The sequence below is a fragment of the Lemur catta genome, chromosome 5, assembly GCF_020740605.2.
Source record: "Lemur catta isolate mLemCat1 chromosome 5, mLemCat1.pri, whole genome shotgun sequence".
NCBI classification, from domain to species: domain Eukaryota; kingdom Metazoa; phylum Chordata; class Mammalia; order Primates; family Lemuridae; genus Lemur; species Lemur catta.
This window is the reverse complement of record NC_059132.1, coordinates 107,289,015-107,433,193: the sequence shown is the minus strand read 5'-3', so window position 1 is coordinate 107,433,193 and position 144,179 is coordinate 107,289,015.

Here is a 144,179-nt window from a genome sequence, read left to right as displayed (position 1 = left end):
TTAAGTGATACCTCATTGTGGTTTTGATCTGGATACTTAATAGGCTTCCCTGACTTAACATGCCCCAAACTGAAGTCTTGATTTGTGCACTCCCCTGCTGACTCCAATCTGATACACCTGCCCTCTCATCATCTTAGTGAAAGGCATATTCATCTTCCGGTTTCTCAAGACAAAATTCTGAGTTTTCCTTGACTGTCTTCACTCCTTACAGCCGAACCATCCATAAGTTCTGACAGCTCTTCTTTTGATCAGTCTGATCATCACTTATTATCTCCACTGCTAGGGCCCTTTCCCAACTCACCATATGCTTACTTGGACTTCTGCAATTCATTCTTATTATTGATTGCTTTGCACCTGATCTTGCCCCCTTACAGTGTATTCTTGACACACAACCAGAACAATCCTTTTGAAACCTAACTCAGATCATGATATTCCTCTGAAGAAGACTTCCAGCCTCTCCACCTCGTGCAAAGTGAACCCTGTCCACCCTCATGTCCTGTTCCTGGCCTCTCTGCTCTCTTTGCTGTGCCGCGGACATCCTAAGCGAACTGGGCCTCAAGCCCTTTCCATGTGCTGTTCTCTCTGAGCCCCCTCCCTCAGCCCTTTCCCCCTTGTCTACTTTGTTTTTTTTTATATCCCTAATAAGCACCTGGAAAAATCATATATTTGTGTGTATATATCTGTCTCCCCCAACAAAATGCAAGCTTCACAAGGGAAGAAGTTGTGTTTTGTTCATTGTCATATCCCCAAGGCCTGGGAAGTACTTGGCACACAATAATCACTCAAAATGCTTTGTGAATAAATGTACGTAATTTTTTAAAAGGGAAATTATTTACTCTTCATATCATGAGGAAGTTAAGATATTATTGATTTATTTTCCTTCAATTTATTCTAGATCCTCACCCCACATCATTAAAACACTTTATAAATTTCTTTTATTTAGTGGCTAAACAAAGGCCCACAGAATATTTGTAACTTTTTGAGGATTAAAGAAATGATCGAGGATGGAGAAAAGGGCTCAACTAAAGATATTCTTTAGTCAACTTTGTAGAAAATTCCTTAAGACTTTATATTTCTGTGTCGTGATGATGCCATCTTTACATAAAGAATATAGCCCATTACATTGGTAGGCAAATTGAAAATAGGCATCGCATTTATGAGGGTATAAAATTAAATGTAATGCTTATTACCTTGAAATGTAAGTGTCAGCTACCAGTTTCTCAATTTTACAAGATGTGTAGAAGAGACGCAGATGTTCTATCACCTATTCCAGTTAATTTTCCCTTTCTTTCCTTAGAAATCATTAGCTACTTCTCAGAATTACAGCCTGTATCTTGGGAAGGATAAGACACGTGTAGTAATTGTGGTTGAAAGCTTCTCAATTAGGTTCCCAAGGTGATCAAAATACTGAGAACATGAGTGTTAAATATTTTAAAGAGTTATTTTTTAAGCATAATTTTCTCAAAGATTTAGAAATGTGATGAGAACTTTATACAGTCTGATCATCTGGGTTCAGGATGAGAGTTTGTGGTTGCCAGTTGTGCGACCTCAGGAATTTTTCTTAAGCACACAGGTCCTCAATTTCCTTATTCAAAAAGTTGGCAAAATTATACCATCTCATGTTGAAGATTAAATGGGATAATATGCAAATGCAGTTTGCAAATTATAAAACACCATTACGTGTTTTATCAATAACAGCTATTAAAATATCAACTATGGGGTGATGATCTCACTGAAATCACTAGATGCTAAAACTGGAAGGGACTTTTTAATTTCCTCATCTTATAGATAAGAAAGTTAAGGCCCCAGGAGATAATCTCAGTGGGTTGGTGCTCAAAAGCCTCACTGTTTGAGCAAAGTAGAGCACTCACGCTCGAATTTGCGGCTTGCTCTACTTGATGTCTTTGCACGGCACCAGGCCTGCAACTCGTTTCTGTGTGGTCTGTTAGCTAAGAATAGTTCTCACATTTTAAATTGTCAGAAAAAAATCAAAAGAATATTTCATTATATATGAAAATTTTTTGAAATTCTAAAGTTTTATTGGAACACAGTTATGCTCATTGGTTATGTATCATCCATATCCTTTGGGCCACAAGGGCAGAACTGAGGAGTTGCGATGGAGATCACATGGCCCAAAAACCTAAAATATTTACCATGTGTCGCTTTACAGAAAAAATTTGCTGACCCCTGCAGTGTATCATTTAATCTTTACTTTGACAGTTATTGACCACTTTTTGTCTCTACCCTGCCAACAACAGATTGTAAAATATAAGAAGAGAGTACATGTTCTTTAAATCTTGCACAGGTCTTTTGAAATAAAATGGTAACAGTTAAAACTATTTAAGACCAAAGCATACATAGATGCAATTGTTTCATCAGGATGAAAACTGAAACTAAATCTTTTTAACCTAAATATTCGATTATAATATTTGTTTTATTTCTTTCTTACCCATTTGCTTCCTTGCGTTTCTATGTACATATGTACACATAATACACACACACACACACACACACACACACACTCAAAGTAGCCATAGTCTTATTTGCTGCTACAATGCATCTATCCCAATCTGTGCAAAAAGCCAACTAATCAACCAAACAGAAAACCATAAAGACACAAACATACAAACACACAAAAATATTCTTTAACTTCAGAGGGAAAAAAGGGTGAGATACCAGATTTTGAGCTAACATTGCTAGAAAATATTTGTTTAATTAATAATTTTTACAAATGAATCAATCTAAGACTTCATAAATTAAGGCTGATATTCTAAAATTACTTTAAGAATTCTTTCCTTTATACAGTTTCTATGTAAATGGTGTTTTTGCATAGAAGTATATTAGACAATAATGTAACTGATTTAGTTCATTGAAATTACTAATACTATAGGGATGGTAACTACCTCATTTGGTTGTTTTTTAAGACCGTGTTGCCATCGATCAATTACTTCCAACTTCATATCAATACCTAGCTTATAACATTAGGGTTATCTGGACAGTTTTGTCTATGAAAATCTGCATTCTTAAATATCTTTAAAAATGTGCTGAAATGAGGAAACACGTTAAGACTAACACTATGTTTGCTCTCTACTGGCCTATTATTAGAATTGAATGTAACGGGTATTTTTAGACAACTGGTAAGCAATTCATCCTTAAAATCTTCAACAGTTTTAAGATTTAGAAATTTAAAATTGTCAGAAGTTGCCCCCAAAAAGCAAGCTCTAATACTTGTGAGCCTACCACGTCAAGTCAGTGTTTGAAAGGCTAAGTCAGATAACATTAATAATGCAACATAAAGGGGCTTCAACTTTTGAAACCCAAAATTATTTTTGCCCTTGAAGTCCAAAAATGGTATTTGTGCAAGTATTAAGCGTCAGGGTGGCAGTCTGCCCTCGGTTCTTGCTGTGCTCTTGGCTGAAGAATGACCAGACACACCAAAGTGTCAAGTCCAGACTGTTATCCTGGTCCTCTGACTCTTTGCTTGAAAAAATCACCAGCAGGGCCAGTGCGACAGAATAACCTCAGGTGGGGTGCAGTTTCGCAGGAGCAGATCTTTCTTGTAAAACAAAATGGGTCTGTCTCCCCTAGTGGAGAGAAACAGACCAACTGACCCTCTCTGACTTCTCTGATTGTCTCCTTTTATTAGCCCAGTCTGTGGGTGGGCTCTTGGGAGATGTGGGATGGTATCAGATGATCAACAGGTGTCCTCAAAATTCCATCTGCATGACCAGCTCCCTCTAAGAAAGCCCACCTGGAGGTCAGGGTGGGTGGTTAACCACAGTGCAGATTCAAGCTAATGGCATAATAATTAGCATTAGTTTACTCTAGGTCACTTTCTAAATCCTATCCTGGGCTGGGGAATTCCCAGATTGATAGAGCGTTCCCTCCTTCCCCAGGTGTAGCAGTTGCTGGGGATAGGATTAAGGGTGGGGCAACCGCAAAACGGAGTGCCCGCCCTTATCCTTCTTCCCAGGTGGGGCAATTGCTCGAGACAGCACCAAAGCAGGGACCCCTTGTCCTGAGAAGAGCGGAGATCCTAACTATCTACCTAACACAAAGGGGCTTCAACTCTTGAAACCCCAAATTAGTTTTCCTCTTGAAGTCCAAAAATGGATGTTTTGCTATTTGTGCAAATATTAAGTAGAATCAAGGAATCTGGTTATCTGGCTAAATTTCCCACTTACAGTATAATATATCTGTTACTCTCAGTTAATGTTGGCCACCACGTGATCATAATGTTGTCAAGTAAGTTTGTCTTTCCTCCTCACCAAAAAATTGAATTAATCTAATAATTCTTTAGCAGTGCTCTGGATTAGTTTGTTCGCTTGTTTTTCCTGAAATGGCTCTTACATTATTTTATATTATTTAATGTTTGTTTTGTACCTTAGAATATTAGACAATCAATTAGTTTTGATTACTTAATCTTTTCCAAACCCAAAGTCTCTTTTTATAAGGATTTTCTAGCAATTTAAATGTATTGTGATTATAGGTAACCTTGAAGAGAATGTAGTTAAAAGTATTTAGTTTGAAGCATGTTAACATGCTCTAAACGACTGGCCTTATAAAACCTTTAAAAAATTTGTTTTAGAAATAATTAACTAGGCAAAAGTGATTTCCCAAGAAATTTTAAATGGTTGGAATTGAAAACTAAAAAATAAAGATGTAAAAATTTAGCTGTTCATCCATTTTGGATCTTAAGAACTGGTTCTGGGTTTCAAGAGTTGAAACCCGACTGGTGTTCTTCACTCTGCTGTAGGTTCTGCTGTTTGGTTCTGACATTAGACCTTGCTTTCTATGTCCTCCAGAAGAAATTTCCTTGCAGACCACATGAGTAGTCAACCATTTTGCTGTTAGCCTGAAAAACTAAGAGAGTTAAAATAATCTCCATGGATAAGGGACAGGCCAACGGACAACAAAATTTAATGAATGCTTCTGCTGATAACCACTTCCTGAGGGAATTTTAAAAGGTCTTTGCAAGAGATTCCGTGCTTTTTAGCTGTAGAGTAAGAGTTCAGGGCAAGACAGTGAACGGCTGCATTTGGTCTGTCAGTAAAGCCAGTAGCATGAATAGGACCGGGTGTCCAATTACCATGGTTGATAAGTATTTGTTGATTTAAGGATTTGTAGAGTTTTTTGAAAATTCTTTTTCCAGTAGATGAGTAATAGTGAAAGCAAAATTGGGTTTCAAGTTTCAAAATCTTCCTGGAACAGCCCTTCAAGGCTTTGGGGTGTTGAATTAAATATTTAAGTACTGATAAAAATGAGCTGCTCATTCTCCTGGAATGTGTCAACTTTTTCAAGGATAAGCACTTTAATAGAGTGTCCTTAGTATAGAAATTGGCACAACTTAACTGAAGGTAGAGCCAGGAGGAATAATTGTCTAAGTTAAGAAAGTTTTTTAGAATTTGGATTTGGAAAAATTAATGATTTAAAAAATATATGCTTTTTCAAATCTTTCCCTTCTAAGTGGGTGAAGCTGAATAAGATAACTTTCCCTCTCTTTTAGGAAACACAGAATTTCCCAAATTACATTTAATTTAGGTTGGAGACTGTAAAAGAAGTGCCATAGATTGCCTCCTTTTTCGTCAAGATGGCAGGCGTTCAGAATTTATGTGCAAAGGGAATAGCAAAAGTTAAAACAGCAATCCATTTTAGAAATTCTCTACTAAAATTGAGGCCATCTGTCACAAAATAAAACAAAATAAAATAAAATGAAACTAAAAATTGGAAGTGAAGGGTGACAGAATATGGCATCCCCAAATAGGCCACTTTGGCTGAAGGATTATTTTAAGTTAAAGGCACTTGAAAAACAGCAGATGCAAGAAGGGCTTTCTAATCTCACCTTTTCTTCCCGAAAATGGGAGAAAAAAACTCCCATGTGAAAAATGTTCTTCTTGCCCCAAGAGAACAAAAACATTCTTCTACAGGGAGTCATCTTCAAGAGAATTCTGCACAAGCAGACCTCCCTGAAATAATTCTTGTCTCCCTGTAGTCTCCCCACATAGTTTGGTTACTTTTCCACAATTGCGTCTCTTTGTTCAACCTAATATAAAAGAATTTAGGTTTTGCCACTCCTTTGGGTCTTCATTTCTTTATGAAGACTCTCATGTCATATAAAATTTGTATAAATCTGTACACCTTTCTCCTGTTGATCTTTCTTATGTAAGTTAAATTCTTAGGCCCAGCCAAAAACTCTCAGAAGGTAGGGGTAAAATTCTGCCTCAAACAGAAGGTAGAAGCTCTGTATTCCAGTTCTGGCCTCACTATTCACTTCCTGATGACTCACTTTCGCAAGTATTAAATGAAAATAATACCAATAGTTTCACATTCTTCACATTGTTAAATAGCAAATAAGATGATAGACTCTCCCCTCCCCCTTCCAAAGTGCACCTAAGCCTGTGGAATATGACAGAGTTTCAAGAGTAAAATATTCTCTTTGGCACAATTTCAACCAGCAAAATTGGTTGACATCTCCCTCAGACCTCTCCAAAATAGCCTGGGAAATCTCCCAGGACATCCATCCCACTTCCTGTCCTATGTGTAACCCCACTCTCCTGCTCCTCGGAGTGACTGTGTGGATCCCTGAGGTCAACCACAGCCACCCCTGGTTGATACAGTGCCCAGGCGGATGTGATTCTATGGAATCTTTTACGTTCACAAACTTCCAAAGAGCCCTCAACACTGCTGCAAAACATTGTTTGCTGCTTTGCCTCTCGTGGTGGTCCGGTTCTGATGAAGGGCTCACTCCCCACTGTCAACGATGACTTTTCATGTCATCTTTCCTCTCCTGAAACCTTCTCCAACTCATATGTTCATCTAACAGCCTCCTTTCATACTTCGCTGAAAGCAAAACAGTGTTAGAAAGCAGAAAGTGTTAGAAAAACTTGGAAAGCAAAAGCTCTCAGGCAGCAACTCCCTCACCTTTCCTGACACCAGATCCACGAACCTCTCTGCAACAGTCTTTTTTTTCCCCCTTCAAGGAAAGGCAAAGATCCTGTCAAGTTTAGTCTCGTTCTGTGTTCTCAGTTCTTGGTGAGCTCATGGCGAAAGAATGACCAGACGCACCAAAGTAAGGCAACATGAGGTGAAGTTTATTGAGGAGGAGCAAGGTAGGATTATAGAGCAATAGCAAGACAAAGGTTGACAAAGCGTGATACATACACCACAGATGACAACCTGACCCCTTGTCACAGCAGAAAAAATAGCTTGGTTATGGTCTGCGTCTTGTTTTATAGTGCCTGGACTGGGACCTCCCTAGTGGCTCGCATGTCATCATGGAACCACTTGTATTGGACAGTTGGGAGCTGCATGATCTGAGTCTTCCTGCACATGCAAATCTCCCGTGATCCTCTCTGAAAGCCCATTTGGGGGGCGTGAATCGCAGCAGCACCCACTTTTGTCCCTAGGAGACCCGGAATCCCTCGCTATCCACATAACAAGCCCACCATAAATGGACTGTTCATGACCACTCAAAATTGGTATGTGGGCACCCTAATCTTAATGTGATGGTATCTGGATGTGGGGCCTTTGGGAGGTAACCCAGCTGATTGGGTTTTGTAAATGGGATTAATGCCCTTCAAAGGATGAAGCTAGAAAACTAGCCAGCTCTCTTTTTTCTGCATAAGATTACAATAAGAGAACACTCTGAAACCTGCAAGAGAGCCTCTCACCAAGAGTGGGCCATGCTGGTATTTGGACCACAGGTTTCTACCCTCCAGGTCTGCGAGAGAAAACTTTCTGCTATTGATGAGCCAGCCAGCCTGTGGTAGTTAGTTACAGCTGTCTGAGCTAACTACACTGAAGACGAGTCCTTCTACTTGTATTCTATGTTGTATCCATCCTTACCTGCTGGAAAACTATCTTCTTTCAGTTTTTTCTCCTCACTGTATCATTAGTATGACTTTCTCTACTGACCATTTCATCCACATAGATACACACTTATATAAATATCGTACTTCTTCTACTTCCCACTCCCTAAACACAACGCTGTCCTATTTCTCTGCTCCCCATTCATAACCAAAGATCTGGAAGGATTTGTCTGCACCTACTAGATCCACTTTTGCACCTCTAGGTCACACTGTTTAAATTTTAAGATTAGTCAATATAATACACGTGTGCAATTTAAGGAGTCACACAGGAGTACACGTTTTGAAAAGAAAAACAGCAAGTCCCTGCTTCTATCCTACCCACGCCTAAGTTCCATTCTCCAGAGAAAATCGCTTTCAATTCTGGAAACTATTTCTTGTGGAATTCTGCGGCCCCACGTTTAGCAAGCTAGAAATGATTTCTGAAACCCTTTGATCTCTACGTCTTTTTCAATGGTAAATTTTTTAATCATCCTCTAAATTTTTCTTTGTTAATTTATATATTTGTTTTGCATTTTTTCTTGGCTTGATTTGGATAATTTACACTTTTCTAGAAATTCCCTCTGGAGTTTCAGTTTTGTTCTATATACCTCCTACAAGTGACTCCCAAATTCATATTTCTATCTCTGCATCTATATAATTGACTACCTGCCATCTCCGCTTGTGCACCTAACTTCATTTCAAAGTCAACGTGTTTAAATCTCAACTCCTGCTCTCTTTGCCCAAACCTGCTCCTCCCACATTCCTCCTCAGCTCAATAAATGGCAACTTTGTCCTTCCAGTTGCTCAAGCCAAAGCCTTGGAGTCATCCTTTAGTTTTCTCTTTCTTTCATTTCCCATCTGTCTAAAAATCCTGTTGGCATTCTGTGAATAATATTTGTGGAATCTGAACACTTCTTTCTTCTACTGCTGTAACCTGATCAAAGCAGCGATCATTTTTCCTCTTCCGTTGAAACTTTGACCAGAGGGTGTTGCAGCCTCCCGACTTTCACAGCTGCCTCCCTGGAGTTCCCATGTGCCCGTTTACAAACAGAAGTCAGGTCCTGATACCAATTTGTTCAAAACCATCCGTTGGTTTTTTTGTCACACTCAGTCCTTACCATGGCTCGCAAGGCCTTGCATGTTCTGGCTACCTGTCACTCCCTTACTTTGTCTCCTGGTTCTCTTCTCTCTCTCTACTCCTGCCGCGCAAGCCGTTGGCTGCTTCCTAAGCATGCCGGGCTCACTCCTGCCTCACGGCGCCTGTGCTTGCCCCTTCGGCTGCCTGACGTTGCTCAGCCCTGATCTTTTGCATCCTTCATCCCTGTTACAGTGTTATATCAAACAGTTACTTAATTGCTGCAATAATGCTGCCTAGTCAGCAATGACAAAGCATCGGTGACATTCCAACAATAAATATTTATTTGTCTAATCTGGGCAGGACTTGGCCGATCACGCTTGGGCTCCCCCATGTGTCTGGGGTCAGCCGGGCACCTGCTGCGGGTCTTGAATGGACAGACTCGTATGTCCGGGCTCGGCTGCCTGTTGGCGGACCCAGAACGGCCTCAGAGGGGATGACTGGGGCTACCGCCTCCTACATGCTCCAGCAGGCTGGCCCTGGAGTGTTCCTGTGGCTGTGGCCAAGGGACAGAGGCAGTGACGTCTTGACAGGACTTTCTGAAACTTCTGCTTTAGCCTCAGCTGCTAATACCTCACTGGCCAAAAGCAGTCATAAAGCCAAGTCCAGATTCAACAGTTGGGAAAACAGATCCTGCTTTTTAGTGAAAAGTACTGTGAAGTCTCATGACAAAAGGCCTGGATAAAAGAGGCACGAAGACTGAGACCAACGACACAATTAATCCACCACAGCATCTTATCGGCCAGCCTTTCCTGACCACCAATAAAGAGTAGCAACATCTCCCCGTCACACACACTCTTATCACTCCCAGCCAGCTTCGTTTTTATGTCTGTGCCTGGCGTGCCTGTACGTATCACTCACGGTTCAGTCGAGAAACAGGACCGCTAGGAGACATATATTGACAGCTGTTGCAAAGAATTGGCTTACGTGATGGCGGAGGGTGTCGAGGCCAGTCAGAAATCCCCAGGACAGGCCCAGAGAGGACGGGCTGGAGCACAAACTGCGGTCCATGGCGGGGAAGAGGATTTCTTCCTCAGGGAAGCCTCAGTTCTGCTCTTAAGCCCTTTCCCCTGATTGAATCAGATTCCCTGGGACAAAATCCAATACTTAGTCAACTGATATGTACTTCAGTCCATCCAAGAAATACCTTCACAGCAACACCTAAAACAAATGCTTAATTCAATGACTATAGTCTAGTCCAGTTGACACATAAAGCTGACCATCGCACTATACAGTTAATTTTAATTTTCTATTGCCTGTCTTCCTCCACAAAAAGTCGAGAATTCCACTCCTTTGTATTTAACCAGAAAAAAATGCAAACATACGTCCATATAAAGACTTAAATGTGAATTTAGATAGAAGTATTATTAATCACAGCAAAAAACTAAAACTATCCTGAATTTGTCAGTAAATGGATTAACAAAATGTATGATACCCATACAATGAAAAACCATTCAATGATTGAACGGAACGAATTACTGGTACATGGTATAACATGGAAGAACCTCAGAAGATTCTAAATACTAAGTGAGAGGAGTCAGACATAAAAGATTACATATTGTATGATTCCATTTATATGAAAAATCTAGAAAGGGCAAATTTATTAAGGCAGAAAACAGATCAGCACTTGCTGGAGTTGGGTGTGGGAGTGAGGATTTAGAGATGAGGTACTGAACGAGTGAGTAGCTTGGCCCTTCCCTCCACAGCCAGGATTGTGCTTGTCCTAACTTCAGCTGCAACTTTGGGATAAGGGTTGTTGGCCTGTCCCAACTCATCTGCCTCCAAGAAGTCACTTCTGTCAGCAGTGCTGCTGCATTCCACATCCAGGGAGCCTCCTCTACAGCAGAGAAGCTGCCGGTTCTCACGGCTGGCGAGTCCCGGCAGGACCTGTGCCCCGTCTGAGATGGGAGTAGTTCCCCAGTTCCGCAGTTTCCAAGCATAAATGCTTCTCTGGTTGTTGTGTGACTTTGGTCAGTATGGTCCAGCTTTCTAGTTGCTTTTTAAAGAAAAAGGATTTGTTGATCTTCTTATTTGGCCATCACTCTGCAACTTTTAATATGTGAGAAGAAGAAAGAAAGATTAATAGCAATTGGACATTGCAAAAGGAGAAGGTATATTATGGAGGGGGGATTAGCCCATAAGCACTCGGTTGGCGTCTCACCTCATCAAATCTTTCAAAGGCTGTGTGTATTTGTGTGTGTGTGTCTGTATTACTAAAGAGTAATATGGTTTTGTAGCAAGATATCTATCACTTTATTAAAATGGAATACCTGAAACTCTAACAGAGTGTACAATGCATTCTATTCTTACCTGGATTCTCCAACATTGTCTAATGAAAAAGTACAGGGTGGCCTGACATTGCTTTGCTAATCCTCTATCATACGTGCATCCCTCCCACCATTTTATACAATTCATACATGTCAAATTATTATTTATTAAGTACAAGAGATATATACACACAGACACACCATACACACATGAAGATTTGTTACTTTCTTAAGGGACATATTTGTGTGTTTGAAAACATAAGTGACGGATTGTTTGCAAAAACGAATGTGATGATTCCTCTCATCTCTGTATGCGTGCCCCTTTGCAGTGTGATATTGCCCCTTCTGTTGTCAAGAGGTGAAGTCCATTTCCCACCCTTTGAATCCGTGCTGGCCTTGTGACTTGCTCTGATCAATAGAATGTGGCAGAAGGGTTGTTGTGTCACTTCCAAGCTGAGGATTCAAGAGACCTTACAACTTCTGCCCTTGCCCTCTTTGAACTCTGAGCCACCATATCAAGAAGCCCAGGAGAGTTTTCGTGAGGATGAGATATGCTGTGGAGTGAGAGGCCCAGGAAATAGCCACCGTCAACCACAGAAGGGCAAGGAAGCCACCTTAGACCCAGTTGAGCAGCCAGATCGCAGGAGCTACTTGAGTGAACCCAAGTAAGAACAGCAGAAAAACCACCACCGGAGCCAGCCCAAATTACAGACCCGCATAATTCTGAGCAAATAAAATGATTCTTGCTCTAAACCACTTAATTTTGTGATGCTTTTTTACACAGAAATTAATAACTGAGATGAAACATTCATTTTACATTTTCTCCGTAAATAGTTATGCTTGAACAAGATATATTAAAGTAGACAATGTGGTAATTTCTAGTATACTTCAATTTTTTTGGACACTGTCTAATATTTGAAAGTACAGACTTTAAATGGCTCTTTTGAATTTGTGATTATCAAGTTTGACATTGAAGTTAATGGAATCAGTATTGTTTTTATAGGGTTGCAGGTGACTTGTAAAGATGCTCCCTGTAAACGTATCAGATTCATTTTGCAAGTTGAAGTCTACCGACTGGCATCCTTTGCTCTTGTTGGCTGCAGTATCTCTTTGAGATAAACACTACTTTTTGGAAGAAGAGAAAAAAATTCATTATGGATTCTTTAATCAACAGCAGTCAACTATCTGCCTTTTACCACCACTTGCAAAGAAAACGACTCGATTCTGAAGTGCTCCAATGTAATAGATTCTTAATTACTTGACTGAAAAAGTAAACATCTTCTAATGCTTGCTCAGACATTAAGGTACATAGGAGTGATTACCAAGTGTGTCTGGTTTCCTACACACCAAATGCTAAATCTATTAGTATTTCCTGCTATTCTTCTGAATTCTGAATACCATTCACGTAAATTGAAAAGACCAACATTCAGAGAAATTTATATCATTTTCCACTGTTAAGAATACAGACTTGATAAGATAATGGAGCAACAAGAAAAAGTCTTTTTCATAAAATATATGAGCACAGTTCAAATCTGCAAATTCTGTTTACATTGTACACAATTTACTTTTGCTACCATTATTTAAATAAAAGTATTTGCATACAACTGTTAGTAGAACATCAGATTTCTATTTTGTTTGAGGAGATATACACGTTTCATTAATCCTAAATTCAATTATTTCCTTCAGAACTTCACTGTATAGCTGCTTAGATTCCCGGAACCAGACTCCTGCACATACCAGCTTGACGAGGATTTGACAATTGATTTTAAGAACACATTTAAAGAATAATGGATCCTAATGAATATTACTCTTGTATTTCAAGTAGCAAGAAATCTGAAAATGCCACCCAATGGAAAATGTGTGAATTAAATATTCCTGGTATTCATTCCTACTTGGAAAGAGCTGCAGTGAAGAATTTGTTCATTTATGACTATGTATCATCTTGGCGTGTTCCACCCCTCAGTTAATTTTTAATCTTGACAGATCGTAGAATAGAAGAATTCCCTTTGCAGGGAATGCAAATATTGGACAACACAAATTCAGATGCTAAGAAAGGATTATAATAAACATTCGGGGAACGGGACGCAGGGGGTGCAGGCCTGAACTTTCTTCCTAACACTGTATTCCTGCAAAATAGACTCCACAGAAATGTAAGGGGATTAAGTCTGAACCTGAGGTGTAGTCTTGTTTTTCCTCTGAGGATTTGATGGTTATTTCTTGCCAGGCAGACCACTTAACTGAAAAGGTTGGCTGTCCTTTTATTTTAGTCTCAGTGAGTGTGCTTTGTTCTTTAAAATAAACATCCACTCTCCCCTTGGGGACCACTTTGAAGTCAATCTAATTCCTCGTTTTCAAAAGTTTTTCTGTGTTCAGGCTACTGTGATGTTTTGCCTTTACCGATCTGCCACTCTGAGGTCCTGAAAAGAAGCCTGGGGATTGAAGGAAATTTGTAAAAGAGAAAAGAGGATGCCCCCTCTGTTCACCTGGTACCTTGCCCTCGAAGGGCAGTCCACAGCCGGCAGCATCTGCACCGTTTGGGAGCTTCCCCAAAATGCAGGATTGAAGGCTTCGCCCATGACCTGCTGGATTGGGTCCACACTGTGATAAGGTGGCCGTGGGATCTGTTTACTCAGTCCAAGGTGACATGCAGTGGCCCAGGAGAACGCATTAGCTCCAATCTGTCAGCCTTTTCCTCTCTAATGACCCTCGGAAGGGTTACCCTCTCACCTGGGGATCCCCCTACGGAGAAAAACAATCACAGCCAAGGAGCTCTGGCAATTTGTTTCCACTAGGTGTGGCTTTGGGGAAATAGTTTAATTGCCCAGCTTCCGTTTTGCTGTCTGTAAAACGCTGTTCTAATGTTTTGTGGCACATCTCTTGTGAGTTACCATGTTGTGACTTACTCCTGTCTGTGGATGTTGGGGCCGAATGAGACACACGTTCTCTTCAGCAGCACGTACTTGTCGCCCGATTCACGCCAAGTACATTACTTACTCGTTGCAGTTCAAGCTGCCATCAACTGCATCAGTATGAATGTAGCTGCCAACGAAAATACATCCTTAGGCAAAACTAACCAATCATGACTACATTAGTTAATTTATATATCATATTTTTTTTCCACAGGAAAAAATGTAGTGAGCTATAATTCATTATATTTAGAATGTATCATTCTCTCTTGATTAATTAGCTTCTAGAATACCACTTGAAATTATAGTCATACTGTAAACCAAATTTCTGCTGAAGATACATAAAGATGTACACACTCAAATTTATTTTCAAAACTCAGAGGAATATTAAAAATGATAACTGTAAAATGTACTTTGGTTTATAATTTATAAAGCCCTTTGTCCACAGGATTTAATTAAAATATGCAGAGTCTATGCAACTTTCAATGTAAAAATGCTATGCTTGGTAAACTGGCTATTATTGTAGATGTGGCAAGTTTATTTGAAATCCTTAATTTAAAATATCATAAAAGGAGATTTATTTTCATTTATAATGCTGTAAATATGTTAATTGTTTCATAATCATTACTGTTATTTTGGTCTTGTAAGGGTTTAGGTTAAGGAAATTGCTGTGTTTCTAGAATCCCTTCTCACTACATATGTTAAGTTGTGGATGTTCAGTGTGATTGGACACAAGGTGCAGACAGGAGGCACCAGTTTGGTAGGCCTGACGCTACTTAAGATTGACATTCTCATTTAATATCTCACTGTCAACCTCTACAAGACCTTGTACGTTATAGCATGTGAGGGCCAGATTAACTCTCAGCATCTAAAATGGCTCTAAATTCCTTGGTGGCAAAAGGTGATAAAAGATTGAGGATAAACATTGTAAAACAGTTTAAAATGATCTTAAAAATAACGTGACAGGCATTTAGATACTAAGAAGCGTCACCTCTTCCAGAGAAAGCAGAACACTATCTTCCATGTGGTACCCTTTTACTGTGAGACACGTCAGCATTTTTTTCATGATCTCTGAGCATACAAACACTTTTTTCCCCTCCAAATACCTGTTGGTGATTAAAAATCCACTATAAGCAAAAGCTTAGTTGGTCCTTATTAATGGTATTTTTAATAATTCATTTTTAACAATCAATAAACCACTGAAATAAAAATACTTTCTTTCTAATAATATACCCGTTGAATGAAGTAAAACTAAATTCCCTTGTAGCTATCTTTCTTTTTACTAAATATTTATTGTACACTTATTATGTGTCACATGCTGTGTCAAATTTTGAAAAGACAGAAATAAAACGAAGTTCATGCCATTGAAGATCTTAGAGTTCAAGTAGATTTTTTGGAAAGAAATCATAGAAATGATATATCTGTTGTTTTGTTGAAGAAAGAAGAAACTGCCTTATTAGCAAGAATATCAAATCAATTTATGAGAAGTTAAAAGCATAGTGCTTAATATAAAATAACAATTCCATGTAAAATCCTTATTTTCATGTTAAAATCTAATGGGATTATCTTTTTTCAACCAGTATATATGTTACTTAGTGATACACTCTGTGTTATGTTTCTGAGATACAAGGGAGAACAAAACAGACTTCTTTCCTGTTTTTATGAATCTTATATTTTAGTAATTAGGTCAGATTAAAATAAAAAAATACAGAAGAATAAACAAAACGATTACCATTAGCAATAACGACGAATTTCACCAATGAAGGGCCATGATATTGGGGTAGGAGAGACTCACTGAGGATTTGAAATTTCAGCTGACAGTTAAAGAAGAAACTGAGCCAACCACGGGAAGGAGGAAGGGTTGGAGAGAGCGCGTTAGAAGATGGAAAATCTCATTGAACACAGTCTCTGAAGCTTATTAAGATTATTCCATAAGTAATAGGCTTAGTGTTTATGATTCCCCAAAATATGTAGAATTTTAGAGCTAAGCCATGAAAAAGCAAATAAACCAAATGCATCAGTCGCACTTTATTTCCTGTAGCCATATAGGAGAGCAGACAGAAACACGGACCCAGTCGTGGGCAGCAGAGGTTATAAACCTTAGTTACGAAGAATGGCCTTGAACTCTGTTAACTTCCTTGCTGTGTGCACAGCTTACTTTGAACTTGCTTAAGTAGAGGTTAGGCTACATTTCTTCAACTTAAGACCCAAATCTGATCAGACATTTGGGAATACAAAGAATTTCACCAAATATTTCAGAAGATAAAACAATACATAATATAAAGTTGTCTGAATATTTTAGGGGACTTACATTTTAATCTACGTTTTAAGTTTTTTATTCTTTTAGTGGTTGCTGTTGGAGTTATACATACTTAACTTTTCCTAATCTACTTAGAATTAATAGTTTAGCATTCAAAGTGTAGAAACCTTCCCACCGTATAGATTTCTTTCCCTCCCTCCTTCATGTTGTAGTTGTCAAAGGTATTACATCTACATACATTGAAAACCCCATCAGACAATATGAATTACAGTTTTTGCTGTCAATCATCAAATCATCACACATATTTTATGGAACCTAAAAAGTAAAATACTTTATTTTATTTATGCAGATATTTATTCATATCATTTCTGCGATTCTTTCTTCATTCCTGCTATGGTCTGAATGTTGTGTCCCCCTAAACTCACATGTTGAAACCTAACCCCCAGCGTGATGGTGTGAGGAGGTCGGGCCTTTTGGAGGTGATTAGGTCATAAGGGTGGAGCCCTCATGTAGGGGATCTGTGCCTTTATAAAAGGGTCCCCAAACTCTGTTATAACTGCCCTTTCTCTCCTCCAGGTGAGGATGTAGTGACAAGACACCCTCTAAGAGCCAGAAAACAAGCCCTTAGCAGACACAGAATCTGGTGGCAACTTGGTCTTGGACTCTCCAGCCTCCGGAAGTATGAGAAATAAATTTCTGTTCTTTCTAAGCCGCCGAGACCACGGTATTTTGTTACAGCAGCTCCGATGGACCAAGACAATTCCTGAAGGTCCAAGTTTCACTCTGGTATCGTTTCCCCTCTGTCCCAAGAACTTCCTTTACCATTTCTTTTAGGGCGTGTCTGCTTGCCACAGAATCTTAGTTTCCCTTCCTGTGAGAATGTCTAACGAACACTTGTGCGGGCTTCAGAATGTGGAGGTGGCACCACTTCTCCTGTAGCACTTTAGAAGTGTCATTCTGCAGCCCGCCCGCCCCCGGTCTCCGCAGGTGGGAACGGGCAGTGAGAGGCAGGCAAAGTACTGGCTGGGCCTCCCTGGAACTTCGTGAACCTCTTGAGAGAAGGTGACTCAGCTATGTGCAGTGTCTCATTCGTCACTTGTCCTTCTCCTTATTCTTGCCTGGAACACAGATGATGTGGCTGTAGCTCCAGTGAAAACTGATGACTTTAAGAATGGAAGAGGAAGCACAGAAAAAGCCTGGGCTATGGAGGGTGTTTTGAGTGCCCTGCCAGTTCTGGCCAGCGCACCGCTGGATTGCTTCTACGTGAGACCTCACACTGCACTTGGGGACCTGTTACTACAAACTGAACTGAATTCTTAATGGATATAGAAATCATGTCTCTCCCTTATCATACTCCCTGGAGGAATCTCTTTGTTACACAACAAACACTCTGTATATGTATACTATTTAAATTGAATATATTATTTATATATAAGGGATGTGCAAAAAGTTCCTGAAAGAATGCATATTATGAAAAAAACTCTGCATGGATTTCAAAATTTTTTTTGCACCAAAATAAACTCGTGTTAACTTGTTATAACCTGTCTTACCAGGACCTCTCTAGTTTGAGGCACTAAGAAGGATAAGACATCAGTTTGAAAAGAGCCCCGACCAGAGCAACATGAATTCTGATTAAATTGAAGCAAGAACCAACATAAAAATATAGTGAAGCCTGGGTGGAAGAATGGTGAAATCACTGATGCTTTATGAGAAGTTTATGGGGACAATGCCCCAAAGAAATCAGCAGTTTAAAAATGGATAACTCGTTTTAAGAAGGGACAGAGCAATGCTGAAAATGAAGCCTGCAGTAGCAGACCATCTACATCAGTTTGCAAGGAAAACATTCATCTGGTTCATGCCCTAACTGAATGGGACCAATGATTAACAGTGTAAACAATAGCCGACACCAAGACGTCTGAATTGGCTCACCTTGCACAATTCTGACTGAAAAATTAAAGTCGCGCCCAGATCATCAGCTGCAGTCAAGAGCAGAGCTTTCAGTGGAAATTTTCAGATTATCTGGACCGTTGCCATTCAGTGAGATTGTGAGTGAAGAGAAAGGGCAAATTTGTGCAGTGGGGAATTAGTTGATCAAGTGATCAATGGCAACACTATCTGCATGGTAGCCCAGGAAATATAATGAGATGTTATCTTTGAATTTCCTTCTCTATTATCCCTATGTCCAGACAATCTGAAATTCTGTCAATTACATGCATCTTCACTCTACCTTAAATTAGCCCTTCATTCAAATATCCCTCTATAGCTTCCTTCCTTTAGCTAACCCATTGTCTCTCTCCTCATTGTTTCCTAATAGGCCTCACAGGTGAGACAAACCATTCCTTGTACTGTCGCTAGAATCGCCTTCCAAATTCAGATGTGGCCATCCTTACGTCTTACTTAAATTCTTTCAGTGAGCTCGTTGTTCTGAAGGCGAAGTCCCTACTCTCCCCACATAGCAGTGCAGGCTGCCACTGCTGCTGCTCTCTGATTCCCAAGTCAGTGTTTTCATCATCCTTCCCTGCCCCCCGGTTTTTCTCCCTCGTTTCAAACACGCGCTCACATTATCCTACCTATAATCACATCAAAGTATTTTCAGTTCTGTGCTCTCTCTTAACCTTAGACCTTCTCGTATGCATTCCTGTGGAATGTTCCACATCATGTACGTGCTACCATGTACCCATCTTTTTTCTTAAAACTTGGATCTTTTATTGGAATTACCCATTCACTATTAAGTCGGCATCCCTCTCCCTAGAGCCTCGTCTCATCTACAAATTAAACTAAGTTTTGTGAGTGTTGGGCTCTGCCTTGATCACTGCTATAGCTCCAACACTCAGCAGGAGGGCTGTTTGATGGATGCTCAGTTAATCAATATTAGACACTTTGCATTGCAGATGGATTTATAATTCCTTCAGGTCACAGAATCCTGTGGAAACCAAGCAAAGTGTGTGTGTGTGTGTGTGTGTGTGTGTGTGTGTGTGTGTGTGTGTGGTGTGGGAAGGCAGTCGAAGAGCTGAAGTATGTGAATGCTCAGTGAGGTAAGTGCCCTGGTTCTCATGCAGTCTGCTCTGCATCAAGATGACTTGAGAACCTGGCACAGGAACTATCGTCTAACTCCTGGGTTGTTCCTGTTATTCTAGCTAACAGCAGTGATTACGTTTGAAGTTCTGTTTCATATTGTTGCACTTCTGTTGATATTTAATAAAAACTCAGAGAACAGCTTGCAAAAGGCAGTACTTATTCCTGCTGAGAAAAAAAAAAAGAGAAACAAGTGAATCCTCAGCTAAGCAATTTCCAATGTTTCTGCTGTAACTTTAATAGCATAATTTCAACTTCTTGGCACTGAGTGAGGTCAACATTGGTATACTTTGTACTAACGCATTATACTGGAAAATTGGATCCAGAGGTAAAGTGGAGTTTCCTTTTCTCAAAAGTTGTCTAGCCAAGATACACAATCTGTGAACAAGAGTAATTTGGTAAGAATACTGGTGAAGTGTGTACCTGAACAATAGCTTGTTTTCATATGTCCCAAAACACCAAAAGCTTACTTCCTTTAAGTTCCCATTCATATTTACTATTATTTTTATTTTGTATTATTTTCATGTAATTTAAACTGCAGACCAGGCTAATTTATTTTATCATAGAGTATTTAGAAATCTGGGAAGCACCATTTAAAACTAGTATTTTTTGCATGACTAAACTTTTTAAAAAATTGCATTTGTAAGGAAACATTGATGCATTTAACTTCTAGCATCTAAAAAATCGTACTTAATTTCTAGTTTTAAGAGTCATAACAACTTTTTCTTTTTAGTACAGATTCTCCAGGAGTCATTAACGTCAATTGTTTGCTAATTTAATTTACAAGGCATCGAACACATGTTCAGTATGGGTTACTATCTATACTACTACCAATTCAGCGAATTAGTGACTGGTATTACATTGGTATGAAGGTAATCACTTTAAGGTCATTTAATAAGAGCTAATTCCTAATCAAGACAAAGATGTATTTAGAGAAGAATGAGACAGATAAATGAACGATATAAGGTTTACAGATAGTTCCTAACTGAAATTTGAATATTAGTAATGGACTATTTTGAAAGGGATTTGTTTGGGTAAAACCCCATAACTGAGTATTAATTTTCTTCTAAGTAAGCTCCAACACTTTTCTGTCTCTGGGGTGGTATACGACCTGGGCTAGAAATCTCTGGGGACCAGCTCCATGATCTTTCTGGCATTTCCTGTTTGAGTTAGAATGGAATATCCCGACAGGCTCTGAGGTAGGGGAGTTAGCCCTGTGCTTCCACAACTTAGAGAATCGAGAGATAAAAGAAGCTGAAATAAGAGAAAAGCGCTCAAATCCTGATTGTGATTTTTCAGACCGTCTTGTTTCATTTAAGCTAAAGGTTTATTCACCGTGGTCCTCAAGCAGCCATAGATAAAAAACTGTATTCAGCTACTTTCATTGTCTACTAATTTACCACATCACTGACTGTAATGTACACTTTGGGCAAGATATTTCACCCCTCTGGGTGTTGAACTCAATCAAACTTTTTATTTCTCTCTTTTTTCTTTCTTTCTTTCTTTTTTTTAAAGCAGTGGTCCTTCAAATATGTAATCTTAAGCAAAATTTCAATTTTTAACAAATACTAATTTATTCTTTCATTCCACAAATGTTCATTGAGTACCAACTATGTACTAGGCACTGTTCAAGGTGCTGGTGCATGCAGCACAGCACAGATCGAAGTGGATGATGACGCTGTGGAGACAGGATCGAGGAACAGAAACCTGTGTTCTTGGTCTCTGCTGTGAACCTGGCAGTGGCACTAGAGCTCAACTTGAAAACCGCTGAGATCTCCCTTATCTTTCTAATAATCTATCAGAGAGAGTGCACATCAATGAGGTGCCATCCCAAATGTACCTAGGATGGCTATAGTCAGGTTCCTGGTGTACAGAATCATCCTATTACATGGACACTTATTTGCTTTCTAGATGTTACCGCACTTTAAAAAGAAATAGGCAAATGAATTACATCCTTACTTTAATGAGGTCTTTGCCTGTCTTGGTCGCCATTTTTCTTTTCCATGTTCAGGTTTATTTTTATCTCACTAGAGATGACATTGATGCCCCATGAGCCATTTTTATCTTGCATAGCCATCCAAGGAATTCTTAGCTATTTTTTCCAATTTTATTTAATAAGTAATGGTGCTATGTCAAGGAAAAGTTGTATTCTATTTGATATCTGAGCAAGTTAAGCTAGAACTGAAATATATTCTAACTTCTCATCTGGGCATGAGAGATACAGAGAGAGAGAGAGAAAGAGAGAATTCAGATGAGGATGGGGAGAAAAGGGCAGCTGCCATTCAGGATTTACAAGGAATAGTCACATTCCACAGTTAAAATATATAACCACTTATCTTCACTGCCAGTCAAAGATAATTTCCTCTGGTTCCTTCTATTTGAATCCATGAAAATCATGTACCAGGTGTTTTCTTTTTCTCTTAAGAAAAAAGATGTTCTCTGAAATTATATGAAGTTTAAATGATTTAAGTCCTGGTTAGCAAATTTAGCTTGAAATCTAATGGTTATCATTACCTTATATTTCAAGAATATTTCATTTCCCACACCTGCCTTCTGGAGCAGTTTCCATCATGAATAACGGTGGGGGAGAAAAACGATAAACATTATGTGTGCAGCAAAGGTCTACTAGTAGCTTTGAGCCAAGTTGGAAAAGGAGAACAACTATTACTACAGGGCTGAGCCTTGTGGGGAGTCTGGAGTTCTGCCCTGACAATACCAAGCTCTGCAACTTTATTCTCTTTGTGGTTTTAAAAAGACTTGATCTTTCTAATATTACATTCTGAAAGCCAACTTAATAGATGCTCTATTTCTGGAGAGCTTTGTAGGCAGAATTATGGAAAATTCTTGTGGTTGTTGTCATGCTTTTTGAAGAAGAAGCAAAGTGAAGAATAAATTTGGCTGATTTGCAGGGAGTTTGAATATTTATTCACTGACAGTGATTCCTGAACTGAATTTTCTCTATGCTGTGCAGAAGGGAAGCATCATTTCTAGCAGCCAGAAGATGGCTCAGGGATTTAAGATACTATTTGGAGCTTTGCCAAGGTGCTTGGCATGAACCTGGGAAAGTCAGTGCTGAGTTTTGGTGAATGAGACAGTCAGAGGTAGTGTTTTATAGCTGGAGCAGGTGTTGGCCTGTGTGGGATGATTTGTGGCCTTCATAATCAAACACCTCACTGCCAGTGACCATGGCATTGGAGTCACTCCTCTGAGACAAGGTTTTCCATGCTCCTATTAAAATGAAAATAGGTTATCCAGAAGGTGCATTGGTCACTGCTACCCTAGAGCCAGCCAGTCCATCAGATAAGCCATCACTAAGTAGCATCCCGAGTGAGTGGTACTCTCAGAGGTCGGGTCTGGCTGAGAGAACAAGGACGGGCCAGGATGCAGACTAGGGGGGGAAGGTCCAGTGGAGCTCTTGAGGAAAGCAGATTCAACCTTGACTCAGTTCCTGCTTCCACTGAAGTCAGGAGTGCGCAACATCATTGTTCCATCTGTCTGTTTTTATCCTATGGAAACTCCCTAGATGTCAAGCCCATCCTGTTTTCCTTGATTGTCCTTCAAAGCATCACTTAAACATCCAATGTTTAGCACCAAGAGTTGGAGGTGCCAAGTCTCTTTTCTCTACATCTCCAGCATCGCTTCACCCCAGCTTAATTCTCACTTTATTTTGCAGAAAAATTTAACTTTCCACCTCCTATTTCGTTGCGTTGCTACTTTTGCATGTCTGAAGGCTCTGGAATGATCTTTGTTTAACAATGGGCGAGGAACTATAGACCCCACTCTTTAGAGTATAGAAAGTGAAGGAATTGAAAGTCCAGTCTTTCCTTTTTCCTTTCCTACATGTTTCAGATAGTAGCTGAGAGGGGTATAAAGACTTAGAAGTTTCCCTTCCCCAACGAGCCACCCAAGCCAGGCAGCAGGTACTGTGATCTTGGCTATAAATACTGCTCCCTCTCCTTTGCTGCATAGGTGTGTTCTTTCAAATGATTCCGTTAATCTAAAATAAGCCATCATGTATTTTTGAATGGCCATTGACAAGGATTTCTGCTAGACAAGTGTTCTCCCAGGTCAAGTCCCTGCCTATCAGCAGCTTACGGTCTACCCAGAAAGGTTAAGGAGACCCACCAGAATCAGAGCAACATATTGCCCAAGTGTGGGACGCTAACTGTCGAATGAGTGGTAGAGAATAAATTAATATAATCTATGCTTGCCCAGCACCCTGTACTTCTTCGTAACTTTTATTGCAATTGTAATGAAGGTAATTATTTGGGTGTTATTTGTTTCACATCTTGTTTTCACCTCATTTTCTTTCGTCTTCCCTTACATATGCCCTTGGTGCAGGGTCCTGGCTTGATTTTTCTTAGCAGTGTATTCCTGGTGGAGCACGGTGATTCCAGAAGTTCAGAGAAGGGAGCAGTCCGTTGTCAGCTATGGGGATTACCATAGTCATTGGGAAGGTTTCCCAGAAGTGCTGCAAGACCAGCACAGGGAAAGTCCAGAGATTGCTATGGATTAGTCATGTTATCCTAAACCTCCGTCTGCACCGCAAGATTGTAATGACATACTTCTTTATCTGGGAATCCCCAAACTGTTGTTAGAATCAGGAAGTAGAGGATGCCTCCTATCCCAGCGTGGCTTGGACAGACTGCTAATATACTCTGGCTTGACCTGTTCCTATGTGTGGCCCAGATTAAATTTGCCGCAGACACATGTCTGGTTTCCAGGGGTTTGGCATGATGGCAGCCTGTCCTCTCATGCAGCCCCCAAACCTTTCTGAAATAATGTTTCTGAACACGTTGAAAGGAGCTCCATGCAGCGCCATCCCTCTGAAATTCCTCACTGCCTTCAGGGTAATAGTTCTGTCATTCTTGTTTCCAACTCTCCCAGGATTCAAAAGAACTCAGAAAAAGAAGATAGCAACCAACCCTTCTGTGGGATCCATAACTGTATGTGCAGTGTAAATGGGAAGCAATCTTTCAACCATAAATAGGTTTTTTAACCTTCTCTGCTGTTCCTGGTAAAGAAAGGCAGGCAGCTGGAAGAACATTGCTGCACTGTTCTCAATTAACTTTGCCTTGTTCCCCTCGGTGAGAAGAGAATGAGCCATCTCCACCCAACTGTGCTGTGACTGGAGCACATTCAGATGCACAGATCGCGAGCTAGACTTTGAGTCTTTCTTTTCATATTTGTGCAGACAGCTTCGGTCCAAATAAGGTTCTTACTCCTCCTGAGATAATTCCTAACATTTCTAAATGGGTTTCAAATTCCCCACCAATTCCGCTATCAGTAATGAGCTCCATATTTCACAAATGGGCCTCTTAGTTGTACAGATGCACATTTTGTAAATGTATTTGATTTCATTTGAAATATTTTAGGAACTATGGAAAACGAGTTATTTAGAGATGGGGGAGGTAAACCCAACCTTACAATTATGATGTGAATATAGAGGATTAAGGAAAATGAAAATAAAAACACCACCACCCTGAGCAACCTCCTAAGGTTATTTTACTCTTCTCTTCCTGCCTTGGAATATTATACATTTTGTTCTATTCAGGTGATTTTGAGCTCCATTTTTGAAATCACTTTTAGAGTCTTGAATATTTTCTGTGGTGATAGAAGTTCATCCTTTGAGGGTAGACTTTAAATTTAGGCAACTGCCCAAAGAGCAGAAATAGCCCAATGAAGAAGGCAGATGATCATGGCAGGTGATACCAATTTAGTTTAAAAAATAAAGGGATATGGAAAAGATTTTCTCCATATGGATTTTACATTGCAGCATCTGTAGGCTAATAAATGCTGTAACCTTACAAAATGACTCTTTTAAAAGACTGATGCTAGATTGGTACACTTTTTCTTTTCTCATACTGGTTCTATGTATTGTGGTTTTATTTATGCTCTAGTTTGCCTGGAATTATGTACTTAAATAAGGTAGCTGGAGCTTCCACAAGCTTCTGGAATTCTAGTCCAGTTCAAACAAGTATTTGATTATGTCAAATGTAGTTAGAATAATTAGATTATGCTTTTCTTTTTGCAGAATCCTAAAACAAAAATAGCTCCTGTATTAATAAATCAAACATTTAAAATGCTTTTGGAAATGTTAAATTATGTTCAGGCGTGCAAACTCGATTCTAAATTCAGGCCCAGGTGGCACCTTACATTTCTGAGGGCTCTCTCCTAGAACATGGATTCCATTAGAGTTGCCTGACAGTGAAAAATCAACGTATTCTAAAGATGCAGGCACAGCTCTCTTGCACAGCCAAAGGACTGCTGCTTCCTGGCCTCAGTCATTGCTTTGTTTGCACTTTTTCCCCCAAGTTCACACTTAAGGCACATTTTAATGCTTGTGTGGCCACCACCTATTTCCTGTTATTGTGTTTCTTATTATAGGCCGCCCCTACTTGGAACTCTTATCTTTTCATCACCTCTTAGTCCTCCTAGTTGAGGTGAATTTGCCAGAGGCGGGGAAAACTGAATGGTCTCTGTTCATATCTGAATGGGATCCTTAAAATGAGGATGAATGTCCAGTGCGTTTGCCACTTTTATTGTGGTTTTATTGTTGTGGTGGTTGTTTTAACTGCAAGGCAGAATGGAATTTTTTGAAATTTCAAAGACTTTTTTTTTTTTTCTCCAAGTCTTTTTCTTTCTTTCTTTTTAATCTAAGGTTGGACCTTAATGTGTCCACAGATCTCTTTTACGTTATTTTTGGCTAAAGTCAGAAACAAATTGTGTTGAAAAATATTTTGAGAACACCTCTCCTTCTAAGATTTCTAGCCCAATATGGAAAACTCCAGAGGTTTGGATTATTCAGATAAGACTTAAGAAAACATCCAGTGTTTTAGATTATCTCCTTAACTAAATCCCAACGCTAAACTGCTAGAGGTTTTCTTATCTAGAATGAAATAAGTGTATGTTACAAAGTGACCGAGAGAGTAGCCAGATGAGCTACTACTTATAGGTGGAGGGAATTCGAGACTCCTATACATTTCTAAGGCCAACAGATAGTTTGCAGGACACCTGTCTCCTACTTGATTAAACTACGAAATATATGTCTGAATTAACTTGATTATTTCACAATAAAAACAAAAAAATTAATCAAATTCTAGTCATTTCAAGATTAATTATTTAGAAAACTTACTTAACTGGTGAACACTTGAATTCTTAAGTTTGGAGGAACAAACAAGTTTTAAAATTTCTCAGTCTATGAACAATGGTAGCATTTAATTTCATAAATGTTTTCTGAGAATCTACTCTGTGTTTGGTGCTAGGATAGGCATTGATGATAACGGAGCAACAAGACAACATCCCTGCCCTGTTGTGTTTAGTTAGAGAGACAGGTAAATACACATTTTCCATTTAAATGTGCTATGAGCTTCAACACAATTATATAGAAGGCTCTGTGAAAGCAAAAAGATTGCATGTGACACCTTAGATAAAATACACAGTGGTTGTGAGATGTGCACTAAATCCTGAAGAAAGAGTAAGAATTTTCTCCAAGATGGGAGGGTCAAAGGAAGTGCAAGCAAAGAATTTTAGGAACTAAATCATATGCTAGATGACAAGTTAGAAAGCCAAATGCTGTCACTTATGTATCTCATTGTACCTTTATTATAGTGCATGTTGTCCTACACACTGCAAACTCTCAGTGCTTTAGTTTTTCACGTGCAAAACTGGGATAAGTTTTTCTGAAGACTAAGTGTATTAATATACATGAAGCACATAGAACAGTGCCCAGAATACAGTACACTAATGTATGTTGACTGTTACAACAGGTATTATTTTAGGGTTTATTCAGTCCCACAAATAATGCTACATAGCAAAATGACAGGGTGGTCAATCAAGTCATTCATTTATTCACAAATATTTACCAAGCACATACTATGTGCCAAATACTGGGGATTCAAAAACGAAAAGATCAAGCACCTGCCCTCACGGAGCTTAAAATTCCAGTGCTGAGATGAAAGAAAAACAGGTAAATCATCAAACAAACCAGCAAATCATATAATTTCAGAGGTTCAATAAGCATTGAAAGAGCATGAAAGGCTTGGAGCTAGGGCAGGAGACATTTCACATGCTGTCATAGCTGGAGTCCCCCTGCAAGACGTGATAACCCAACGGTGACGTGGAGCCCAGCCTCACAAAGGCCAGAGCTGGGAGTGAGTTGGCATATTCCAGAGATAGCCAGAGGCCTGGGTTTGGAACACAGGAAACGAGAGGAAGAGAAATACATAGGAGATGAGGCTGCAGAGAGAGGGAGGGGCTCGACCAGAGGGGCCTGGTAGGAAACTTGAATTGCATCCCAAGTGTAATGGAAAGTTTCTTCCAAATGAGGAAAGAACTAAGAGGCACAATGAGTCAGTCTTTCAAAAACTCCTTCACCTCCCTGTGTCACCCAGCCCTCCATTAAGTATGACTCGCCGGAACTGCTGGGCCCTGCATGTCCTTCCATTCCCCTGCAACAGGCAAAGCCATCCTGGTACCTGGAAACCATGGAGGAATGTGTCTCTGCTCTTCTTTCTAAGCCTGGCCTTCCTCTTTGACCTTGATCATGTCGTTTGAGTACATTTCTTCCTATTCATCTTTAGTAACACAGACTCTTTTCCACAATATGTGCAAAACTTATACTGCCGTCCCCGGCGCTGAATGAAGCTCTACAGCTAAAAGGTTGAAAAAGACAATTCTTGTTCTCAAGATGCTCATGACCCAGAGGGACAAACAGACATGAGAGATATGAGGCCGTGGCTGGTGAGGGGGGCGATGGAGACAACCCCAAGGGGGAGCCCGTTACCCGGCGTGGGGGCGCGGCCTGGGCCTCTCACAGGAGGCGATGAGAACAGTTGATAGACACAGAGAGCCGCGTGGGAGGACGTGGCGCGGGGCAGGTTTTGCAGGCAGCAGGAGCGACCCTGACAAGAGCCTGGAGGTGGCTGGAGAGCACAGTGTTTTCCTGAGAAGGAAAGTAGCTCAGAGTCCCCGGAGTTGGAGCCAAGCTCCTCAGTTTAATTCACATTCTTCTGTTGCCTCCACCGCTTCATGCTTTCCTTGCCCTTCCTTTCTTCAGGACCCACGCTGCTTTCATTGGCCGCTCCTGCCACCGGTGCCAGCCTGGTCTTGGATAGCAGTGGGACTTCCGGCAAGACACTGACTCTGAGTATTGGTCTCGTCCCGTGTAAAATGGGGGCACAGATTCATATGTCTGGGGAGCGTGTGGGAATTCAATCCACACCTCTTGGGGGTCTTCATAATTAATCCGCACCTCCTGGGGATGGCACAGCTGGCAGAGCAGCTGGCACTTAGAAAGGATAACAAATATGAGTCTATTCAGATTCCTCAGTATTTTTAAGAGACCGTATTGATTGCTCAAATTCTCCCAAACACCGCCATTGCTTCCTACTGTGTTACTTACTCAAGAGCTTCTCGTTCTCCCTAAATTTTCCTCCAGCCCTCTGTACTGTATTACAGCTCTTGTCCACATCTGGTTCATCTCTCCTCTGTGACAATAGACCCTTCTGAGAGCATTTGCCTCCTGCATGGGAGCCGCTCCCAGGCTTGCAAAGTCTTAGTCACCGTATGTGTAAAGCGTTTCCTGCCTTCGTCATCCTTCAGTTAGTTTCCCATGGTGGATGATAGGAAGAGAAACTGTGACTTTTCCCAGAATATAGCTTCGATTCAATCTGACACTTCACAGAAACAACTGTGATAAAAGCCTTTCCTTTTCTGATAAGAAGAAATTGAGATATATTTATCATTTTTCTTTTTTCTCCGTTATCTTAGTATTTTTCATGATTAAAATGGATAATACCCCTAGAGATTTTTTTCCTATCTCCATTCTTTTTTCCATCAAATCTTTGAGGAAATATAAAATAGAATGGGGATAGATTTGGGCCCAAATTTACTGAACCAAACACCTATGAAATGGCTGTCATGTTCACACCTGGTGTGAAGCTTTGTGGTTGAAGCCTTGGTGCTGGATTTTCTGGTTTTCTGGAAAACTTATGCAGATGAGACACAAGTTATAGGTCAGGACCACTCTGGGAGCTATTTACTTGGAAACCGGTCAAGATAGGCCAGCTTGCTTCTATATCATAAATTCAAACTAAGGTATCAATACATTTAATAACACACCCCGAGCAAGTTCTTCTGTGCTCATAACCTCATTTTGCCATCTGTTTCCCCTGTCCTATTTGGCACAAAGACTCTCAGAGACACAGTTTGTTCCGGACCTTAAAAGATAACTGTTGGCGGTAAGTCTCACACGCTCTCATTATAAAACTCTTGTGTCCCTTGAAATAATTGCTCCTTGTTCAGCTTTTTCCCCCCCCACAAATGTGAACTGAAGATGTCTGAATTTAGATATACATGGCACATGGTCCTTTCCCTCTACTTTACCCTCAGACCGCGAGCCCACAGCACACAAAAGGAGAAAACCAAAACCCTGCCAAAGGGGCCAGTGAGCCACGGTTAGTAGCACACACCGATCTCCCCCGCTCCTTTGGTTCTTTGAGATCTAAAGCTCCATCTTTACCTCATTTTAGGGGGCTGGTTTGGATTAAAGTCACATACAAACTGAACCGTCTCCAACATCTACATGGGGAAGTAACTCTAGCTCGAGATAAAGGTCACTGGTGGGGCAGCAGGTTTGTGTTGCTTATTCTGGCTCCCCCTTTCCTGTCCTGGAGATCATTTGGAAGAGCTACCAGTGACTTATCCTTTATAAGCATCAAATGTTGAAATAAAAGTGATTGCTTGTTGATTAGCACTTCCCTTGATGAAGTATACAAGTGTCATGTAAAACAAAGTGGACTCTGCTCATGATGGATTGGAATGAACATTCTGCTGGGGTATCTGTGAGCCAAGACCACAATGCTTTAGATCCGAGCTGCTCATGGAAACTTCTAACTGACTGTTTCATTGCACTTGCCAATTATTGTTCTCAAGAACAGCCCTTGAAGTAGAACTTCGATGGGCTCATGCATTTCTCTCTCTTTTTTTTTTTTTTTGTGAGACAGAGTCTCACTCTGTTGCCCGAGCTAGAGTGCCATGGCATCAGCCTAGCTCAGAGCAACCTCAAACTCCTGGGCTCAAGCAATCCTCCTCCCTCAGCCTCCTGAGTAGCTGGGACTACAGGCATGCACCACCATGCTCTGCTGATTTTTTCTATGTATATTTTTACTCGTCCAGCTAATTTCTTTCTATTTTTTTTAGTAGAGACTAAAAGGATCTCACTTTTGCTCAGGCTGGTCTCAAGCTCCTGAGCTCAGACAATCCGCCAGCCTCGGCCTCCCAGAGTGCTAGGATTACAGGCGTGAGCCACCGCACCTGGCTGGGCTTATGCGTTCTAATGTTAAATTCATTTGAACAGTATTATGTCTGTATCCCCATAATATTCTGAAATTTTAAAAAAGAAAATAAATAAATAAGTTGAAAAAAGAGGGAAAAAAAGAACTATGCTGGACTGGAGCAATGTGAGGCAGTAGATAAGTTGTCTGAGAAACTTAAAGCTGAGAAGGAACCTCCTTGACTGGTTTTCAGCAAAGACAACTCTTTGAAGCACTCACAGGACTGCTGAGTGTTGAGGAATGGAAAACAATTTGGATCTGCAAATTGTTTCAATCAGATGTCATCATTCTCATTTTAAATGTTAGCTGTACACTACTAACCCTCTCTCTTTTCCTCTCAAATCTTCAGTTAAATTTTATCACTCACAATAGGCTTTGATATTGCTTAGGGAAATAAGAGAACAAACTATTTCTTCTTTGGGTCAATGCAGTGGAAAAGTTCACATAGAAGGCAAGATAGGAGTGTGATTCAGAATTCACAAAGAATAGGAAATTGGAACAGAGATGACTATAAGATCATGAAATTATCCTACACACCACCCTACCGCGGTATAAAGAATGGAAACTCAGGAATTTTGCACTGCTATTCCACTCTCAGCACAAGTGTTGTTCATGTATTTCTTCAAATTTCAGCTCTTAGATACTTGACACCTCTTTTAAAAATTCTCCTTGCTGCCCTTTGATCTTAAGGGGTTAAAAGCAACTTTCATATTTAGTTTTGCCTAAGTCAAATTTATGGAAACTTCTTTATCAGCAAAGCAATAAACCTATATTAATAAAATAAAAAATCCAACAAGGATCTAACACATTGAAAAATATTGTCTAAAAGTGGAAGTATAATCAAAATTGGATTGATGTCTTTGCTCTGCCATTTATTAGCTTTGAGGCATTAGGCAAATTAACCGATTGCCTCAGTTTGCTTATTTGTGAAATGATACTAACAGTGCCTACCTATAGATGTGCTGTGGGCCTTAAATGAGATACAGTCTATAAAGCATATAGTGGAGTAGTGCTGGGAACATGGTAACAGCTCAGGGAAAGTTAACTCATATTTTTACATCTGGGCTAAACATAGTTGTTGCTGGTTTGTGAGGTTTTTTTTTTTTTGTTTCTTTTTTTTTGGTATATCAATAAGAAGTAAAATAAGACTAGTATAGGAAAAAATAAACTGTGAAATCCAAAAATTATAGACCCAAGTATTTAATTAAGAGTAAACTGTGGGAACATCATAGAATTATAGAGAGAACATAAGCTCTACTATAAGAGTTCGAATTATTTACAGATAATTACTTTTAAATAATCAATGTCAGATCTTCTACTCAAATGTATTTTGTATACATTATTGTACTCTGAAATATAAATTTGGCGTTTCTGAGAAGATTTTGCTATTCTTAATTTTTTAAAGTTAAAGGAAGGGAGGCACACCCATGACACGTTGCAGTTCACAATTTAGATTGTCACTTCCCACCCCCGCCCTCAGCTAGGAAGTTAGTGCCAGAACCACACATTCTAAATTACTCTCTTTTTCTTCACCACGGCTGTTTCTGAGGTGGTGACTGGGCTTTTTTTCCTGTAAGACTTCAACATCTGTGAAGCATGTTAAGATCTCTATGTTTAAGTTTTTAATGCAAAGATTTTCTTAAAATAGGTCACTATCAAGTTGTACTAGTTGATTTACATTGTATTGCATTATTAACACAAATTTTTAGGCTTTGCTGACAACTGCTGAGTGTATTGCCATCTACCCATGCTAATTTTTTCTAGTTATTCCTAAAATTATAATTACAGCCAATAATGTGGTCATATACATTCTTAATAAATTAATGGCACTAGAGTCAAGATTGCCTTGGCAACCAGATACCAATATGTTTTATATTGACAGATGAGAAGCAAGGTAAAAAAAAAAAAAAGAGAGAGATTTTATGACTGTCATTTGGAAAAATAGATTTAAAAACAAAATTACTGAAATCCTGCTCTACTGCAGGTGAAAACAATAAAAATTTCCTAAAGTAAAATCAATAGCTATTTACCCACGTGGTTACAATGCTCTAGATCAATGGATTTCTATCTTTAATGTGTAACTTTTTCCCCAGGAGTGTATGTTTTTTAATTATTTTTCTTGAAGTACTTTTGACACCTAAGATGTTTCATATGTAGAAAAATAAGCTCAAACTTTTTAGAGGGACACAGAGATTTGCCAACTGTGGGTTTAGTGAGATGAAAGACTGCTTAGCTGCCTTCTAACAACAACTTGCTCATTTGATCCTGTTCCCTAATTGCATGTATTTGCAAAATCAGACCCAAGAAACACCCTGGGTCTACTCTCTCTCCATCTACAGCAATGATTCTTATAAATGAAATAAGTTTTTCCAAATGGTTGTTTGTTCATTCTTTCCTTTATATACTGTTAATATTTTTAAGTCCTGGGAATTTTGATCTATCCTTGCCCACTTTTCATTTTCAAAGGTTTGGGACTGAGGTTTCACAGAAAACTGCATACAAAGGCTCCTCTGTTATTGTCTGATGAAAGTATGATCTCAGAATTAACTACCATTGAATTTCAAATGCAAATATATAAAAAAGAAATAGATCTGATATTTTCTTTATTATCTAAAGGGAAGTTGAAAATGAAAAAGGCCTTTACAACAGGCACAAACCAGACTTAATTAAAAATTAAGTTCTATATTTCTATAAACTGCCTAGTAATCACTCTCTTTTAGCAAAGTACTTTGTACTCTTTGTTTTGCCATTTGAGGTTCTCTCTGTTAAGAATTATTTTCTCCTTGATAATTGTCCCTCTTTCCAGTCACGTGGCTTAGCTGGTTCCACCCTCTCCCAGCCTTTCCCTGCGTCTTTCTGTACCACTGAGTGACAAGCTTGCATAATTTACAGATAGTGACATCAAATATAGACATGAAATGTAAATATTTTATGTGATGATTTATTTTTTGACATTATCCCACCCAGCCTCACATTTTACCTACACAATTTATTCCCATACGTGATTCACAGTATTTTTCCCCAACTCCACTGCTTTAGGATGGATTGATCAGGCTGTTTTCACAAAGAATATTTCCATTTAGGATGCACCTATAGAAATCTGTGCAAATACTCCCATAGTCCACAGTTCATCAGTGTTTTGATTCATTTATGTGCTAAAATTTTAATTCACATGAAATGTTTCTAAGTAAGCGGTTCTAAAATGTTGATTTCGATTTGGTTTGTCTGCCCAATTTAACTGAAAAAGAGAGGGCGGAATAGTCAATCCTACTGAATCTATCAGCAATGGAAGGGACAGTAGGGTCTGTTTCATTTGATGCTGTCAGGTTGATGGATTAGCTTATGTTATACGTGGGTTATGTGCCAAATGATGTCTTTTGATTCTGATTCAAGGAAAACAGTGGGAATCTTGAGCAATGAAAGCCCAGAAGGAGTTGTTATTTCTGGCCCTTTGATAGAAGTAAAGGAAGACTCATGGCTACAGAACATCAAAGTGTCAAAATCAACCTCGCATGTCGTTCACTCATGGGAGGAGACACCGCGTGCAGAGTTAAAGCGAGCCATGATTCTGTGGAGTTTGACCAACTTTCCCTGTGTCCAATTAGCTCGCTAACGCCTTCTTTTTCTTTCCCTGCGTCTCAGATGCTGGGATGTCTATGCAGTCAAGTCTGAGATCAGCCTCACAGAGCTTCAGGCGCCTCCCTGTGGCAGGGGAGAAGCAGGCAACCTTCCTGAAGACCCTTAGCAGCACAGGCAAGTGGCTGAGCAGACAGACGTGGGGCTGGTGTGGGGGCTGAGGCCGACTGGTACTATGTGGGGATGTCACTGTCCGCAGAAGAGGCAGCAAGACCCAGGCCTGTGCTCAAGGCCAGGGGGACAGTTTTGCAGGGGCCAGAGAGGTCAGGAAGAAGACAGTCTTCTCCCCTTTGATAACAAGGCAATGTGTGAGCCTCCTCAAGAACCAGGATCGCACCCAGGGAGAAGAGCATCAGAGGGGTGAGCTGGGTGGCATCCTGAACTGACAGAGTAGACACCCGGAGTGTTCAACCAGAGCTGGCAGAATTGCCTAGAACACATCAGAAGAAGATATTTTTTACCAAGAGTCTCATGAGCTGAGTTTAAGTACAGAGGAATTAAGCTACCTCTTTGCACACTTAGGTGTCTGACAAGGTAAAACGTGAACCTGATACTTCACAGTCTACTACACCGTGCCCAAGGCAGAAAGAAGTCTGAAACTTGTTCTTCTTTTCCATTCCATAGTAAATGGCAGAAATTATTCCCTTGATTAATCTAAGTATACACCAGTCTGTACTTTATAATGAGAAGTAACGTTTTGTTCTTTGATGTGTTTTTAAAGAAAATGTAGGATTTATAACACAAACCCTTTTCTGTCTGTGTTTTCATTCTACTATCTTTTGGCTGGATCTGAATGAAAGCAAAATAAAGCTTGATGTCAAATAAATATGTTGATTCTACATTTTTGAATATATTTTTTCATAGTGTAATTCCAACTTTCATTGGTGAGATTGATATGAAGGTCGGATTTACTGAGAGGTAATATTCAGCCTTTGAAGCATCACCCGACATGTGTATGTGAGGCCTTTGTCCACTAATGAGCGTCCTTTCATGTGACCGGCTTTGCAGACTTACTCTGTGAATGGACCGTCAATCAGCTCACAGCTGCACGGAGGCCTTCAGATGGCTGTATCCATGGCAACATGCCAAAAGTGGCGATGCAAATTAATCCATTTGTGTGGAATTCTCAGTGAGAGTCCACTTTCATCTTTCTGAGACTACGGTTAGGAAGTCTGATGATAATGTAAAATACTCAGCAAAAGCAAAATAGTGATGGACTAGCCACAGGATGGTCTCCCTGTCAACAGTGGGGCTTCTCTTCCTTTTTATCTGCTAGAGATGACAGAGAACAGTTGGGGATTTGATATTGCCACCATAATGTTCTTTTCATTAAAAAGTTACATTAATTTAATGCTCACGCGTGGGTTCCTTTTCCACCTTTGCTCACAATACCGTCTAATCAGCCTTGAAAATAAGTACAATGATTTACACAAGCAGTACAGAAGTAAAAGTAATCCTTTATCTTGATGTTTTATTGCTAATGGTATTTACTTAGCATATAGCATGAGAGATGCCTCCAACATTGAATTTGGAATTACTTGTTAGCCTACTCTACTGTACGAATAGATGAAGCTAAGTCTTTGTCTCTTAGAAAAGTTTTTAAAAAATCACTGAGTATGTTCTTTGTCTTGTTACAATCTTGTATTAGTCCTGCATCTAGACAAGTCTGCTCTTCAAATACTATATTATATAAAAAATATTTTGCCTTGTGTTTGGATGAATTTATATAAAACTAAATTGCAAATTGTGCTGTCCAAATTATCTGGTGAACTGTTGAAGCAAGGCAACTTTTCATAAACTAAACATGTGGGGCCGATACTGCATTTTAATTTAGAATTTATATCCATTAATCAGATATTCAAGTCAAAGCAAAAGTGATGTGCTTTATGTTTTCTCATATTCCTATCTTGGAGACCTAAGGTGTATTTTTACATACAGAAAGAAAAAGGAATATTTTCTATCATGTAGTTCTTAGCTTTTTCAAGTTGCAGAATACTTTGAGGATCTAATAAAAGCTCTAGATACCTATGAAAAGTACACATGTGCATGCTTAACAAGTTTGCATGCATTTTCAAGGACCACAGGTTGGGAAGATGATAGTCAAATTGGTGTTGAGAATTTCTTCTTAAACATTCAATGGAGACTTCCAGTGTCCGTCCTGATATTTAAAGAGCTTGGGAGTTGTTACTTCCATTCTTACAATAAGAAAGACTTGAGCACCTAAAAATCAATGCCTTTTCTTGAATCTACTACAGAACTGGGTTTGGAGAGCAAATTGATGCTTTGAAAAACGGAGACAGGTGCAGCCAGAGAGTCACAGCTGACTCTTGTTTACACGGAACAGCAGCAGCCAGACCCATGAGCTGGTAGGAACTCTGAGATGGTACTTCTGATGAGTTGCTGGAGGCTGAGAGTAGCCTGGCTTGAGAGTAAGTACTGGGGTCATGCTCTTAGGAGAGCCCCCAAAAGGTGATGACCCAAAAAATTCCCATTCTGGCCTTGGCAGGGGGAGAAGAGTAGTAATTATGCAATACTCCCAGAGTGCATGATTGAGACCTATTCTGCAGGAGAAAAGACTTTATCAGAGCCTCATCCCATTGAGAAGAACATTCCTCTTACTCTGGTCCCCTCTAGACTTCTTGTCTCATGTAAGGCAGGAAAACAAGGTATAACACGGAAAAAACACTTGTGAAGGTCACAGCTCGGAGATATAGCCAGACTAAAAGAAAGAGATTTAATCATAAGATTATAGAATGCTGCTCCCACACATAACTGACCACCACACTGACATAATATAATAATGAATAACAGTGAATTACAGTTAAAAGAGTTGAAAGACACAGACTCTCCCTGAGGAAAAGTTTTTAGGGAATCTCAAATCCATGAGTGGAGACAAAAACAAGGACAATAGCTTCAGCCTCTGGCACCTACAGCAACAGCAAACATTAAGCAAAGCCCAACCCCTAGCTAGGTAAATGTAAATCTTTACATTAAAAGCCTATTTACCTCAGTTACTATTACCCAATATATCAAATTATAAGGCATGATAAAAGGCAAAAACAAAACACCACAGTCTGAAGAAATCAAGTAAGCATTAGAACCAGACTGTGCTAGAACACAGGTATTGGAAACATAAGACTAGCAAATTCACATAACTATGATTAATAAGTGAAAGTCTCTAGTGGAAAAAAAAACTATACAATATCAAGAACAAATAGATAATGTAAGAAGAAAAGAAAACTCTAAGACAGAATCAAATGAAAATTCTAGAAGTAAAAAAATCCACTGTAACAAATTGAAAAATACCTTTGATAGGCTCATAAGTAGACTGGATACATCTGAGAAAAAAAATCACTGGGATCAATAGAAAATAAATTAATCGAAACATTCCAAACTGAAATACACAGAGAAAAAATAGCAACAACAACAAAAATGGAACAGAACTCTGGGATAATCACAAAGCTTGTAATAAACGTATAGTATACTAGAAAGAGAAAAACCAAAATAGCAGCAGAATATTTGAAATAATGGCCCAGAATTTTCCAAAATTAAAGACAGTTATCAAACCACAGATCAGGGAAAACAAAGCAGGAAAAAAAACCAAATAAACAACAATAAATTCAACAGCACCTGGGCATATCATATTCAAATGGTGAAAAACGTATGTTGGAAACTGTAGGGCAACCACTAAAAAACTTACAAAAGAAATGTAAGTGACATGCTAAGTCATCATATAAAACATAATCTTATAAAATGTGCAATCAAAATTATAGAAAGCAGAAGAAGAGGAGGAAAGGAAAAATAATGCAGAGAATAAGAAACAGTTACAAACATGGTAGATATTAAGCCAACTGTTTTATAAATAATTTTAATATGGTGTGAATATACTGATGAAAAGACAGAAATTGTCAGAGTGGATTTTTAAAAAAAGCCCAACTATACATTTTCTACAGGAAACCCACTTTAAATATAATTACCCAGCTAGGTTAACAGGAAAGGAAAAAAGATATACAATACTAACACTAATCAAAAGAAAGGTAAAGTCTCTGTATTAATTTCACACAAAGCAGACTTCAGAAGAATAAAAATTATCAAGGGTTAGAGAAGAGCATAATAATGATAGAGGGGTTAATTTTCCAAGAAGACATAATAGTCCTTAAAATGTATTCACCTAATAATAATAAATATCAAAATACATAAAGAAAAACTGATAAAACTGAAAGAATAATAGAAAAATCCAATACTATAGTCAGAGACTTCAAAATCCTTCTTTCAGTAATTGATAAACCAAGAAGGCAGAAAATTAATAAGGATAGAGTTGATCTGAAATGCTAGGAGATTAGCATTTCCCAAATACTAAAATCAGATAAAGACATCACAAGAAAAGAAAACGAAAAATAAACATCTCTTACCAACAGAGATGCAAAAATCCTCAGCAAATAGCAAATCAATTCCAGGAGTACATAAAACTAATTATACACCACAACTAAGTGAGATTTATTCCAGCCACACAAGTCTGGTTCAAAATTTGAAATAAATTATGTAACCCATCACAGCTATAGGCTAAAGAAGAAAAAGCATACGATTATATCAATTGAAGTAGAAAAAACATTTGAAAAAATCCAACACCCATTCATTACAAAATCTCTCAGCAAACTAGCAATAGAGGGGAATGCCATCAATTTGATAAAGATCACCTGCATAAAGATCTATAGCTGCTTATGATGAGAAACTAGATGCTTTCTGCTAAGACTAGGAATAAGGCAAGGATGTCTTTTCTCACTACTTCAATATCACACTCCAAGTCCTAGCTACTGCAATATGACAAGAAAATGAAATTTAATTTATGTGGATTGGAAAGGAAGAAATAGTCTGTTTTCATTGACAGAGGGCATGACTGGCTATGTAGAAAATCCCAAAGAATCAACAAATAAAAAATCTCCTTGAACTAATAAGTAGGTATAGTAAGGTCAAGGGATACAAGGTTAATATACAGAAGTCAATTGCTTTCCTATATACCAGCAGTAAACATTTGGAATTTGAAGTTAAAAACAATCTACTTTACAATAGCATCCCCCAAAATGAAGTACTTAGATATAAATCTAGCAAAATATATACGGTATTTATATGTGGAAAACTATAAAACTCTGATGAAATAAATCAAAAACCATCTAAATAAATGGAAAGATGTTCCATTTTCATGGATTGGGAGATCTCAATTCTTCTGAAATTAATGAAGACACTTAACGCAATCCCAATCACAATACCAGCAAACTATTGTGCAGATATTGATGAACGGATTCTAAAGTTTGTATGGAAAACCAAAAGACCTAGAATAGCCAACATAACACTTCAAAAAAAGAACAAAGTTGGAAGACACACTACCCAATTTTTAGAGCTACTCTAAGAGCAATCAAAACAGTGTGGTTTTGGGGAAAGAATAAACAGTGATCAATGGAACACAATCAGATGATCGTTGACAAAGGGGCAAAGGCAACTGCATGGAGAAATGATTGAATTTTCAACAAATGGTGCTGGAATAATTGAATGTCCAACAAAAAAATAAACCTAGACACAGACCTTGCACATACAAATAGATCTAAATTTAAAATGCAAACTGTAAAACTTTTGTAAGAAGATAGCAGAAATTCTACATGACCTTGCATCTGGTGATGATTTTTGGATACAACACCAAAAGCATGATCCGTGAAAGAAAAAATTGATATATTGAACTTCATTAAAATTAAAAAATATTTTCTCTGTTAAAGGAACTGTTAAGAGAATGAAAAGACAAGCCAGAGATTGGGAGAAAATATTTGCAAAACACAGATCTGATAAAGGGCTTGTGTCCAAAATATACAAAGAAATCTTAAAACTGAACAAAAAGAAAACAAACAACCGAATTAAAAATGGGTAAATGACCTGAAAAGACACCTTATCAAAGAAAATATACAGACGGAAAAGAAGCATATGAAAAGATGCTAAATACCATTTCTCATTAGAGAATTGCAAATTAAAACAATGAGTTGGCGTCATACATCTATTAGTAGGACTAAAATCCAAAAAACTGACAATACCAATATGGTGGTGAGATTGTGGTGCAGTAGTAACTACCATTCATGACTAGTAGGAATACAAAGTGGTACAGACTTTCTGGAAGACAATTTGGAAATTTCTTACAAAGGTGAACATAGTCTTACATCAGCATGAACTTGTTTTTATCCTAATATAGATATAGAAATTTACATATAGAAATATCTTTTAGACATATATATACATGAGTTAGTATAACACATTTACAGCGTGTCCCAAAAGTTGCCATACATAGGGGGAAATGGGAAATTGTAGCTAAATATAACTTTATTTACAACACAGTCATTACAAAATTTTACACAATTTCTCGTTTGTATGGAGACTTTTGGGACACCCTGTATTTCTTTGCTCTGTCAACTGACAGAGCCTAGAAACAATATTACAGTAGCAAAAGCACATCTGGCTCCTAATGGTTTCTAATACCATTTTCCAGTGAAAGAAATGAGGACTTCCTGGAAAATGGCTGATTCTAGAACTGGGGCAGGAAATGTGTAAAAGAGCCTGAAGCATCTTGGAGTACCAGAAAGTAAGGAAAGATTCAAAACAAACAAACAAATAAATAAATAAAACTCCACAATGGTGAGTGTAGGCCAAAGGGACAGAGGAGCCAAGTGAAGGACCTAATGGCAAAATTGGAACAATTCGAGCAACAAAATCAATAAATTCTGCATCAGCAGCCCTACGTATTGAGAAGTCAGTAACTTGTAAGGCTAATCCCTGCTTCCTGCTTTCTCCCGTCCCTGTCATTGGTATGCAGCCTGGTATTGCAGACGATGAGATGCGTGAGTGTGGCTCGTTCATCAGTGCTTTTGCCACACTTGGTGAAATGTGTTTTTCCCTCTTTTAATAACAAATGCTCCAGGTTTTGAGTTACTTTATGTTTTGACTCTGGTCATGGAAGAGAATTTTACCCTGGGATGATTGCCAGGGACCACACTCTAGTTCATGTAACAAAGATGCCATTTTTACTGCTTTTGGCCCAAAGAGTGATAATCTTTGGCTTTGAGGTCATGCGTGGCATTCTTCTTGACTGCTATATTTATAACATTTTGGAATCCACTTTCAAGAAAGAATGTTCTTTAACAAGGCATCTGTCATGTTTCAGTAAGGCTGCTTTACAATGAATTCCCATGAACTGTAAAATGTGACCAAAATGTCTTCATACTGGTAGGCAATCAGTGTGAATTATAGAGGCTTCTATTTAGTTATTTTTCCTTATTTTTATATTTTGCCAAATTTCAAGCAACAGCTATGAAGTTTTATTCTAATGTTTTAAATCATTTAAATTTAAAGGGAGAGCATATTTCTGCTAAGGCTCTGATGATATGAACAGGAAGGGAAAAATATCATCATTCCTGTGGGGTCAAATATAAAATTGTAGTTTTTACTAGCTCTTAGTCATTCTTCTATCCCTTACTGTTCACATTGCTAAACAGATAAGTTATCTGTAAAGTGTCTTCAGAAAACTCAAACTCAGCCATTAAAAAGAAGTCGGTAGAGACATCAGGCACTGACAATGGATGGAGAGATAACTTAAGGACAGGTTATCTGAGTTTAGGGAGTGAATGAAAAAGCACTTCTTAATTTTCATGTAGGGCAATCAGGAGAAACTGCCTCATGGCAGGAAAATGTATACAAAGCAATCCTTCCAGCTGCACCCGAAGTTATTTGGTAAAAGCTATAGATGTCAGAATATGTATTGCTGTATGTTTCACTTGGGGAGTTTTCTTAGCACTCACTGAATATGCTGGGTTAGAAGTAATCTAATTCTCATTCCATGTATGTCCAGCTTACCTTTATAAATTTAGAGGCCCTAATGAGAATTTAAAGAAATTAGAATAAATACTTCACGCTAGATTGAAAAGGAAATATAATGAAATAAGTTTCACTTGTCTAGCAACTATAGAATAGCAATGTTTACATGTTTACTTCACTATAATCTCATTTTTTACATGTTCTGCATTCATGGGATAAACAAATTCATGTTACTGTTTAATCTAAAAAGCAGCTTTCATGATGTATCACAGGAAGGAAGGTATAGATCAAACTTAGTTGCCTGTATTTCCTAAATATAGTGCGTCTTTGATGATGATTAATACATGATATTTCATTTAGTATATTTGAGTGTCTAATATCTTCCAGATTCTTCCTTTCTAAGGTAGAAAAGGAAGCGATGGGTGAGGTCTGTCCTCTCTTCTGTATAGGGACACACACAGATCGATGAGGTTTGTGCCCAGTGATAAGTACTGCAAGAAACAGAAAGAACTTCTGGGTGTGAGAACAAACAGAAAAATTCTATAATCACGGGAAATCAGGAAAAATGTCACAGAGGACTTCTGTTTTGAACTTACGAGCAAGATTTTTGAAAGATGAGTATGTGCTTAAAATATAGAAATGAAGGGAATTTTTTCTTGTTGTTGTTGTTGAAGAAACGGCCTGGGGGAAAAAGAGCTCTGGACCTTAAAAGGTTTGGTGTGCTTGGGAACCGCAGGAGCTTTTCTGTGACAAGAGCTGAAGGCGGCCAGAGATGGAGCAGAGAGCACCCCTCGAAGGCTGGCGGAGCGCTGGGCTAGGACCTGGCGTGGATATGGGGAAGCATCTTCTTAGTTTGGCTGTTTTTGCAGCTTTACACAGGGCTTTTTAATCTTTCAAACTGGCCATCCTATAACCCACAGGCAGCACTGAAAAATATTTGTCTTCCAATCCTTTTTCAATGATTTTTTTTTTTAATCAGGGCTTATAAACTTAGTTGCCTATAAGGAGCAGGGAAGTAATAAGAATGAACAACTCAGGCCGGGTGAAATATTTAGCTTCTCTCTCCCGTCTGAGAGGGGCAAGCGAGAGAGTGGCTGAGAACGGGCCCTCGGATCAGTTCCTGAGTGGGCGGTGCTGGGGCAGCCGCTGACATGCTCGACCCACTGGAAGGAGCCCGCAGCTCCATCGTCTTGCCCTATGTGACAGTGGCCCCCACGTTGCCAGATCTCCTGATTTTGCAAGTGAAGCCAGAAATCAGGACTTTTATGTGCTATCTTTCAATTTTTAAATGTTGGCAAATCTTTCACATTTTTTTTTTATAAGCACTGTGTGGGCCAACTTTATGTCATGGCCAAAAAACAAAACAGGCTGGGGTCTTTATCAGACCAAGGGCTGCCAGTTGACCACTGCTATTTTACATTGTCGAGATCAGACAATATGCTCAACATCCTTTTTCCCATTAAGATTAAAGCACAAGAGAATTGTTAGAAATTCAAAGTCCACTCTCTTTTACCATGAGAGGCACAGAAATACACAGAAAATTAGAATGTATTGTAAACATACATATATTTACTACCCACCTTTAGCAAGTATTAATCTCTTACCTTGTTTAAGTCTATCTTTTTAAAAATAATACTTCATTGATTAGATGAATTCTTTTTTTTTTTTTTTTTTTTGAGACAGAGTCTCACTTTGTTGCCTGGGCTAGAGTGAGTGCCGTGGCGTCAGCCTAGCTCACAGCAACCTCAAACTCCTGGGCTTAAGCGATCCTCCTGCCTCAGCCTCCCGAGTAGCTGGGACTACAGGCATGCGCCACCATGCCTGGCTAATTTTTTCTATATATATACTTTTAGTTGTCCAGATAATTTATTTCTATTTTTGGTAGAGACGGGGTCTCGCTCAGGCTGGTCTGAAACTCCTGACCTCGAGCGATCCATCTGCCTCAGCCTCCCAGAGGGCTAGGATTACAGGCGTGAGCCACCTCGCCCGGCCGATTAGATGAATTCTTATTTGCTTCTCTCTCCAATTACATTTTCAGCTCTTCCTCACCAGAAATAAATCAATAAAGAGAAAATGTTTAAATTATCATTTTTTCCAAGTAAGCTTAATGTAAGTCTGCATTTTTTGAAACTTGCATTAGTAACCTTACTACTATCTTTTTAAAATTTCAAAATATTAAGGTGGTACAAATGTTTTTGTTACATGGATACCTTGTAGAATGCTTAAGTCAGAACTTTTAGGGTGCCTGTCATCATAATAGTGTTCACACAACCACATGAGTCATCTAGAGGCAGAAAAAGCATTTGACAAAGTTTGACATCAGTTCATGATTAAAACTCTTAATAAAATACACATAGAAGGAATTTAATACAATAAAAGCCATATGTGACAAGCCCACAGCTAACAACATAATCACTGGGGAACAACTGAAAGCTTTCCCTTTAAGATCTGGTAAAAGGCAAGAATACTCAATCTCACCATTTCTTTTCAACATATTACTGGAAGTCCTAGCCAGAGCTATTAGATAAGAAAAAGAAATAAAAGGAATTCAAATCAGAAAGAAAGAAGTAAAATTATCTCTATTCACAGATGACATGATCAAATACATAGAAAACTGTAAAAACCCATAAAAACCCTATTAGAATTAAAAAACAAATTCTTTAAAGTTGTAGGATATAAAATCAACATACAAAAATCATTAGTAAATTCATTATTCATTTTTGAAAAGGACACATTCAAAAAGAATGTAATATTTAGACATAACCTAAACCAAAGTGGTATGCTGAAAATTATAAAATGTCAATGAAAGGAATTAAAGAAGACACAGATAAATGGAATGATATCTGACATTCATGAATTGGAAGAATTGATATTGTTAAAATGTCCATATTACTCAAAGTGATTTACAGATTTGATGCAATCCTCATGAAAATCCCAATAACATTTTTTACAGAAATAGAAAGACAATAATGAAATTCATATGGAACCACAAAAGACCCCAAATAGCCAAAGTGACCTGGAGCAAGAAGAACAAGGCTGGAAACAGCACATTGCTTGATTTCAAAACATATTTCACAGCTATAGAATTTAAAAAACAGTATAATACCGGCATAAAAACAGTTACACAGATAAATGGAACATAGTAGAGAGCCTAGAAATTAATCCACACATCTATGGTCAACTTGGCACAAGGGTGCCAAGAACAAACAATGGGGAAAGATGGTCTTGTCAGTAAATGGTGCTGAGAAAACTGGATTCTGCATGCAGAAGAATGAAGTTAGACCCTTATCTCACACCATATACATGCACCATACACCACATACAAAAAATCAACTCAAAATCAATAAACTACTTAAATGTAAGACATGAAACCATAAAATTTATAGAAAAAAATAAAGAAACACTTCTTGACACTGGTCTGGGCAATGATATTTTGGATATGACACCAAAAGTACAGGCAGCAAAAGCAAAAAATAAATAAATGAGATTGCATCAAACTGAAAAGCTTCTGCACAGCAAAGAAAATAATAAACAAAATGAAAAGACAACCTATGGAATGGGTAAGAATTTTTTTCAAACAGTATATATCTGAAAGAGGGTTAATATGCAAAATATGTAAGCAACTCATCGAACTTTGTAGTAAAAAAAAGAAAAATGAAATAATCCAATTAAAAATGGTCAAGGACCTGAATAGAAATTTCGCAAAAGAGGATGTGCTAAAAGCTAACCAGTATATGAAAAGGTGCTTTCACTAAGCACCAGAGATGCAAATCAATACCACAATAAGATATTACCTTACACATGTTAGGATGGCTATTGTCAGAAAGATAAAAGATAAGTTAGCATTGTCCAGGATGTGGAAGAAAATGAATGCTTATACACTATTGGTGGGAATGTAAATTGGTAGTCATTATGGAAAACCGTATGAAACTAAAAACTGTTCCCCCAAAATAGAACTGAAATAGAACTGTTATAGGACCCAGCAATCCCACTTCTGGATATATATCCGAAGGAAATGAAATCAGTATCTTAAAGAGATTTCTGCATTCCCATATTAATTTCAGCATGATTCATAATAGCCAAAATATGGAAACAACCTAAATGTCTGTCAATGGAAATTCACACACACACACACACACACACACACACACACATGCTGACTATATGAAGTGATAGATGTTAATCAGCTTGATTGTGGTAATCATTCCACAATGTACACAAATATCAAAACATCACATTGTACACCTTGAGTATATATAATTTTTAATTGTCAACTATACCTTGCTAAACTTGGGGGGGAAAAGGATGTGGTTCCTATGTTGGTGGTGGTTTTTCCTCCTTAAATTCTCTTTTCACTTCCCTTGGGCAACTGTCTGGGGAATTTTAAGGAAATACTTTCGCACTTGAGGTCACTTAAATATTTTCATGTCCTTTCTAGGTTCTGTTCTGCTTGTCTAAGCAGTTAACTTCACAGGGATAGATACTTGGGGTGAGCTCAAAGCTTGTTTAGGGGTATTTTCCATCCAGGAAAATGGTAGGATTTCCTGCACTGGGGTAGGAGATGTTGAGAAGTACCTGGGAAGAGATTGGGTTTAAAGTGGCCGGTGGCATCTGCCGGGACCGCGTGCCGGCCGGAGGGTGATTTCCTGGCCTCAGCTCTGGAGTGGGTTTCCCTGCAGTGCAACTTCGTGCCTGCAGCCCTGACGCCGGCTCTCTGTGTCCAGAGGCCTGGGTGCGCGGTTTTAATTCTGAAGCCGTGTGAGATTTTGATCTTGGCAAGAGACTGCTGTTTATAAGAGTTTTGTCCACAGGAAAGGTTTTATAGAGACAGGACTGCAGAAGCCACACCTTCACGGAACAAAGCCTTGGTGAGACTAGAGTTTTACATGACTAGTGCCAGGCTTAGGTAGGCAGTGCCAGATCAACCGTAACAAAATCCATTGTGCATGGAGGCCACGGAGGGGGCTGTGAAGAGGAAAGCAACAGCTTTGCTGGGATGGGGTGGCTCTCGAGGCAAGCCCTGCTGCACGCTCTCAAATTCAGTATAGACAGTGAACTGCATGTGAGGGAGTAATCTCCCCAAGACAGCTTGCTCAGGCCTAAGCAACAACAGCACCAGGCAGTACAGAGAGCCGCTGTGGCCCAGGTCTGGAAGACACTGCAACAAGCGTGTGGATGCTGACGCCACTGGGGTGCCAGAAACACCGGACTCAGAGGGAAATGGAAACTAAGCATTTTTTAATGTAGTGGATGGAAAAGAAAGGCCCCGTAAACAAGGACAGGCGACTGGAGACTGGACTGCCTCCTTTGCAAACGTCTACACTTTTCAAGATGGCAGCCAAGCCTTCATTCCCGCAGAGAGGGAAGACTGTAAGCACATGTAGATTTTAACCCTGGAAATGGTAAAGATAGACTGCCCAGGCTTGTCTGTTGCTCTGAGAGTCCTCCCAATAAAGTTCACAGATCATGGATTCTGGGCAGCTGACCTGGAGTGACCGGCCTCCGGGTAAAACGAAAACTGAGATTTCCTCCATATACCGTCGTCCTCTATGCAGATCCCAGGGTGGGCTTGGCTGCAGACCTCGCCTGGAGTGAGCAGGGGACTCTGCTGTGATGTGCAGCAACAAAATATCATGGGTTCTGGGAATATGAGTTTTCTTTGAGTAATTGTTTTTGAGTCCAAGGATTATCTTATTTTCTAAATTTTATGGGTGTGAGGTGATGGCTCTGATAAGTTTGTGGATAATCATGTGAGTCCCAGTAACTCTGGATTCTTTACAAGTGACTCTCAGGAGAACTAATACCGCAGCCTCTGACGCCCTGAAGGAATATCATTCATTCTAGTGAGCGGCTTCCTAGGCTGTGTTTACTAAATAAATGACAGCTGCCCAGAGAACGCCCATGGTTGAGACAGAGCAGAACGAATCGTTGGCAGAGACAAATTTTGGATTTTGATATTCTTAAACTTGAACTGATGAAGTAAAAAAATAAATATGATTTATTTATTTTTTTTTACTATGCACTTCCTATATGTTTTGTAAACTAACTTTATGTTTTGACTTAAACTTTTTCCTCCAAATTAGGTAATTGGGAGTGGCGTTATATTCAAATTTAAGGCTTATCCCTGTTACTGTTGTCATTTTGTTATATTTCAGAAAGTGACCAACTTGTCCCAGTTTACTTGGGACTGTCCTGGTTTTGAAATGGAAAGTCCCACATTTCAGAAAGCCCCAATTCCAGTTAAACTGGGGTGGTGGATTACCCTTTCTGACTGGCTGTGTTGGAAGATGTAGCTGGACATATTTTGGGATGGGGCATAGAAGAGGGATTGAAATTTTGGCTTTGGCAACAGATTGGATTTGAAGTGAATTTAATGGACACATTGTTCTGACCCATTCCAGAGCCCTCTCCAGGCAAGATGTAGGCTTTCTCCCAGATGCTCCTGGAGGACATCCGAAAGATTAGTGGCAGGGTCGGGAAGGCCACTTGCTGAAGGTGGGTGAGGACAGTGCTGGTGGACAGCCGTCCTCATGAGGGAGGTAGCCCTGCTTCTGGCTGTCAGTTTAAAAATGGTGAAGCCAAAAGGATTAAGAGAACAAAAAGCTGGATCATGTTAAAGTCCCCAACCTTTTTGGCACCAGGGACCAGTTTCATGGAAGATAATTTTTCCATGGATCGGGGAGAGGTGGCGTTGAGGTGATGGGGAGTGGCTATAAATACAGATGAAGCTTCACTCACTGCTGACTCTCACCTCCTGCTGTGCAGCCCGGTTTCCAGGAGGACAATTTTTCCACCAATGGGAGGTGGGGCTGTTGGGTGGGGAGGGTGTGGGGGGATGGGGATGCACTGACTGGCAGGGGGTGAGGGTGGGGGGTTGTTGGGGTTAGGGTGAGGGTTAAAGGACACCTCTTTACAAATTTTGTTGTTCTCTTTCACGAAGAAGGCTTCTAGCCTTTCTCCCTGCACTCACTAACTTCTTTCACACCCTTGGTAGAAGAGTTTGAAAAGAAAATCTGCGCCGGTGTAGGCGTGGCCCGTTCTCTACACTTCTGGCGGGGGTCACACCTGCTCGCCTAAAGAAAACGCTCAGTGCTACTCAGTGCTCTGCTGAAGGCAGCATGGCCGTTACCAGCGCTTGATAAAAATCCAACCCAAACCGACTGAGTCCAAATATGTGGAGCTAGCCAGTCTAATGCTTTGAGAAGTTTTCAGGCGATTCTTACGCAGGCTAAGTTTTAAGATGCTGTTCTGGATTGTGGAAAAGCCCCTGTGTGCCCCTGGGAAGTTTGCAGTGGTCCAGGCTTGCTGGTGACCAATGCATGAATCTCACTCTGTGGTTTAGTAGCAGGAAGCCCTCTTCCTCTGACAAACATTTTTCACCTTTCTTATGGGATGCAGTTAAGTTACCAGGAATTGATCTTTTTCAGGGCTTGCTTCTATAATATTTTCAGGGGAAGCAGAGCAGCATTTAGTCTAAGGCTGACTTTCCCACTACTGGGGCAAGACCCACCTGAGGACTCCACTCAAAACCCCATGAATTACGAAGTTCCCATCTGGCTGGTGAGCACAGACTCCATCTCCAGCCCCGTGTGAGTTCCGTGTACTGTTCCCTCTAATCCTGCTGGGAGGTCTTGCCCTGGGTTTAGACAGTTTCCTCGCACACAAGAGCTGTCAGCTACTCAGCTGAATATTAAATACTCTTTGTGCAGCTTTCTCTTTTCTGGTATTCTGCCCTGAAAATTCTAGCTGCCTTGGCCTCCTAGACTCGCAGCTCTGTCTTCTCAAATCTGAAGAGCGCTGGGCTTGGCCTGGTCCCCCCTCCCTATACCCTGGCCTGGAAACTCTCAGGACAGCAAGCTGGAAAAATCACAGAGCTCACTTCATTTGCCCCCAACGCTCACAGTTCTCTCTTCTTTGGCGCTCAACGTCTAGTGATGTGAAAACCATTATTTCATATACTGGGCCTTTTTTTACTTGTGTCAGGCAGGAAGTTAAATTTGATCTCTATTGCTCTATCTTGACCCGAAGTGGAAGAACTCTTCTGCTGTTGTAATTATTAATATAATGGCAATCTCCCATTTTATACAGGCTTTGATTTGTATTTTTATTTTCCCACATTAAATGTAATACCATTTCTTTATATTTCTTCTCAATATCCTTAAAGCATATTTATTTGAATTGCATTTACTGCTTAGATTTAGTGAGAATTAACATCTTTCATCTCACTTGTGAACGGGACCAGCAGCCAACAGGTAACACAACTCTGGAGAGAAACATTCACGTTGCACTTGCTAAGAGAGGCACCCCCTGGAATTAGATAATGATGGCACCGAACACAAGCTTTTTCTCCATTTACCATGAACTTTAATATTTTTAAGAGAATTTTCTTATTGCCTTCAAAAATTTTATGCATTTTTTAACTTTAATTCATAGACACTTTACAATTTTTCTTTTCTTCTTGTTAGTATCTTATTTTCTGTTTCATGATGTACAGTTGCTGGTGCAAAGGAACACTATTGGTTTTAGTATTAATATAATGATCTTGTATTTATCAACCTCATTTATTGCCATGACCACTCTGAAAATTCAGAATGGAGACCCAACCCAAATTTGGTTCAAATATCGAGAATGATAATGCCACACACACACCATGAGGGTATGAAATTGAGTTCTCTGGGGCAAGCAGGGCTGGCCTCTCAAGTTGGTCCAATATGGCTTGAGAAAGCAGGGAAAGGAGACTGGCTAATTAAGTCTGAAAGTTCACATATTGAAAAACTCACATGAAGGTTGTGAGATTTCTTTAATAATGATGTCACTTGAAACAGGACAATCGGATCACTTTCTATCCAAACTAAACCACATTTCTCTTTGTTTTCTAGTCCTCAGTCATTATCTAAGGTATCCAGGAATGCATTGAGCAGGAGCTTCCATAACTGGCATTTCTGACTTGATCTTGACTTAAGGAAAAATAATTTAAAAATTTTCCATTAAATGTGGTGATATTTTGTAATCTATTTTGCAAATAAGCTATAGCAAGTAAAGAAAGGTCCTATCTGTTTCTATTTTGTTAGAATTCTTATAAGTGCATTGAATTTTGTCCCATGCTTTTCTTTTCACTACTTAGATGGTAACATAGTTGCTCTCAGTCAATTAGGTGGTGAATCACATTGATAAATTTTCTGCTATTAAATAATCTTCATTTTCCATAATAATCCCTAAAGTAATAGATTTCATTTAAAATATTTTTTAAGTTGTACAATTGAAAGTTCATTTAGCATTTTGATTTCATGTATATAAAGTATATTATGGTTTTTTGTGTTCACACTCTCTGGTTACCAAAGCTGTACTTACAGATTGCTACAGAGAATTTCTTTTTTCCTTGGATTCTTTGTTTCTATAAATTAAGGATTATTTGTTTCAAACGTTTCTTAGAACTCTCCAGCTAATTAGAAGTCACATCTGCACTTGAGTTCTTTTTTTGTGGTATGTATAAATAGCTGAAGTTTCTTTATTTCCATTCAATTTCCTTAATAATTATTTTCGGTTCAACTTTTCTACTTCTTCTTTTTAAAATATAAAAAATTATCTGTTATATATGTCACTATTCCATTATGTTTTATATTTTTTCTTTTTCTTTTCTTTTTTTTTTTTTGCTTTTCTGTCTTGCTAGAGATTTGTTTGTCCTATTAGTCTTTTTAAAGATCCAGCCTTTTGTTTTGCCAATACTTTTTAGCTGTTTTCTATTTCATTCTTCATTGCTATTTCTCCCCACCCTATTCTTCCCTCTTCCTTCTTTCTTGAGCCTCAGCTGTAGGGATTGAGTTAGTCACGATTCTGGGGTCAATGCGCTTAAGAACACTGTCTCACAAGTCTCCTTTGCTTGTCTGCCTGTCTTGGCCAGATTCCCCAGAAAGCAGGGCCTGAGGAAAAGGCATTTGCACTAAAATGTTATTAGGACGTGCAATTTCAGGGAACAGAGGTGAGGATAAAGGGAAGGAGGCAGGGGAGGAGGAAAAGCCAATATCAAGGAAGCCTGACAAGACGCAATATAAATGATTATTTCTCAGGAAATTGCCTGTGGGGAAGAAAGGAAAGAACAGACCTGCTGGCTCACGTCAAAGATTTATCCCCCGTGGTGTCAGACCCTTGCTTGGGTTGTGCAAGATTTTGTGTAGCTCTGTGTTGACGGGAGTGGGAGAGACATGCATAACAGGCATGCCATGAGGGGCGTGGGTTGTGCCTGTGTGCACAAAGTGACTATGAGATAACACTTCATACATACTAGGATGTCTATAATAAAAAAAAAGACGGATAATAAAAAGTGTTGGTAAGACTATTGAGAAACTGGGATCTTCATGCATTGCTAGGAGAAATGTAAAATGGTGCAGCCACTTTAAATAATGCATATGCTTCTCAACTTATGATGGTTTGAATCATAATTTTTTGACTTTATAATGGATTTATCCAGACATAACTCCATCCTTAGTTAACAAGCATTTGTAGTTTGGCAATTCCTCAAAAAATTAAACATAGAATCAACATTTGACCCAGTAATTTCACTCCTAGATATATACCTTAGAGAATTGAAAGCACATATCCACACAAAAACATGTACACAAATGTTCATGGAAGCATTATTCATAGTAGCCAAAAAGTGGAAAACAACCTAAATGTCCATCAGTTAAATGTATAAACAAAATGTGGTCTATTCATACAATGGAATGTTATTCATCAACTAAAAGAAATGAAGTACTGCTGCATGCTACAACATACTTGAACATTGAAAGCATCATTCTACTTGAAAGAGGTCAGACACAAAAGGCTACAGATTATATGATTCAAAAACAAACAGAATGTTCAGAATAGGCAAATCCATAGGGATCAAAAGTAGATGAATGTTTGCCAGGGTCTGGGGGTAGCGAAAGAACGGGCAGTGTAACCATTTCCTATTTCTGCTGTAACAAATTTTCATAAACTTCATGGCTTAGAACAAGGCACGTTTATTATCTCACAATCCTGGAGGTCAGAAGTCTGAAACGGGTCTCAGTGGGCTGAAGTCAAGATGTCAGAAAGACCGCATTCCTTTCTGAAGCCTCCAGGGGAGAATCCACTTTCTTCCCTTTCCCAGCTTCCAGTGACTGCATTCCTTGGTCTGTGGTTCCCTTTCCATCCTTAAATCATCAAGGGCTGTTCCAGTCTCATTCACATCCCATCACTGTGACATTGACGCTTCTGCCTCCCTCTTCGCATCCAGGATCCCCTGTGATCACACTGGGTGCACCCAGGTAAACTAGAGCAATCTCCTCGACTTAAGGTCTTAATTTCAGACGCTATTTTAATTCCCCTTTGCCATGTAATGGCACACTCACAGGTTGCGGAGGTTAGGATGTGGCTGTCTTTGGGAGCCTATTACTCTGCCTACTACAGGGAGTGACTGTTAATGGATATGCGGTTTCTTTTCACTAAAATGCTCTAGAATTAGATAGTGGTGATCACTGTAAAACTTTATGAATATCCTAAAAATCACTAAATGGTATACTTGATAAGGGTGATTGTTACAGTATATGAATTATATCTCAATAAAAAATTATATGGAAAATGAAAGCAGATCACAGAAGGTATTCTTTTCTTGATAAGATCTTTCATTTTGTTAAGATCTTTCCTAATATGTGCCATGTATGGTTGTTCAGACTTTATATGGCACAATTTCAGAAAACACAACTAACGGAGACTACACATAAATGGAGTGTACTATTCTTGTGAAAAGGGGTGGGCCTGATACAGAGATACCAAAGAAATATAATTATCACCCCTACCTACCTGCAGAGACTTTTATATTCAGGTTGATTTACCAGAGGGTGTGTGTGTAGGTATACATAACAATATCCTGTGTAAAAGGCATTAGGGTATGTGCCAGACTTGTCTGGGATGCTTTCTCAGATGGGCATGAAATTAGAACTTAAAATACATATGCCCAATAAATACACAGGGAAAAAATAATTTCATACAGAAAACAGTGAGAGTAAAACCGTGCAGACTAAAAAACTGTTATATAATCTGAATATTTCATATAAAAAGGCCTGTATTTAAAAAAGTAAGTATTGAACTATTTCAGCGACTGGTTGTTCCCTCACCTCAGACATTTAAGGTGACAGAGATGGCTAATGTACGATTTCCAGCATTTCCGTATCCTGTGTAACCAAGGCCCAGACACTGGCTAGGGAACATTTCTTCTCAGTCTGATTCTGATCTATTTTTTTATTCCTGACCTTGTGGGAGAACCGTACCTTCCAGATTAACTTCTTTTCAAGGAAGTTTAGGCACAAATGTTTTCCTTTAACAAAGGCAGAGGCTATAATAAGTACTCTATGTGTTTTCTGGATGGATGGATGGATGGATGGATGGATGGTTGGATGGATGAATGAATTCCTTCAGGTACTTTTCTTCATTATATTAAATAAGTGAGAAAATATAATTAATGTATGGTATCTACTAACAGTGTTGGGAAAAAAGCTTATCACTTGAAGTTATAAAATCCCACAGACTACTAACCAGGTATACACACTTTCTTGAAAATGATAGAATTAAATAAACTGACAACATTTTGAAACTCTTGTTCCCAACTTATTGGTAGGTGCTGTGTAGTCATGTTGTAATCTACAATGTTGGGTCGTCATCAGCTCTACTGCACTGAAACATTGAGTGGGCCTGATTGTACTGGGAGAAATAAACACAATAATATGGTATGTTAATAATGGAAGAGTGAAACATTCCTTTAATGGTTTTGAGGTAAATCTTCAAACGTCGACATGTCCCTTTTTACTTCTGCCATTCTCCTGATTCCAGGCCACAGCTCTGCGGTTCTCTGACACTGTGCAGCCCTCACCCCATGAAGGCTGCTGAGATCGGCTGGATCCACTCACACACTGAGCATTCTTGGTCTCATTGTTGTCACCTAGATCTGTCAGTTTGCTGCTTCAGTCAAAAGGAAAGTAATCTTACACAAATCCAAGTTATTCGTTTTTGCCAATCTTTGAATCTGGATCAGGTTAGATCTAGCTCAAAAATTATTCCACATGTATTCATTTGCTTCTCAGAACGAGTCAGGCACGTGTGGGCAGACTCATTCCAAAGCCCAGTAGGTCGACACCGAGCTTTTACTGACTCGCCCAAGGTTGCCCAGCTAATAATCCAGAGAGCCACGTCCAGGATTCAGAACTTCTGCCTCATAAACTGATGTCCTTTCAGGGACCTCAGACTGCCTTTCAGAAATTGCGGAGAATATAATTATTTTAAAATAAATCATTTAATAAGTAAAATAAATGTTATTGCTTAAAATTGATTGCTAAAAATATATGTTATTTGTCAATAGGTACTATTATACTTTTAAACAAGTCTACATTGTTCAGTTTTGTCAACTGACAAAAAAAAATGTTATTTTAGGAAAACAAAACATATGTTTGAACTTCCTCACATTTTCTAGCTTTTTGACATTTAAGGTAGAATCACCTCCTTTAATTAGTTCTTAACCCTTCATCGAATGAACAGATGTCTAAAATTAGACACTTTTAAAGGATTTATGTGATTTTTCAGAGAATGAAAATGAGTTTTATGCTTAGGAAATGACAATTGTATAATTTATTCTATAAAACTGAAATATTTCTTCATGGCCATTGGAGTACTTATTTTTATTCTGAAAGTGAGTTCCTTTCTATTGGGAAGATATCTTGTTCCTCATTTTAAAATCAAAATGCCAGTTTACTGATAATGCCACTTAGCTCACAATACTAAATTTGATTTGGTTCTTTGGGACTGGTTTTGTTAGCTGATTTTTGTTATGAGTAATGAGGAGCCATTTTAAACGCTATTACTCTTTAACATACATCTTTTAACTAAGTAGGACAAAACTCAGGTTTCGAGACCTACGTTATTTTAGTATTTAGGAACTGCTTAGGGCAAGTCCTTGTCTTGCATCCTGAGGGTCTGTGAACGTCATCCAACTTAGAAGGCACACCTAAAACCAAGAAACAATCAAATGACTGATTTTTTCCTCCACTACTATGACTAAGAGGGAGTGTTTTCATCTTCACAATAAGAGGAAATCTCATTTCTTTGAAAACGATTTTCAGTGCTATCTGTACACACATTACTTAAGAAGAAATTACAATAGCAAATTTTGTTTTAAAAATAAGGATGATTTGATTTACGATGAACTGTCTTTTTTTAAAGACATCTGAGTCAATGTTAAAGGCAGGTTTATTTTAAATAGCAATGTGACCAGCAGAGCCCAAAAAGTTCTCAGCAATTTGTCTGTTGAGTGTTTATGTAAAGACTGTTTCAAGTCTTGTCCTCATGCCGCATTGCAGAGTTAAAATTTGTGAATAATCACTTCCACTGTCTGAATTTACTGACATGGTTTTCTTTTTCTTTTTTAAAATGGAAAGCAGTTTGGTTACTTTTGTTCTTATTAAGACTCAAAAAAAAAGTATGTTAAGATGTTGCATGTTTTATAAGTAGGATGTGTTCTGTAATGAACTGGATAGATTAAAGAAACTATGATATGAGAGAAGCAATTTTGCCACTGGGTGAGTTTTTTTTGCCAAAGTGATAATACCTAACAGTAATATTACAAAAAAATGGGAAAAGTTAAAAGGGTTCTTAGAACCTTAGAAGAAAGAGAGAGAAATGATTTCCTATATTACCAAATTCTATCTTCAAACTTTCCTACAAACCTCTTTGCTCTCTCTTGATTCTTTTACAGCTTCCATACTGAAGCGGGTTGGGAATGGAGGTAGTTTCTCTTTGGTAGTTTATTTCTACAAAGAGAGTTAGGAATCCCACACGTGGGGAGAATAAGGTGAAGTGTTTGTACCTTGTGAAATTTTGTTTTTCCCTAATGCCTGCTGAAAACAATGTATCTTTTTACCTTACTTGTACATGCTCAAAGGTTCATTTAATTTCTATTTACTACATGGTTATTTACGTAAGCACTTTATAAAAACCAGCATAGGTTTAATGGGGAATCCTGGAATGAGAAAATCTTGAGTTTTGAGCCCAGTGCTCTCACTTGGTATCCACTAGAAATTAGGACCCTTGTACACTGTAGATGGGAATTATAAAAAATGTAACTTTAATTTATTTTGTGTATAAAACCAGGACATACTAATGGCAATCCTACACTGCAACTAATGTAAATGTAACTAATGTAAAGTGAAAGAAAAGTATTCAAATGTCATCAATACTTTTAAAGTTTAGAAGGAGATATATTTGCCACGCTTTTCTTACTCCTGGGAGTAATATCAGAAAATTTTATCCAATTCATTTGAGACCTAGTAACACTGAAATCTAAAAAATTTTTTGAAATTATTAATAAAAAGTTTAATTAAAAATCCTTGAAGACAATATAATGATAAACAGTGCAATAGGTAGAAAAGTATACTCTATATACATGTGAATTTACCTTTAGTTTATTTCAAATCACAAGTTAGGGAGCAATTAATTATGAATTAGAATTTTAACAGTGCAATAGTTAAACAAATAGCAAATCTTTTTACATTACTAAAAACGTAAGCGTCTACATACATGAAACTTAAAGATAAATCCTACTGAACAAAATTGATGCTACTAATAATTGTATTTTATTTTAACTTCTTTAATGAGCTATAATTGAAATACGCAGAACTGCACATATTTAATGTGTACAATTCAATGAGTTTGAATACGTGCAAAAGTCATGATATGATCATAATCAAGTTAATAGACATATTCAGCACTTGTCATCATTTCCTTGTGTCTCCCCCCTTTTTGTGTGTGTTAAGAACACTTAACATGAGATCTAGCCTCTTTAAACCAATTTTGAAGAGAATAGTGCTGCATTTTAACTAGAGGCACTATACTGCAGTGCAGATTTCTAGAACTAACTCATCTAGCACAACTGAAACTTCACACCCATTGAACAACTCTCCATTTCCCCACTCCCCAGCCCCTGGCAACCACTGTTGTATTCTCTGCTTCTGTGAGTTTGACTATTATAGATACCTCCTAGAAGTGGAATTGTGCAATATTTATTCTTTTGTGATTGGCCTATTTCAGTTAGTGTGTCTTCCAGGTTCATCCATGTAGTTGCAAATGGTAGGATTTCCTTCTTTTTAAAGGCTGAATAATATTCTATTGTATGTACATACCATATTTTCTTTATCCATTCATCCACTGACAGACATTGAGGTTGTTTCCATATCTTGGCTGTTGTAAATAACACTGCAATGAACATGGGAGTGCAGATATCTTTTTGAGATACCGATTTCAATTCTTTAGAATAGAAATCTAGAAGTGAAATTGCCAGATCATATGATCATATGGATTAAATTTTAAATTTTTTTTAAGAGCTCTGTACTGTTTTCCACAGCTTCTGCACTATTTTACATTTTCAACAATAGTGCACAAGGGTCTCAATTTCTTCACATCCTCGCCAACATTTGTAATCTTTTTTTAAATTATTAATATAGTAATGGCCATCCTAACAGATGTGAGGTGATCTCTCACTGTAGTTTTGATTTTCATTTGCCTGATGATTAGTGATATTGATCATCTTTTCATATATATGGTGACCTTTTGTATGTTTTCTTTAGAAAAATGTCTGTTCCAGTCCTTTGTCATGCAAAAAAAAATGAAACTGCACTTCTACCTTATACCACACATGAAAATCAACTCAAAATGGATTAAAGACTTAAATGTAAGACCTGAAACTGTAAAACTAATAGGAGAAAACATAGGAGAAAAGCTTCTTGATGTTGGTCTTGACTATGATTTCTTCGCTATGACACCAAGAGCAAAGGCAACAAAAGCAAAAATGGACAAGAGGGACCACATCAAACCAAAAATCTTCTGCACAGCAAAGAAAACAATCAACAGAATGAAAGGCAACTTATAGGATGGGAGAAAATATTTGCAAATCTTATATCTCATAAGGGATTAATTTCCAAAATTATATATAGAATTCCTACAACTCAATAGCTATTAATCATTTTAAAACTTGACATTTTTAAATGGACAGATTAAAATGTACATTATTTTGCATTAACTATATCAGAAATAGTAGCAGAAATGTTTTTCAGGGTCATTACCCTTCAACTGTAAAAATTCAAAATCCAAAAGTAAAATAATTAAATAGGTTTGTACCATGGAGTATTCTTATGTCACATTCCATTTACATTATTATACACTTTGGTTCCTGAACTAAGAGAACTTTAAGTATTCATCTTTAACTTTATAATATTGAAATCTATGTAGTTTTTTTTTTAAGCTTAAAATGTTTTTCACTGTCTGCCAAAGTAAGAAATATAAAGCACCCTTTTAATTTTTACTTTAGTTGTTTTCCAGCCAATATTCTCTGGAATTGCTCATAGAATGTTTATCATAAGTTAAGCATTTGTAACATGGGGATATTGCCATTAGGCACGCTTATTCTTTTTTTTCTAGAGAAAATCTGTTTATGGCACAAAATATAGATAAATCACATGATAATATAGTCAGTAATCACCAGCGCTCAGAGGACCAGAAAATAAAGCAACTCAATTCAGTTTGGGTTTTAGGATTTTATTAATGTTGAAAAACAAGTCCCTTATATTTGGTTGGAAAGAGACGATGCTCCAGATACTGCTACTTCTCATTTATTATAATAACATTATACAATTCTTTTATAATTCTATTACATTGCTGGAAAGGACTTACAATTTGAGGTGCAAAGCAGGGAGAAGCACTTTTATTACCATCCATAGATGAAACCAAGGCAGGGAGTAATACATTGTGCACTGCATTGGGGGGATTATTCTGTGGGACGTCAGACTACAGATTCTAATATTAGAATGAAAGGAGTTGGCATAGCATGTGTCACACCAAGCAGAAATAAGCCTTTAAAAAACCTCATTGTGTAAGGCTGCTTACCTGACTGCCTGTCCATGCTGGGCTTTCGAAGTTTGATCATAATTTTTGGTTGAGATTAGATATCCATCTCTAAATACAGCAGGAGGGTCTCTTTCACTCAGCACCCTAGAAAGACAGAAAAAATTAATAGACTTGGATTGCAGTCCTAGTTCTGCTACAAATTACCTTTTGACTTTGTGCATGTCACTTGGCCTTTCTGTTTCTGTTTCCCATTTCACGAGATCTTATTCTCATCAACGGCAGCGATGTGCTCGCTGTCATCAGAGCAAAGCCACCGTATGCCTCCTTCAGAGTCTATTAAAGACCGTTATAGCATAGGGCTGTGAAAAGGGAAGGAGCCCGCTAATCTCTCCTACATAAACTCGTCCAGGTTCCACAGGTAACTCTGGAAACCTGGATTTAATTTTTCTAGACCTTGATTCCTTAATCTGCAAAATGAAGTGATTGGACTGGCTAACCTCTAAGATTCTTCCCTCCTTTCTAAAATCCCAATGCTTGTTTACATAATTCATCATTTGAGGCATATATAAAACCCATTAGAATTATTGCAGGATCTTTTTTTTTAAAGATTAAGTGAAATTTTATGCAAAATTCAAATACATTACTGAGTTTAATCCTTCTGATAATCTATAAAAAGATGTTTTCAGTTATCTTTTAGTCCAAGGTCTCTATCTGATACCCTGTTCCTGCCTTAGTACCATGGAGAAAAGGGTTAGGATTAGGGAGTCCATCACCTGGGGAAGAGAAAACTAATTTCGAATACTTGCTATCTTTCTGGAGCTGTGCTAGACACTTGCTATCGACTGTATTGTGTTCCCTTCCAAGTTCGTATGCTAAATCCCTAAACCCCAATGTGGCTGTATTTGGAATTAGGACTTATAAGAAAGTAATCAAGGTTAGATGAAGTCACAAGGGTGAGGACCTGATACCACAGAATTACGGTCCTAGAAGAGACGCCAGAGAGCACTCTCTTTCTCTCTCTCTCTCTCTCTTTCTCTATTTGTCTTTCTCTCTCTCTCTCTGCCATGTGAGGGCACAGCAAGAAGGTGGCCATCTACACAACAGAAAGAGAGCTGGCACCTTGATCTTGGACTTCCCTGTCTCCAGAACTATGAAAATAAATTTCTGTTGTTTAAGCCACTCAGTCTATGGCAGACCAAGCAGACTAAAACAGTACTTGACTGTACTTAATATATTATTATCCCCATTTTATAGATGAAGCCCTCTTGCTGCATCAGGGACAATGATTTACGGATTTATCCAAGGCCACATTGCTGATAAATGTTGATATTTCAGGATCTTTAAATCTATTTCTTAAGATGCCATGAAGCCAGAAATTTATTTATTTTTGGAGTGGACCCAGGATGGAAATGTTCTCTTCCTAGAATTTGAAAATTGTACCTCCCACACTTCATAAAGAGCAGGCAAAGCTATAGTCTTTAATTAAGGCAGAGCCTCTCATGGGAGTTCATGGAGATCTCAGGGTAGAGGTTGGGAGAAGGGGAGCTACTTTCAAGTGGGGGAGTAGGTGAGGTGTTTTGAGATGAACCCTATTCTCTGGTTCAGTACACTTTCATCTGTTAGACCTTGGGATGGAGATAAAAATAGAGGATTGCAGGTCCCCCAAAAATGAATGGGATGAAATTCTCTCAGTCACGGCCCTTGAAGGACAATCTCCCAATGCCGGGAGGCTTTGAAACAGAAAAGGACATGGTGCAGGCTGTGGACCAGTGACTCTTGGGTCCTTGGCTTGTTGGACAGTAGACTTCAGTGACCAAGTCTCTTTTATTTTTGATGCTATGCAGTTAGATAATAATAAGACCAAGAAGTCATCTTTTGAAAAAGCTACTTTTAACAGCATATGGCCTACCATTTGCTATCTTAATTCCATAATTTCAAATTCTAGTTTTAAATTAGAGTCTGCCAAAAATTTCCAGGCTCTTCTTGGGATTCCAATGAGCTAATTTTTTAATAAAGTATTTCCTGTGGATAGCAGAATGACTTACTTGTGAATGGGTTGACCCAGTTGGTAAGGACATGGTGCTAATGAGACCCAGTTGGTGGGTTTGGCCTCTGCTTTCAAATAGGGGCAGTAGATGGTGTTTTTGCTCTACAGCCATAGGCTGCAGGCCCCGCGGGGTGTTCACCTCCCAGATGCTCTGGCCCACAAAGGGATGAGGCAAGAAAGTGTGGCCTGATCATGAAACCCGGTCACTACTCTTGGGAGAGCAGTCAGAATCCCTAGTATGAGTCAAGACGTGTATATGAACAACAAGGCATTTGAAATTCCAAAACTGGGGGTACTGTAAGTTCACGGTATTGAAAGTTGCTGATGGAGTCCAGAGTCTGTTAGAACATAAAAAGCATGTGGTTTGTATTTTAGAGACATAAGACAGTGTATTTAGTCTGCATATTTGAACATTTTCTTCCTTAGACATGTTCCCTGTTAAATGGGACATTTGACATGGTAGAACAGCCTGTGCCAGCAAAATACCTTCAGAATTTCATTGTTTGGAATTAGCTGTCCTCTCGAGGATCTCCAACAGGGTGCCTTCTGATTTGGGGGTGCAAAAAGGGGTAGATTAGGCATGAAGGCTACCCTCATCTCGTCTAATTCAGTTCAGTAAGCAAAACTCAGTACCTTTGATGTTCAATATATTAAGTAGACACTGTGGAAAACAGAAGGGCAAATAACACATCACTCATGATCTCCAGAGGTTTACTTTATAGTAAGGGAGGTGAACATGAATGAGTCAAAGGTAACAGAAAGCAGACCTGATCACAATGGAAATACAGGTACAAAGACAATGAGATCACAGGAGAGACCACACGATCAATTACAACTGGGGAAACCACAGAGGGCTTCCTGGAGAAGTTATAAAACTTTTAAAGAATGGGTAAAATTAAATATGCTTAGTTACTTTATTTATTTATTCCCTCATTAACTTATTCAATACTTCTGATTTCCTACTATGTACCAGTTACGACGGGGTAGGTGCTGCACTAACGGGTCATACAGTCTTGTGGTGGGGACAGACTTTAATCAAACTATCACTTTACTTCATAAGAACTGAGATGCGTCCTGAGGGAAAATAATCGGCTACGCAAGATATAACAGGAGAAATAGACTTTGACTGAGGGTTCAGGGAACACTTGACAAGAAACTTGACCTGAGATCTGAAAAACGAGTAGATGCTGACTAGCGATGGGGCGGGTGGGAGGCACATGTCAGGTAGAGGGAACAGCACGAATACTGACGACTCTGCGATGCATCCTAGTGGGAAAAATAATTTTATCAGAGACAGTTTGCTACGTAGGGAGAGAGAATACACTTGCTCAAAACGCATACTCTGGGGCCAGATCGCCTGTCAACCACGCCCAGCTCTGCCACTCACCAGCTGTGTGACCCTGGCACTTTGCTCATTATCCCCCGGCCTCGTTTCCACATCGTAAACGGGGATAATGACGGGATTTACCTCTGAGCATTACTTTAGGGATAAAATATGTATGTAATATAATAATAAGATAACATAATATGGATTAACTAAATATATGAATATATAATGTTAATATAATAATACTTATGGTTAAATAATATTAATTCATTTAATCCTTACAATTATTCCTGACATAAATCCTATAATTTATATATATTATAGAAATAGAATATAGTAGATAGGTAATAGAATATATATTAGAATCATGTATATTTATCTCTATATGTCTACATATAGCTATAGGTATAGTGCCTGGTATACATTATTATTATTTTTATAGCTGTAAGTTCAAATTGAAAACTCTGAGTTTTCTAATTATGAAAAGTCTACATTTTGTCATTGATTTCCTTCCCTTTTATAGCACCTTTTCAGTTCTCCAAATATGTATAATCTCTGAGTTTTGTTTCACCTTTTGCCCCTAAAAACAATCATTTATATCATTTATAGAACAGCATACTTCAACTCTCCAAACTTAGCTTGCTGAAATATGATATTCCTACCTAGTGGGTGGAAACAATGGGATTCTTTTAGAGAAGTCACATTTTTTTCAGCATGTTTTATGAGCATGTGTTCTAGAATGGTCAAAATAATGCATCCCTCCATGTTTTGTTTGCTACAATAATTTTTTTCTCCTTTTCTCCAAATATTTAAGATCTTATCTATTTTTTAGACTTACTCATTGCAAGATCAGTAATACATGATTTTGTCATACCCATAACTTTGGTCTAACTTGTTGACATATACAAATTTATTTTAGTGGAATGTTCTTGATTTCTAGAGCTGCCATGCCATGTCCTTGGCAATCTTTGTTTTGGTTTTGATATCTAATCTCCTATGCTTTATATTTTTAATAATCACAACTCACTTTTTTATGCTATTATATTTCCCCAGGTTTAAATTAATTCCCATCCATTTAACTTCCATTCACACACATCATCTTATTAATTTGTTATAGCACCATATATGACAAACACATAAACATGCATAAAACATAATCACACATATCTACAGCTTTGTCTTTCCAATTAGATAATAAACCCTTGAGAGTAAAAACCATGCTTATAGGTTTCATCTATTCTCCCAGAGTATCCAGCACTAGGCTCAGCACAAAGTAGTTGCTCAGTAAATCCTAGCTGCGTTGGATTGAAGCACTCATGTAGCAAAGCTTTGCAGTCCTTACTTTCGGGCAGCTTTCTCAGCTTGTGAGTATAAATGAAAGCTTCAGGGACTGAAAGAAATTATCTTAAATTTAAAAGTCAAATAAAAAAGTCAATTATGTTTCCTATTTTGTTCCATAGTTTTCATTGAAAAAATAGGCTCACCTAGCCTGAACTGCTATGTTGTCATACAGCAATATATTTGAATAAAAACAACAAGTTTTTTGGTTACACATTATATATTTTGAATGAAATCCCATTATTTGAATTCTGAAAATGGTTTAAGTAGGCTAGAAAGATATGAAACGGTGAGTTGCCTCACTCTTACAGCAGCGGTGCCTGACTATGGTGATAAAAACATGCCATGTGAAAGGACAGGCCTTCCACGTCATTTTCCTGACAGAGTTTGTGCAACATTCATTTCTAAGGGTTGAGATTGAAAGCTGTTGGCTTGATCATTTGGTCTCCTAGTACCTTAGTCAAACAGTTTACTGAAAATTACTAGCAGGAAAACCTAATCATCTTCTATGAGTGGCGTTATTTATACTTAATTGAGCAAACTGATTTATTTAACCATAGATGTTGAGAACATTCAATTGTCCACTTACATTTCCAATTGATAAAAAGACTGAAGTTTTATATTTATAAAAAGTCACTTTGCATTCAGACAGCCTTAGGTTATGCTATATAATTTGGTTTATACAACACTATATTTCCAGGTACCAAATTCTGATTAATAAAACCATGTGAAATAAAATTTGCTAAAATCTAATTAAATTCCTTTGAGTTTCCCATTTAGTTTCCAATTTAAGTGTATTCGAATCCTTTCACCATGTGCATTTCTGTTTCCTAATTACTTCTGCTTACACTCATGCTCTTTTCTTCCTTAGGAAAGACATTTTCTCCTTAATAAAATTAGGTTTTGAGGAGGGGCAGTAGAAGCCAGTCCTCCCACAGGGTGGCAGGTTGGAGTGCTTTGCATGCCCGTAGGGGGAGAAAATATTGAGAAGTATCCTTGAGATGGAATCTAGGCACAGGTGCCGTGGGACGGAAGTCAGACTTTACCTCGTAGGCAACTGGGAACCAAAGAAGTAGAAATAACTTTGCATTAATTTTAAAATTATTTGCTAAAGTATGTGTTATTTAAATGTATGCATCATGGCCATATGTTTCTTCTATCAGTTACACTCTTGCATAATACTTATACAATTGTGTAATATATTAATGTATTTCACTCTGTATTTCTTGCTTTCTATTTTTTTTAAAAAACAAACAAACAGAAGAGTAAATTTTTTTCTCCTGCAGTTTATAGGTAAGCATTTTTTAAAGCGTCATGGTTTGTTGGGATATGCTGTAATATAAAGAAAACCACCTTCTGTCTAAGTAACATGATCAGATAACCGCAAAGTCTAGTCTTCCTAAAACCTAGAACAACACAGAAATTTAGTGTAGAATGAAGCTTCACGAGTAAAAACCATAGTATATTCTATCTTGCTTCCATAATTTGTTTTGCCAGGTGCCGTGGTAGGTAAAAGAACACACCTCTTCGTGATTGTGCCTGCACAACACATGATACAATGATTACTTCTCACCAGACTTATTTCATTTCAAAATGAGATAATAGATTATTGAATCAAAGCCAGAAAGTCAATCAGGCTAATCTCAATACCAGACCTGAAACAATTAAATGTCTCCATTGTATGGGAGCTCATATTTGGCTGATGAATTGATTTTAATCTTTTTCATACTCTATTTGTATTATGTCCTTGATTATGGCTATCCTGACGGTAATAAATGACTTCATTAAACAAGTAGCTAATTAAATAACTACCTAGATACCAATAAACAGCTGAACATAGAAACCAAAGAAAGATGTTTAACAGGCCTTAAGTAAAGGTAAAATTGAGTGTCATTGTTTCTAGCTTCTTGCCAAATATTAATTATCTCTTTTATATAAACAACCATATGACACGGCCATTTTAAGAAGGTGTGGACATCTAGTCTCCTGGCTTCAAAGAACTTCTAATGTGCTGACCACTCCCAAATTTCTACGTCCGGCACAGTTTTCTCTCTTCACTCCAGATTTACAAACCAAAATGACCATTCAACATTCTTACTTGGATGTCAAGCATTCATACTTAATTTGCCTCCAACTGACCTTTTAATCCAGTACCCCAAACGAGTTACTTCCCCATTCTCTTCGATCTTGGTAACCGGCAACTCTGCTCCTCTAGTTGATTGGGTTAAAGAACTTGGTGTCATCCTTGAATTCTCATTTTTCTCCCATCCCCACATCCACACCACCCACGCTTTCACCCACGTTTGCTATCTTCAAACCGTACCCAGAGTACTCAGGCCACTTCTCCAAACCTTTTCTATAGCATCGTGGCCCACGATCCTGGATTATTGTAACAAATCCCTATTTTCCCTGTTTTTACCATCGTATCCCCCTCCCCAGTCTCTTCCACGCTCAGCAGTAAGAATGATCATTTTAAGTCAATAATATAACTGATAATTTTTTGTAATACTTATAGCTACTATCCTCAGCACTTTACCTATGTTAACATTTTTAAACCTCACACAGCTCTGTCAAGCAGGGATGTCAAATGTCCTCCCGGTGCAGATGAAGGAACCGAAGCACAGACTTGCTTAATGCAACTTCCCGAGGTTGTGCAACTAGAAGGGGCAGAGCTGGGATTTGAACCTGACAATCTGCTTTCCACTTCAGAGTCAATCTCAGAGTAAATTGACGTCACCACCTGTGTCTGGGGCCCCGTAGGACCTGCCGTCTGGCCACTTTCTGACCTCACCTTCTACCGCTCCCTCTCTGGGTGGCTGCATCCCAGCCCTTACCGTCTCCTGGCTAGTTCTCAAAGTTGCTGAGCACATGTCCAGCTCGGGGCCTCCCTACTTGCTGTTCCCTCTGCCTGCAACGCCCTGCTCCCCTATGCAGATGGATTGGCTCGGGATTCCCCTGCTCAGCGTTGCCTCATGAGAGAGGTCTTCCCCGACCCCCTTCTGCAGAGCCACAGCCCCTTCATGGCTCCCATTGCCCTTGAACTTCTCTACAGCACTGATGGCCACTGACCTATATTCTATGCCGTCAAGGATGGCAGGCGCTTAGTGTGGCTTGTTCATTGCTACGTCTAACGAAGCGGGGACAGGGGCTGGGGCAAGCAAGCCGTTCAAATATTTGTGGAACACATAAGTAACCAAATTACGACCTGATGGATTTCTTGTGTAGCATCTTTTTACGGATTACTTCCTGTGACAGAGTAAATGGGAACAGGGGCAGGTGGCAGGTCAGAAGACGCATTGTGATGAAATAAGGTCTAGCTCTGGCGTTGTCATCTGGGAGCTATGTCATTTTGGTTAATCGAATTCATCACCTTGGGGCTCCGTTTCCTTATCTGTAAAATGATGAATTGAAAGAAACCCTTATTTAAGAACATGATAAATTATAAAATATGGCAGAATTGACATGGCTATGGACAAAATGGGTAGAAAAATCAACTTTGGTATGTAGCAGCAAGTTCTCAACCAGGGGTGATTTTTGTGCTGCTCCCTCCCACCAGAGAACATTTGCAATCTCTGGCAACATTTTTGGTTGCTATAACTAGAGGGTCAGGGGGCTGCTACTGGCATCTAGAAGGTAGAGGCCAGGGACACTGGTAAACATGCTACTGTGCACAGGATAACCACTACTGCCCCAACAAAGAACTATCTGGCTCAAATTGTCAAAAATGCTGAGGCTGAGTGATGCTACTGTATTACAATTGGAGCCTCACAGGTGTGAGGATGAGGCCGAGGGAGCAAAGTGCGGCTACAACAGACAGAACTTGAAGACAGGGGCGACCACATAAAATAGAAAAAAATCCTATTCAGGTCATGGAACAAAGATCACTATCTTCAGGAACACTGATAAGAGGAATGTCAACACAGTGGTGGGTGGCATCTTGTGTGAACTTGGAAGACAATGACCACAGAGGAACAGGAGTTTATCTCAGCTGCCTCAAACTACTCTCCCCGGGGCATTCTGTGATTACGCACATCCCATCCCGGCCCATCTGTTGCTAATTGCAATAAAGACCAGGCTCTGTTGTAAGGCCGAGGTGAAACACCATCAAGTTATAGAGGAAATAAATCCACAAGATGCTCCATAAAAGAAATCTCTACTTTTTGGCACCCAAATCTATCAAGCATTGATGAGGCAAGCAGGAAACCTAATGAAAATAATACAAGGAAATCTTTTCATCAACACCCATCCCTAATGTCTCAGCTATCAGGTCATTGTTTTGGCTTCTCTAGGTGGGATCTGCATCCGCAGCCAACATAGGAAGCTGCGATTTTAAACAAGGCAAGCAGTCATTTTTACCACGCGGCCCGAATCAGTTGGGCGGTGCCAACCCTGCCCCAATTAAGATGTGGCGGTTTTTAAGTGTGTTTATGTTACAGCTTCTCTCGCTCATGCACAAGCACACACACAACCACATAACTTGTAGACTCCACTCTTTCAGTGTTTCTGAGGTAGCCATCTATTTTTTTTTTTTCCAAAGGAACATGCACAGAAAATTTATACGGGTTTAAAAACCTTTGCTTTATTGGCAAGGATAGCAATGGAATTAATTTGGTATTTTGTGCTGACTCCCTCTTTCTTTTGACTTGGTTAAAAATGACCTTTTTCAACATTATAATTATTTGATTTGATTTGTAAAGAGAGTTAAGATGAGGATAACTTTCTACCGTGCTCTCTAAAACGTCCCGGTGAGGAAGTTAATAGAGCCCTAGGATAAAGGGTGGACCTTAGAAACACAGCTGCCCCCGGGGCGTGTGTGTGGAGGTGAGCGGAGTTGCGTGATGGGTGTGGGAGGTGGGAGGGGGACCGGGCAGGGCAGGATATCCTCTTCATCAACATCATACATTGCTTTTCTCATCATTAGCGTAGCAGACTCACACAAATTGTCCTGGCTCCAACACTTAGAGGGCCATAAACTGAACCCACCCTTCCATTAGATTCAAAGTAAAATGAACACACAAGGAAACTTGTAATGTCCTGTCTAGGGAGAGAATGTGGCCAGATAACGAAGATTAAAAACTGCTCCGGTGGCACTGTAATACGTTAAAGCACTTCTGCAAGGTGCAAAGGAAACATAAATGATCCAAATCCTGGAAGAAAATATAGCTTAGTGGCAGAAAGATTGTTTATTTTAGAACAGGCTCATTCTTTTCTAACTCTTACGTAGCATTTCCTTCTGACTCCTTGAGTAGAAAAGCAAACTAGGCAGAGATGACCCCAAAATACAAGCAGGCATTTTACTGGTGCTTTAGTGCTTGGTAGGAGTTCAATAAGTAGTTGTTTTTAAAAAGTCACTTAGTAAGCACCTAATATATGCCAAGCACTGGTTGGAAGGCAGTAAAATACAAGAAAACAAGAACATGTTTTCTCAACTCTGGGAATTGAAAATGGAATTGGAAGTGATAGATTCATTAATTATATTAATTTTTAAGAATGGGTTGGCAAATTATGGCCCATGGGCCAAACTTAGCACACGGCTGCTTTTTGTGAATAAAGTTTTATTGGAGCACAGCCATGACCATTCATTTATATATTGTCTGTTGCTGCGTTCACACTTCAACAGCAGGATTAAATAGTTGCAACAGAGACCATGTGGCCGGCAAAGTCTGAAATATTCATTATCTGGTGCTTCACACATATATATATATAAAGTTTGCTGGGCTCTAGCTTACAATGGTGTCACATACATAGGTGTAAGCATGTTACAAACATTATTGCAGTTATCACCATTGTCCACTGTGATAACTACCATATTATCTACAGTTTGTAGGTAAAAAAATTGTGGTTAAAAGATTAAGTACTTTAAATTCTCAATGTCACACAAGCAATAATCGGCTCATCTTGTCTTTGAAACCACTCATTTGATCTTATAGTCCATGCTCCTAATTCATGTCCTCCATAGACAACAGCTATCCATACTCAATAGGAACAAGTGTGTCTTTCTCAATATTTATATCAAGGTGTCTAAGAAATTAATTTTATTTTTTTCTAAAAATGAATTAAATTTCTCACTTGTGTTTTGTTTTTCTTATTGGCAGGATCTTCAATTTTAGAAAAGGAGTCAATTCAAAATTTGCCCTCTTCTTTATTTAGTAGTTCAATCATGGTTCTCAGGGCTATGGTAGATTGCTAACAATAATGGTACTGATTCTTCACTCTTTCTGTAGCCATGCCGTCTACCATGTAACTTTTCAGTGTCTTCCCAACTGTGACGCGGTGTCCTTCTCCCCCGACTCCGCCCTGTGACTTGCTTCCATCAGTGGGGTATTGGCAGACACAGCAGTCAGGGACAAACGGGAAGTCCTCCGGTGCCTGGGCTGATCCTCTGTGCATCTCTGCTGCTGGGAGGATACAGCTGAGCTATTCGCAGCTACCTGAGGATGAGAAACAGGTAAAGCAGAGCCAAGTCTCCTCAGGTGCTTCCACTGACAGCCAGCTACTTTCAAGATAAGTAAGAAAGTCCAGGAAAATGTAAACAATAAACATTGATTGTTGTACCCCACTGAGAGCTTATGGTTATTTTCTATGTCAGATTATTTTGATAACAGAAAACAGGTACAGGAGAACATGTAACAGAAAGACAATGGGCAGACAGCGGGAGAGTATGTCGGGCTGGTCCTCTGTTACCCTTGTTTCTTAATGTGATCTTCTGAGAAGTGGGTCATCCAGTCTGAACCTTGGGCATCACTACCCCTCCACACTGGCATTTAGAAATATGTGAGTCAGGAGTCAAGTTATACAAAAGCACTGAAGAGTTGGAAAAGCAGGATGGATGCCACTGACGACTGAGTGAGTGAGCTAAAAGATTAAGCCTAAGTCTTTAGAAAACAAATTACATAAATTTAAGAAAAGTAAGGAGACATAAGGTAGGATAAGGCTCAACAAGATTTGAAAACAGGCCCAAAAGTTATAGTACCTAACTATCAGGAATACCAGAAGAAGAGAAGAGAGAAAAATTCATCCCTGAATTGAAGAAAGAAAGAAATTCTCCAATTGAAAAGATTCACAAAGTTCCTAGAAATGTGAATACTTTTAAGAAATAAAATTTCACCTTCAAAACATTGCTGTGACATAGGTAATATGATTATCACAGTTTCGTAGATGGGGAACTAAGACATGGAGCTGTCAACTTTCCCGAGCACCGTATGCGTGGACACTCATGCTCATGCCATTCTTTGTTAATTCTCCAAATCATCCTTTGAAGTATGTGCTATGTTTATTCCAAGCTAACAGATGGGAAACTAGAAAACAGAGAAATTACATAACTTACAGAAGGCTGTGCAGGTGATAAGTGACAGAAATGGGTCTCTAACCTAGGTGCTCTGGCTCAAAAGGTATATGCTTAACCACTAGGCCACTGCTGCCACGTAGCTGACTAAATGAAACCTCACAACCAAACACCAATGGACCTTTTAATTCCCATGGTATCACAGACAAAAAGCAGTCTTGAAGTAGTGTCTTCAAACTCCAAAATATTCACAATATTAAGCCAGACTACTAGATTGGTTTTATTTAGCCAGAGCATAGCTCAATTATGGATTTAAGACTGTTGCTTTGGACCATGGTGGAGTGACTGGTACAGGACTTGCCCTCCCACCAAAAACAACTAGAAAACTGGAAAAAAATATAGAAAAAGCTGTTTTTAGGTATTGGACAATTGATAGTCTGCAATTTGTGATCCTGAGAAAAGAGGAATAAATGAGATAATCCCAACAATTTCTTTGCTTTCTGCTCAAAAGTACTTATATCTGCCTGCAAAACATAACACACTTTGAAGGAAGGCTGAAAAATTCAGACTCTCACAATCATTTTACTAATAATGTCTATAATCCTATCAAAATTTTCTAGACACAGGAATAAGAAGGAAAATATGAACCATAACCAGGAGAAAAATCAATCAATAGAAACAAGTCCAGAGACGACAGAGATTATGGAAGTAGAAGACAAAGACTTTAAAACAGTTATCATACACAGATAAAATGAAAAAAATAAACTTTCACACATCACTCATCACTCAGTATCATACTTTACCTCTGGTCACCAAAATATGTGTGGAGGTTTCTCCCCATACACCAGGCAAGGAATTTTCCAGTGAACACCACCTGGATGTCCTACAATTTGATTCAATTTTGAAACTATCTACCTGGAGATAGCATGAGATCCACAGGTTAAGGACTCAGTCTCAGAAGACTGTCCCCCTCTTCGGATGTCAATCGCAAGCCGCAGGTTGTGACCTGTGCTTCTGATCATCTGGCTATAAATTGGGGATTCCCAGGGCCCCTTCCTTGGGTTCGATTAATTTGCTAGAGTAGCTCACAAAACTCAGGGAAACAACTTGCTTACGTTTACTGGTTTATTGTAAAGGATATAACGTGGGATACAGATGATAGTCAGGTGGGAGAGATGCATAGGACAAGGTATGTGGGAAGGGGCACAAAACTTCTATGCCATAATGTTCCAATAAGATATTTTTTAAACATGATGGAAGGAAGTTGAGATAATCTCTTCTCTTCCTCACTTCAGATCCATTTCTTATACAGAGACTAGAAGTAGGTAATGGTACCTACTCCAGAAGTAGGGCATAGACTACATAACTTTTTTCCTTGTTTTAAGAAAATCCTGCAGATATGTCCAGCACTCTTTGCAAGGCTAGGTATGTACCTGATACACATTATCTTCTGCTGCAATTAAGAAATAAAGGAAAAGTCTCATTTAATATCCTGTATGTTAGTACTTTTCAGGTCTTCTTTCCTCAGCCTGGTGTTTTACATCAAAAGCAGACGTGCTTCAGCAAAAGCCACATTTTTTGACACTGTCTTAAACTGTGAATTTTGTGTAGAAATTGGCTAATATTAGAGAATGATTATATAATTCTCTTTATCAGCAAAAGAATGTTTACAGCTTAATTTGACTTTTCTCTGATTCTGTCTTTTACTCTGTGGATCACGTTCTATATCAACCCCGTGAGCTCAGCATGAATTCTGTATTTTAATATCACTCAAAGAATCCTAGCTGGTAAGAAGAATTCCCTTAATAATCTGACAACAGATTTGATGTTTAAAAAATAAGCATTTTCTGATTCCTCCATTTTATTATTATGAACCTTACTTATATTTTCAGCATGTATGTCCTTGCCAAAGAGAATAGGCAATTAGGTTATCCATGATTCTGATGATATTTAATCATCACAAATCTAGATAGGTCACAAAAGAAAATTGATCCTAGCATCAAACTATAGTCAGAGAAAAAATTTGAATATTAATTATTTTTCAACTCCAAGCACATTTCTTCTCATTCTCCAAAATTAAACTGCTTGATATCAAGCCATTTATTTAACAACTTCTCTTGGTAAAAGGAATGAAGAAAATAGTGGTGAACAAAATAAATATCCTTATTTTCATGGATTTTCGATTCAGAAAAGAAAAATGGGAAATAAAAATAGAGTATCACCAGACCATTGATAGAAATAGAATAATGTCATAAGTGCATTGATGCTGAACTATATAACAGAAAAACTTGAATTAGGTTCTTGGAAGTGAGTACACAGGGAAATAGCAGAAAAGACGTTAACAAAGGATATTTAATCCATAATATTTTTTGTTAATTTATTATGGCAGTTTCATTTGAACTCTGTTAACTCAAAACTACTGTTTTATAATTTTGTAGCCCAAAATAATTTTGGCCATCTTGTGTGCTGGAGAATTTAGGAGATTTTGTAGCACTCTTTTTTCTTCTTTTTAAAAGTGACTTGTGTTCTGCTACTATTTGCTGAGAAAATTTATGACTTTGTCTTTATACATCCATGTGCCTACCTTAATATTGGGAATTGTTTCCACTGAACACAGTGTTATATTATGCTGGAAGTTGGGAAACTATGAAGTTCATAGTCGATCCCACCAATTTCTGTTTTAATATGAGCCTAAGCAAAACAATAATTTAGATATCACAGTAGCTAAAATTTATTGAGCACTTACTATGTGCCAAGAACAAATGCTTTAAATACTAGCTCACTTAATTGCCATAACAAGCATGAGGTAGGCTCTATTATTTTCATTTTATAGATGGGGAAACTGAGGTGCCAAAATGTTAAGTAACTTGTTAAAGGTCGCTCAAGTTGTGATTGGAGTCTCCACCTTGTGACCTCAGCCACTAATGTTCCAGAGCCCACACTCATCACTTTCCCACTGCACTGACTCCCAGAAATTATGGGGCAGACTGGCTCATGCATAAATTGAATTTAACCACCACACTTTTTTCCCAGCTCTTCAGCTTGCATAGTCTATTGCAATTTTAACAAGAGCACATTCTCATGAGTGACAAGCGTGTGCCATTAAAAATAAAGGAAGCAGGGAAATGATGTGGAGAGAACAACTTTAGGGTTTCCTAAAGCTTTTAAAACTAAGTTATTAGATGTAGTTTAAATTTTTCAATCCCCATCCCTTTAATACATATAAGGCCTGAAATTAAATCAATAGTTTTATTCTCAGAAGCACTGAACACAAAACCATAAGCACCATCTAGCTTCATGGTATTTTATTTGAAATACTATTTCATGTGATAGTGAGTAAAAATAAAATATGATGATAAAATGAATATACTAAAAATCTGTCCTAAAAAAATCACCACACCGTCCCTAAACGCATCCTCTGAGTCTGGTTTTTATTACATCAGCGAGAGCGCGGTTTGACTTCCCGGCTGTTGATGTGAGCTGAATAGTACAATGACCACGTGCAATACAGCTCTTCAGCATCTCTGTTACTGTAATTACCGCTTAATGCTTATTAGATCTCCGGAGTGCTGAGCCTCTTATCAATGACACGTCCCGCATAGAGTTTACTGTCCAGTAGGGAAAACCATGCAAAATTCTGATTACCTTTCTGTAACTGGATCGCTTTTTTGCACTTTTCTCTTGTGGGACAGGCCCTCTGTGGCTTGACGTGAAATCTCTGCCTCAAATCCTAAACAGTTTCCTTAGGTTTGTGGAGATCATTCTGATGAATAAATTGCAAATCACATGGATTATATGTGAATTGGGGTCCATCCTTTAAAAGTGGTGTACTGTGCAGCTGTGATACAGAGTGCAGGACGCCTTTACGGACTGCTGGGTGGAATCACACGATGCATCTTTTCAGTGAACCAAAGCAGTGTTTAGAATAGTGTTTACAATATAATCAATTTGTGTGTGTCTGTGTATACACATATTTGTGTGTGTGTAGACTTGCTTATTTTGTCAGAAAGAAACAAGGGACAGCCCATCCAAAAGCTAATAAAAATATTCACCTAGATGGGGAAGAAGCAGCCGGGATGGCTCTGAACATTTTTGGTTTTTATTTTGACTTTGGAACTATGCAATGTCTTACAAAATCATAAAGCCAAAAAGAAAAAAAATTGACAAAGCTATCTCCCACCCTAAGAAAATCTAAAACAAACTAAACCAATTGTTGGTTGGTTAGAAACAAATCTCAGTAATAATAGGGCAATAAAGTGCTGAACAATGCAGACAGGTGGATAGATGAGTCAATTTATTTTTATTGAGAAGAATTATCAACAGGGAAAAAGTTAGCCTTTTCTCTATATGTCATTAGATCCTAAATCAATTCCCGAGGTTTTGATATTTGCTATAAACAAGAGCTAATATTGCAAAATGTCTTCTTATCCTCTGGGTATAGACAGAAACTAAACAGCCTATGAAAATTAGACCAAAATATTTACAGAATGATCAAAGTGGAGGAGGGAGTGATCCTTGCTCCCATTTCCCTTTCTGCTACTGAGTTCTCAAGTTTCCTGCTCTCCGGGGCTATAAAACCTGCCCTGTTAATCAGTTTTCAGGGGTTTGTAAGGAGGATGACCCCAGCAACTTTCCCCTTTGACTGAAGGCCCAGGCATTCCTTCACAGCTGTCAAACACCAGGTGGAGGTTCCTGTTCCCTCCCAGATGTACTGATAAATCCTCCTCCTTGCTGATCTTCTTGGGATTTCCAGTTATTCCTTATGGTCCCAAATTTTCCTCTAGACTTTCTTTGCCTGGCATATAGTAATAGAAATAATTATTAGTGTTAACATTTTTAAAGGTTTTTTGTCATTTTAAGGACTACAAACTGTTCAAGTGAGTGGTGAAACAAAAATGGAAAATAGTGAAAATATTTACTCTTAGAGAAATAGAATAAAGGCCAATTATGATATCATAAATGGTATGAATTATGGTTGAACGGCTGAAGAACTGCTGGTAGTTTAGGAGAGTTGCAGTATACTGAAGACGGCTGTGCCAAACACAAACAGGGTGTGTCGATGGATCTGCCAGTAGGCTGCAGCCTGGAGAATCAATCACCTTGGTCTAGAAACCTAGTTTCCTCACACTCGTTTCATTGAAGTGGAATCAAGTACCAAAACGTGTCTTGGGAGATTTCTGAACGACATCTAGAAATTGGACTATTCATTAGGAAAATGTAGCTGCTGCCATATGTTAAGAATTTTTACTTATTTTTTCCTCAACATAAACAGCAATTGTTTTCACTGATTGTCTCCTATGTAATAAATAGAACTTTGATTTTAGTTACACTTAGACAATGGTCACAAAAGGTAACATACGGTACTGCTGCTCTTTTCCATAACCACAGAAAGTTTTGAAATGTTCTAGCTTTTTTTTTAAAGTAAAAAGTAAAATCATTATTGGTTTTAATAAGTTTCTTTAGTCTAAAAAGCAGACTAAATCAAAACATTTGGAGCCAAAAGAATACAGATAGTATTTATTATTTTAGAATGCTTCAAAGGCATCCTGTGGAAAAAAATTGAAATTTGAACTCCCTGGCGCCTCCCACGGTGTTACACATTGTATCATCAGAATGCAGAAATAGTTTAGTGACTAGGAGCATACATAGCACATTTTGAATTAAACTTGATTTTTCAAACATCCAACATTGTTTTTTGACATGGTGCATATAATGTGATCTAGAACAAATTAATAAATTTTATAAAATATAATGATCACCTGATTCCTGATGAGTAACTCTATGTATACTAATGGTGACACGCTGTTTTTTAAGCGCAATAGTTCAAAAACTTTTTATATCACGTTATTGCTTCTTGTATCAATTATCCTCCTTTGAGTGTGGGGATTTATAATGCGTAGCATTTCCTGTGGATCTCCTAAACCATTTCTAATCCCAGGATTTATCCTTAAGAACCAAATAGCAATTTGCTAAATATTCCACCCTTCTTATCACCTAAATGAAACGGGCACAGATATCAGCACTGTGCGTTCTAAGAGCACTTAATGTAGTGGGAGAAGACGCTCTAATCCTTTTGTTAATTTTTTATTATCACAGAACAGAAAGACCTCATATGTAACATGTTTAAAAAAAAAAACAACAAGTCAGCTGAGAGAGATTGGATGTTGACTGCCTTGGCAAATATAAACAGAAGACAGATGAAAAGGACAAAGTGGGGGGTCAATTGCTGCGCGCCAAGCTGCACAAATACAGTCAGCAACAGGGCTGACTGTTCACAGTCACAGCAAAAGATAGAGGTCTCTGTGGCCCACATTCCCGGAAAGGCTTCATTTCCGTGCTGGGCTTGCAAAAAGGAAAGCATCGACTGGAACATTTGATACAAAGAATACAGTGCAAAATTGGTAGCGCTATAGTTCTGCCTGCGGTATAGCCCAGAAGTGAGGATTGCAGGCTCTGAATTGCAGGGGGTGTCTTTGCTTTACCTGCTCTATGACCAGGACCAAGTGAATTAGTGCCTCAGTTCCTTGTTTTCCTCGTCTGTAAACTAGACATAATGACAGCGCCTATGTGACAGAATTATTGTGAGCATTTAGTGATTTCAAGGATTGATGCACATAAAACAATACGTGGGACATAGTAAACCTCCAATAAATATTATCTAATACTCCTTTTTCAGGAAAGGGGATAAAAATGGGGCATATTACCTAAAATTACAAAAAATAATATAGGTGCAAGACAAAAATATTACATATTTTTAAATGTTTCAATAAAGGATGAAGATAGACTTTATAATATTCTAAATTGCATATAAAGAAATGTTACTATTTTTATTGATGAAGATTGAAAAATGTAATTTTTGTGGTTTTACAAAGATATCAAAAATGTTATAAAAGATATCAGAAAGGACGTGTTAGATTTTAGGGAGATATTCTTCAGGTGGAGTGTTAATCCAAGATAACTGGACAAAAAGCTGGGCAGATGGTGCAGCAGGAGCTGTTTGCTCCGGTTCTCACCGGAGCCTTTCTCCTGTGGTCCCCTGAGAACCTCTGCCCGAGGGCTGAGAGGCTGATTCCTCTGGAGCAGACCCAGGCGAAGATGGGTAGACGTTGGAGACTGAATAACCCAGCTTCCTCACCTCTGGGGTAAAAACACTTATGTGCGTTTCTGTGCTGCCTCTCAGAGGTCCCACGCAAGTGACCGGCTCACTGACACACCCTGTGTTCACATCTTTCCCATTTCCGTCTCGTTTCTCGGCGCCTCTCCGTTCCTTCCTACGTTCACCTCCCAGATCGACAACTTGCCTTGCTCTGCTGCTGGCCGAACCCCAAACCAAGATACCCTCCTCTTCTTAAGAGCTCTGAAACAACTCTACCTAACAACGCTCTCAGAGTGATTTGAGGGGTGTTTTCTCAGAAACAGGGAGATAAACTACATGGTATTCAAGTGTTACCTTAAGCTATGTCATTCTATTTCCAAAAAGAAAAAAATGACAATATACTTTTACACATATTTTAATGGAAATTTATGTCTCACTAGATTTGAGTCCAACAAGAAAGGAAATGGGCGTATAGCTGGAATCCTGAACCCCTGAATCCTCCCTCAGCTGCCCACAGTTGTTCTGGGTGCACAAAATATAGAGAGGAAACACTGCCAAACAACAAATTATTGTGTTAATTATTTTAAGTCTGTGCCCTCTGATCCTCAGTGTGCAGCACTTGGCTCTTGTTAGCTTGGGAACTGTTCTTTTCTTCACTCTCATCTTTTTCCTAAGGAAGAAAGGCAGTTTTTAATTGCTCAGATTCCAGGGTACTAACTGAAATCATTTTTGCTGGAGGTAGTGACCAATGTGTGAAGGAAACCTTCTCTCTCCATTTGGGCAGGTGGGGCTCTGCACTTCATCATTCCGGTGAGTTCTGACACTCCGATTTGAGATTTGGAAGAAAAAGAGCAAGGATTACAGCTTCCTTGATTCAAAAATATTTAGACCTAACTAGTCTGGAAAACATAAAATACTTCCACACGATTCCACCTAACTCACTGGCGTTCTACTTTGGCACCAAATCCAGCTATTATGAGAAAGTACTACATTTTCTGCTCTGCCACAATTGTGCACGCAGGGCCTTGTGAGGAGGAAGTACCACGGCCAAGGCAGAAATCAGGGGATTTGGAGATTCCTGGAGTCCCTCCTGTATGAGGTCAACTTTTCATTTGCTGAAAACTCGAAAGCCACAGTGACTCACTTGCATAGACCATGCAGAATAAGGGGGTTGAGACTAAAAGTGGGCTTTATATACTCCTTCCTTTTCATCCACATTCAAACCTTGGCCAACAATGCACCACTCGGATCACAAGAAGCAAACGAAAACAAGCCTAACAAAAATTACACCAAGGGAACAAGAGCATTTTCTATTCTAAAATCAAGAGAATGGCAGTTATCAGCTACGATGCATTTCTGGACACTAAAAGGGCCAGTTTCTCAAGCAATAGTCTTTGTCATTCATTCCACGTATATTTATTGAGCACCTACTGAACACTAGAGATATCAGTGAAAAAAATCATAAAGTCAAGTATCAAAACCTGCTTTAATGGGGCCTACCCTAACTTCTCTGTATGGAGTAATAAAACAAAGAATCCAGAGAGAAAAGAGATAGAAATTCCTACTCTAGAGTATTGTTTCATATACAAAAGATTATTTTTACCTTGAACCCACAACTGTGAATGCACATTAAAGACTTTTACTCATTCACACTGGCAAAAAAAAGCATGAAGAAATTCTATGAGAGGCTCCTGCTCAAGTCATTCCTAGCTCATAACACAGAGCCAAGGAAAGCCACTGTGTGTCTCCCACTTGACCTGCTTATTGCTACTGGTGTCCTTCCTAGAGCCTTGAAATCCAGCACCGTGCAAGGCAGAGAGAAGACCCGGAAGTAACCTGAGACCTGGGTGAAATCCCTGCTTTGGGGGATTAAATGACTTGAACCCTGTACTCCCTGTGGATTTCCTGGTATTTGAGATCCCCTGAACTAGTGTTGTAGGGGCTTCTGTTTCGTCCAGATGCACATATTTTAATGCACTAAAAATTGATATTAGGTGTGATGCAGTCAAAATGCAGGGAACGGGAAGGTTTTGGGATGGGCTGTTTGGTCACCTGTGGCTGAGGCAGTAGGATCCAGAGAGTATCAAGGTACAGGAGTGTGGCTGTCCATGGCATGCAGTGGAAAACTGCTAAATCACATATCTCCTGAGGTATCCACCTAAGGCAAGGGTTTGGGGGACTGAGTTGCCACTGCTAAGGAATAGCCTAAAGGTCATGGGATGAATTGCTGCCTTTATTGACACTGAATGGATTAAAGGAGGAATACAACGAGCTCAAATTTTAAAAATTCTTGACTCAAAGTATAGACTAAATCTCAGGAGCTTCCTATGACTGCTAAATGAATTGCTCATCTTCTCAGTTGCAGAACAAAAATAGCTGAAAAGCAAATGTACTTTATGTTTCTGCAGGTTGTGGATTTCCACATCAAATGACTTTATAAACTTAGCAGAAAACTTATGAAAAAGTTAGCGTGATGGTTGGTAATAATGGAACTTCTAGAATTGGAATGGGGTTATCTAGGATGCCTTAGAGGACCAAATGTAACCCAGGTATCTAACCCCAGTGAACTTTTCATATCAGCTAACGTAATCTCTTTCCGTTTTCTAAGAGGGTGTTCCTGCTTTCCTTAAAGACTCAGAATCTCGCTGGCTGGAGGGAATTACATTTCAATGGGAAGCCAGTTAATTAACTCCATCACATTGTTTTGTATCCAAAACTATAACTAAATTAGATCTCATCATACTCTGGGGGCAGAAGTAGGGGAGAGAAGTTACAAAGTCAAGACTAGTAGAATATGACTTACCCAAGAAAACAATTAGAGCAATTTTCTAACTCATATCAGCAAAAATCTGGGAAATATATCTGTGCTTGCTAGAGTGAAGAGGAAAAAACATAATTTTAGATTGGGCTGAATTTATCTCTATGAGTGCCAGAATTCTGGGTTCAATGTGACTTCAACAGCTGGAAGTAATGATAATTGTTTGGTTGAGTGACTAAAATATGGTCTCAGGTGGCTCTTACTAAATCAAACTGAGAAGGCAAAAGCTTTTTAGCATAATATCCGTAAAGAAATCCAAAGACACTGGAAGATAAAATATGTTAGAGTAAATTTAACCTATGTGGCTGACTTCTCCCCACCTCACTGTGACCCAGAGCGGGCTCTGAAGACAGAGCATGTATCAATGCCTCGATCGCTGTCCTGCTGAGGGCAGTGCCCGCATGTTGGAGATCGTTCTTCTGTTCGTGGGCGAGAGCTGCTGGAGGAAGATGTTGCAGTTGAAATGTCTCCCTGATTTCAGTGGATAAGGAAAGCTCCCAGGGTGACAGAAGCCAAGCGGCCACACTCAATCACCAAAAGCAAGATGAATGTGATCGCTATAATCGGCATCAGGCACTGTGGTGTAATCAGAGTGGTCTGGTGTGGGCTGCAAGACCACTGGTGGTGACAGGATAGCTTGGGATTCCTAGGATGAAAGCAGATGGTGAGACCATTAAGCTCCTACTCGGTTTGTGTATCTGAGAGAGGGCAGGTCAGGTGAACAAAGGTCTGCCTTGGACACAATAATGATGGCAGCAACACATTCACTCTGAGAGCCTTTTGAGTGAAAGAGAGTGCTGGCCTAAGGAAAAATAAATGCAATAGCAACCCAGGAATGTCCTCTGGGCTGTGATTATTTTTAAGAATAACCATGCAAAGGACAGGGAAATACCCTGATCTTACAGTCAAATGGTTAGTTTTAATTTACCTAGGACTGATTCCTTGCAGGCTATCCTACTGCAAATCTCTATGGAAACTGCTACAGCCACATGTTTACAGCAATCAAGGCTGGTAGAGTACTGAGGTAGTAGTATATATGCTCAGACTACAGGTTTTAGATCACAGGACTCTGATCACTCCAGGGGAAAAGCTTGGAGGCCAAGGATCTGCTTGTTAAACTACCGTAAGACCACTAGGCTGATGTCTAGAAGAATTTTTCCTATGTTTTCTTCTAGAATTTTTATGGTTTCAGGTCTTACATTTAAGTCTTTAGTCCATCTTGAGTTAAGTTTTGTATATGGTAAGAGATAGGGATCACTTATTCTGCAAGTGGCTACCCAATTTTCCCAGCACCATTTATCCATTTATCGAATAGGGCAGCCTTTCCTTCCCCAGTGTATGTTTTTTGTCTGCTTTGCTGAAAATTAGTTGGTCATAGTTATATGGTTTTATTTATTGGTTCTATATTCTGTTTTCTTGGTCTATGTGTCTACCTTTATACTAGTACCATGCTGTTTTGATTACTATGGCCTTGTGGTATAATTTGAGGTCAGGTAATAGGATGCCTCCAGATTTGTTCTTTTTGATTAAGATTGCTTTGGCTAGGCCGGGTGCCATGGCTCACGCCTGTAATCCTAGCACTCTGGGAGGCCGAGGCGGGTGGATTGCTCGAGGTCAGGAGTTCGAGACCAGCCTGAGCGAGACCCCGTCTCTACTAAAAATAGAAAGAAATTATCTGGCCAACTAAAAATATATATACAAAAAATTAGCTGGGCATGGTGGCGCATGCCTGTAGTCCCAGCTACTCGGGAGGCTGAGGCAGTGGGATCGCTTAAGCCCAGGAGTTTGAGGTTGCTGTGAGCTAGGTTGACGCCACAGCACTCACTCTAGCCCGGGCAACAAAGTGAGACTCTGTCTCAAAAAAAAATAAAAACAAAAATAAAAAAAAAGATTGCTTTGGCTATTAGGGCTCTTTTTTGGTTACATATGAAGTTTAGGATTGTTTTTTCTAGATCTGTAAAAAATGACATTGGTATTTTGATGGGAATTGCATTGAATCTATAAATCACTTTGGGCAGTATGGATGTCTTCATAATGTTGATTCTTCCAGTCCATGAGCATAGGATGTGTTTCCTTTGTTTATGTCATCTATGATTTCTTTCATCAGTGTTTTGTAGTTCTCCTTGTGCAGATCTTTCACCTCCTTGGTTAATAATATTCCGAGGTATTTTATTTTCTTTGCAGCTATTGTACACGGTATTGAGTTCTTGATTTGACTCTCAGCTTGGTGTTATTTGTATATAAAAATGTTACTGATTTGTGGATATTGATTTTGTAACCAACCTGAGACTTTGCTGAATTTATTCAACAGTTCTAGGAGTCTCTTGGTGGAGTCTTTAGGGTGTTCTAGATACAAGATCATAACATCAGCAAACAGGGATAGTTTGACCTCCTCCCAATTTGGATGCCCTATATTTCATTCTCTTGCCTTATTGCTCTGGTCAGGACTTCCAATGCTATGTTGAATAGAAGTGTGACAGTGGGCATCCTTGTCTTATTCCAGTTCTTATGGGGAATGCTTTCCACTTTTCCCCATTCAGTATGATGTTGGTTGTGGGTTTGTCATATATGGCTTTTTAAATTTTTAAGTATGTTTGTTCCATGCCTAGTTTGTTGAGGGTTTTTATCATGAAGGGATGATGGATATTACTGAATGCCTTTTCTGCATCTATGGGGATGGTAATATAGTGTTTGTTTTTACTTCTGTTTATGTGGTGAATCACATTTATTGCTTTGCATGTATTGAACCATCCTTACAACCTTGGGATGAAACCCACTTGATCATGGGGAATTATATTTTTGATGTGCTATTGAATTCGATTAGCTAGTATTTTGTTGAGGATTTTTACATCTATGTTCATAAGGGATATTGGTCTATAGTTTTATTTTTATTTTTTGTATCCTTTCCTAGCTTTGGTATCAAGGTGATACTGGATTCAATGAATGAGTTAGGGAGGATCTCTCCTTCTTGATGTTGCAGAGCACTGTCAGTAGAACAGGTACCAGTTCTTATTTGCAGGTCTGATAGAAATTCACAGCAAATACTGTATAAGATGTGGTCATTTCCTTGGAAGAAATCCATATAGCCCTTGGTAAGTACCCACTGATTTGACAAATGCTCTTTCCTCTACCCCCAAAAGCAGGAAAGAGCATATGAAGTTTGTTTTACATGTGATGGAGACAACTTCATTCTCTTGCCACTGAGTTATATCAATTTTCCAGTTCTGTGTCCTAAGCCATTCATCAAGGACAAATAACTATTTCATGAATGCTCAGGACATCATATGGGCCACTACACTAGTGACGTCGTGTAGACAGAAAACATAACAGAGTCCTAATGACATTAGTAAAACACATCAGTGCCATGGTCTAGAAAATAAATGCCTCAAAAGTGCAGGATCCTGTACTTCCACAAGGCTTATGAAGGTGCTATAGTCTAAGGTATCTCCCTTCGAAAATGAAAAAAATGGCTTCCTTGGTTTTGAAAGAAATAGAAGTCACCTATCTGTGAGTTGCACTGACTCATACACAACATGCCCGGAACAACTGGCAGTTTGACCCAGGGAAGAAAAATGTTCTTCAACTGGTGCAGGCTGTAATGTTAGCAACTTTTAGATATGGCCTTTATGGCTCAGTGGATCCTGTGGATGCTAAATAGAACCTGTGCTGAGAGCAATAGAGGAGGCCCTGATGATTTTGTAGGAAAATCATGCCTCCTCTAAATAAATAGCTTTTGACTTGCCACTTGGCCCTAGCAAACAGTGAACATATGACTGAAAGCTCTCACATCACCATGAGATCTTAGCTGCCCAATATCAACTGAATATTATCTGACTCACTATGTTATAAATTTTGGTATTTATAGTGGTTGAGTTTTATACTTAGTAAAAATGTGAACTTGGGTAAGTTTCAATTCTGTGTTCTGGTTTCCATGTTAACCAGAGGTTAATGATAATAAATATTTCACAATGTTTTTAGGGGATTAAATGTGTTAGCACATGTAGAGCACTTACAATAGCATCTGGCACATAGGAAGGGCTTATGCCAGGGTTATTGTTCTCTTTAGAAGAATAGAATCTGTCCTTTGAAGAATAGGACCTGTAACCCTACAGAGCCCAGAGTTGCAGGGACAGGAAACACAAAGTCCCCTAAGGGATCATTAAGAATGATGATGAATCACACCTGCTTCTACTGCACCAAATGGATGTATCCTTCATTTTAGGGGCCATGGCACGATATAAAGTTTTCTAATACAGCGTATATAATGCACTCTGGAACATGGGATACCATCCTCACAGAGTGCTGCTTTTGGCTGGTGCTTCAGTTGTTTTTTCCAAATAAATGGGACCTGATCAAATTAAAAAGCTTCTGCACAGCCAAAGACACCGTCAATAGAGTGAATAAACAACCTACAGAATGGGAGAAAAGGGTAAAGGGCTAATAACCAGAATATACAAAGAACTCAAACAAATCAGCAAGAAAAAAACAAACAACTCCATTAAAAACTGGGCAAAAGACATGAACAGAAACTTTTCAAAAGAAGATAGACTAATCGCTAATAAACATATGGAAAAATGCTCAACATCTTTAATCATAGGGGAAATGCAAATGAAAACCACATTATTTAGATCTTTAAGGAGACCATTAATCTCTGACATATTTTTTGGCAAATGACATGTTCTATTTAATCTCTTGACTTGGTTAAGGACAATTAGCATGCAGGCCTAGAACCTAATTTTGAGGTTGCTCAAATTTTCAAGTAAGTCAATCATGATTACACATTTGGGAATTTTGGGAAAGACCATTGTGTGGGTCTACAGACCCAGCAGTCCCACTGCGAGCTGGATTTTGCCCACACCTCCATTTATTACCTGTACCCGATATGCTCCCACTCTAATGGGGGGCCATGATGGGGAGGAGGTTGTGGTGGGGACGGTGGTATACTGTAATGTCATACTTACTGCTCAAGTTTTCTGTGAACTTAAGCTTTTTCTGCTTTCCCAGGAGAGGAGAAGGACTTTTTTAGGCTACCATGGAGGCACTCTGGTCTTTACACTTGGGTTTCAATTATTTATTAAATGCTATTAAGTTTTTATTAGGAAGGGCATTGCTGTGACTCAGTAACAAGCCAGTTCCACTGTCCTTCTAGGCTTTATTTCCGACACTTTTTAGACACACCAGTCAGAGCATTTCCTTCCATAAGAATAGTCTCCTACATTGCCACCAGTGAATGTTTAGCAATCGGGCTGCTTCCTTGTGCCAGGAATTAGCCATGACTCACATACCACATGGGCTGGTGTCCTCATTACCAGATGGGTGGTCAGCAGTCCAGTCCTGAAACTGCATCTTCACTGCCTGCTTTCTTGGATGACTCATGGTGTCTGTTGGGTTCTCTGGAAAGCAGACACTGGACCAGAGATAAAATCAAAAAAGGTTTTTATGAAGAAAAAATGAGGAAGCAGGATTGTGCAGGAGCTGTCAGGCCATGATACAGCCCTGACAAAATCTCTGCCGGTCCAATGAGGAGCTCCAGGGCAAGGTCTACGTGTGGAGAGGTTCTGAGTCGGGAAGAAATGGTGAGGCCTTTTCTATCTCAGCCTTGTTCAGCCATCACCTGAGACCACCTTGAAAAGAGTGTGCCTTGGCTTTAGAGCTCTCAGCTACCCACACACCTCAGAGTGACTCTCTTATTATTAATAAAAAGGATCCCTGAGACTGAGTTCCACTTTTGCCACACAATGTTTACAACTAATTCAGGTAGTTATATATAGTGATGCGGTTCCTACACAGTTTCTAATAATGGAGCCAAGACTTTTCTCCCCAGTAGATATTTGTATACATAATTTTCTATTTTGCTTCTTTAAAACTTAATATCATTCCAAAGAATTTTCCAAGATCCAGAATTCCACAGTTAACATAACTATAATTTTAGATGACTATATCATATTATGTAGATAGCTTTAAAATATTTTAAACATCATTTGAATGGGAATTTTTTAAATGAATCTCTTGGTAGATAGGCAGTTGGGGAAATATGAAATAAAAAAAGACATTTTTTTCAGTAGCATAAATGCCTTTCCTTTTTTTAGAAAAGGGACCAAAAACATAAGGTTAAAAATTATTTATAATATAGTCTTCCCTGTGGGACTTTAGTGTTCTCATTGTCCTTCCAGTTTGAAGGCAAAAATTAGAAGACTTTATCACAGCGTTAGCCTGTAGAGCTATTTTTAGATATACAACGTCATGACCTAAAAGTAATAAATATGAAACACAAAGAGATGAAAGTGAGAATTTTCTTACAGAAATTCCTTTAGGGCTATATCCTGCCTTCATTCTACATGAAGAATTCCCACAGAAATCAATAGGAGATTAAAATAAATATCAATGGCAGGATGCAGTCCAAATTATGAACGAAAAGCCTTAAACTTGACAGGTTGTTTTTCAGACGCCTGGAATTTGGGGCAGTATTTTCAAGAGGGAAGACCAACCTTTCGGCTGTAGCTAAATCAGTGCACAGCAATTTGTATAGCAGGGTCTTATCTACAGGAGGTGCAGCCACTCTTTGTTTTAAGACATTGGTTTCTGCCATTTTGAATGGAAGTTTCCAGAACAAGCATCATGATTTTCCATTAGTGGGTCAGGTTTCTACTCTGCCTTTATTTTAACTAGAACAAACAATACATAAAGTGAAAGAAATCCATTTCTAATGCTCCTTACTTAGTCACATTATTCAAAAAATTATTGAGAAATGAAATGTAAAAAAAAGAGAAATGAAACGTAATAACATCACAAATGAAAGATTCAAAGGTAAGATCGGGTAAGATGGGTGACTTTGAGGTCCATTACCTACAAAATGTTACAACTGGTAGAAATGGATACATAGTGTCCAGGTTGCCTAAGTTACCATCTAGAATACTTGACTAGAGAGAGGTTTGTGTAAAAGTCAAACTTTGCATTTCTCACTAAGCTTTGCCACTTTACCATATAACAAATGCATGGGCCTCCGGCACATTAGCTTCTCTGAGTCACTCTTTCTTTTTTTTAGAAAGGATTAAAGCAATGTTTTCCTGCGAAATGGGGATGAGGTTTAAGAACGAGCAGCATAAACAAGGGGTTAGTTTTCCAGCATCACTGAAAGTCGGGAGCTGAGTGACCGTGGCCAAGGGCTCAGCGCTCTGGTGATGGCGGGACCGGCTGCCCTGCTGTCTGCCTCCTTTCCTTGCCATTGCCAGATGTCCGCCGCAGCTCCAAGTATCACACCTTTGCTCAAGACTGGTGGCGAGGTAAAGGAACGGCGTCATTGATACCTGTCCCTTTTATTAAAAAAATTTTTCCCAGACATTCCCTTGCATCCATCAACGTGTGTCTCTGTCTTGAACTGTGCCATATGACCAATCTTAGCTACAAAAGAGGCTGGAAGATAGAATAGGACATTTTTGGCAGAAGCAAAATTGGACTGTACAGTCCCTGATGTAATTTCTTTTAATTATTTTAAGGTACTTATCAAAATTGCAATAATATTTTGGATGAAGACGGGCATAGAGTAGACGCCCACTCACCTCTGTGAAGTCAGTCAATAATCATGCTTGTTCTGCTTACTCCTATAACTTCACTGTAGGAGCAACGCTGACATGTGGCACAGTGGTTGACACATAGCATGTGGCCAAGAAATATAAGCAGCTGGATCACTGATATCATCTCACAGATGTTATGCAATTCAATGAACATTATCACATTGACTGCCACACTAGAAAAAAAAATTTCTTCCAGGCCACGGTGTTTTATTATGAAAATAGAATAAAAACTTTGAAAACAAAATGATCCTTTCTGATGTAATGAAAAATTTGTTATTTTTTATTGTTTTCTGTGTGTGAGTTATATGCAACTTGAAAAATAGTTCTCGTAGCTCCCAAGGTGAAGAGACATGAGAGTTACATATGCTTCACAAGCTCAAAACTAGCATGAGCTAAATACAATTCACATGGCAGTTAATATGTTAAATAAGCACCTACTATGTCTGAACTATTTGCTAGGACTTATGGGAGAAATTTAAAAATGATTCTAAAAATACCCATACACTTAAGAGGATTATAATCTGATGGGCAGGTAAACTTGAATCTAACCAAGTATAACACTAGGTCATATGTATTAGGAACAAAATCAGAGATTTGAATAAAGTACTCCAGAAATATAAAGCAATACCAACTTTTTTCCACTGGGAAGAACATAAGGAGGTAATCTAAGAGGATCCATGTCTACGGGGTAGAAGATAAAAACGACAGTGACAATACTTCACAAAGTAATTCTTATTTATTTGAAATTAATTGAGAGAAAAGACTAGTGAATGAATCTTCTGGGAGCAGTGACCAGAGTGATGAGTTTTCTATATTTACAGTTAAAAGGAAAATACATACGAAGAACTCCTTTTATGAAGTTAAAGGATTTCTATTTGAAGATAAGTGAAATACTGAAATTACAATGAGATGTTTAATCCACAGGGAAGAAAGAGTAGTTGGTTGAAATGATAGCAAAAAAAATCGTTTTTTCCTGTGAAACCTAAAATCTTCTGCAGTAAAAACAGTAAAAAATTAAGAAAAAATTAAAGTACTAGTGGAAAAATGACTGTGCCTCTGATTAAATTTAAAAGTTGAACACAGATTTAATTTGTTACCAAGAAAGCTGTTAAGAGAGCTCCGGAATAAATCAATATGCTTCCAAATTTACCTTAGGTTGAACATGGCCTGATTGAAAAAACTGTTCCCATCCTATGTGGAATGAAAACCTGGATCTAAAGCACGTTAGTGTTGCTACATTAGTTTCTTTTAATACTACTTTCAGCAAATATTGTAAGATGATTGAGGAATGAAAATCTGTCTGAGATTAAAAACCTGCTGTGTAGCCCAAGGAATGTAAGGGTAAATAAAATGTCAGGGAGAATTCCATCTACATGTTTGAGCTTGTAGAATAACTGTGTTCAATGGATATTAAACTGTTTTAATATAGCCAATACACAACTAATTTAGTTTACAAATCCTCTTGTCCAGTGTCTACATCAGAAACTTACTAAATAAGTGTTCATTCCCTTTCTCTGATAACAGCTAATGTTTACTGAGCACCTACTACAGTCCAGCTACTGTGCTAGTTATGCTAGATGTTTTCTCATTTAATTTTCATAGCAACTCAATGAGGTAGAAATTATTTTTAATTCTCTTTTAGTAATGAGAAAACTGAGAAGTTATAGTCTGCTTGTGGTCACATGGTTAGTAAATAGAAGGGTAAGACTGGGCCTAGGACTCTCCCGCACTCTTAAGCACTCTTTACAGTCTACTATTCCTATTCTTTGAATCACCAGGTATGTCTAAAAAACAAACAAAAAACAGAACTTGGAAGACTGGCATATCCTTGATATTAATATTAGTATTCATGACTATATCTTATTCTAGCTATTAAATGAAATTTAAACCAAAGTTTCAGTATCCACAGCTCTGTAAATAAATGTTTCCTGTAAACATTAGGCATAATTGCGTAGCCTGGTCTCGCCAACGAGTACGTTAATCTATGACAATGAGTTAGTTGTTCTCAGTGTTTGAAAAGATTCTGTTAACTTTTCTAGGGAACTATTAAATCTATTATATGTTATAGGGAAAAGAGTTTAAGAGTTTAAGAAACGGATTAAGATTATAGTACTAAGATATGTTTTCTTTTAAGTATTCTGTTTAATGCTTAACGTTTTGTTTGATTTTCTTGGTTTAAAAGGGGAATGTTCATTTCCTAAAATTGTAAATTTAATTATTGTTATATTCCATGTAATAATAGTTTTGGAAATTAAAAGAACATAACACAAACTACTCCATTAAAATAGAATCTATGTTTGAATACTATTGTCATTTTAATGGTATTACCTTGGAATTATGTTGATAGAAATACAAGTTTCTTTCATTAAGTAATTGCTTATGTGATTTCTACCTGCAATTCTCCATCCACATCAAGTATGGTCCTGGAGAACTAACTCTGTAACTAGTCTTGGGAGTGATTTGTGTCACCTGAGGATTGGGGACCCAGAGCAAAGGGAAATGGAGATCTGACAGAAGAGTAGGCTGGAAGCTAAGAACTATCTGAAAGTTTAAGTCTATAAAATCAGACGGTGCAAACACAGGAACCCGAGCAGAGTTTCTTACAGAGTATCTGTGAACCAGTTCGGACAGTTGAGCCTAAAAGAGCCCCCTTGGGCACAAGATATGGGGTAAGGATTCTTTTATAGCTTGACAGCGGTAGATCTAAGTGCTGGGAGAAAGATCAATTTTAGACACTTGAAGTTATTAAAGTTCTATTTTCTAAACTGGGTCTCTCAGCAGTGGACAGTTCAGTTAATGGGATAATTTAACCAAGAAAGAGTATCCAAAAAAATTCCTTAAGGGCTGATATAAGAAACTTTTTTCTAAGGGAACAAAACTAGACTCTATTAAATTATACCATGGACATTCTGCAAGCAAATCTAATATTAAGAGTATTAAAAGATTTGCTATAGCAGTATCCACAGGGACTTTTATTCCTTGACCTCACTTTGTCCCTAGATCCAAAATTCATACAAATTAAGGAGTGAAAGCTGACAAAATGTTTGAATTACCTTAAAATGGCACATCACGAATTTAAAGTAGGAGAAAAGATGACCTGAAACTTGCCTAAAGTAACCTGCTCACTAATTGTAAGTTTGACAGAAAAATTGTTCTTGGAAATAAAAATATCTTAAGGAAATTCCTTTATGATGTAAAAATCCTCTGGGTGAAATATACTATGAGATTTTGCACCTAATGAATTACTATACAATAAAACAAAAGAGACTGTAGGATATATTAATAACAGCTCCCATGTAACGGGGGCCCCCGATGTCAGACACTGTATTTGACTTTGCGATGCATCATGTGTCCACACATTAACCCTCCTGAGCAGCTGCTACTCCTCATTACACAGATGAAGATGAAGAAACAGATGAAAAAACAGCCCTCAATGAGGTTAAGGGATTTGCCAGACCTGGGATTAGAAGCCATATCTGTCTGGCTCCAAAATTCCATTTTTTGAGCCTAGGATAGATATGGTTATTGATTAATAACCATACCTTTTAATCATACCTTAACTAATTATTAATAATCATACCTTTTCTCATGTTATTTGTTGTTACATAAACAAGGAAAATATATATCCCATTTTCAACATATTCCTAAGATGAAACTAGTGTAGATGCTTCCAAAGTCAGGGCCCCTTGGGCTACGGTGAGGCCCAATCTCTTCCATGTGTTCCTCAGGACACTCTTTCCTCTGTTTGTGGATTTCATAAGTTTCTCAGTCAGTTTCCCTCACAATAAAGGAAACCAATGAAAGCCCCTCTGTAGTAACTATATCGCCTTGAAACACATTCAGTATTTCTTTGAGCAGTTTCCACTTGAGTCTGTGAACAAGCTTCATGAATTCACAATCCTTGCCTTGGCCCTGAGTTCAGAGAATAATTTGGCGCAGTTAATTTTTGATCCATTGCTGCCTACCAAAGCCTGGTACTAACAATTTAAAGATAGAATGTCAGGAGTGCTCTATAGCCCACGTGAAACTCAGCGGCCTTGTAGTTTAAATGCAACTATATCAAGGTCTATAAATTTGCAGAAAAACTCCGGTTCCCTTTATAACTTAATCCTTGCTTCAAGTGCCCTTGACCACTAAGACCTCTGCAGCCACCAACAGCTGTTACGGTCTTTGCTGTCCACGAAACATATGCAAGTGTATTTCAGGGTCAAGAAGCAACAAGCTCTGAGCTGCCTGTGCCTGCTGAAGCCTCTCACTGCTTCGAGCATTTTGTCAAGGACCTTCTAGACTTACTTCCATCGAAAGTTGCCTTCCCATAGAGAAATTCACATATAATCTGCATTCACAGACCAGACCCAGATTACGACACCACGTGCCCTAAGTCTTAAAGGTGCTGGCCCTTGCCATGACATTTAAAAGCTGGTTCAATATAAGCCATTGCAAACCTCAAAATTGTCCGCTGCCAAACACGGTGAAGACTCCAAACCGTACGTCTTACTCCCGATTATAAGCCTCTCCATGCATTCGATTTCTTTTTCTTTTCAGCTTTGCTCTTTGCATTGCATGTCTCAATGTTTCCAGCCAAATACACCAAATGTTGGTGTCTTTAAGGCTGTCCCTCAAAACTGCAGGCCCCATAATGATGGGAGATGCTCGTGGAGAAGGCAGTTGTGACTGTGCCCTGTGTGCCCACAGGCCGGGCCCCAGCGAGATCAGTGACAGCTGCCGAGCTGAGCACGCCTGATTTACCTTCCCAGACTTCCCAGCTAGATAGGACCCTTCACTTAGACTGCGTTTGATTTAGTAAAGGGGCAGAAATAAGCCAGGAGTCGGTTGCGCTAACTGAATACACTGTGTAGGAGGAAAACATCAGGAGTGAGAAGAAAGCTTCCCCTTCAAGGATGTGATGCAGAAGGCTTCGAAGGGACACCAAAGAGCAAAGCGTCTTTCACACTGGGAGGATGCTGAGTATTCTCGTGAAGGTGTAGCTGTTGCTTTGTACCACTGTAACATTTCCACTGTGGAATCTGCGGAAGAGATAAACGCATTCCCCATGAAAGAATCAATTTTGTCTAAGAAATCTACTCTTCCCCCTCCCCTGGCCGCTAGGTGCGCATCACAGCGATCTGGGTTCGGAGCACCTGCCCTTCCTGCACCATCCTTCCCAAACGTCAGCGATGACTCCTGGATGCCAAATCCAACACACATTCCTCAGGTCTCCTCCAATGTGAGCTCTCTCTGATATTTGACACTATGCTTTTTGAAAATTTTTTTTTCCAATATCTTTTTTTCAGAACTCTCTTCTCCCTTGGATTCCTTCAACCTGCATTCTCAGGGACATCGTCCTTTGTGTGTTCCTTGAACAAAATAATTCCTTAGGCATCTGCCCCTAGCTCTGTCGGCATCTAGTCAGACTTTTTGCCATGATTTCTATGACAATCTCCATGAGACTAGCTCAGTGGGCTATATTTTAGCCCTAAACTTCCAACTTCTTACTGAACATATACATATATTTTCAATATTCATAGTAAATATGTCCAACACTAATTTTTTTTTTTTTTTTTGCCCAGAACATGCTTTCCTTCCTATATTCCTTTCCTAGAAAGGAAATCAGATCCTCATTCCTCAAGTCTCTCAGGGCGGAAGTAGTATGGCCATATAGGCAAGTTGGAGGCTGTTTATATTAGAGATTTGCCATGTTCTGGAATCTCGTGGACCTGCTTTACAATTACTAGCTATGTGATCTTCAGCAAGCCACTTAACTTCTCCAATCTTCCATTTTCTCCTCTGTGAAACAGGCGTAGTAAACAGAACATGCCTCCCAGCGCTGTTAGGAAGATTCCATGAGACGAATGTGCGTGGGGTCCTGTGTCGGCCGCAGAGAGCTCAGGCCGTACACACTCAGCTGGCATTACTGTATTGGCTCTAACTCTGCACTGCCTTTCCATTGCCCTTCTTTTATATCTGGTGCCATTGCCTTGGTTTATTGCCTTTTCTTCTCCCCTGTGGATTATTGCATCTGACTTGTCTCTTTGTTTATAGTTTCTCACCCTTTAAATCCATCATTCCTGTTGTCGCGAGCTTTATCCTGTGCGAGCCCAGACCTAGTCGCGCCACACTCCGCTGCTTTCATACTGCGGCGGCTCCCTGGTCTCCGAAGTTGTGTTCAGTCCCCAGCGTGGCATCTGGGGCTCGCAGTGATCTGCTCACAACCTGTTTTCTTCCTCCTCACACACAGGCTGCAGGCACACCCCGGACTCTTGGACTCTTCACTGTCCCTGCGGACACTTTCATAAACCCATGACGATTTTTGGTGAAAAAAAAAAATCCCTCCTCAACCTGAAATTCTCTAAGCTGTTTATGCTGCAAATATGAGCTAAAATTTCTTTCTTTTCTGCTCGATTAGCAAATTTTTCTCATATTATCCTCATAATTCTTTACTTTTTATAGTGGCTTATATGTTCATTTCTGCAACAATGTTGTAAGCTCCTTAAGAGCAGGAGCCACATGTAACTCTTTGAACTCGGTCGTCATCTAGCATGGACGTAGCAGGTGATTAGAAAACGCTCATGAAAATGAATTTGTAATTTAATAAACATTCTAAGTTAGGATTTTAAAATTGCGAGTTCTACTCCTTTGCCAAATTAGTTTGTGTTTTGATAATTAATTTGATAATTATTTGCCTCTTCAATACTTCCTAGGCACCGTGCAAGGAAGCCCCTGGCCTGCTACCAGCGGAGTGCCTTCTATGAAGCAGAGAGGAAACGCAGGAGGCAATATGTTCACAGTGGTGAAATTAAAATGTTAAAAATAAAATCTGAGCTATACTTGCTAGTTATAATAAGTAAACAACAAATCAACATAAGAGGTTTTAATTAAAATAGCAAGGACAGTTACAGCATGAATCCAGATGGACAGAGTTTCCTGAAATTACTGTAGGTCTCTCATACCCTGAGAATCATCAATGCTAACTTTTCTTAGAAACAGGTGCGGTTAAAAGAAACCCTACTTTATTTAGTACCACATAATCGACAGATACCTCTCTAGTATCCATGTGGTTTTATTTCACAGTCTCATTTATTTCTTAGTTTTATTGAAGTTTTAGGCCAAATGTGATCCCTGTTGAGTTAATGAACAAAAGCATCCTTTTCTAGCTTTATTAAAACTTGACTGTAGGCTGTTTCACAGTGAACACACCTCGGTTTCTTAAGCAAGGTGTCAATGTGCTCTGCACGACTTATAGAGAAAATTAAGAAAGGCACCTCAGTGTCATGTACCTGAACTGTTCCAAGTCCCTTAAAATAAATGAAACTCCACTTACTTGGTTAAAGCACAATTTTTCCATTAAAGTCTTTGCTCGTAAATAGCTACTACACCCGTAATTTCTCTTGTGCTTCTGGTTTCCTAATTGTAAGACCTATCCCCAAATATAAATGCTAGTACACACAAGAAACTTTTCATCTCTACTTCAAGTAAAATGGTGGTTATTTTCAAAATGTAAAATCCCTGCTCATTATATAAAAATTTAAAAATACAAAAAAGAGAATAAAAATGTATTTTACCATCCAAATACCTCTACTCCTTGTATTGTAATATTTTTATGTGTTTTACAACCTTTTGTGTAGTTATGGTCAGATCAACAGAGTCTTATATACTTGTATCCTTATTTAGTCATTTAACATATAACAAATTTTTCATGTTAATAAAACTGTTCATGTATAAAATTTAATAATTTCAGAATAGTTCATCATATGAAAATGTGTCATCATTTATTAACCATTTCCTTATGATTGTATATTTTTGTGTGTGTCTTTTCAGGTTTTAGCCATTATAAATAATGACACCCTACATAGCTTTGTTTCATAAAATTTTTCTTGATGAGCAGTATATGTAGAGAAAACCTATTGTTTTACTGTCTAATTCAGATTTATGACACATGTAAAAGTGAAAAATAAAGACAGCTGAACAAAGGGTACCGGCAAGTAAATAGAATTATACTGTTTAAGATAATTACATTTGTGGAGTATGAAGCAGGAAGGGGGAAGTGGGAAGTTTGTGCCGTCTGTTATGAGTGACAGTGAAGAAGCAGGAATGGCCATGTAAAAGACACATGGATCAACAAAAGCAGTGGGTTGCAAAACTAAGTGTGTCTATGAGAAACAAAGAGAACCTCAATTTGGAGCTAAAGCTAAGATAAAAAGAAATAAAAGAAAGTTTCATAAGTAGGATAGAGGCAAGTCTTGGATTATGAATACCAAGGAGTTTGTACTTTATTTTCCATGTAGCAGGAAATCATTGAAGATTTTTTAGGTGGAAAATGTTTTGATCTGAATGAATAGTGGTGTGTTTTGTGTGAATATATACTTTCAAATGACCCAGAATATTATGTCATCTACCATAAACGTTTAGTAAACTTTATGACTATTTAAACTTATAACAGTCTAAACATAAAGCAGTAAATAAAATTCAATGTGTGAGGTATGAAGAGGCTTAATATTGACTCTAATTAGATTGATAAAGTTAATATTGTTAATTGTAGAGCAAGAATTAAAACAATTCATACTGTTAGCCCTAGAGCAACAACTAAAAATACAATAAAAAGAGATGTAGCTAAGAAGCCAGTAGAAAAAATATAATGGACAGTAAAACTATACAAGTAACTTAAAACAAAAGCCAAAAGGAACCCAAATATAAGATAAAACAAACAGGAACAAGCTTAAATCCAACAATAACAATAATTTTAAAAGAATTTTACAGGTACATTCATGACAGTTTTATTCATAGTAGCCTAAAATTGGAAACATCTCAATTATCCACCAACAGATGAACGGATAAACAAATTGTGGTATGTCCACACAAGGGAACACTATTTACCAATAAAATGGAAAAAACACAACATGGTTGTTTTCAAAAACATTCTGTTGAATAAAAGAGCCTGAATAAAAAGTGTACATATTGCATGATTCCATTTATAGTCGTGCATCTCTTAATGATGGGGGATACATTCTGAGAAATGTGTTATTAGGTGATTTAGTCATCCTGTGAACATCATAGAGTGTACATACACAAACCTAGATGGTACAGCCTACTGCATGCCTACGCTATATGGTATAGCCCATTGCTCCTAGCCTATAAACCTGCACAGCATGTGATAGTACTCAATACTGTAGGCAATTGTAACAGAAGGGTATATTTGTATATCTAAACATATCTAAACATAGAAAAGGTATAGTAAAAATACAGTATTATAATCTTATGGGACTACTGTCCTTTATGCAACCACTGTCTTTTATGCAATCTCTCACTGACCAAAATGATGTTATACACTGCATGATGGTATATGATAGTTTATAACAGGCTAAACTAATCTGTGCAGACAAATCAGATTAGTGGTTTCCTGGGCAGGGGATGGAGTAGGTTGATTACACAGGAATATCAGGAGAACTTTTGGTGATGATGGAAATGTTCTGTATCTTGTATGGGAGAGTGGTTATGTGGTTATTTGTCAAAAGTCATCAAACTACAGTTGTGTGTGAAGTTTAATGTATATAACTTATACCTCAATAAAATTTATTTAGATTTTTTTCAAAATTCTAAAACAGTGTGAGTTGAACTGATAAAATGTGATTTATTTTGAAATTTTGAATGGCATCAAAGAAAGGTCTGAACTTTTGTGTTTGTTGAAAAGGTGATAGATCATTTAAGAACCTATTGAGCTTCTAAAAAAAAGGTCATAGACCAAAGGATTAAAAAAGAAAAACAATTTCCTTTAAATGAAGGAAGTTTGAGAGACGCTTGTTTTGCTTATGTTGGTATACTCCTAACCCCAACATGGTGACCAACTGAAAGTCATTGCTTAGTACATTTTTATGGAATTTAATTCATATTAATTTTCAGAAAATAAATTACCTTGAAACATCAAATAACTGTCTCTCATATTTGAATATGTCCTTATTCATCTCTAAATTAAAAGTCTACTTTACTAAATGAAAGATTTTTATTTTTAATAAAGAATGAATCTTTGTTCTCATCAACTACTTGCCAATATCTTAAATAGGCTGGTGTTTCCAGCACACCTCAAGGTTATTGACTTCTGATCACCCTTTCCTTTAATCCAAGTCCTATTAGGAAATTGGTTCAAGATTGTATCATGTAAGACATGGATAAGAGTATCTCTCTGTCAGGGAGATATGTTAAATGTTGTGCCTAATTTCTGTGGAAGGCTATATTTTATCATGTATGAATGTCTTTTACAAAGTGGACATATTAATTCTTGCTCAAAGATAATTGCTCTCTAAAGACGAGTCAGGACAAAGAACATAAATTTAAGTTTACATGAGAAATTTTTGGTTTGGGCTAGGCTGAAATACACTATTATAATACAGTACACTTGGAACCATCAAGCTCGTGGATTGCCAAACACTCTTTGGCATCAGGAGCTGCTGACAGATTTTGAATCTGAGCCTAAATTTACTGTCATATAAATAGGAAGACCAATTTCCTTAAAGAATATACATTCTTTTTAACCCTGGAGTACCATAAGATCACTGATCATTTTAAGTGTTATCTTGTACTAAATGTCTTTCAAAGTTTAGCTCTGCCTTAAGAATGCATTCTTGGAGCTCATGATGTGCCTGCCTGCACATAATTTATTCTGGATCAAAAGTGGGATCACATTCCGTTTTGATTATAAAGCTGTTTGAGGCTATTGTGCTTCAACCTGATTTGACGGATTTGCTGCTTTTCATACTTACTGACAGATATTTATATTTGTAATTTAAAAATAAACAAACAAAGGTACCAATTTGGGGGAAGAGATTAGCTATGGGGGCTATCTATTTCACAGCAAAAATGATTGAACAAACTTAAAAGATATTTCTAAATGTTTTACTAATTATTGTAATGTTATTTTATACAAATAATTCTCCATAGAGCTCAAATTACTAACCAAATAATCCTTAGTGAAATCTATACTGCATTGCTAACATACACATAACTATGGATATAAAATAGTAGTAGTGAAGCAATAAATCATGATTTGACTAAGGTCCTTCACTCATCAAATGAGAACTCCGGAGCTCAACAACATAACGTTGCTGATTCTCCTATCCTGAATTCCTCCCACTTGATCTTTCTCCTTCTCCTGCTCTGCCTCCCCCTTCATATTTAAAATAAAACCAAATAACAGTGAAAACCTACAAGAAGCAGCCCTCGAGTGAACATCGGTTTGAATCCAGAGCTCCCGTGAACTCCGTTATCAAGGCCTGTAGAAACCTGCAAACAAAAGCTGTGTTTTTAAGGTTATTTGGAGTGACTGAAATAATATAAGCATTGGAATCCAGTTGGTTGTCCAGACAGACCACATGAAATGGGAATGGGACATTCACTGAGTTCCAAGCCCACATAGACAAATGTGTTACATATTTTCATTCAATCCTAACCTGGACACAGCTTGGCAGCAGATAACATCGGTGTCAGGAGGTGACAGCACTGGGATGGCATGAGCAAACAAATGCTATGTAATGAGGCATACACGTAGAACTTCAAGTGGTGTACTTTGTCAAAAGGCAAGTGAGAAAGGCATGGAGAGAATTTCCCAGCCTCTCTCTGCGGAATCTGGTAGAGCCAATGACAAAAGTCACTATTTGTCTTGTTTTCATCTCTGAAATTTTGATAAAGGAGAGAAAAGGGTTCGTGCGACTAGTCTCGGGTGTAGCCACTCTGGTGTACTTTTAGTATGAATATTCATATTGTTGGATCCCTTTCTTCTCAGAAAGAGTCTTTTCCTTTGTCTTTGTCCTTCTGTGTTATTCCGTCCTAAAGAGGGCTACCCAGAGGATGGGACACAGGCCTCAAAACCCCGGAAACCTGCCGTTTGAGCCGGCCCTGCACCCTGGTCAGAGCAACAACAAACATCATGGGATACTGAGTTTGGGTGTGTGGTGAAGCTAGGGGAAGGCACATGATCTTCTCCATATTTAAAAGGATGCATATGTATATCTTTTTAATCACTGGGCTTATTGCTCTATAGTTGTTTTTTAGCTATTGATTTATGACTTTCATTTTCTAATATAAATACCGTTGATGAATTTCACATTCAGGGAATTAATCTTTTCAAGTCTTTCTTTTTTCCATATATAGGATATTTTCCCAATGTGCTCACAATCAGAAAGCACTCAAAAAAAGATTAAAAATCTTTTATCCTAACTATATTTATAGCATACACATTCTAAATGTTAATATTGTCCCAGTCGGTTCCCTTTAATGACATCAGAAGGATAATAAAAATGTCAAGAAGCTAACCTTATGCATCATGAAATTACTAACTTTACCTTTTTCTTGCTTTAAGTTGATTAATATTGATTAAATTAAGCTCCACAGTGATTGCCCAGCATAGATACTTGTGAATTCCACTGATGGTTACAGGTTACTTTTCTGTACCACTAAAAAAATTATATAGAAAACATATCTTTAGTTCAGATGCTTGTGGAATTTTTTTTTTTTTTTTTTTGCTGTTATAGGGTATAAGTGTATCTTGAGATAAATAGATGATGGGGTCCATACATTTTTGCTGTAGTAAGTTCAATTCTGAAATTAAGAAGGTCGTAATAGTTTTATCCTTGTCAAAACATACAGTACGAATAGCGACATTTTTCCTTTCTGCTGATTTGCAATCCCCATGTTAAAGATGAAGTGGAAGGTATGTGTGCTTTTTACTTCTATTTCAATTGATACTATTATCACTCTAATAAACCAAGCATCTTGTGTTGTACCTGAAAATGTACACAGATATTGTATCTTATACCATAATCTTATGTCACATGGTTAGTGTTTATTACCAATTACATTTTCTTTTTTTTTGAAACCCAAAATTAATAATTTTGTCCTTTTCTCAAGGAACTGAGAACACATTAACCATACTGATTACTTTTTGTACTTACGTATGTCATTATAATTCATTGTTTGTTTTTTAAAACCTCACAAGGCATTATTGTTTTATATGCCCAAGGCTCATTCAGATGTACCCATATATTTACCACTTTCTTCCTCATTTCCTTTTGTTTCTCTTCCCTTCCATGTGGGATAACTTTCCTTCCACATGAAGTATATATCCTGAATCTCCTTATTTTGCTGATGGCAGTTCTGATTTTGCTATTCTGAAATGTCTTGATCTTACTCTTTTTCTTGAAAAATATTTCCACTGGATATAAAATTCTAGGCTATCAATTATTTTCTCTTTCAGCCTATTAAAAATATCACTCCACCGATTACATTTTTCTACTAATAGTTTTCATGGTACTTTGCAATATAGAATGAAATAGCATATTTTACTTGTACAAATCTATAACAAATACATCTTCACTTTCATAAGCACTTTAGATTTATTTCACAAACATCTTGAGAACCTGTGACATGGAAGGTGCTCTGCTGAGATTGTCACATTGAGATCTACTCATGCTCTTGAAAGATCATTATTCTCACTTTAAAATCATTTCTTGCTCTAAGAAATGGTGAAGAATTCTGGGGGGGGGGGTCCTGTAACTGACTGGGAAATGGTGACTAGTGTTGATAGCTTTTCTGACTCCCACATAGCAACAGCTCTGTACGTACTACTTTGTTATCTAGCCAGAAGGAAAACAAATAAAATATCTTGAAGAATCTAAACATGTTTCTAGCTGCTGCCTCTCCATTTGCTACCATTCCACAAGCATTTTTATTTACCTCAAATACGTATCCTTTTTCATGACGAGTAGATTAGGAAACAAGGAACTGTTCTCAAATAAGGGAAGTTGAGGCCAAATGAGATCTTTGGTGTTTCACTATTGAAGCTATCACACTATTCAAAATATCTTTTCAAACTGTTATTTAGAACACTTCAGTTTACTCCAGGTTTACAGATGACCATGTACGTAGAACTAATTACATTTAATCTATAAACAATTGTTGACTGACTGTCTACTCTGGGCTGGACCCTGGACTAGGAAGCGAATAAGAAACCATCGTCTCTGGCGGAGAGACGTGTGAGCACACAGGTGTGAGTCAGGGCCAACGTGCGGGTGACGTGCTCAGACAGCACGGGGAGATGTGGGGACAAACAAGGTCCACTCCTCTGTGAGGATTCACAGCATACGTGGCATTTGATCTGTGTCTGGAAAAATGCGTTGAACTTTTCTAGGCAGATGAGTACGAGGAGAAAGGAACATTCAGGGGCAGAAACAAGAACGGAGACAGAGGAATGAATGGGATGTCGAGATCAGTGAGTAGTTGTTATTGATGACTGGAGTCTAACAAGAAGAGGGGACAAGGGATGGAGACAGAATCTCTAGGAGTTTCTAGTAAGGAAGAGAATGAAAAAGAGGAAAAGGAAAGAGCTTATCTCGTAGGAGTGTACAGTGGACCCTGAACAAACTGTTTTGCATCTCTGTTCAAACCTTATTTCATTTTTAGTAAACAAAATATTCTTTCAGAATTTTAAAAGGAAGATTCTAGATTTTGAATCTTTTAATTCGTAATCAGAGTGAATGTATCAGAATCTATAAGGACCACAGTTGCTAAAAATTACACAGTATAAATCTATCAACATATGCAACCTCTTGTTCAAAGGACAAACTGCAATGGTTATGGGAAGTGAGAGGTATACAGAGAAAAATCTTCTGTAGGTCAAGAAAAAAATTGAGGATTCTCATTGCCTTCATAAAAGCGTATGTTCAGTGATCTACCTGAAAATCACCGAGTGTGCTTGCGTGTTGAAACTGCCTCCGGGTGACTTTGATCCAGTGGATCTGAGGGTGAGGGTGAGGCTCTGGGATGTGCACCTCCAATAAGCTCCCCAGGTGGTTGGTGTGTCCACAAAAGCTCGAGAACCAGGCCCTCTGTGGTGAAAATGTGTTTAATGCTAGTTTTGGTGAACTTTAAAGCATATTTCTGTGCTTCAAGTATATTTGATTGAGAAAGTGGACATTTTCTCCCAGCTATTTCTGCTGGAGGCCACAACCAAGGCAAGCCACGGCCTACGGGGTGGCAGCTTACTCTAACCGAAGGGCAGGCTCTTGTCCGCAGCTGCGGTTCTGACAGCACCGACGGGCAAAGTGGTGAGAAACACAGTCTCAATGCACTGGCTCTTTGTTAACGTTCCACCTACATGTTCCCCATGTGAAATATTCCAATCAGGAAATGCTGGATTTGCTTTCATTGGGGGCTGGTACTTTTCAGAGTAGGAGCAGAAACAAAGCTAAATAGGAGAGTGGCTTCATCACATTCTCTCTTTAATGCCATCCGGGAACGCTGAGCAATGCTTAGGGGAGGCGAGGGCACCGTCTCTGCTGCATATCTTTTGCTTAGGCACAATCTTTTTGGTTATTTTATTATATTTTTAATGATGATAAGTAAAGTAAAATGATGGTGAAATTTAAAATCTCAAGGGAAATGGATAAATGAAATGCGTGGCCATCATTCTTGCCTTCCTGAATTCCCACTGCCCCTCTCCACTTTCCTGTCTTTGCTTTCTCAGTCTGTGCCTCAGTTACTCTTTTGTTCCATCACTCTCTTTGCCTTCTGTTACTACAGGCAACAGCAGGACAAATAAGGCTAAGATTCTCTTCTGTGTCAGTTTTCCTGTTGGCTGATCTGATTATTTTCCAGCGTTGGTTTATTATATCAAGCTGAAGATTTCATCTTGATATTCTAATTACTAAAGTAAGTAAATCTATAGCTTTTATGTTAAGTTTTATGTTATATAATTGAATGGTGATCATTGCTATTTAATGTGTAAGGGTATACATTGTTTATATGTTAAAAAGTACACTTAGAAATAAAATTGTCATTTGTCTTCCACAGAGAATGAATTTTTTTTTTTTTTTTTTTTTACATTATACTTGCCAGATTTGGCAAAGTAGGAAAATGATGAGAAACCACTTTTTATACTTTCCGCATCTTGATTACTGATGAGGCAGACCAATTTTCTCTCAGGGAGAATCTTTAGAAATGCCGTAAATCCCAACACATTTACATCTATTAAACTGCATATTTTAAAGACAAAAATGGGTGCATTTTTTTCATATACCTCTATGATTATTCTGTCTAATAGCGTTAGAAACAGAGCAGAAGTCCTTGAACTTAACATGAGACTAGAACACACTAGATGGCGCTGTTATCCTAACAGCAATCACGCACTGCAAACTGCTTGTGTAAGAAAGCTGGAGTAAAGGAAAGAATGCCCAGTGTGCATATTGGATTTTGTCTCACACTAGAAGATACACGAATATCACATTATATAATTCACTTGCACAGCATTTATGTTTTACTCAGAAACAACTTGCTGAAATTCTGCACTGGAACAGCATTGTTTTAATAAACGTGTGCCTGTGAGTAAGCACGAGTGCACATATGTGTATGTGACAGGTACTTGGTTTTATCTGACTCATTTCTGATTTTATCTCCCATTTCTTCATTAAAGAATCACTATATTCCAATCAGACTGCCCTGGACACAGTTTACCTCTTCCCACCTCCTTGTCTCCTACATTTTTTTCCTCCAACTGAGGTATCTCCACCATCTGTTTCTGTCTAGAGCTGGTCTCTCCTACAAGACCAATTGCCAGGGCTCTGCCTTTCGTGAGGTCCTCCCTGGCTGTCTCAATCACTCTCTCTTTACTCTTAATTCCCATAACACCTCCTTGTGCTTCTCTTAGGCCTGTCATATTCTGCCTTGCATTATTTTCTTATACTTTTCCTACTATACTATAAGCTCCTTGAGAACATGGATAGTTTCTTATGCATTTTTTTCCCTCCTTTTTCGTCCTATATCAACCTTTACAGGAAGTATTTCATCTTGAATGTAACCGGTGCTCACAAAGTGCATGCAAAGGAGGAATAAAAGAATGAACAAATGAATTGTTCTGGATACTGCAGTTTGCTCCCCAACTTTCCCCACATTGCTGTAAACCATGAGAAGATCACTTCTATGAATTGCATCAACCATTTGTGCCCTCTGACCTCCAGTTGGTGTGGCCAGTGGGAAGCACCACAAGAAATACAAGGGTAAGAGATATTTATTTTCCCATCTCCCTCTGAGCCAGGCCATGGGTTCACCACCACTGCATTTTTCCCCTCAATCCCACCAGTATCTGGCATCTGGCTCCGTTCCTTTGCCCTTTTGCCCTGTCAAGCCAAGGGTGGTAGCTTTGGATGCTTCACTGGCCCTTGTTGTTTACCTTAACTCTGTCCCCTTATTAAACTCTCTGAAATCACCCCTTTTGTGTGTGCCATCTAGGACCCACACACAAACTGTGATCCCTAAAAGGCCATTTGAAAGTGAGTTGGTTCATGGAAGAGACCATACTTTCTGATAATGTGACCGGAATACAACATCTTAAAGAATGGTTTATATAATTGAGATTTGATTTTACCTTTACCCCCAGGTCAGATGACAGCCTACTCTGACACACACAAATGTTTTCTCAGATTTGCATAGGTACTCAGAATAAACTTGTTAATTACTTGAGAACATTGACTAATTGCCTGGAATAGAAATTATCTACAGTAATATTAATAATAGCTTTCCTTGTATATAGCCTAAAACACATTTACATATTACCTCATTTTGAAACATTCCCTCAATTATTTTTCTGCTAACACCAAGAATCACTTGCCTCAAGGATCTAAAAGGATGGTTTTCAAACCATTCTCCAAGAGACCTGGGATTCCCAACTTCAATTTTAGCTTCAACACGAAAAACAAAATACATTTGACTATTTCAGATTTTAGTGAGTATCTGATCAAGATGGGCATCAAAGTATTGGAAATTATCTTCAAATGTCAATACTAAATACATCATTGGGTAATAGGATTCAGAGGAAAATATTTTTGTTCACCAAAAACAGGAAAAAAGACTTATAGTAGTTGGGAAATCTGTTCATTGAATCTCTTCCAAAACAGACAATAGCCATGTGAACTTCCTGAGCCTTAATTTTTTCAGCTATAAAATAGCAGTAATTTAGCTAACTCACAGAGGTTTTATGATGATTAAATGGCATAACATCTATAAAGCATCCCATTCAGGGCTGGCAAAAAGTGCCCCACACATGCCAGTTTTCTTCTTTTCCTTATTAGACAGTCATGCCTATAGCCCAGGTTTCCTAACTTCAGATTCAGAGGTAGTTCTCCCTTACTGAGGCTGCCCCAGTTAGCATTCATGTACTTGAATCTCTTTTTCAGTTATAATTTTCTTTTTTGAAGATATGTAAAATATAGCATACCAGGAAAATACAGGCCACAATATGGATTTTACTCAGTATTAGAATTTTAGCATGATTTTGCTGTCTATAAGCATATGCAGTCATCGTTTTAGACATTTGTTCATTTCTCTTTTGATATTTACAAATCATGAAATATGAAAGCCATGGCCTGGGTGATTAGAGCATTTGATCTTTCACTTATAATTTTCTGGGTTTTATTTTTGAGATTATGAATTAAATGATCCCTTTCACTATATTATGTTTCTGCCTTAATCAAAAAGGACATTCAGATCCTTGGTTGTCAATAACCTTCTTCTATCCTATCTTCAAAGCACCATAGCCAGACTTCACAGATCAACCGAAGTCTCGACTTCTAAGTCAGTACTGCATCAGCCTTGCATTGGTCTTAGGACAAGTTCAAATAAGAGCATACATCCTATTTTTTGTGACTTGTTCATGGTTTGCTCTTCTCTGTCAGAGTTCCTGTTCTGATGATCAATTTCTATATTGCTTCCTCTAATGTGGGCTTCTGGGGCCTAGGACCCAAGGCTCCGCTTCACCACAGCAGTCAGGATCTCACCCTCACTTCCCCAAAGCCCAGCCACACGCCTGCCTGGATCTGTGCTGCTTACATGATGAGAGTTCCCCTTATCCCTGTTTCCACTGGAGGGAGGAAAAGGAGCATCTTTTGCTCACCCATCACAAGGTTCATGGCTGACAACCCTATAACACAGACAGATTAACAAGAGAAAAGCATAACAAATTCAAATATTTAATATAAGCTTTATATGACATGGGAGCCTTCATAAATGAAGACCCAAGACCTAGAGGAAACTGTGTCTTTTTATGCTCAGATGGATAAAGAATGGACAGTTGTGTAGACGTATGGTTGTGTAGATGTATGATTGCACAGAAGGGAGTATGATCTAATGCCAATAAAGCGGGGGAAATTGAGCACGGCCAATTTGTTCACATTCTTCTTGGCCCCTGGATATAGGGCAGGACCTTTCTGGAATGAGGGTCTTAAGACCTACTTTCAGGAGATGTAGGTCAGAGAATTCTTTTTATGGTTTCAGGAGGGAAAGGTGGGAGAAAGTCAGAGAAAGAGAAAGAAAAGATCAGAGAGATCTTTCTGCTTCTGTGCTTTTATCAATTCCCTGCAGCTTAAAATACTCAGTATGCCAAGGTGCTGTATTTTGGCGTAATGTTTCCTATACACCATCACCATGATCCTCCAACTTTTCAGATGCCCTGCCTTCACTGCTGACCAACTTCCTGGCCACCAAGTTATGGGGGGACAGCATGCCCTTAGTACCTGTGTCTCCCACATTGCAAGCACCTCAGCTTTCAGGATTCCAATTCACACTAATCTGACCAATTCTTTGACTTACTAAGTCACAGGTCTGACACTGGAGAGATAAAGCAATTCTGGGGGAGATGAGTTTTTGAATTTTGTTTCAAATATAGGAATTTGTGTCAAATTGTATTTCTGATTAAAGGAAATGTGTAGTGCTTGCTCAAATATTCAGTCTACTTGAGTTGAAACTAGCTTGATGTTTTCACTCTTTGGATATCAAGGAACGGACAGACCAGCTACACAGAATTAATGGCTAAAGGTGAAAGCACAAAATAAAATCTGCAGAGGAAGAAAACACCAGAATTTCAGTTCCTAAAAAAGAGAATATAACCCTTAATTTTCTTTAAAATTTTTCAAAATTTCTCCTGAAGTTTGCCCATAACCAGACATCAAGTACATACATACACTCATATACACAAACGTACCAATGTACACAGGTTTATGTTTGTGACTGTGAGAGTACGTTTTACATGTGTGAATATACGTGAATGTAGAGAGCAAAATACCTGGATAAGTAGACAACAGATAATCTCTCACTCACACATGTTAAGGTCATTCTCCTTCTCATACTGATTTCTAGACCTAAGATTTTCATGAAGCCAAGCATTTGCTCTGTTCATGAGGCTGCCTTGGTCAACACTGGCATATGCGATAAGCGAAAGACAAAGACTATTTTTAACATAGAAGCTGCAATAGGATATTCCATCTGATGTGTGTAAATTCCCTCCCCAGAAATGCTGTTACTTACAAGGTGAGTCATAAAGCACATGCCCTCTGCTAGTAGCACACCAAATACAGCCTAGAATGGTGCACCTTGGGACACAGAAGGGCCAGCAGTGACTCTTGCGAACTGGCCAACAGTGGCCCTGCAGTACCATATGTCTTCAGTTCCCTGCTTCAGCCCAATAGTTATTTTAAGCGAGGGAGCAATAAGAAAAATGACCCAATCATCTTCTGCCTTTATTAAGCCACAGTCACTGGGGGAGAACTAGGACAACCCTACTCAACGCAAGCAAATTGAATGCCATGATATAGGACATCAGCAAAAAGGGCAGGAATTGAGATAAAAATTATGCTATTGCCACAATAGTACAAATTTGATTCTTACTCACTTATGAAGCATGAAGGATCACTACACATACTAACAAAGGTCATGGATGAAAGGGTTTTTGTCTGTTTTATTTTTTCTGAGAGTATTTTTTCTTCAGAAATGAACCTCCTGCAATTTGACAGACAGTTGTCTCAGACTATGCAAATCGACATTTAAAAATAATAATTACAAATATTTTTTGAGAATTTCAATGTTTTCTGTGTTTACTTAACACTGACTACCACCGTATGTCATATCTCATTTCCTCCATCTGACTGAGGTGGTCGGGGGAGATTAGGCTGCTGACCAGGTCAAACGTGTTATTAACAGTGGATCAAGAATATAATAGCTATCTAATAACTGCATATATTCCTAAAGTAAAAGAATGAGGAGATTTTCAGTAACACGTATTCTGCCCATTGATACTAATAGCCTAGATACTGATGAGATAGACTAAGACTTGAAGAAGCTAGAGGTACTTACCAAAGTGTTCTTTTCATACCTATTGGCAACAAAGATAAAATAGAAAGGCACCACATGAGCATATTAAATAGCAATGACTAATTTGACTTTTGTTGTGTAGCATGTTTCATTCTTACTGAAAACAAAAGCCATCTTGACTCCAGAGGACAACATAAGCTTTAAGCTAGTACCCACTAAATGATCCTTCTTATCTGGTTCTGCACACCTGGGGACTCGATCCTGATTGTGATAATCATTGTTGTTCAGTGATCTTAGCTCCGGTAACTAAAGAGCGAAATGTAGATCCTACAGATATGTTCAGTGCAATTGAATTCCATTTACATATCAAAATAAAAATTGAAGCACAACCAGGTAGGATGAATATGAAAAGAATTCAGAATAGAAGCAAGAAGTAAATTAGTTGAATACCATCTAGTTGTAAAGTGACTTAGGTGAGAAGATTACAGATTCGAGTTAGCCTTGAAAACAGGGTGTTACTAGCCTCCACCGTCTTCAGGAGCACCCCCACATAGAAGGCACGAACAGCCAACCGTAAGAGGCTCAGCCCATTATTTAAGATCATGGAAGAATCGTCCTGGTGTAGGCACTTTCAAATTTTTTGACCCAGGGGAAAAAAAAAATCAATCTCTCAGGTAAGTATGAAACCTCATTATATGAGAAGTAATCCAAATTTTCTTGGGACAATGACCCCAAATTATTTTGAGAAGGTAGGACTATCTAATTAGCTGGGATTGCAGATGCATCTTATGTTCCAACTTATAATATATTGGAAAACTGATTTAGACTTATAATCTTAAGTTAAAAAGTATGAGAAAATTGTACTGTTAGTAAATTATGTTAGAAGTTTAGGATAACTTGGGCCTGTCACTGTATTTGTAAATCAAATTTATTTATAAGAATGCTTAAGTACCTAGATTTTGTTTGTAAGAGGCATTTGAAGTATTTCAAAGAAAATCAAATGTAGTAAATTGAAAGATGCAATTGAGCGTGTTTACTAAAACTGTAAATTTTTGATGCTTGCCAGAATTTACCAGATTATTGAATAGAATAAAGTGATTTATCATTTGAACTTCAAGGATTTAGGAAAATTTAGATTTTTAAGTTTGATTTTAATAAAAAAATATTAATTTTACAAGTCAAATTAGACTCAAATCTCTCTTATTTAGTAAAGATGCTTTCAAGGACATAAAGGACACTCAGTGGCTTGCAGGATCTATCTGAGCAGGTATTTCTAGGTTCCTGATTCAATGGGTTCAAACATTATGAAAAATATTTTAAAAGATATATTGAAAATGTCTAGCTGCCTCTTTTTGCACGTCCTGCTGCTATTTCTCTGTGTTCCACAACTCTTTGTCAGCCTGCTAGCATCTAGTGTTCTTGTAACTATTTTCAGATTCTCCATCTCTGTTGATGCAAGTGCTCAAAGTTAGCCTCAAATATTAAATCTTTATTAATAACATTTTATATAAATTTAAAGTGCTCTGGAGAGTGCGGGTTGCCAAATCAGGAATGTTCTCATGGGAATGGCTGTCTTCCAAGGTCTCTGCCTCCATGAGCTTCGTTCTCAGCTCTCTTTGAACTGCCTGTCTCACTGAAGCAAAGAGGAGGGTTATGGTCCACATTTTCTCATGGGAAGAGCTTCCGCCCCAGCTCAAAGTGGAATTTGTAAAGAATAAATCTAACTGTATTAAGATGTTTTTTTCTTTTACACAACTTAACATCCTTCCTCCTGGTAGCAATGGCTCAGAGGAATCCCTGTCACAGTTTGATGTATTTTTTTTTTCTGAATCTTTTAGTCATTATGGTGAGGTTACCATTATACCTTAAGCTAAACCTTGATATCATATGAATTACAAGAACAATGTTTGACTATGGAACGTAATTCCACACATTTTGCCAATGCTTCTAAGTCTTAAATGTGTAGTTTGTTTGTTTATTATTTTATATTCACAAGCAATTTCCAACCACACATCCACAGGAGGACATCTTCAAGAAATACCACTACTGTTCTTGAATCTATCTACATTTTATTGTGTAACACATTTGCATCTCTCTGGGAAAAAATGCTTATGAGTTGATATTCTATGACAATTATCAAAATTCCTTCAAAGACTTTCAGAATCTGTTATACAGTGATTAATAAGTCATGTCCAAGACCATAATAAAGTTTATTTATCAACTGTCACAAGAGAAACTAGAGCCAAATTCATCATCAAGGTCTGTTAAAATCTTTTTCTAATAAACCAGGAAGTAGAAAGACACATTATTGATTCTACATGCCTTACAGGGTGTTTGAGATATTGGCATCTACTTCCCACACAAGAGAATGTCTATTAATACCAAGCATGTCTAAGCTATTAAATGACTACATAGTTTGATTGGAGAGACCTAATCAAACCATTGCTGGGAATTTTTGTTGTTGTTGTTTGTTTGGCAAGAACATTTATGAATTAGTATAGCATTGCAATACACGATCACCCAAGCATCATGGAAGCTACCCTTGTCTCATGTTTCCTGGCCCGGCAGGACACCTGCAGAAGACAGACTGACGACAGGCTGTTCTGAACCTCTGCTGTGTAGTGGGAAGAAGTGGAACAGTCACGAGCAGGATACGGAGGAAAAAGTCTTTCAAGTGTCCTTATGATCTCAACTGAATAGGAGTGAATAACTAAGAAAGAACCTGGAATAAAGGGATTGGGGATAGACAGGTTCTCGTAAGCATATTCAGACTGTGAATGTAAGAGATGCAAATAGTGTCAGATTGTGGAAATATCTTCTGAGCGCAGTTTGCAGCCCAAGGAATGTATTACCTTGTGTGTATGGAAGACATCATTATCTTTTCTACTGGAACGATACACATGTGTAGTGACATACTTGAAGGATTTATTGCTATAATAGATACTAAGGCTCTCCAGAAGTCATGTTAGTTCTAAAACCTGTCCTCTTAATTCTATAAAACTTATGTCCTTTATGAATTGATAATAACAAAAATATATAGTTAAATTGACACCAGAACAAAATTCCAAGTGATTCAGTATTCTACACGTCGCATCATAATGGAAATCTGCCGTGATGAAATGAGGGAACTATCACCTTTAATTTGTGCATAATGACATTTTGATGTACTAAAGTTCATAGATTTTGGAAAACTCTAAGTGCTTACTGCTAAGATATTGACAAATGAATATTTCCAGAGACTGGCTTTTTGAAGCTTGCCTATGTTGGCCTTCTGAGAGCTCTATGCTGTCTTGATACATCACAGAGCAAGTCGATGTGGTAGGTTAAGGATGTAGGTCCAGAACAAGCTGTATTTCACTCTCTTGCTCATTTTTGCTTTCTTTCTCTCCCCACCACCCTCCCCCACACTCCCTTACTATCTTTTGCTTAAGTCTGAACCTTAACATTATTGCAATAATGTAGTTTGCTTGTACCAGTAACTTTCTTGTCAGGAGACATCTGTTCCTTTATGAAAAGTCTCTCCTAGTAAAACATCAATCATGTCACACTTGTAAAGTAAAACACATTTTTTTGGTCCCTAGATAGCAAAATACTGCTGAGAAAACAAACTGTGCAGAAATATTAACTGTGGCATATTAATACATGTATTCCGAGCATTCTTTATTTGTCTACCATGGGTGCCATGTGATTCTAACAGTCCTCACTGCTGACCTCTTGTCTCTGAAACCACACAAGACTTGTCAATGTCCTTTTTAAAAGCATTATAATGGGCTGATTGCCACAGAGATCCACATAATGGGAAGATGTGGCTGGATTTTAAGCACTTTGCTTTCATATATGCTAAAAGCACAACTGCTACAAACTGTCGCAGCTGTCTGAGCGGCTTCCAAAGCTGTGGCTACAAAATGTCAAGCTACCTGAAAGGTTTTTAGTCAGTCATCTAGGGGCTTTCAAGCGCTTGGGTGCTTTATATCATGAAATAAAACATCTGGATGATGGCCCTCAACTTCCACTTGACATCCTAATGTTTTAACATTTACTGACATGCTCACCATGTACATTCATAAAATAGGATTCTCTACTTTGAGGTCCCAGTGGTCGCTTTCTAAGTTCCAATCAACCTCAGGTATTACAGCATGGGTTGAGTGTACTGAGAATGTATTGCTTTTTGTCTAAATCAAGGCTTGAAGTGGAGTAAAAGACAAATTAAGTAGCTTGGGTAAACACTTCTGTACCCAAAACGACCTTGCACATTGTCAGAGCTAAAGGTAATGCATCAATCAGCATCCAGGCAGAGAAACAAGACCATGCTAAGCATTTCAAGTAGAAGGGAATTGGATACGAAGGACTTACAAGGACTAGAGGAGTAAAAAGGAGAAAGAAGGAGGTGCCACGGGAGCAACAAGGAAGTACAGAGATCAGCAGTCTGTGAGTGTCCCTAAGCCAGATCCCTAGAATCCGCACCTGCCGCTTTCTCTGGAGATTCTGTCACTTCTAGAGCCGGGGGCACCTAGGTGAGACAGCTGCTGCCACCTGGGTTGGCTGAGCCTGCAGGCAGCACGTTCTTCTGCTCCTAAAGCAACAACCAGCAACTGCCTGCAGTGGCCGCTGCTTTGGGAACCAGCAGCAGGACACTCCTCAGTTTCTCCTGCATTCTGATCTCTTGACAGTCCTTTCAAATGCCCGAACGGAACAGGAAGCCAGCAGGGAAGGGCATGTGGGAAATGTAGTTTGCAGACTAGCAGCTTGAGAAGTTCAAAGCCAAATACAGGAGGCAGACCTGGAGCTAGAGACAACAGATGCATGAGCAAATACCCAGGTAGAGGTGATGGTGTTTTGCCTGGTTAACATTTTACAACATAAGATCAGGTTATAATAGATGCCCAAAACAAGATACAGATGTTGGGTACAAAAGAAGGTACAGAAAAGGGAGGGTAGTTACAAAAACACAGCAAGTGATCTATGGGGTGTGTAAAAGTAGGAATAGCATTTTCCTATAGAGCCCGCTGGCCTGCCTTTTTATGCAAACTAAGACATGAGAGCTTTTTTAAAATTATTACTTTTAAATTTCTCAAATAAAACATGAATATATTCTCCTTGTAAGGCATTAAAATTTATGGATGCAGGTTAATCCTTCTTTGATTACCAAACCAATCCTAGTCCCTTTCCCAGAAATACCTACTGTCCGTTTGATGTGCATCCAAAGAGGCTGAAATTTCCTTCAGTAGGAAAAATGGCCAACTAAAATGTAGGATATTTACATGGTGGAATATTGATCTGCTTTTTAAGAGAATACAGTAGATACTGAAAGGTTTCATGAATATCAAGCAAAAAATTGAATCGGCAGGATATATACTGCATGTTCTATATATGAGTTTTCTAAACAAACACAAAATGAAGCCTAATTTTACCTCCAGCACGTGCCTCTCACTTGGTCTTCTGACCCCGTTGCTCCCCATCGTACATCCGGGTCCTCTCTCAGACGGGCTCGGACCCAATGCCTTCCCCTGTATCCTCCCTGATGCTCTGCTGTATTTCCCACCACTCGGTCGACCAGAAAGAAGAGTGTTAGAAATTGGAAAAAGAGATAACAAAAGGGTAAACGTAAACTAAAAAAGCAGTTGTTGCTAAAACTTAGTCATAGGAAATGGTCTCTCAAAAATGTCATGGATTCTCAGATTCTATCAAGGAGTTAACAAATCTTCTTTGATGCCGTTTCTGTCTCTCTCTTCCCCCTTCCTCTTTCTTTCTTTCTTTCTTTCTTTCTTTCTTTCTTTCTTTCTTTCTTTCTTTCTTTCTTTCTTTCTTTCTTTCTTTCTTTCTTTCTTTCTTTCTTTCTTTCTTTCTTCCTGCCTTCCTGCCTTCCTTCCTTTCTTTCTTTTTTCTTTCTTTCTTTCTCTCTCAATGCTTGGATATAACTCCATGTAAATACTGAAGCTGTCAATTAAAGGAGAAATTTGAAGATAATAGTGATTAACCCTTGGGTGAAATGTTTTCTAGGCCCCTAAAATTATATGACTGAAGGAGGAATCACAGAAGGAAATGCAAAAAATTCCGGTTCCGTTGAACATCATTAAACAACTCAGGCATGGAGAAACCATTCAAATTGTTTTATGGTCTCCCCAGGAGCAGACCTGAGAGAAAGCCTGTAGGCAGGGAGTTTATATATTAATAGAATATGCTCCCAGGGAGCAGAAGTGCGGGACCAGTGGACTGAAACCAGGAAGGAAGGAATGGGAAAACGAGATGCGTTATGGAGTTGACCACCTGTGTCTGCAGATGACAGACACTCGATTTCACCAGGACTGTCCGGGAAACTTTGTGGAACGCATCTCAGCACCGTCAATCTGAAGGATGGAAGAGAAGAGCAGTTTTCTAGCAGTTTCTCTCCTCATTTTTTAAGGGTTGCCCCACAGGGTATCAGCTCTTCTGCGTTTTGGGGTTGTGCCAGTGGTCCATGCAGGTTTCCCACGCCACCTGGTCGGAAAAGATACTAGAGAGGAAGCTGGAGAGAGGTAGCAAATGCCGGGGATGAGGCAGCGCCAGCCGCTCCTGCCCACGGCTGATGGCAGCGGCACGGAACTGTCACCGCAGCTCTGGCTGGAGGAGACGCCCGGGGAACTTGGAGCAGGACGCGACAGGCATCAAATCCATGATTCTTAAAAACTCTCAGAATTTCATCACCTGAGTCTCATACTGATAGGTGGATGGGAGTGCTGTCTTATCTTTAATATGTATTTTATCTGTCTTCCTTCTACCACCTGCCATTATAGAATGAAGGGATTACAAATGGCTGTATATTCTTAAATGTTCCACAATTTTAAAATATATTTGAATGTATGAAATGTGCTCTTTGAGATCAGAAACCAGGTTTTATCTATTTTACCATCATGTGCGTTGTAGAGAAACAGGCAATAAAAGGAACTTAATAAATGTTTCATATGGTGTAAGTGAAAAAGATCTTCAAAGACAAAACTAAGGTAAATCCCGTGTACTTGGTCCTTTCGAGACAGGTTTGAGGGTGTAAACCCTCCCCTGTTCCCTCCCCACGTTCTTTTTCCTTCTGATAAGTATGAAGGGAGAAAGAAGGGGTGGGTGCTGGCATGGGCGGGGTAGGACACCATGGCAGAGTCAGAGAGAATTATTAATAAATACACTGCCCAAATACACCAGATAATTTGTGAACCGTGTCTCCCAACCCCAATAAACGGTTATTAACTCACGTTCATGCTTTATTTCTCTCCCCTGTTTTCCTCTCTGTTCTCCCCAAAGCCTGTCCATGCGCTCTCAGTCACGTGTTATTTTCATGTCTGCACTATTTAGCTCCTGGTTTAAATGATGGCATAAAAACTGTTGTTGGCTGGTTTCCGAAGTGATGTGAGCAAACCTGTAAGTTATGGAGTAGGATCTGGAGCCTGCTACGGGCCACCCTGAGTTTACCGTCATCCTGCCACTAGCGTCTCAACAAATGGGCCAGATTTCAGAAAAAGTAATCGCTTAAATGGGGACAGTCCAACGCAATTCTAAACCACTTAATAATGCGTCTCTGCTTGTCGGCAGAGTCTCATCTAAGAACGATGCTGGCTTCTCCTGCTGTTGGTCTGTTTACACCAAACTGACTTGATATTTTTATCTGTTTACAAAGTGGTGCAAAATGTTTACTTAGTAGTGACCTGGTTTCTGTGGATCGGGGAGTGCTGTTTGCAGTAGAGTGTTTTCTAATCTTCCATGAAGCTCTGATCGTTTGCATTTAGTGAGGCCTCGGTTCCAGTTGATGGGAGCTATTTAGAGAATGGCTCCGCTTCAATACCAACTTTGTTTTCTTTTGTCTTTGGAAGAGTGGTTTTAGAAGAGCTCCCCAGTACCAGACTGTTTATGTTTTACTTTGGACTTGATTTAAATGAAACACTTCGGATTCCTGAAAAATATGTGTATTTTTAACCATTAAGAATTTAGAATTCCATCTGCAGTGAGCAACAGTGAAAAGTAGACAAATACAACCTGTGGTTAGCCACAATTTTCTCAGAGCCGTAGTTTCCGCTAAAGCATACCAACCTCATCTTTGGTCTATTTAAGCTGTTGCTGGGTTATTGCTGGACCTACCTCTGGAAGGCATAATGAAGTTTCTCTACATTTTAGCAAGGCATTATCTCACAGGGACCGGGAACTTTCCACTTAAGGATAAGTTGTAAATCCTGCAAGGCTCACGTGACTGTCAAATGTGATCATGAATATGACAGCATTTCACAAGCAACATGGCACTGAATATGTAACAGGTTAGTATCAACGTACATTTTATTTGATTCCAACCCTGAACACTATTATTCCTAGACTTAAATTCATTAGCAGGAGAGTGTAGGAGAAGCACTGCAATGGAAATCACAAGAGCTATGTTCGCAGCCCTTCTCAGTTTTCAGTTAACAATTGATAAGTCACTTATTTTCTCTGGGCCTCAAGATCCTCACTGGCAAAATTAAGCAACTGAGGTAAGTGATCTCCACATTCCTGTCAGCACTATGATTCTGTGCAGCTACAGCACATTCTTCATGAAACGTTAATAGAAAAGCCTCATGTCATACTGCCTAATTACAAAATAAGATCTTTAAGCATTTTATTTGGTTTATTTTCAGGTAATTGTTTTGATGTAAGATCCTTTATAATTGCACCTCCCTTTCCCTCTTAATTTTTATATCTAAATGATAATATCATTTTTGGTTCTATACTATGTAATGGAAAAGTGATATCAGATTTTTTAAGTGAGGGACAATTTCCACTTTAAACAAATTTAGGTGAAACTATTCTGGATAAACGCGGAATTGAATTGGGGTCCCGCAAATGAATCTCCATCCATCCAGCTGTCACCCCTCACTCCATCCCCGCCTGAGCCAGCAAACAGGGGAAGATTGGTGATTTGAGAAAAGGGTCAAGTTTTGATGCTGTTTAACTGCCCTCTGACCAGTGTTCCCCAAAGCTTGCTTGTAGAACGCTAGTGTCAGGAGATGTTATAGGTACAAAGAAAGGTTCCATGATTAAAGGAGCTTTAGCAGATGTAAATTTAGCTTCAGCAAATGTAAATGGATTTCCCGCCTATGAAACTTTCTCACAGCTTTTACTGTGCTTTTAATATGGAATATTCTCCACCTGCAGCAGAGAGGAATGACACACATGTTGTACAAACACGACTGAACACAGGACCCCCTTTTTCTGTTGAGAAAATCTCATGGAACCAGGTTCCTTGGGACACGGGTTAGAAAATTTGGTTCTTGTTTTTAAGGCATCAAAATTAATTGAGAAAAGTGAATATTCACTGGGACACTAAAGAAAGGAAACCTCATGGTGAGGGTAATTCATTAAAGTGTGCCACCATGTTGATAGAATTGCTTCAAACTGAGTAATGTTAAGGATTAGTTATTAGTTTTACATTTACTTAAAAAACATATTTTACCAGTTAAATTAATTTGCTCTGTATGGTACTCAGTTCATTGCCAAGGGCATAGAGACATTTCATAACTGCTTTAGATGCTGAAGTTAAAATTCTCTAGACTGTGTTTTGTAGCCAATTAGTAGTGGTTTTATGGCTGCCTTATTCCTTACCTCTTTTCTCCCTTCCTTTCTCCAGCAAACATTCACTGAGTACCCAGTCCTAAGCATTTTTCCAGGTGTCAGTGCTACGTCATTGATCACCAAGACCCAGATCCTCCCTAGACAAGCCATGATTAAGTAGGAGAAGCAAATATGCATTTTAAAATTGCAATGCAATGTGACAAACGTAACATCTAAAACAAATACAAAGCAGAGAGGCCATGAGGATGATATAGAGCAATTAATCCCCAAAGAATGCCAAGGGATGTTTTCTAGAGAGGCATCTATCTCTCAAGTCTTTGAAAGCAAAACAGAAGTTCGCCAAACAAGAGAACATGCCAGTTGATTCTAGCACAAAGATTAAAAACGTCAAAAGCCAAGGAGATACAAAACAATTCGTTGAGTATGGGAAAGTATAAGCAGTTCCATATTATTGGGATATAAAGTAGAACGAGCAAAGTAGAAAGAGATAAGGCTTAAGGGCTTGGCCAGTGTCACCTTATTAAAGCTTTATGTGCTTTGTAAAACAACTCGGGGTCTGGCTCAGGCCAGGGAGAACTATGAAAGGATTTTAGGAAGGAGAGAGCATTGATAAAGCACGGTCTTAAAAGCTGACCTTTGGAACAGCGTAGGGAGGCCAGAGGAAGGGAGATCAATTATAAGTATTGTAATATCGAAGTGAGACATGATGAAGCCTAAACCATGGCACTAGCAGTGACGTATTTGGACAGGATAAGACATATTTGAAGTAGAGATGGTCATTGACTTAGGACAATTTGAACTATGATTTGCCTTGACCTCCGTAGGACTATTTTGTTTAATGTTATATATTTACACATCATCAGCTTTTAGGTGGTAGATATCATAGGCTTGAGACAGAGGATGTAGTCTCAGAAGAGAAGACTTAATAATAAGGATTATCATTGTATCAAAAATAAAGATTTAGGATTCTAAAAAGGAGAGTGAGAACGTTGTCATTCTGAGGCCTAGGAATGTAGGGTGTGAGAGGCATAGAGTGAGAGGATTTAAGGAGTCAAAAAAAAAACCAAAAAAAACAAAACAAAACAAGCAGCAGCAGTAAATGCCACAAAGGACTCTGAGGTAAAGTTGAGACGTGCTTTGGGAGTCATTTGTGGCCATTGCCAGGACGGTTTCAGTGGCACAGTGGGGGCTGAAGCCAGATTGCCTTCAGTGGTTGAGATATAAGTGAATGAGAACAATGGGTTTTAGTCTTTTCTTCTCAAAAAGTTTGGCCGACAAGAAAATGGAAGAGAAAGATAAGAATAGCTAAAATGGGATGAAAGATCAATAAAAAGTATTTTTAAAATGTAGCTATATTTGGGATGTGTCTGTGCCAAGGGAAGAGAGAAAGAGACAGAGACGGATAGAATGAGGAAGGAAGGATTGGACATGTTTATAGGCTAAGGCTAACTAACGTGTCTCTCAGCCTTGACACCGCTGGCATTCTGAGCCAATAAACCTCACTACGTGTGAGCGTGTGGTCGGGGGAGTGCCTCGTGCATTGTAGGGTTTTTAGCAGGATCCAGGGACTCTGCCCCCTGGATCTGGTAGCACCCCAGTTGTGACAATCAAAAATGTCTATAGACATTGCCAAAAATCCCCTGGGAGGATGGAGGCAAAATTTTCCTGGTTGAGAAACAGTGGGTTAAGAGAAGAAGAAAGTAGAATGGATTGAAAATATAAGAAAGAGAAGGGAAAAAATAATACAGAATCCTCCAAAGGAGGCTCTGGGATTCAGGACACAGATAAAGGTGCTTCCTTTGTAAAGAAGAGATAGACCTTCCTCTGACACCAAAATGAGGAAGAGCTAGAGCTGGGAGATGCTAGGGAATCTGCAGCTGGGGCTCGAAGAGTGGTCAGGCAATGAAGGGATAACTTCCACTTCCTCTGTGAGTTAAGGAGGTGAGGTCATGCGATAACGAACAGCAGCAAGTGAGTAGGAAGACTAAGACGCGGAAATTACGAAGGATGATGAAGCCGAAGTGAATGTGAGAGGGAAAGGCTCCAAATGAGAAAAGTCTTGAAGAATATAAATGAAGTCTCACATTTGGAAAGCATGAATTTGAAATGGCCCCAATTTCAATGCATGTGTGTTTTCCCCCTGCCACACTCAGCCCTTTGGTTAAAGAAACGAGGAGGGCTAGTTACATGGCTGCTGCACTGTTGGATGATTGTGGGGAACATGGCACAGGAAATGTCACGGCATTTCCCACAAATGGCAGGGAAGAGGACAGTAAAATAGGTGGAATCACAGACAGACAAGGTGATCACAGATTACTTCGGAGATTAGTGGACCTTAGACAATTATCTAGCTCGGTGATTTTCAACCCAGAGTCAATCAATGAAATCTCTTTTAAAAAATATATGATAGTGCTTCAATCCTTATTTCCAAACGTGCAGTCTGAACATTTAAGTGGGACTGAGTATATTTCACATTTTAAAAGCCATTTGTATAGTATTTTGATGGACTGTACCTTTAAGCACTTAAAAATAAGATACTTTTTACTGATTGGTTGATCAAATCTCTTCATATACTAAAGAAATTAATCCTTTGTCACAAGACTTACAAACATTTGTCCCAGTTCTCTCTTTATTTTATCTTCTGAGCTTGTGATTTCACTCAGAAATTTTTTATTATAGTGTGTTAAATATAGCAATACACCTTTCTGTGCAACCGTAAAAGTTTTGTGACTTCCTTAGAAAGGGTTTCCTCAAACAGATATGATAAAATCATTCTCTTATGTTTTCTTCTAGAATTTTGTGGTTTTGCATTTTTATATGTTTTTATTTGTGGCCCATCTGGGATTTTATGTTGGCATAGGAAGTGAGCTAGGCATGCAATTTATTTTTGTTTCAGAAGGCGCTGGTTGCCCAAATATAATTTATCAAATACCATCTTTTCCTCACTGTTAAGCAATGCTACTTTTTTCATAAGATGAATTCATGCAGTTGTTTGGGTCTGTTTGTGTAGCCTCCAGTTATTCCATTGATGTGTTTGTTTATGGGTATGCATATGGTGAAAGGCTCCATGAGTAATACACACTATGACAAAGAGCTACTGATTAGGCTAAACTCCTCATTTTATTATGAGGCCCAGAGAATTTAAGTTATCAGAGATCATTCAGGTGTTCAGTGGTAGAGCTCACTAGAACCTGAGACTCATATCTCTCTGTTTAGTATGGGTTACATTAGTTCCTCGTTCACTTCCTGTGGACCAGTGAGTTTTCCTGTTCCGTAGCCATTGACTACACCTGAGATGAATCCGTCATTTCAAAAGCATGTAGTTTTAGTCACTGCGGGGACCAGGTGAGGGAGTACCACATAGGGCTAGTGGAAAGTTAACATGTGTGGAGACAATGACTGCTCAACAGACATGAAAGTGCCTTACTCTTCATATTACATTGCAACTGCAGGTAGAGAATGGTGAACTCTTTGGGTTATTGTGGAGATAGTGAGCCCAGATTGTGTGGCCCTGGCGTGGAAGTTTGGAGATAAGATGCTGTGGTAAAGGAAAAACATGTAGATACTGTGCCCACAGGAGGATATTTAACATAAGCCATGAACTAATTTCCAAGGGTTTGTGTAAAAGTATTTCTTTACAAAAATTATACATTGGTTTCAGTTGATAGAAACCTTTTTCCTTCATTCTAGTATAAAGACAAAGACAAAAGATTCTGTGCATTAGCTGTGCTTGTGCAGTTTTTACTTTAAAGTTATAATATCAGTTTTACTTCTCATTTTGTCAAGCTTAGAATATATTAATATTGTTTAATGGATAGATATTGCACTATAGTTCTTTGGAATTATTTTTAAAATTTAGAAAAATAAAAGAACCATATAATATTTTAACCTATGCCCAAAAGATGAAGAAACGAATTACTTGATCATTTAGTAATAAAAGCTTGTCTATGATTGACAAAGTGCCATTGTGGTCCTTGAACATATGAAATGCTTGTTACAAGCCAATTGTATCAAAGTATGAGATGAGTAAGATTCAAATCCCACAAAACCCTAAACTGGGATGTTGGTTGCTTCCCAGCCAACATGTACAGATACATGAGGTAGTAGAATGATCACCTGCCTGGAATGTGGCCTTACCAGGTAAGAAATATTACTATTAATATTTAAATTAAGTATAGATTGGATAATTCTCACATGGTGGCATTTTTGGAAAGATTTTATTCAGTCTAAGCTTTCTTTGCTCTTCTTATTTAACATAAGATGACTAAGGTAAAAAAGAAAAAAAAAATTGAGCATAGACTCCACCAATACATCTCTGGCAGACAGTGATGACTAGCTTAAAACTTTAGCCAACTTAATAATTTGATGCCCTCTGATTTGCAAATTGCTTTAGTGCTTCCAAAATAATTGTCAAGAAAATAACTTCAGAAGAGAAGTGAACCATGTTCAACCATGAGACCCTTATTTTAACTCTGTGGTAGTCTCAGGATTCAAATTCAATCCTAGGTGATGCTGTAGAAGTTAGAGATTCCTGGTAGATCATGAGTTATCATATTAGCATGAAAATTTTAATTATAAATGCACCCTTTTTTTGGACAAAGCAGAAACTTTGGGAAACCTAGTGATTACAAGTCTCAAAATTGGAGCTTTGAGTTTAAGTAAAATTAAAGAATTACTAGAATCAATGCATTGGCGGGGCCTGGAGAAATTGAGTGTCATCAGTGAATCAAGATGTAATGTATGATGAATATTACCTAATATGATAAAACACTTAAAAGACTGGGTTATTTTTCCCTGTCTTAGAGGACACTTGTCTAAATTAATTATTACGCTGTTATATAGAATCCATCTTAGTGATACCGATGTTGTGAGGATGCAGCCAATAGCTGAGTTTCAGAGTGATGAGCTTATTTGTAAAATTGTGAACACAATCAGTCTCTGAATGAGAAGGGGAGGATGCACGACAGTCTCAACTTACCATATGGTGGTGATGTGGTCAAGGTCTGGAATGCACCAGAAGTTTTTCCATTCAAGCTTTTTCATTCTCAGAGTTTATGCCACTGTAGGTTAAACCACTGGCTGTATGTAGTAACTAGGTCTACAGCAGTTCCTCGAATAAAACACACTCTCTTAGTTTCCTTGCATGTCTCTACTCTCACATCATCTCACCCCTAGTAATGGCCCCAACCCATCCCATATTCTCTGCCTTTCTGTTTTAAAACATGTCTCTGGAAGGATTCAAGACCAGCCATTTATAAATTAACATAAAATTTAAAAACTAGTTTTTCCAATTTAGTTTCATTTAAAGTCTTTTTGAAATCATGGATTGAAAGCATATATTACCTCTTAAAAATCTTCAGTGCTCTTATGACACAGGTATGCTTATGACTGGTCATAGGTGGTGCTGGGGAGTTTTGAATAGTTTTTTGAAAAACTGAGTACGTGTCTGTGATTTTTACTTTTCAAATTTAGACAGTAAATATAATTTTCCTTATATTTGATTTAATGCATTATAGTATATATTTGCACATAAAAGAAAATCTTTTATATATAAGCTAAATATTTCCTTCGAAAAATTCCATGTGGAGGCAAGTAATAGATACTGTGAACATCTTTTCTTTAGACCAGAAACCCACCTTAAGACAAATCTAACTGGGAGGCTGAGGCGAGTGGATCGTTTGAGCTCAGGAGTTTGAGATCAGCCTGAGCAAGAGCAAGACCCCGTCTCTACTAAAAATAGAAATAAATTTGGACAACTAAAAATATATAGAAAAAATTAGCCGGGCATGGTGGCCCATGCCTGTAGTCCCAGCTACTTGGGAGGCTGAGGCAGAGAACTGCTTGAGCCCAGGAGTTAGAGGTTGCTGTGAGCTAGGCTGACGCCATGGCACTCTAGCCTGGGCGACAGAGTGAGACTCTGTCTCACACACACACAAAAAAAGACAAACCTAAGCCTAAAATCCAGTGTTCCTAATAGAGTTCATTCTTCACTTTGCATAAGAGTTGTTGGACTAAAATTTCTAGGGAAAGAATTGTTTGTGACTTCTATTAAAAATCATTTTCTTCCCTACTCATTTGCTGAAAGATGCCTGGTGAGCAAATTCAGGTGTAGAGCTGTGGCAAGGATTGTGATAAAAATTCAACTGTGTTAAAATCCTGAGAATATTTCCTTCACTTTCTCACATACCCACAGTATTTCAGGGATAGCCACAGAATGATGAATGTTGCAATGCTATGCTGGAAATTCAGACTCATGTTGAAATCTTAGTCAACAAACTTAAGAAGATAGTGAGATGCAGTGAAATCATGAATGATGAGGGCATTCAAGGCCAACGTTGCAGAATACTTTCAGATTGAGTACGCAGTTAGCACAGGGAAGAAAGGGGCAAAGACAAGCCAATGTGGGCAGAGAGAGTAGTTCTAGCCAAGCCCAAAGGGCATGAGAGATCACAGAATGATTAGAGCCAGTGAGGCCAGGGACTACCAGGCTGGGGCACAGCACAGTTGGTAAGACGCATTGCAAGATGTTATAAAGAGTTTCAGATGTCATGCTAAAAGTTTTAGACTTTGTCCTATAGAAGAGGATACATCATGATCAGAATCATGGCTTTGATGACATATAAAGTGGATGAGAGAGTGATAGATTATACAGAAAGAGAAAAGATAATGGGTTTGAATGACAGCAGTGAGGGTAGGGATGGAAAACAAGGGGCACATCTGAAAAAAATTCGGTATACTTAACAAAGTTTAGGAATAAAGGAAATGCGGGGAGGGTAGTAGAAGGATAAAGAAGAAGAATTAAGGGTAATCTCAATTTCTAGTTCAGAAATGCCATTAACTGGCTTTGGAACATCCAAGGAAGAGGAGCTCTGGAAAATTGGCAAGGAGAAAAGAGGAGTGATGCATTTGGTTTTGGACATATTGAATGTGCAGTTCCAATGAAGCATGCAGGTTAAAAAAAACAAACAAAAAAGCGTGAGAAATACAAGTCCAGAGTTGAGAGAGACAGAGCTGGTAGACAAAGATGTGAAAGCTTGTTAGGAGCCACTGGGGTCTCTCCTTGCTGGGAGATGAGGGGTTGGGAAAAACTCCTGGGTAGGAGTACTGAGTAGAAGGAAAGGAGAGCAGAAGGGGAGGACTAGGCATGAAATCCTGGGAAACTCTAAAATGAAGTGATTGGGAAGAGGAGATATCATTGGGAAAAGAAGAGGAGATAAAAGAACCAAGGAAAAACGGTGTCAGAAACCAAAGGAAGGTCACTTGAAGGAGGAGAGAATGGCCATGAAATTCAGTGATCACAGCCACCTCAGTGGGTGAGAACTGGGAAGGGGCACAGGTGTGGCAGTGAGGAAGCATTGGGTGCTCTGTCCAAGCCATGCCATCTGACGGGCAAGACCGAAGTCAGTGCGCAGCAGGATGATCCACTGGGAGGTGGGGGAATGGAGAATGAGAAATTCTGTTTAGAAGTTTGTTGGTGAATAAATTTGGTGTACACTAAAACAAATTATTGAACATATTCTATATGCCATGTATCATTGCAGGTGCGGGAAACACACCAAAAGATAAGATACAGTCCTGATCCTCAAAGGGTTCACATTCTACTTGGGGAAAGCAGATACATAAGTAAGTCATCAGCGGGGCCATTTTACATGGTGTGTGTCTCGAGGACCCAAGGCAGTGGCTTCTAAAGACTCTCTACATCACTTATAAAGACACAGAGAGTTCACAGTACCAAAAACTAAGAGTCAGGAAGTGGAGGCAATTGTCTTAAGATACAGAAAGGCAAATACTGCGTGTTCCCATGTATAACTGGGAGCCAATACACACGCACACGTGGAAGCAGAGGTGGAATGATGGACAACGGAGACTCAGAGGGGTGGGGACCGGGGGTGCTTGACGGGAGGTTATTTGGGGGGTACAATGTGTCATGTTTCGGTGACGGATGCACTGAAGGCCCTGACTTCACCACAGTGCGGTAAATCAATGGAGCAAAATCACATTTGTACCCCGTGTATATATACACATGAAAAATAAATGGACAAAAAGAGGATCTAATCATGCATATAAATAACTTCCACTACCATTCTCAGGTGGATAGGAAAAACATGAGCAAAAGACTGATGAATATACTTCATGAAAGGAAAAGTACAGGAAAAGTTCAAATCAAAAGGTGTCCTGGTTTAAACAAAGAGATAACAGAAAGAAAAGATTGCTTCCTGAACAGTGACTTGTAATTTGGCCCCTTCCAAAAGCGCCACCAAATCTACAGTAAAAAGATTTTATCTTTAAAAACGTAAACCCACAAGGACAGGGGATGTCAGCATAGGAAACAAACAAACAAACAAACAAAGATTCACAATCAAACTAGTGTAAAATCTTGAAGGCTTTTCAATTAACTGTATAAATTCACTCGACCCGGATTGATCAGTATGATTGGAGGCCTGTAGTGCTTTGTAACTTGAAATACAGTGAACTTCCTGGCTGGAAAAATGTTTAGAATGATGATTTTTATTGATTTGCCACTGCCCACACCTTGAGGTCTGTGCCACCTATAAGACTCCAGAGATTTGTCCCTCATTGGCCACTTTCCCTCCCCCATCCGCATACGCCTCTCTTTGAAAACATGTGGCAAATGCAACAAGGGGCAAAGCACAGCGGAAGGAAATGGTGATTGTCGCCTACTGCATGCAGGAGGTACAGTCTGGGTAAGGAAAGGTCACTGGGTGGGGGCTGATAGCAGCAGTGAAGTTCAGGATTGCACTTTTTCCAGACCTCTATTGGTTCATAGTGTCACCAGAGAGACAGAGGTGGCAGTATCCGTTTCACCTTTGTTTATAGTGTGGATAGATGTCCTTTTGTTTGACATTGAGCAAAGTGAAACAAAACAATAGGACAATAAAAAGTATTATATTGCAATAGAAATTGAACAACGTCCTGAAAGTCCAGAGTAATTGCATCCCTCTGAAAAAAAGACATCAACCGGAGGAGTGCATGAAACCGTCACTAGAATACAAGAAGACATGCTTTCTGTAAAAACAATAAAATTTCAGACATAGAAATCCACTCCACAAGAATTAAATAAAACTAGATTACTTAAATTTTAATCTTAATAAAACTGTGCCTATTGGTATCTCACCATAAACACACAAAACTACAATTCTAAGAACAAACAACGATCAGAAAACATGATAAATAACTTTGACTTTATTCAGTCTCTTGAAAGGGAGGAATTGTACCCTAGACAGCCTACAGATTCCTTATCATGGTCGCTGCCTCCCTTCATTTTTCTCTTCCAAATATCCAATTTCTCTCTCTCTCCATCCCTCCCCAGAGAAAAAGACATCGGCCTGTTCAGATTCCCCGAGCTCCCGCCTTCCCTCCCTTACCAGTCCTTTGGTTCTTTCTTTAGTGAATCAATTTACCCTCTTGGTGTCTTTCAATTCCCTACTTCCGCTATTAACCTATCACGACAAAATCTTTAAGAAAGGAGAAGATAAAAGCAAAAATGTCCCAGAAAGCGGGTAGAGAAGCTGAGAATACCTATACGCAAATAAATTTCCCTCCAGTGACACTTTGGTACAATGAGATACTGAATGGAGAGACAATGGTGTAGCAACTCTTTGTCATGCGATTCCCTGTCATATATTTGGAGGCCTGTGTGAATACTGCGTAGAGGCAGGGCCCATAAATCTTCCACAGAAACTGAAGCAGAGAGAGTAAATGTCCCCCTTCTCCTTGGTGACTAAAACAAAGGGGTAAAGACATCGAGAGAACACAAAATCGGAGACATGCCATCTAGGGTACAAGGCCATCATTCTGACCAAACTGTTTATGTGCTGTAATCTTGGCTTTTCTTCCTCTCTTAGTTCATGTCAATTTTCTAAGGTTGATTTTCCAGTTTTTCGTAGCTATCTGATGTCAGGTGAATAATGAACTTTTGCTTAAATGAGGCAGAGTCATTTTCCTTTGCTTGTAACAAAAAGTCTGTCTAATAGAGAAACCAGTACCGGAGAGTGGGGTTACAGGGAACCCCTCAGTGTGATGACGAAGGAGGTGGTGGGAGCTGGGATTGGGGGGCTGTGTTTGGGGGACCTCGGCTGGGGCTGAGGAGCAACAAGAGCATTTTAGTCACAGGAAGGCATGTTGCAGCACCTAGTGCGCTGATGTAAAACCACCAATTGTATTGTCACCTGGAAGGAGATCCCTGTTTCCAGCAAGTTTTCCAGGGAAGCTGTTGCTCCTACCATAGAAAAATGTAAGGGACATGAAGAATTCCAACACTTGAGGCAAAGTGTCTGCTTCCAACAGCATGGGATAGCAAAAAGAAAAAGAATGGATAGCTAGATTCTCAATGCAAAAAACAGGTCAACCCCCCGGGAACATCTAAGATCAAGCTAATAAATCTTACAAATTCTACCAAAACGCTGATATAAGCAAAACCAAAACACTTTGACCCTGTTGGTCACCAAATTACAGTATCAGTTGAGTTCCCAGCCATGCCACATCTCTTACAGTAAATGTCACAGCATTTGGGGAGGGTGAGGGGAATATTAGGATCCAACGAATAGTTTGGGGGGCTCAAACTTTTTTTTACAGATTTTCAGTAATCAGTATCCCAAGCTTTCACTCCCAGTCGAATGTCCATTGCCACCTGGAGTACTTCCTATTTCTCTTTTGAAGAGTCTGTTTCTCCCTCTTTCAGATGTCATGCCTCTGTCAATACTTTGTAATACCGAACCAATTCTTCTTGCACACTCGATTCTTTCCAGACTTATGACTAAAGCCAGATCTCAGCCTGACATATTGTTTTGTGTCTTCTATTAATCAAGATTTTTTTTCTCCTTCCCTAGCTTCCCTACCTCCTAGCTGAACTTTTTTGTTGTTGTTGTTGCTTTGAAACTTATGAATTCTATCTTTATTCTTTTGGTTACTCTAATTAGGACTCATGTATTTTTTGGATCTTATAACACCTAGGGCTTCTTTCCAAGTGAAACAAGTAACTTAATGTGCTTTCCTCTTATTCTGTCCTCTTCAATATCTTCCCTTGTTATATTTTATTTCTGGGTTTTCATGGATTTGCTATGTAAGAAAGGCATTATTGTTATTTAGAAGACAGCAAGTTTTACTCAGTTCATTACTTGTTCCTACTTTTTATATCTTTTTGCTCCTGGATCCATTCCTTTTATTGTTGGTGCATTATCATTGAAGATTAATATTAATGCAGTTTTTGTGCTAAAATGTTGTAGTCTTCATGTCTGAAAATATTTTTGTATCACTTTGAAATTTAAATGCCACTTTTTGCTGGATGTAAAATTCTATGTTCGAAATTATTTTTTTTTAACACATTGAAAATAATACCTCACTGCCTTCTCTCATGCAGCTCTTAAGAAGTCTAATGTCAAAGTGATTCTTACTTCTTGGTAGATGGCATACAAATACCATCCAACATTTCACCAGGTCTATTTTTTTTTTGTTTACAACATTCAATGAGCTATTTCATCCTGAGGTCTTCCATCTGTACTTTCATTATGAGAAATTCCCAATCATTTTGTCTTCTGATATCTTTTATTTCAATTTACTTTTTTCTCTTCTTCTTGAACTACTTTTAGACAGATGCTAAAAACACTTTCACTCATATCTTTTACACCTCACTTTTTTCCATCTCTCATATGATCCTTTGCCTGTTGGAAGAGATCTTCACTCACCTTGTCCAGCTCACCCGTTTGTTTGTAATCCACACATGCCATAGTTACATTTCCATACTCAGTATCTGCCACTGACTTTTTCTTAAATCTTTGTCCTATATTTCTAAAATTTTTTTTTATTTGTTATTCTTATTTACATTTCTTATTTTTCAGGACTAAGGATTCTTCTTCTCAAAGAGGTGGTTCAAACTGCTGTCTTTCTTTCCTGTCTGTAGTCCTGGAGGAGGAGTGACCACAAGCCCACTGCAGTGTGTTTCCATCTTCATGAGTTGGGGGTGGGGTGGGGTTTGAGGCACGCTGCAGGGCAGAGGGCCTTGGCCTTGAAACCCAAGCTTTAACTTTTTCCATGTCACCCCCTCTTGGGTGATGTTATGCTTTGCAGGAAGCCTGTGGTTTCCTCTGCTCCAGCCCCGTTCTTTTCCAAGAGGTGTTATCGTCGGCTGCAGTTGTCTGGCCCAGAACGTGGAGCTGGTTAGACGACACTGAGGGGCTGAGCAGCTGCATGGGTGCTGTATAGCAGCCCCTTACACAGCTGGTTCTGGTCCTGGAGGGACGGCACCCAGCCCCCTGCATGGCGCTGTGGACACAGCTGCTTTCCCGCCTGTCATTCATGACATGTTCGGAACAGAACAACTGGAGGAAGAGTGAAGGGAGGCTGGAATGCCTTCCCCAGAATGAGCCCTACATTTGTGGCACCTGCTCCTGGTCCTCCATTTTGACAGGATGCTGTTCCTTTTCCTTGCTGGGACACAACCACTAGCTTTCACCTCCCAGCACTTCTCAATGGTTTTGAGTCAGGACAGGGGTTTGCTTCCCTCTTGCTCCTGTGACATCCCTCCAATGGGGCTCCAAGGTTGGAGGATGTGGCTCATCCTCCCGCAAGTTCCCAAAACTTGTTCATCACTGGAAACTCCCCCAATTTAAAAAACATGTAATTACTTTATTTAATGCATAAAAATGATTGCCAATTGCTAAGCAGAATAAAATGTTAGTTCTTCTCCACTCCAGATGCTTTTAAAGAATATTATTAAAACCAGCCTGGCCTCAGAAAGATGTTTAAAAATTAATCTCACATGCCTAGACAAATCCATTGGTACACTGCTTTGACTACTCTGACCAAAGCATTTCTAGCACATTATACAGTAACACTACCACACGGGGGATAGCTATGTAAAGGAATAAAGATACTTTCTTTCAGGCTCAGAGAGAAAAGTTCATTTTTTGGATGCTTGGCCAAATCTCCTATTAGGGGAAGCTGAAAGGAATAGCCCAGTTCTCTACAGCCAAAGGCAATTAGAATCAAGGTATCTTACTCAAGTAAGCCAGTCATGAATCAATGGCGGCACTCCGCAGTCAGACAGGAGGAAAACAAGGAAGGGAGGAAGGAAGGAGGGTAGAAAGGAAGGAAAGTGCAAAGGGAGGAAGGAGACTATAATGAGCACACATTGCCAATAGTATAAAATATAATAACCTTTAACCATCAATTAGACTGTTAGACAAGTGCCACGATGTCTATGTCTGATTTCTATCATAATGGAAATGACAGTGCTTTTTAAGCTTTTACAGTGTGCCAGATACTCTGCTGAGGATGCTACATGCATTACTTTGTTCAGCCCTCACAAAAATGTATGAGATAAGAATTATATTTATTCTTAGTTCACTGATGAGAAAAATCGGTTAGTAAGATCGTACAACTTTCCTTAGGTCATAGACCAAGCAGGGCAAACTTAGGAAATCTGATTCCAAGGTTACACTGTCTTGTAAGGACAGAGGCTTGCAGAGATCCTGTGAAGAGTTCAGAAGTGGCTAAAATAACAATTTTAGGTGAGGGAAAAAAATGAGGAAACAATTTATCTTTCCTTCCATAGAGGTGTTACAAGGCATTTTAATAATGACCTATATCAAAGATATCCCTTTACTCAAAGAAAGAGAATCCTTTAATTCCTACACAAACCACTGAAGACTGTTCAACTGGATTTCAATAAAAACTTGAAGCATTTAAGTTAAAGAAAAGAACAATACAATAATTGATCAAATTTATTGGACTTTCTTAAGCAAAAATACTATAGAGTCTTTTTTTTCCCCTTTAAAATGAAATAGATTAGATCCTATGAAGGATGATTGAATTGTGGATCTGCCTGGAAGAGGTGAGACGGTTTGGTGTGGACAGAGACCGGCAAGGTGACTGGAGGGAGGGCTGCAGGACGAAGGTCCTATTGGAAGGAAGAGGCACATCCCAACCCTGAACCCGTGAATGTGAACTTGTTTGAAAAAAGGCTCTTCGCAGGTGTAATTAAGTGAAGGATCCCAAGATGAGATCGTCCTGGATTATCCGGCTCTCTTAAACCCAATGACAAGTGTCTTCAGAAGAAACAGAAAAGGACAAGACACAGACCCAGAGAAGCCCAGGTGAGGATGGAGGCGCAGGGGGGATTTATGCAGCCACGAGCCAAGGAACACCTGGAGCCACCAAAAGTTGGCACAGGCAAGGGAGGGTTCTCCGCTAGAGCCTTCTCAGTTCCCTGCTGACACCTCGGTTGCAGATTCCTGGCCTCTGGAACTGTGAGCAAATACATGTTTTTTTGTTTGTTTTAAGCCACCAAGTTTGTGGTAACTTCTTGTGACGGCCCTAGGAAACTAATGTGGGTATAAATCCAGACAGTATTACCAAGACCATTGGGGAGGTCTACAAAATGAAATTTTTACAGAACATTAATAATCCCAATGAGAAAAATGGGGCTGAATTAGCCAATGAAACCCATGTGCCTGTGATGACTTGCAAAAATTGGATGTGAAAGACATAAAATGAAGGGCACATAACCAGTGAATGATGCATGCAGGAAAGAAGCACGGGGCTGTCAGAGTCCTCCTGGAGAGCAGGCCTTGGCGTTGTGTTGTTGGCCCTGAAGCATTTAATGTTTTAACTGTCACCTCAGGTAAAGCCACAAAAGGCACACTTATGAAATTTAAGAATGACAAAGTTTAAGGAAGAATTAATAGTTGAAGGATCAGCAATAAGTAATCGGTTAAATTCAAAATTATGGAATGCAGGTAATATCAAACTTTATTATTAGTTACTGAAGATTTGTCATTTGTTAGACACTGAGCTAATTTCTTAGAAGTCCTTAAATCATTTCACACTCAAAACCACCCTTGGAGATCAACATGAGTCACTGGAGGACTGTGGCCACCAAAATAACTAAATAACTTAAGACATCTTAGTTGAGGACCAATACCTAAAATTGGGTAGATAAGAGTCTGACATTACTTTGCCCAAAACAGATCTCATCGCATGTGGAGAACCATGATGACTGGGTTTCACAGACATTGAGGACCACAATGGGCGCTTTCAAAGGAAAACAAACAGGTTCCTAGGCTTATGTCTGTGTGTCCAGAGAGTAGAAACACAAAGAGAGACAGAAGTTACAGAGAAAAAATTTGCAACTCTTTATAAGGACATTTTTTTCAATAATTAGCACAACCTGGCCATGAAATGAGGTTGCTCTGTCCTTTCATTGTCCTGCAGCCGCAGCCGGATGTTACAGAGAAGGTGCAGGAAGGATTCCGACCGTGGGAAGACGTTCAGCTGAATGGTCTCCGATTCCCTTTGACTCAGACTCTGTTTCTGTGACTTTCTGGCACCAGCGGCAAGTAGGAAAAGGTGGCAGTGATGTACGGAGGCTGGAGATGGAAGGAAATCAAAAGAGCAACCCTCATTTTATGGTTTCTCAAGGTCCCTTAATAATCCATCAGCAAGTCAGATAAATCAGTGAGATCATTTTCATAGCTGTCTAACTTAATATAGAGACGTAGTCTTAGCAAGGCACAAGCTGAGCACCGACTAAGTGGAACCAGTCGAGACTAGACGCCGGCGCTGCCTCCACTCGCTCTGTGGCCGTGGGAAAGTTGCTTATCTTCTGTGCACTCAGTCTGCTTATCTGTAAGATGAGAACGTTAATAGGGCCTCATACAGTTTGGTGTTGTGAAGATTAGATGAGTTACTCACGTAAAATTCTTAAAACTATGCTTTGTAACCACAATAAATGCTGTTACCCAAATACGCATTCAACAGGAAGGCACAAACAGGTAGCTGGCTGTCTGGGTGAGAGAACTATTGCTGTACATGACATGAAAAGCACACCTTGTACTTGCATGAACACACCACGCTCCAGTGTATCTGCGTGAATTTTTCAGGCATAGCTCAAAATCAGGAAGGAAGAAAGATGGTAGAGATGAATGTTTTCTCTTCTCTTGGATTTGAATGCAAGTGGTAAACCCACTTAGAGATTCCTCAGTACACTGAAATGAAGGAAAATATGGAGGTGATATTGAGTCTATGAAGTGAAAAGGTAGAGAATTTATGAAATACAAAGAACAAATTGCAGTCCAAAACATCAGCTCTGCTGCTTACCTGTGGCCATGGGCGGGTCACAGAGCAGCTGAAGCTCAGTTGTCTTTTGTACAACATAGGAGCAAGAATGTTTGTCCTGCCTGTTTCGCAGAGATGTGACATTCAAATCAGAGTGCAGATGTGAAGGCCCTTTTAAATCATACTGTCTAATACCAGGATTTGTTGTTCCCATACGTTGTGAGGGCTAACTGTGTAATAGTTAAGTTCATCAAACAAAATGAATTCTCTGATTCTCTTCTTAGTAACTGATTCTCTGGTTAGTAATGTGAGCAGAGAAAAGTCTGTGTGGATTCAGGCAGCAACATCTATCGTTACCAGGCAATATCCCTCCACTAAGCTACCTTTGTCCAATTGGGGGTTTTTAGATAGAGCAGATATGTTTGGGACAGGATGTAGAATGAAGGAGAAGTGTGTGTATGTGTGTGAGAGAGAGAGAGAGAGAGAGAATGCTGTTTCTCTCCTCTTCCTGGTTCCAGACACTACCTGAGTCAGACCCAAAGCATGTGAGTGTGTGTGTGTGAGTGTGTGTTGCATGGAGGAGAGGGAAATTCGTATGTTTGATACAATACCAAGACTGAAAATTTTCATGTCTGAAAATGAGGATGTTCTTTAATATGTGAAAAACAATAAAAACCTATGGAATTTCTTCCTGATATTTTCCAGGGGACAGCATAAGAAATCCTTCAGTTTGAACATGAAAGGCAGCAGGACGGAAGGGTAAACATTTTGTCCCTTGCATTCCCAAATACAAGGCTTACCATCTGGTCGCTAGTTTAGCTAGTCATAAAATTCTCAGTTCAAAATCATTTTCCCTCAGTATTTTGTTTATTTATTTATTTTTTAAAACAGTGTCTCGCTCTGTCACCCTGGCTAGAGTGCCATGGCGTCAGCCTAGCTCACAGCAACCTCAAACTCCTGGGCTTAAGCGATCCTCCTGCCTCAGCCTCCCGAGTAGCTGGGACTACAGGCATGCGCCACCATACCCAGCTAATTTTTCCTATATATATTTTTTTAGTTGGCCTGATAATTTCTTTCTATTTTTAGTAGAGACGGGGTCTCGCTCTTGCTCAGGCTGGTCTCGAACTCCTGACCTCGAGCGATCCTCCCGCCTCGGCCTCTCAGAGTGCTAGGATTACAGGCGTGAGCCACCGCGCCCGGCCTCCCTCAGTATTTTGAAAGCAGTTCTCCAATATCTTCAAGTACTCTGGGTTGTTGATAAGATCTTGGAAGTCAATGAGATTATTGCTCTTTCGCAAATAATATTTTTTTCCTCTTGGGCATCTTCCAGGATCTTTGCTTTATTCTTGATATAACAAAATTTCACAGGGAGGTGCTAGATTTTTCTCACTCACTGGAATATATAAAATCAGGGACTTTGTTTTATTCACTTCTAACTCCCAGCACCTTGTGCCACCAAAATGGGAGCTTAATAAACAGTTGTTGAATAGAGTTTCGGAATGAATTTATCTGTGGGGCACATGAAAGGTGCATTTAATCTGAAGAATGTGTCTTTATTTGCATAAATTCTTTCCATTTACCCTTTACAGAGGCAATAATGAGGCAAATGCTCTCAGTTTGTTTAGACCCTGTGGCAAGCTCAACAGTCCAAAGAGCTGAAACAGCTTTTCCCCACCTCATTATTGTCGGTTTTTGTTCTCTCAGGGCCACCTGGTGGCTTTATTTTTATCAAATAAGCACCTTTTTTGTAATTATTCACTCTGAACAGCTGTGTGTCCCTCCGCGCAACAAAGAGTTCCCAATCTGCTTTGTGATCCGCTATAAAATTCTTTGCCGAAGCAAGGAATGAGAAAAATAAATTGTTTTTTTTAAAAATGTAAGTGTCTGCTTCAACAAGGATCTGGAACAGTCAACTCACTGATGAAGGTCATGTGATTTTCTGAATTTCACAAACAATTGTCAGTTTAAAAAAAAAATTCTATGAAGACCACACAATTTCTAAGTTTTTATTCTACTAGGAAATATTTTGTAATTCTACTACCATCTCTATTGCCATAATTTCATCAAAATATTATGTTTCAAAACCTCCCCTCAAAACTTAGAACATAACCTACAAAGAAGGGAAAAACTATAGCACTAAATATATTTGTATTTGCTATATATTCTTCTTTGTATATTTTTTCACTAGTTGATTGATTCTTTCATTTCATTTCATAAAATCTTGTTTTGTTAGCAAGAACTGGTCTGTGGGATCACTGACATTAAAAAAGATAAACAAACACAAACAACAAAATAAATTTCTGCCAGGATCTGAACTCTAGATCCAGGTCAGAACTTTGAATCTTTCTCTATTCTTTATTCATGGTCTTTTACCATTATTTGACAGCAAGAGAAATGAAATAAACGCACTTCCTCAGAAAATTATTTCCATGATGACGCTATTTAAGTACCAGCAGTAATCCAAGACATAGAATTACAGTTAGAGATAACATTTTTTCTACCCTTATTTTAAAAGACCCCATTTCTTGGCTGAGGAAAAGAAATAGGCAAAGAAATATGTGTAGAGATGAAAACAGTGAGGCCACATCTGATTCCTCTGGGATGTTTTTCAAGAACATTTTATCCTTTTAAAAAATGTTACTCTTGTCTTCCTGCCAAGGTCAGTGATAGCCTGGATAATCCTCTAGGTATGAACTAACTGTTTAAATGTGACCTGGCAAGTATCGTATTCATTCTGAACTCTTTCAAAGTATTTGAAACATTTCTCATTCATGACAAATTAAAATACATTTTTTCACACTTGCTCATTTTTCTCTAGTTACTCTTTTTGTGTTCTAGAAAAAGACACAGATACATTTCCTCTTCAGAACTTGAGTAGTACAAACACACTTTGCACATTGTTCTGAGAACTAAGTTTCCATGTAACCTGTCCAAAACTTAAGTGGAGGAGTGAGTGGATTTGAAATCATTCTCCGGCAAAGAGGAAGCAATAGCATTTTCAATAAAGAAAGAGATGCAAATCAAGTTAAGAATAACCACAGAAAATACAAACAATAGAACAAGCATAAAAACGAGCCATAGGACGGTGTAAATCATTGGTGTGAACACTAAAGGCAAACAGTTGCACGTCTTGTATAGTGACTGGCTCTAGCACCAAAGGGTTTTTATATCAGTTTTGGAAAGTCTCTGAAACCACAATTTCCTATGTGCTTTTTCACTGAGCAGGTTTATTGAATGAATCACCCCTTCAGTCCCACACACCCTCCACCCTACTTCAGCAGACACGAGAATGGCCACAAATAGAGGCAAATAATTCCCAGTAGTGCCTGCAATATGTATAAAGATATTCCACTACTCAAACTGTATAATTCTAAAGCAAACTTCCTAATTGTGAGGATTAAATGATGGAACCTATAAACTATGCCTCAATGAATGGCATTTTCCCTTCTAACCTCTTTGACATTAGCTTGACTACTTTTATGGGAGAAGATTATGCCCCACCAGCCTCAATGTCACCACTATCTCCTCTTTGTCGCCCTCTTAAGCTATAACGTTATGCTCAGGCAACCCTAGTATTGCTGAACCTTTGAACCACTTCCTCGCCTGTGACCCAGAACAAACATACGCTGGTGCAGAGCTGGACGATGTGAGACAGTGAAGGCGTGACCACGTGTGAGTTTGCATGTGAGCGGCATGATGGGAGTGGGATGAGGACCCTTTCGTCTTGCATGTTAGCACTCAGCCTGTCAGATCTGCTTTCTCAAGATTAGAGCCACCATCACTGCCAGGGTTCTTTCTCCTGTCTTTTTCTGGGGCAGCTGCTTTCTGCACAGAGCTTTTTCCACCCAAGTTGAAAGTGGACAGAGGTTCTCCCGCTTGCCTCAGTGTCCTGCCGTGTTGTAGCTCCCTCTCGGGTTGCAGGCATGAGCCAGTTCAAGGAGGAAATCAAAGAGGGACTCCTTGATGTTCAGAAAATTGAAAGGACAAAGGTGATTCAGCCAAATTCTGTCTTGTCATTGGTTGGGAGTTGTTATTGTTTTGGGGTTGAATTGTGTCTCTCTGAAAGATGGGCTGAAATGCTGAGTCATGAAACCTCAAAATGTGAACTCTCCTGGGGAATGGGGTCTCTTGAGACGTAATTGGGATCACACTGGAATAGGATGGGACCTTATTTCAATATGACTGGTGTGCTCAGGAGAAGAGGGAGATGTGGAACAGACACAGAGAGAACTTCATATGAAGATGGAGGCACAGTTGTAGTTACGCTGCCACAAGCCAAGGAGCACCTGGGACTACAGAAGCTGGACAAGCAAGGAAGGGTCCTCTCCTAGAGACTCTGGAGAGAGCATGGCCCTGCCCACATCTTGATTTCAGACGTCCAGTCTCCAAAACTGTGGGGCAATAAATTTCTGGTAGTTTTATGCCACCGGGTGTGTAGCCTTTTGTTATGGCAGCCCTAAGAAACAATATGGGAATGTTTTAGATGAATTTAAGTTAAAAGGAGAAATGAATGACCTTCTCCAGACCTCCACTGTGCATTGTCCAAGTATGACTACTGCTTTTTACATTGTTCCAGATTGTTCTCCCAGAAGAGAAGGCACGAGAGTAGATAAATTGACTATGTACCTGTTGGCACAGCTGCGGTGTCATTGGCAAGCTCAGAGGCAGGAAATCCCTTGGGCTGCTCTCAGCAAGGAGCAATTCTTCCCAGGAGGCGGCTGTTTATCAGTGCCTGATTCCAAGGTATACCCTGAAGGAAAGATCTCTCTTCTACAAATGGTGAGGCATTTCCTTGGTTGAGAAAGGAAAAAGGCAGTCCAACATTTCCTATATTTAGCAATATCTGTATTTCTTGAAATTAATTACATACAATCTAAGGAAATGCCCTAATGTTTGCTGTGAAACATTAATTATCCAAGCATAATAGTCTTCTATGATTAAAGATGAGTTAAACCTCATATAATTAATACACTCTGCACATGAAATTGCACAAGAAATCACCATTAAATGAGAGAAAGTTCACATTAAAGAGAGCAGATACACAAGGCTCAATAAAATATATTTCAAAAGAAAAGATTCATTAATAAGCTAACAATTCTCAAGTGGACATTCATGGTTTACAATATTTCAAGAGTCAACATTTTTTTTCTTGCCCTATATGATTCTATATTCTCTTCACTCTAAACAAGGTATGTCCCTGAACAAATCCGGTCATACAAAACACAGATCATTTCAATACTGATACAATACCCTTTTCTATAAAGATCTAAATCAGATCTGAGTTAGGGATATTTTTTAGAGAACATTATCATCTCAATAATGTTCTTAGTGGCAAAGACGTTCTGTTAAACAACAAAGGCCCAAAATGGTCTGGGGTTAAATAAAGAGGCTCACTTTCCTTAATCTCTACAGACATAAATATTTGAGGTCCTAAAACTATAGTTTTGCTTTTGATCGTAAAGGGGCACCTTATAACTATTTACCTAAAAGGTTAGATTATTACTGTTGGGAATGTTATGTGATAGCTTCACCCACAGGCACCTGCTAATGTCCTGCTCCCAGCAGGGGAGAGGACTGCACTTTCTCATCTTTGAACTTGGGCATGGCCATGTAGCTTCTTTCTACCCCCAATGTATGTTGCCTACTATTTGCACACGCCCAGAATTATAGGATGAATAGCCCCGACCAGGAGCAGTTTCTGCTATCAAGGAGTTACAGGTTCCTGGAGGACATAAGAAACAAACATAAATATCGAAATAGCAGTCACTGATAATCCAGACACACACAGATTTGTTTGGAGAGCTGGTGAGGCAGTGAACTGGTACCTGAAGACAGAATGGTTTGAGGCTGAGCGTGACCTCCTGGGATCAAGCACCCTGGCAACCTGAGAAGGGCCTCTCCATCCATAATGTCATTCTGCTTTATGGCCTGGTTAACAGTGTGTTGCACGTTAATGCAAACATGTAATTATTTCAGATCACCACAGTAATTTTTAGAATGAAGTAGCATTGGGCTTGTAACAACATTTCTGGATACAACTATAGACAAAATTGCAGTGCCAAGAGGTATGACAGAAAGAAGCTACATGGCCATGCCCAAGTTCAAAGATGAGAAAGTGCAGTCCTCTCCCCTGCTGGGAGCAGGACATTAGCAGGTGCCGGTGAGCTGTGGGAATGCTCACCATCCCCAGTGAGCACAGGTATTTTATAGTTTGCATCTAGTTACACTAATGTGTTGAATTTTTGTGGATATGAATTTTTGTCGGCTTGCTCATTTTAGAGCATCTTATCATGCAGGGTCTGTTTACTGACATGCCAGGTTATTTTTGATGGTGTGATGGTCATTGTAGCTGAAAAATTATTTCTAAGAAACTCTGAGGCCTAATGTAACTGTATTATTTTGGAGAGAAAATTTTCATTAGCTTCTGCCAAGCACCTTGGAGCACTAGCAGTCTGGGAACATCTTACAGTCTGGGAACATCTTAATAACAATTAAAGCTTGAGGTTCCCTGGACGATCCAGATGACACACACTTGGACTGCAAGTCTGCACAAGGCCCAATTAATTTCTAGTTAAGAGCAACTGTGGATGTGTAGTCCTTGGCCACAGCTTAAATTGGAGGAGGCTATAAATGGATCCTCCATGTTGAGTGGACCCAGGGATTTGGAATTTTCCATTCTTCTTGAAAGGCTTCCACAAGATCTTAGCTTGATAGCTGTTTCCTCTGATGAATAAATATCCTCAGGGCACAGTTTTGTGTAGTAGGATAATATCTCAAGAATATTGGTTTTTTCTTTTGTTCCCCCTTCAGATTTTGGACCCGTAATTCTTAACTGTCTTTTCAGTATTTTTAAAAATATTAATGTTGGGTTTAGTCTCGTTCTGTGTTCTCGGTTCTTGGTGCATTCGTGGCCAAAGAAAGACCAGACACACCAAAGTAGGGCAAGCATGAGGTGAAATTTATTGAGGGGAGCAAGGTAGTATTATGGAGCAAGAGCAAGACGTAGGTTTACAAAGTGAGACACATACACCACAGATGACGACCCAACTCTTTGTGGCTGCAGAAAAAGAGAGCTTGGTTATGGTCTGGGTCTTGTTTTACGGTGTCCAGATAGGAACCTCCCTGTAGTTCAACAGTCAACATGGAACCACTTTGGACAGTTGGGAGCTGCCTGGCCTGAGTCTCACTGCGCATGCGGGTTCTAGGTCACTTTCTGGACTCTATGGTACTTATGCCACTTGGCCCGTGGGCTAGAGAGTCCTCTGCATTCCTTTGCAGCTGGCGCCAAGTTCTGATTGGCAGATTCGTAGGGTGTTCCCTCCTACCCAGGTATGGCAGTTGCTCGAGAAAGGGTTAAGGTGGGGCAGGACCAAGATGGGGCCCGGGGTCCACCCCTGTCCTTCTTCCCAGGTGGGGCAATTGCACCAAGGGAACAGCACCCACCTTCATCCTTAGGAGACCTGGAATCCATCGCTGTTTACCTAACATTTATATATATTTTATCAATTTATAAAATTTTCTCAATGGGAAGTTTAGCTCAAATTATCTCCCTTGTTATGAAGCAGAAACCCTTGGATCAAAGTTTTGCATTCTTAGCCCCACTGTCATTTTGGGCTGGATAATTCTTTACTGGAGAGCACCGTACTGTACATTGCGGACATTTAGTAATGTCCCTAGCTTCTGCCAACTAGGTGCCAGCAGCACTCCACCCCCCCACCA